This window comes from Dendropsophus ebraccatus, chromosome 6 (assembly GCF_027789765.1).
Source record: "Dendropsophus ebraccatus isolate aDenEbr1 chromosome 6, aDenEbr1.pat, whole genome shotgun sequence".
Classification (NCBI taxonomy): domain Eukaryota; kingdom Metazoa; phylum Chordata; class Amphibia; order Anura; family Hylidae; genus Dendropsophus; species Dendropsophus ebraccatus.
Window position 1 is genome coordinate 140487837 of NC_091459.1, and position 123650 is coordinate 140611486.

Genomic DNA, 123650 nt, shown 5'->3' on the forward strand with positions numbered 1-123650 from the left:
ATGGAATGGAACTGTATTGCTCATCTTTGCCTCTCTTAAAGGGAATGTGTCACCTAGATTTTCTTTTACTGATTAGAAACGGATACTAAAACTTGCTCTTTTATTATAATCTGTTTCTATATTCTGACTGTACTTTTTTTTTATTTCACCTTTTGTGCATTTTTATGGGGGCGGCCATCTTGCCTAGGCTGTTCTTGACAGCATTTAGTGACATGCTTAACAGCAAGACTCATGGACATAGACAACAATAGACAGACTCTGTCCCCTTGAAATGAATGTGACACATTACTGAGCGCACTCTGTGACCTGTGAAAAGGTCATCTCATAGGGAGCTCCTCTATCTACTGGTGTCACATGACGCTGCAATGCTGTACAGATCACTTTACAGCAGCCTCCTCTTACCACCACAGACACAACAGGAAGTCTCAGCTTAGATTTAGCCCCAGTGGTGAGAATGAGAACTGCAAGATCTCAGGATTATTTTATAATATAGATAGAAAAAAATTGAAAATTAGCAAAAATTTCTTTAAAAAATTCTTTAAAAATATGTTTAATATAAAAACTTTATTTATACAATAAGTCATTTTCTGATTACACATTCCCTTTAAATGAATTGAATGGGAACCCAGGTTTCATATAATACCCCTGGTTGGTGAATCAATGTTTACATTGCTTGTGGTGCTTGTCACATACATTGTCACTTGCACCAGTTGGTCTTAACAGAGATAGTCTGGAACATCAACCCAAGCTAGGAGATGTTGAAAGTCTACTAGATAGAGTTAAAAAATTGAGATGTCTGAGGGCACGCCACCCGCAAAGTATCATGGTCCATAGTAAAGGCCACCATCTAAGACCTGGATTCTGATGGCAGCAACTTATGTATGTCCTTTGGGTGGAATTGTTCCTTCACAACTCTAGCCACCATGTTGATGAGAACCCTGTACGTGATGGCAGAGCCATGGCCATGTGCACCTGACAAGTGACATCTCCGTAAGAAGAGACAATTAACATGTGGCCGACACATTCCTCTGTGTCATAGAGCACGTCCCATCAGCTGCTTATAGTGCAGATGATAGATAGATAGATAGATAGATAGATAGATAGATAGATAGATAGATAGGAGATAGATAGATAGGAGATAGATAGATAGATAGATAGATAGATAGATAGATAGATAGGAGATAGATAGATAGATAGATAGATCAGGAGATAGATAGATAGATAGATAGATGAGAGATAAATAGATAGATAGATAGATAGATAGGAGATAAATAGATAGATAGATAGATAATAGATAGATAGATAGATAATAGATAGGAGATAGATAGATCAGGAGATATATAGATAGATAGGAGATAGATAGATAGATAGATAGATAGATAGATAGATAGATAGATAGATAGATAGATAGATAGATAGATAGATAGGAGATAGATAGATAGGAGATAGATAGATAGATAGATAGATAGATAGATAGATAGATAGATAGATAGGAGATAGATAGATAGATAGATAGATCAGGAGATAGATAGATAGATAGATAGATGAGAGATAAATAGATAGATAGATAGATAGATAGGAGATAAATAGATAGATAGATAGATAATAGATAGATAGATAGATAATAGATAGGAGATAGATAGATCAGGAGATATATAGATAGATAGGAGATAGATAGATAGATAGATAGATAGATAGATAGATAGATAGATAGATAGATAGGAGATAGATAGATAGATAGATAGATAGATAATAGATAGGAGATAGATAGATAGGAGATAGATAGATAGATAGATAGATATATCCAGATATTCCTCAGCACGCCAGCATAGGTGGTAAAAAACGTGATTTTAATCCATAAAGTACAGAGATACAAAAGATGCGACGTTTCGACCTCCTCACGAGGTCATTATCAAGCATGCTTGATAATGACCTCGTGAGGAGGTCGAAACGTCGCATCTTTTGTATCTCTGTACTTTATGGATTAAAATCACGTTTTTTACCACCTATGCTGGCGTGCTGAGGAATATCTGGATATATACGTGGTGATCCCCTAGCCAGGGGACTGTCTCCGTCTAGCACCCGCTCCATACCATTTTGGATGTGCGGCTTTCTCCTGTATCTAGATAGATAGATAGATAGAAGAGAGATAAATAGATAGATAGATAGATAGATAGGAGATAGATAGATAAGAGATAGATAGATAGATAGATAGATAGGAGATAGATAGATAGATAGATAGATAGATAGGAGATAGATAGGAAATAGATAGATAGATAGATAGATAGATAGATAGATAGATAGATAGATAGATAGATAGATAGGAGATAGATAGGAAATAGATAGATAGATAGATAGATAGATAGATAGATAGATAGATAGATAGATAATAGATAGATAGGAGATAGATAGATAGATGATAGATAGATAGATAGATAGATAGATAGATAGATAGATAGATAGATAGGAGATAGATAGATAATAGATAGATAGATAGATAGATAGATAGGAGATAGATAGATAATAGATAGGAGATAGATATACAAAACGAAGTCACGCAGCGCTCTTGAAGAAAATTGGGAGTATGGTGCCAGCCGTCTCACCGCGATCCTCTGGTGTATATTTAGACAACCAATAAACAACCGCGGCACTGAGAAGATGAAGTGAACTAGTGAAGAGTTTTATTCAACAAACATCCGTGGATACAAGCGACGTTTCAGTCCATTCACTGTAGACTTTTTTCAAGCTAGTGAACATGTCTTACAATCAAGTGTTTTATACAGCTGGGTCACACAAGTGATTAATTACATTGTTATACAAAAAAGTGAAATCAAAAAAGTGCATAGATATTTACAACATATTGCAATTATTAGATGTGGTCTATTGCATTATAAGGAACTAAACTTAGTTCATATAAAAGTGGATAGATAGATAGATAGATAGATAGATAGATAGATAGATAGATAGATAGATAGATAGGAGATAGATAAAGTCTCTATAGGGTTAACACTATTATTGCTTTTACTTGCTGGGATATGGATTCCCGTTTTTCATCATAACTGGCGCAAGTGATAGTCATTGGCTATACATACGCATGTGCACCTTATGCGTTCCATTACAGCGTGCGTTCCACATATTGTTCAGCCATTACCTTTAGGATGCTATAGTCATACAGTCCGGTGAGTGTGCTTATCTGCCCTAATTGTTCTCCTGATTATGCATTTATCTATTAACTGTATTATACACGTGTGATTTCCACTATACACTTTTATATGAACTAAGTTTAGTTCCTTACAATGCAATAGACCACATCTAATAATTGCAATATGTTGTAAATATCTATGCACTTTTTTTATTTCACTTTTTTGTATAATTAATGTTTTTGTGTAATTAATCACTTGTGTGACCCAGCTGTATAAAACACTTGATTGTAAGACATGTTCACTAGCTTGAAAAAGTCCACATTGAATGGACTGAAACTTCGCTTGTATCCACGGATGTTTGTTGAATAAAACTCTTCACTAGTTCACTTCATCTTCTGAGTGCCGCGGTTGTTTATCGGTTGTCTAGATAGATAGATAGATAGATAGATAGATAGATACCAGATACCATGATACCATGATACCATGATACCATGATACCATGATACCAGATACCATGCCAGAACCAGTCAGACCCCCAGACCGTCCTACACATCCAGCTCATTACAAGGTATACAGACCCCCTATGACATCCTTTATTATCAGCAGTTGGAACATCCAAGGTCTGAACGCTTCAGCCTTTGGATGTAAAGTAAACGATCCGGACTTCACCCAGAGTCTGGAAAATAGTGACATCCAAATCCTCCTAGAAACCTGGACTAAAGCAGAGAGTGAGTCCCTGGTGCCCACTGGATACAGGGAAATCTTTGTCCCGGCCCTGAAAAACAAAACCACCAAACTAGGCCGCTGTTCAGGAGGAATACTAGTGTGGTACAAAGCGGAGTTCCATCAGCAGATCAGACCGGTGAAGCGAGGAGACAGCCACATCTGGATTAGAATAGACCGCTCCATCCTCACCGCCCAATCTGACATCTACCTATGCGCTGCCTACATACCACCGCCAGAGTCCCCTTACCACAACCCTGAAACCTTCGAAATCCTGCAAAGGGAAGCCGCCCACTATCAAACCCGCGGAAAAGTCCTCATAACTGGAGATCTCAATGCCAGAACAGGTAGGGAAAGAGACTACCTGACCGCAGACGGAAACATCTATATATATGGGGCAGAGACTGAATGTGATAGCTCAGTACACATGGAGAGGAACAGCTATGACAGCACAGTGAACAAGAGTGGCAAAAAATTGTTGAATCTCTGCCGAAGTTTGGGGCTTCACATCCTCAATGGTCGCACCAAGGGAGACTCCCTAGGAAGGACTACCTTAAACTCCCATGTGGACAGCAGTGTAGTGGACTACGCCATCACAGATATGGGCCATTCAGACATTGGGGCCTTCATAGTCAATCCACAATCACACCTGTCGGACCATAACCAGATAGTCCTTTATATTAAGTCCACAAACAAACCACCGGGACAAAAACCCCATCAGGCCGGACTTTTCCCATTACATCCATCCTACAAGTGGTCCAAGATGTCGTCTCTCAAGTATAAAGAGATACACACTGAACCAAAAATCCAAGGGATGCTCAACAACTTTAACAACAAGGTGTACCAGAGTAACCCAGAAGGAGTGGACCAAGCGGTAAGGGATCTTAATAATATATTCTACACCATGGCAGAAATGGCTGACCTGCAAAAGAGTAGCCACAAGAAGACAAAAGAAAAAAATCCTAGCGCTTGGTTTGATAAGGAGTGCAAAGGTGTACGGAAGACCCTAAGATCGGCCTCAAATAAAAAGCCCAGGGAACCCAACAACACCAAACTGCGGGAGGCCTATGACACAATACAAAGGCAATACAAAACCCTTCTCAGAAGGAAAAAACAGGAGTACACCTTAACCAAGCTCACCCAGCTCCAAGACGCCCTCCAAGAAAACTCCTTCTGGGAACTATGGAACCACCTGGGCACAAAGGGGAAGAAAAACACCCTCCACATTCAGAGCGGCAACATCTGGCTCCAATATTTCAGAGACCTCTATGGAGACATCCCGAAAGAGGAACGGAACCCGGACCAAGAACAAATTATATCAAAACTGAAGACCATGGAGGAGATACTGAAGGACTTCCAAAACCCTCTGGATTTACCTATAACACCGCAGGAGATTTCTGAGAGACTATTAACTATAAGGTGTAAGAAAGCCAGCGGTACTGACGGCATCCCCCCCGAAATTATCAAGTACAGCCCACCAGCAATACAGGCGGCCATAGCAAAACTGTACAACATTGTGCTGAGCTCTGGCTACTTCCCTCGTGCCTGGAACCAAGGTGTCATAACCCCAATACACAAGAGCGGGGACAGGTACGACCCGGCCAACTATCGGGGGGTATGTGTCAGCAGCAACCTGGGGAAACTCTTCAACAACATCCTGAACCAGAGAATCCTCAGCTTCCTCACCCAGCACAATATCCTCAGCAAAAGCCAAGCAGGGTTCATGCCGAACCACCGCACCACGGACCATGTCTATACCCTGCACCGCCTGATCCAGAGCCACGTCCACAACACAAAGAAAGGAAAAATATACGCCTGTTTTGTGGACTTCAAAAAGGCTTTCGATTCGGTGTGGCACCCAGGATTGCTTCTAAAATTGCTGGAGAGTGGAATAGGGGGAAAGACCTATGATGTTATCAAAAGTTCCTACACTGGGAACCAATGCTGCGTGAAGGTAAATGGGAAGAGAACGGCTTATTTCCAGCAGAGCCGAGGAGTCAGGCAGGGCTGCTGCCTCAGCCCAACACTCTTCAACATTTATATCAATGAGCTAGCAGTAGCCCTGGAGTCCTCCCCAACACCAGGTCTCACCCTCCATGACACCGAGGTGAAATTCCTTCTGTATGCGGATGACCTTCTCCTCCTATCATCATCTGAGAAAGGTCTCCAAGACCAGCTAGCCATCCTGGAGAAGTTCAGCACCACATGGGCTCTACCCATCAACCTCAAAAAGACCAACACTGTGGTGTTCCAGAGAAGGAAAACAAAGTCAGCCGGGTCCCCTACCTTCACGCTACACAACCAGCCCCTTACAGCCACCAGCAGCTACACCTACCTGGGCCTGATAATAGAACAGACGGGGAGCTTCAAATCTGCCATCGAGATGCTGAGAGACAAAGCCTGCAAAACCTTCTACACCATCAGAAGACAATTCTACCACCTTAAGCCACCTGTCAGGGTTTGGCTTAAAATCTTTGACTCCATTATTGCACCAATTCTCCTGTATGGCAGCGAGGTCTGGGGTCCTCACACATACCCCGACTGGTCAAAATGGGATTCCAGCCCAACGGAAATCTTCCATTTGGAGTTCTGTAAGCATCTCCTCCAGGTCCATCGGAGCACCTCTAACTGTGCCTGTAGAGCAGAGCTGGGCAGATTCCCCCTGCACCTAACTATCCAGAAGAGGGCACTGTCATTCTGGGGTCACCTACATGGTAGTAGTGAAGGGTCCTATCACCATAAAGCCTTGCTACACCAAGGGGCCCCAGGCAAAGCAGAGCCCCAAAACATACCCTCTGGAACCCAGCCCAACCAGACAATCCCACCATACCAGCTCACAAAAGCCGGGATCAGGAACACAATAACCAGGAGACAAGAAGACTACGTCCAAGAATGGAGAGAGGAGGTCAGGGCATCCCAGAAGCTGGCCGTGTACCAGAGCCTGCAGAGGGAGTATAGACTGGCCCCATATCTGGAGGAGCTTCCCAACCCCAGAGACCGGAAGATCCTGAGCCGCTACAGACTGAGCGCCCACAACCTGGCCATTGAAACTGGGCGGCACCGACAGAGCTACATCCCCAGGGAGAGCCGACTGTGCCAGCAGTGCGACCAGGAGGCCGTGGAGGATGAGGCCCACTTCCTGCTACACTGCTCTAAATACTCAGCAGTGAGGGACACTCACTATAGGAGACTCTACAACCTCCTCCCAGGCTTCTCCACCATGGAGGAGGAAGAGAAACTACCCATCCTGCTGGGAGAAGAAGAGACCACAGCGACTATAGTGGCACAATACGTCACTGCCTGCCATAGACTGAGAGGAGCGTGATACGTCATGGACTCCAATACCCCAACCCCGATAGGTCATGGACTCCAATACCCTGACCCTGAATGTATTCCCCCCCCCCCACCATCATGATACATCATGAACCCCTGTACACCGACCCCGGGTGAATCCCATTTCCTCAACTCCCTATTCTCCCCATGCTTTGGCAATGCTAATGTGTAACTTGGACCTGCCAATAAAGCTTTTTTGATTTGATTTGATTTGATTTGATAGATAGGAGATAGATAGATAGATAGATAGATAGATAGATAGATAGATAGATAGGAGATAGATAGATAGATAGATAGATAGATAGATAGATAGATAGATAGATAGATAGGAGATAGATAGATAGATAGATAGATAGATAGGAGATAGATAGATAGATAGATAGATAGATAGATAGATAGATAGGAGATAGATAGATAGATAGATAGATAGATAGGAGATAGATAGATAGATAGATAGATAGATAGATAGGAGATAGATAGATAGATAGATAGATAGATAGATAGATAGGTAGATAGATAGATAGGAGATAGATAGATAGATAGATAGATAGGAGATAGATAGATAGGAGATAGATAGATAGATAGATAGATAGATAGATAGATAGATAGATAGATAGATAGGAGATAGATAGATAGGAGATAGATAGATAGATAGATAGATAGATAGATAGATAGATAGATAGATAGGAGATAGATAGATAGATAGATAGATAGATAGATAGATGATATATAGATAGATAGATAGATAGATAGATAGATAGATAGATAGGAGATAGATAGATAGATAGATAGATAGATAGATAGATAGGAGATAGATAGATAGATAGATAGATAGATAGATAGATAGATAGATAGATAGATAGATAGATAGGAGATAGATAGGAGATAGGTAGAGTCATTGCCACAATTATAGAGAGTTGTAGCTGAATATCTCCATACATAAACCTCATCTAATATTCTTAAATAGACATAATGTTCCTCTACTCTCAGAAACAATTAAAAATTAAGTCTATAATTCACTTTACTTGTCAGGTTATAAATTTCTCTCCGAGGATTTAGTGCGGCGGCCATCACTGATAGCACTAAACTGGTTCATTACATTGGAGATGAAGCTGCGTCCTCCGGTACATAATATGAGGTGCCAGGACGCTGGTGATAGATGGGATAGTTACCAAACAACATTGTCTCGGCTTTTTATGGTTTTTATTGTTATTTATTATTTTATGGATTTATAAGAAGAGCCCGGAGGTTTTAACAACAATCCCCAGCCTCAAGCCCTGCAGTCACTGACATAACTACAAGAAATCTTTGTACCTTTATCATATACTAGAGCCAGGGGTGTATGCATAGGCGACTTCACCAAACCAAGCGCAAGAGGTGAGCTACATGTACTGTATGCATCATAGCTCTCCCTACTGAGGTGAGTGCTGTGTATACTGTACTGTATGCATCACCGCTCTCCTTACTAAGGTGAGTGCTGTGTATACTGTACTGTATGCATCACCGCTCTCCTTACTAAGGTGAGTGCTGTGTATACTGTACTGTATGCATCACCGCTCTCCTTACTAAGGTGAGTGCTGTGTATACTGTACTGTATGCATCATCGCTCTCCTTACTGAGGTGAGTGCTGTGTATACTGTACTGTATGCATCATCGCTCTCCTTACTGAGGTGAGTGCTGTGTATACTGTACTGTATGCATCCCCACTCTCCTTACTGAGGTGAGTGCTGTGTATACTGTACTGTATGCATCATCGCTCTCCTTACTGAGGTAAGTGCTGTGTATACTGTACTGTATGCATCATCGCTCTCCTTACTGAGGTGAGTGCTGTGTATACTGTACTGTATGCATCAACGCTCTCCTTACTGAGGTGAGTGCTGTCTATACTGTACTGTATGCATCATCGCTCTCCTTACTGAGGTGAGTGCTGTGTATACTGTACTGTATGCATCATCGCTCTCCTTACTGAGGTGAGTGCTGTGTATACTGTACTGTATGCATCATCGCTCTCCTTACTGAGGTAAGTGCTGTGTATACTGTACTGTATGCATCATCGCTCTCCTTACTGAGGTGAGTGCTGTGTATACTGTACTGTATGCATCACCGCTCTCCTTACTGAGGTGAGTGCTGTGTATACTGTACTGTATGCATCACTGCTCTTCTTACTGAGGTGAGTGCCTTGTATACTGTACTGTATGCATCACCGCTCTCCTTACTGAGGTGAGTGCTGTGTATAGTGTACTGTATGCCTTACCACTTTCCTTACGGAAGTGAGTGCCGTGTATACTGTACTGTATGCATCATCGCTCTCCTTACTGAGGTGAGTGCTGTGTATACTGTACTGTATGCATCCCCGCTCTCCTTACTGAGGTGAGTGCTGTGTATACTGTACTGTATGCATCCCCGCTCTCCTTACTGAGGTGAGTGCTGTGTATACTGTACTGTATGCATCACTGCTCTCCTTACTGAGGTGAGTGCTGTGTATACTGTACTGTATGCATCAACGCTCTCCTTACTGAAGTGAGTGCTGTGTATACTGTACTGTATGCATCACCACTATCCTTACTGAGGTGAGTGCTGTACATACTGTACTATATGCATCACCGCTCTCCTTACTGAAGTGAATGCTGTGTATACTGTACTGTATGCATCACCGCTCTCCTTACTAAGGTAAGTGCTTGTTTTACTGTACTGTATGCATCATCGCTCTCCTTACTGAAGTGAGTGCTGTCAGGACTGTATCTTTGCAGAGCATTATGCGCCCCTCTGCTCGTGCTGTGCGGCCGAGAAGGCGCTGATATTCTCTTATTCTGTTCTGTGTTTTGTTTTGCTGTGTCTGAACACTGGTTTATTTGCTCTCTTTGGGAGACACACCCGACTTCACCTGCTGAGTTCTGTCTGGCCATGTCAGGGTTAATCTGTGTTTTGGTTCTGCTGTGACTGACAGGTCTTCCTGCCAGTGGATCTGTTTTGTTCTCAGCTGTCTGTGCTTGGAGATCAGGGGGATGGTCCAATTATGTTCTGGATCAGAACCCTGGCCTCCTATATAACTACCTCAGTCTGGGATATCTTTGCCGGATGTTGAGCTTGTCTCTGCCTGGTTCTGTGTTTCTATTCTTGCTCTGTTGATTCTGACCCTGCTTTGTCTTTCTGACCATTCTTGTTTGCTGCCTGCCCCTGACCATACTGCCTGTATATTGACTTTGCCTTCGGATTGTGATTTTGTACTTTTGCTGCCCGTTTGTTGTGACCCGGACTGTTGACCATTCGTTATTGTGTTTTGTCTGTCTGTCTTGTCCTTGTGTCCCACCTAGCCAGCGCAGGGACTGCCGCCCAGTTGCTCGCCGCCATTTTAGGGCGGATTGTGGCAAATAGGTAGAGGACAGTGGGCGGGGCTGAGCTTAGGGCTCACTGTTTGTCTTGTCCTGCTGTCCGGTTCCTAACAAGTGCCTTGTATACTTTACTGTATGCATCACTTTTCTCCTTACTAAAGTGAGTGCCATGTATACTGTACTGTATGCATCACCGCTCTCCTTACTGAGGTGAGTGCTGTGTATACTGTACTGTATCCATCATCGCTCTCCTTACTGAAGTGAGTGCTGTGTATACTGTACTGTATGCATCAATGCTCTCCTTACTGAGGTAAGTGCTGTAGATACTGTACTGTATGCATCACTGCTCTCCTTACTGAGGTGAGTGCTGTGTATACTGTACTGTATGCCTCTACGCTCTCCTTACTGAGGTGAGTGCTGTGTATACTGTACTGTATGCATCATCGCTCTCCTTACTGAGGTGAGTGCTGTGTATACTGTACTGTATGCATCACCGCTCTCCTTACTGAGGTGAGTGCCGTGTATACTGTACTGTATGCATCCCCGCTCTCCTTACTGAGGTGAGTGCTGTGTATACTGTACTGTATGCCTCACCGCTCTCCTTACTGAGGTGAGTGCTGTGTATACTGTACTGCATGCATCACCGCTCTCCTTACTGAGGTGAGTGCTGTGTATACTGTACTATATGCATCACCGCTCTCCTTATTGAGGTGAGTTCTGTGTATACCGTACTGTATGCATCCCCGCTCTCCTTACTGAGGTGAGTGCCTTGTATACTGTACGCATCCCCGCTCTCCTTACTGAGGTGAGTGCCAACATAGTGTGTAGTATTAATAGCATAGCATGCCGCCATAAGCAACGACTGGCTGAACAGAAGAAGTGACCACCAATAAGTGGCTGCAGGCTGCAACATCCCGACTAGGGATGGTCCGAACCGAGTTCGGTTCGGGTTCGTACGAACCCGAACTCTCGGTAATGATTCCCGCTGTCTGCCCGCTCCGTGGAGCGGTCGGATCCAGCGGGAAGACCGCTTGGAAAACTGGGATACAGCCATAGCCATAGGCTGTATCCCAGTTTTCGAGGCATTCCTCCCACTGTATCCGCCCGCTCCACGGAGCGGGCAGACAGCGTGAATCTGCTGCCGAGCGTTCGGGTTCATACGAACCCGAACCTCGGCAGGTTTGGACCATCCCTAATCCCGACTACAGGTCCTGAAAGTGGCCACACAGCTGGACAGAGCAGATGAGATACCGGCAATGCCATAGGAGCCAGGGAAGTAAGTGCAGTTTATTATTTTTAAACGCCCTATTCCCGGACAGAAAAAAGACCCTTGCCCACTTTAACCCAGAGACGTGCATGTAACTAGTGAGGCCAGTCATTGGCGGCAGTGTACCATGCAGAATGGGCATCACCGGGGCACTTCCGCTGGGGACTCCAGAGCTAGAAGGCAAAGGACTGACTATTGGGCCAATGTACAGTATATCCCGTTAGGTCCCGATAGGACCTTCTGATTGTCATATGTGAAGAGCTTCAGTCCCTGCCAGCGCTCTTTTTTCTATCTGTGTTTCCTACTAGACTTGGGGGTTGGGTGAGGGATTACTTGTTTACTTGCGAATTGGGGAAGAAAAGTATGACTTTGTGGTGGGATCGGTGCTCTACTTTAAAGGCTTTATCCAGCTCTACAAAAACATGGCCGCTTTTCCCTACTGTTGTCTCCAGATTGGGTGGGGTTTTGAAACTCTGTTCCATTGAAGTAAATGGAGCTTAATTGTAAACCGCACCTGAACTGGAGACAACAGTAGGGGGAAAAGTGGCCATGTTTTTGTAGCGCTGGATAATCCCTTTAATGCTGGTTATGATAGTAAGACCGACACAACCCCCCTCTGATTTCTACCAAACCAAACGTAGCTTACAAACCTGAGGCTCCGTACACATCTGCATTACAGGCTCCTTTACGGAAAACTAGCTCAGCATGCAGCACTAGTCAGACAGGCCCAATAAAGAGGTTGTTCACCAAAATAGTTTTTCCTTTCAAATCAACTGGTGCCAGAAAGTGACAGAGATTTGTAATTTACTTCTATTAAAAAATCTCAAGTCTTCTTGTACTTATCAGCTGCTGTATGTCCTGCAGGAAGTGATGCATTATTTCCAGTCTGGAGAGCAGGAGAGGTTTTCTATGTGGATTTGCTCCTGCTCTGGACAGTTCCTGACATGGACAGAGGTGGCAGCACTGTGTCAGACTGGAAAGAATACCACTTCCTGCAGCAGCTGATAAGTACTGGAAGACTCAAGATTTTTTAATAGAAGTAAATTACAAATCTGTGGCACTTTTTGGCATCATTTGATCTGAAAGAAAAAGAAAAATGGTGAACAATCCTTTTTAGGGTTTATCAAGAATTAGAAAAAAATAACGCCTTTCCTGTAAAAACAGCGCCATCCCTGTCCTCAGGTTATGTGTGGTACTACAACTGGGCTCCATTCACTTTAATGGATCTGAGCTGCAATATCACATACCCAAACTGAGGACAAGAACGCTGTTTATGAAAGAAAGCGGCCATGTTTTTCTAATCCGCTGCAACCCCTTTAAGGATGCTTTCTCTCGTTGAACTTTTTTGAGGCAGTTTTTGAAACCAAAGCCCAGAATAGAACTTGAGGACAAGCTTTCTCCGTCTTGGTTTTAGAGTCAAACACTGGATACGAGAAGCCAAATATATGAACACATCCCTATAGTCATATAATATAATACACAGTATGTGTAATAGGGTTATGAGATTTATCAAACATGGTGTAAAGTGAAACTGTCTCAGTTGCCCCTAGCAACCAATCAGATTCCACCTTTCATTTTCCAAAGAGTCTGTGAGGAATGAAAGGTGGAATCTGATTGGTTGCTAGGGACAATTGGGCCTGTGTCACTTTACACCATGTTTGATAAATCTCATAACCCTATTACACATACTGTCCACCTACTTTTGGACCACCCTGTATAATATAATATTACACTCATTGATAATCGTATGCAAATGTAAGGCTAAGAATAGAAAGCAACATGGAGATCGCGCTTACAACATGGAGTTTATTAACAATGAAACATCATCATCATCCGCAATGAGATATAAATACATTTAGTAAATTGTATAACTCTGTTCTGTTCTTCCATATATACAAACCATAACGCATACAGCACCATAAAAAATATTCAACAAGCATACATGTATGGGGGGGGGGGAAGGGTTAAACGATTTCGTCTGGTACTTAACAACAAGTCCCGTCTGCAAAAACTTTCAAATTAAAAAAAGTTACAGTGAAAAATCCAGTCCTATAACCAAGTCAATGAGCACCAGCTGTAAAATTCCCAATGGTAGAAAGACATAGAAAGGCACTGTCCTCATCGGTGAAGCCTTCATTGATCAACGATTGTCCCAAGTCCCAAGTAACCAGATGTCTGGTCTTATATCGCTTGGTATTACAAAGGTGTCCATCACCAATGGGTCAAGGAGATTATGTTCCTTTTGTGCTGTTGAGAAGGTTGGTAAGTTCCTCAATGTAGGAGATGGTGCATTTCAATGTCTGGATCTTAGTAAGTGGTTGTCTACCTTGGCTGTAGACTGGGGGTAAATTTCTCCTCAGGTTATGGAGGGCCTCGGCTATGGCCCTCATCCTCATCTTCTCCCTCTCGCTGGCCTTTCTCCGGCGTTGGACATTCATGGAAGCTTTGGGATTGTGTTGCCCGCGTTTATTGCTGTGGACACCATTGTCCTCTTCCATATCGTCCTGGCAGTCGTTAGGATATTGCAGCAACCTGTAGGCCACCATGTCATCGCTGTACGGTATCTCCTCCAGGCTTGGCGGATGTGAACAACCAGAGAACGGAGACTCGTAGGAGGCAGCAGGAGACAAGCTTTGAGGAGACGGAGTCTGACTTAGAGAGTAGTTCTCAGAGTTTTGTTTCCAGTCCCAAGATGGTAAGAAAGAAGAATCGGGGTCAGAATCCGAACATAGGGCATAGTCCTCCTCCATCTTCACCATAGGTTGGTGGATAGTCTCCATGATGAGGGCAGAGGCTGGAGATGTCAGATGACAGCCAGCTTCTCCTTGTGGTGGTGTTCCTGGTGTGACTAAAGTTCTCCCTAGGTGGGAAACCCCTTTTTATAAGGACCTGCCAAATCGGAGGTGGGCGTCTAAATGGGGGCAGTTCAAAGGAGACAGCAAAGTGTTAACATGGAAAATGAACTCCTGAAGTGTGACTTCACTCTGGCGGAGAATTATCAGCCCTCAGCTAAATGGTCTTTCAATAAACAAGGACAAGGAGGGAGAAGGACGGGGTGTGTAGATCTTAAGGATGTAAATGAACATATTAAAGGATTAAAGGCAAAGTCTAAATAAATTCTTAGATGAGATGAAGTAAAACCCTGGAGATGAAGAACATGGACCATGAATTATCATTACCGCTTTATGACCTCCCGATAGAGTCTCCCATCCTTGCCCTGGTTGGTTTTATGGGGCTCTATCTAACAGAACTCTAATAGAGAGAATATTGCTGCCTTTTATTAGGTGTTTATGCCGCCTTTTCATTTAGCGTTTAGGAACATTAAAAGGTAGTTTGCAAATAAAATATTGCTAAATCGATATATATGTTTACAAAAGCATAAAAAAGAGAAGTAAGGGTTAATTCTGCTAGACACAGGGTAAGGCTGGGAGTAATACTGGGGATGAAATGTGGCCACGTTTTATCAAGAAGCCCTAAAAATGTATGTACTATCACATGCTCACAAGGCAGTCTAAGCTAATAATTATAATAAAAGCATATAAAAATAATCAGATATAGAAAAGAAGAATATATATATATATATATATATATGTGTGTGTGTGTTATTTTATTATTATTATTTTTCCATATATAGTGCTTTAAAAGGGGTGAGCGATAAATGTATGATTGTTGCCCCACAATGGGGAAGTATGGATTTTTGTTTTGCACCTGTCTTGCGGCAGTAAGCTGTTGCCCAATGGAGGGTCTAATGAACTGCACTTAAAGGGGTAGTTCACGGAAAAAAAAATTCAAATCAACTGGTGCCAGAGATTTGTAAAAAAATTTCCAGTCTTCTAGTACTTATCAGCTGCTGTATGTCCTGCAGGAAGTGGTGTATTCTTTCCAGTCTGACACAGTGCTCTCTGCTGCCACCTCTGTTCATTTCAGAAACTTGCAGCAGCAAATCCCCATAAAAAAAAAACTCTCCTGCTCTCCAGACTGGAAAGCATACACCAGCTCCTGCAGTACATACAGCTGTTGATAAGTACTGGAAGACTTTAGAATTTTTAATGGAACTAAATTACAAATCTCTGGCACTTTCTGGCACAAATTCGTTTGAAAGAATTTCAATACTGGCTGATGTCCTTCGAGAGCACCATACAAGAAGATGAAGATCCGTCCCCTAAAGTGAAGGGACAGAGTATGTCCACCATAACAGTCTCATACTTATGTATAGAGATTTTTAGGGTGTCTCCAACATGTCTCATGTACCCCAGCATACATATGGCTAAAACTAGTTTATGGCCCCATTAGATGTCCACATTGGGAACCCAAAGCACTGTGTTAAACCAGTCAACCTTATGGTGACACTGGTATTCTTTACCATATCTTTCTGCCTCCCTATCCCATACTGGTGCCTTATCGAGCTACATAGTAAATGCCGCCACCCTAACTCCAGGTACAGGCCACAAATGGGCAGTAGTCGCTCGCACATGGTAATAAGGACTATAGTTTACATTTGTTGCTCTTTGATCTCTGCATATCGAAATAGGACTGAGCAGGTATGAGGGGCCGAGCGCGGCCGTAATCAGGGCAATTAGTTATGTAAATGTCGGCCCCTGGCCTGGAAATAGCACCAGGAGCCCAGGAAAGGGACTGGAGATAAGAAGATTATCAGATCTGGGAACACAGGGCCTTGTCCAGTGAGGATAGCTGGTGTCTACTAAAGTTTTTGAATTTGTTCAAAAATTTTTGTATTTGTAATTTTTGCTATTATACGAGCAAACACCATCTAAGGCCTAATTCACACTTTCAGTAAAGTTGTCGGTGATCACAGACAGTATCATAGCCCATTGCTTTCTATTGAGCTAATCACACCTTCCCTTTTTTTTTTCATGGATCCGCAATCCGTTCCAAGAAAAAATAGGACGTCGTAACTTGGATGAGATGACGGCACGAATTCCCCCATAGAAGTCTATGAGATCCGCGTTCTATAAGGATTGCATGGTTCTGCCATCCGTGTAATCTGTGAAAAACACGGATGTGATGCAATTAGTGTAATTTAAAAAGCTTTAAAAACAGATCCATTAAAAACACGGACGCAAAACAGATGCAATCATGGATGGTTTTCACGGAACACAAAGGTAGATAGCAGACCTTGAAAATCAATAAACCTGTGAATAAGGCCTAAGGGTACTTTTACACGGACCGATAATCGGCCGAATCGCTCCATGTAATAAATACAACGATCAGCCGATGACAACCATCATCGGCTGATCGTTGATAAAAGGTTTGGATCTATTTTCGTCAGGCGCCGACCGCGCATCGCTACGTGTAATAGCGGTGAGCGGCCGGCGACTGATGATATACATTACCTATCCACGTTTCAGGGCTGCTGCTGCGGTCTTCTTCTCCCCGGGTCCCGCGCGCTCTAGCTTCAGAGTGGCCTGTCAGCTGACAAGCCACCCGGCCAATCACAGGCCACGGTGGTCCCGGCCTGTGATTGGCTGAGCGGCCTGTCAGCTGACAGGTTACTCTGAAGTTAGAGCACGCGGGACCCGTGGAGGAGAAGACTGCAGCAGCAGCCCTGGAACATGGATAGGTATTGTATATAGTTAAGCAAGGGCTGCAAGGACATCGGTAACAATGTCCATGCAGCCCTTGTTTAACGATTATCGGGCCGTGTAATAAGTCCAGTAAACGAGTGGCGATCTAGCAGATCGCTGCTCGTTTACAGGTATTATCGGGTCCCCATCGGCCCGTGTAATAACTCCCTTTTTTTATTTATTTTATACAAAAAAGATGTATTTGTCCATTGACTTTTATTACAAAAAAAATCCTTTTTTTTAGCTTACACAAAAACATGGTCGACCACATCTTTGTGTCCAAAAAAAAGAAGAAAAAGGATACATTTAGATCAAAATGTATCCTTTTTTATTGGACACAAAAATGTCGTCGATCATGTTTTTTTTTTTTTGTTTTTTTTTAATATATAATGGAAGTCAATGGAAAAACAGATTAAAACAGATGCACAAAAATGCATCTTTTGGTATAAAATGGGTTAAAAAAAAAAAAAAAAGGATCGCAAATACGCAGCCTCACACTCAACAGTATTTTTTTTTAACAAAATTTTGTTTGGGATTTTCAAGGTTCCTTCCCTATCTCCTTCCTTCATAGCAAACCATCTAGCACATGTGACTATATAGTAACTCTATAGCTGGATCATGTATTATATGGTTGGGTTGGGTTGGGTTGGGTTTATTATATATATATATATATATATATATATATATATATATATATATATATATGTTATTCACATAGGAAGAACTACCAAGAACTCCATAAGATCTGCACCACTACTCTCCTTCCTGATGTTAGGATATAATAAGATTCCTCAAAACATCAGGGATTTGTTCACAATTCTTATGGGAATCCCTGATATTATAATGTTTTACTGCATAGTAATAATTATAGTGAGCCTCATGGGAGAGACTTGGGCTTGTTTTTTAAGGTATTTTTTATATGAATTTGCCACTCAGCCAATCACTGGAGACCGGGCCCCATGATAACAGAGGCTGTGGAGGATGAAAGGATGCAGGGGCATTTTAATGTAAAATTAAATTTTCCCATTGAACCCCTTTAAGAGGCTACAACGGAGGGGAAAAAATATTTTAAATCAACTGGTGTCAGAAAGTTATAAGGATTTGTAAATTACTTCTATTTAAAAATCTCTAATCTTCCAATACTTATCAACTGCTGTATGTCCTGCAGGAAGTGGTGTATTCTTTCCAGTCTAACACAGTGCTCTCTGCTGCCACCTCTGTCTATGGGTGGGTTCACACTACGGAATTCTCGCAGATAAACTCTGAGGAATTCCGTCAGCTGTCCGCGCGCCTTTCCGCCAGCTCCATAGACACCATTCTATGGGCCGGCGTATTCCGCTATCTGCTGAAAGAAGGGACGTCACTTCTTTCGGCAGATAGCGGAATACGCCGGCCCATAGAATGGTGTCTATGGAGCCGGCAGAAAGGTGCGTGGCCGTGCGCGCGGACAGCCGGCGGAATTTCGCGGATATTATCCGCGAGAATTCCTCAGTATGAACCCACCCTATGTCAGGAAATGTCCGGAGCAGGAGAGGTTTTCTATAGGGATTTACTGCTGCTCTGAACAGTTCCTGACACGGACAGAGGTGGCAGCAGAGAGCACTGTGTCAGACTGGAAAGAATACACCACTTCCTGCAGGACATACAGCAGCTGATAAGTAGTACAGTCTGCAGAGAAGTCCTGGAATAAAACCTCTCCAGAAATAATGTAAGGAATAATGTAAGGGGGACTCTATACTATAACCATGCTGTTTTCCAGTTATACTGACTGGCAGAGGACCCCGAGCACAGACCCTCAGTGTCCTGATCACAAGGATATCATCTATTCGGCTATTCTGTCTTTGTATTCTAAGCAGTAACTTGTCACATTAGAAACCCATAAATGATGATGTAAGACGCCCATGGCTCACATAAACTCACACAATACCATTTCCTCCATGACGGACTCATTGGGATGTTGTAGCCAGTGATGCACATGATATACGATATACATCCCATTACCTGCAGCCCTGCATCACAAGCAGCATTACAGATACCATCCGCATTGAGAGAAATGCAGAAGCCTCCGGCAATGGGGCAGAGAATATCCGAATATATAAAAAGCATCAAAACTGGTAATATACAAAAGAGGTCTGGAAGAGGTATATAGTATATATAACCTGGCATCATACAAAGAGGTATATAGTATATATAACCTGGCATCATACAAAGAGGTATATAGTATATATAACCTGGCATCATACAAAGAGGTATATAGAATATATAACCTGGCATCATACAAAGAGGTATATAGAATATATAACGTGGCATCATAAAAAGAGGTATATAGTATATATAACCTGGCATCATACAAAGAGGTATATAGTATATATAACCTGGCATCATACAAAGAGGTATATAGTATATATAACCTGGCATCATACAAAGAGGTATATAGAATATATAACGTGGCATCATACAAAGAGGTATATAAAATATATAACCTGGCATCATACAAAGAGGTATATAGAATAAATAACCTGGCATCATACAAAGAGGTATATAGTATATATAACGTGGCATCATACAAAGAGGTATATAAAATATATAACCTGGCATCATACAAAGAGGTATATAGAATAAATAACCTGGCATCATACGTACAGATGTCTGGCAGAAAGTAATGCAAAGAAGGAGAATAAAGAATTTTCTGTATTTCAAACAAGGTCCAGCATAAACATAGTGCGGAATAATAATAATAATAATTATTATTATTATAATACATATGGATAGGGACATTTGCAATATTGGATGAAAAGCTCTTTACATTGCCATGGAATAAGTTGTCACTATCTCAAAGGTGTACTCCGGTGAAAATTTCTTTCAAATTAACTGTTATCAGAAAGTTATATAGATTTGTAATTTGCTTTTATTTAAAAATCTCAAGACTTCCGGTACTTATCAGCTGCTGTATGTCCTGCAGGAAGTGGCGTATTCTCTCCGGTCTGACACAGTGCTCTCTGCTGCCACCTCTGTCCATGTCAGGAACTGTCCAGAGCAGCATCAAATCCCCATAGAAAACCTTTCCTGCTCTGAACAGTTCCTGACATGGACAGAGGTGGCAGCAGAGAGAACAGTGTCAGGTTGGAAAGAATATACCACTTTCTGCAGGACATACAGCAACTGATAAGTACTAGAAGACTAGACTATATAAATATATATATAAAACTTTCTGAACAGCTGATTTAAAAGAAATACATTTTTGCCGGAGTACCCCTTTAATAAAAGAATTCTTATTATTAGTATAGTGACAAATACACACAGTAGAACCCTGTGTATGGAGTTTTATCTTAAAGGGGTTATCCAGTGCTACAAAAACATGGCCACTTTCCCCCTCTCTTGTCTCCAGTTCAGGAGTCATTTAAGATCCATTTACTTCAACGGAACTGAGTTCCAAACCCCACCCAAACTGGAGACAAGAGAGGGAAAAAAGTGGCCATGTTTTCGTAGCACTGGATAACCCCTTTAAAAGGAGTATTCTAGCCCCTAACAACTTTTCATCTATCCTATGTCTGATTGTGATCAAATACTTGTAACCCCCCCCCCCCTGGCCCCTCCCACTGACCCCGCTCGCTTTTTTGTGTGTGTAATAGCACAGGCAGCAAGTGGGGAACGAGGGGGAAGCGAGCCCTGATCCGATAGGTTGGTGCTCGCTCCTGCCTAATTATTGTGCCGTGTAATACGCCCTTTAGACTGTCCATTTTAAAGTGGTCTCAGTACAGGAGGAGCCTTATATATTTGCTATTACAGCATTCCAGAAAGGGTTTGGTTAGTCGGCCATTTTTGACCATAAAATTACAAGCAATCTGATGAATTACAAGCCTGGCTGAGGAGGGCGAGGATTTTTTTGGCCCAATAATTGAAGAATCTCCTGCCAAACAGAAATGAGCCATTATGCGGCATAAAGTAGTATTTGTTTCTAGCAATGTCACGTGGCTTCGCTATAAATCAATGGGGTCAATTACATTTTTCTGTATTTAACCCTCTAAAGTCTATTATTATCACTTTAAAGGAGAAGTCCGGCAAAAATGTTATTAAAGTATTGTATAGCCCCCCAAAAGTTATACAAATGACCAATATACACTTATTACGGGAAATGCTTATAAAGTGCTTTTTTCCCTGCACTTACTACTGCATCAAGGCTTCACTTCCTGGATAACATGGTGATGTCACTTCCTAGATAACATGGTGAGGTCACTTCCTGGATAACATGGTGATGTCACTTCCTGGATAACATGGTGATGTCACTTCCTAGATAACATGGTGAGGTCACTTCCTAGATAACATGGTGATGTCACTTCCTGGATAACATGGTGATGTCACCTCCTGGATAACACGGTGATGTCACTTCCTGGAAAACATGGTGATGTCACGACCCGACTCCCAGAGCTGTGCGGGCTGTGGCTGCTGGAGAGGATGATGGTAGAGGGATGCTCAGTGTCCCCCTGCCATCATCCTCTCCAGCAGCCACAGCCTGCACAGCGCTGGGAGTCGGGTCGTGACATCACCATGTTACCCAGGAAGTGACATCATCATATTATCCAGGAAGTGACATCACCATGTTATCCAGGAAGTGAAGCCTTGATGCAGTAGTAAGTGCAGGGAAAAAAGCACTTTATGTGCATTTCCCATAATAAGTGTACATTGGTGATTTGTATAACTTTTGGGGGGCAATACAATACTTTAATAAAAATTTTTGCCGTACTTCTCCTTTAAAGCGACCCTGTACCCACAATCGGACCCCCCCAAACCACTTGTACCTTCGGATAGCTGCTTTTAATCCAAGATCTGGCCTGGGATCCGTTCGGCAGGTGATGCAATTATTGTCCTAAAAAACAACTTTTAAACTTAAACAGCCCCGTGCCCAGGAGTGGCTGTGGCCTAGAGTATCTGTGCCCTAACTTTGCACCACCCCTCCGCCCCTCCTCCCCGCCCTCTTCATCATTAGGAATGTCACTTAAACATTTTCTCCTGTCTGAACATTGCACAGGTGCCTTAACAATCCAGCCCATGTGCCGTGTTCTCACAGCTGATGAATAGTAGAAAATCTGCCTGTAGCATTCCTAATGATGAGGAGGGTGGGGTGGAGGGACAGAGAGGTTGTGCCAGCCTAATGCATACACAATCTAAGCCACGGCCGTTGGGCACAGGGCTGCAAGTTTAAAAGTTGTTTTTTAGGACAATAACTGCATCACCTGCCGAACGGACCCCAGGACAGATCTTGGATTAAAAGCAGCTATCCGAAGGTACAAGTGGTTTGGGGGGGGGGGGGGGCAGATTGTGGGTATAGAGTCGCTTTAAGGCCATGTTCCCACGTAGTATTTTTGCTCACTATTTTGCTCAGTATTTTTCAACCAAAACCAGGAGTGTATTGAAAACACAGAAAGGCTCTGTTCCCACACTGCTGAAATATAGTGGATGGCCGCCATTTAATGGCAAATAATTACAGTTATTTTAAAACAACGGCCGTTATTATTTTATTAAATTATGTCCATCCACTAAATTTCACCACTGTGTGAATGTAGCCTGTGTTTTAAATCCACTCCTGGTTTTGGTTGAAAAATACTGAGCAAAAATACTGTGTGGGAACTTAGCCTTTAACTGCCTGATAAGTTTTAAACCAAGAGAACCAAAAATGAAGACAAAAATTCCAAAAAAAACTCCTCTATCCATCAGATGAGGGGCACAACAAGCGGATCTCTGGGGGTCTAAGGGTACTATTACACGGAAAGATAATCGGCCCGATTCGGCCGATTATCGTTCCATGTAATAAATACAACAATCAGCCGATGACAACGATCATCGGCTGATCATTGATATAGGTTTGGACCTATTTTCATCGGGCGCCAACCACGCACCGCTACGTGTAATAGCGGTGCGTGGCCGGCGACTGACGATATACATAACCTATCCACGTTCCAGGGCTGTATGTAGTTTAAACAAGGGCTGCAAGGACATCGGTAACGATGTCCCTGCAGCCCTTGTTTAACGATTATTGGGCTGTGTAATAGGTCCAGTAAACGAGCGACAATGTAGCAGATCGCTGCTTGTTTACAGGTATTATCGGGCCCCATCCGCCTGTGTAATACCACCCTTACTGCTGGGACCCCCTCTGTTTACGAGCACAGAGGAAAAGTGTTCTCATAATGAATGGAGCGCTGAGCTTGGCGATGTATGGAAGCCTCATAGTAAACAAATGGAGCACTGAGCTTGGGGATGTTCCGAAACGCAACAGAGGATGAATGGAGTGCTGGCCGTGCAGGCAAACTCCGTTCCATTTGTTGGGTGGAATTTTCCTCCATTCTTATGTTTGTGGGGATTCTAGTGGCCGGAACCGCCTCGATCAGTTTGTAATTATTTTGCAGTTTAGGAATACACCTTTAGGCCTCGTTCACACTATGTATTTTTTTTATTAAATGGTCAATGTTGCATGTTTGCAACAATGGTCGTTGTTTAATCACAGTGGCCTATCGCATTAACCCCTATGGACCCCAGTGTTTACACTGCGGCCGGGATTCCATGCGGCGGCACAGAAAACGGACATGTCAATTTTGTGCGACCGATATGCAGTGGACAACAGCCTCACGAAATAGACTGTGCACACAATGTAAAGTGCGGCTTCCGGCCATACTTTACATTGTGTGCTATGGCTAATTGGAGTGCGGGCACACCTGAATGTACACCCGAATGTGCCGCATTCCAATTAAGTTGAAGTTATATTCATCCGGCTGGTACCGATACCTCAGACAGCGTTACAGAACGGTCGCCGTGTTGCCATGTGTGAACATGGCCTTAAGCTTTACACTGCCTATTATAGATTAGTGAATTTACAGTATTAATAAAGTGCTAGGCTCAGTGGTTGACTTGTCAGCCGACTGCCTTTGAACTCCACTCCAAGTGCCCGGAAAAGCTGGATCCAGTCCTGGGAAACTTCTTCAGCTTTTCCAGCAAAGTTCAAAGGCAGCCGGCTGACAAGTCAACCACCGAGCCTAGTACTTCACTAAGGCTGGGTTCACACTACGTATATTTCAGGCAGTATTGTGGTCCTCATCGCAACCAAAACCAGGAGTGGATTGAAAACACAGAAAGGATCTGATCACATAATGATAAAATTGAGTGGATGGCCGTCATTTAATGGCAAATATTTGCTGTTATTTTAAAACAACGGCTGTTATATTGAAATAATGGCCGTTATTTACTGTTATATGGCGGCCATCCACTCAATTACAACATTATGTGATCAGATCCTTTCTGTGTTTTCAATCCACTCCTGGTTTTGGTTGCAATAAGGACCTGACAGGAGGACCAAATACTGCCTGAAATATACTGTGTGTGAACACAGCCTAAGGCTATTGCAACCACAGAGAAAAAGAAAATCACAGACCGGCACTAGTACTGATTCACACTATGCTTTCAGCGTACTTAACTGACCTCGTGGGAGGCTAGAGGTGTGTAATGAAGATGTAGGTGGTGCTCAGCTCACAGTATATAGTCATGGATAAATTCAGCACGTAGAAATGAAATGGCGGCACTCACCCGACTTGTCTTCAATCTTTATTACGGTATATTGTACAACACAAGTCCACTAGGGCATCATACAGGTGAGGGAGGACGCAGGGGGGTGCATACAGCGACGGCCGTTTCGTGCGCAGTTGATATGGAGCAAGAGACTGAGAACAATCTGACGGAGGAGGTTTTAGAAACAGGTAGGGAGGACGCTGGTGCATATTTCACGTCTTGTAATGTAAAGGATGAGCTTCAAGTGCTTAGCCCCAAATATTTGGAACAAAGAGTGACCTCTTTAGCGGAAAGAGAAGTGCGGTTATTCTGGACCTTGCAGTCTCTCCAGTCGTATGCAGACAGCCGCAGAGTTCCTAGGGGTCTTCGCTCTTATAAACTGCCATCTCAATTCCAGGAGGACATGGACTTTGTTGCTAAATGGGATGAAGCCCATATGGAGCATGCAATGAAACTCATGTTGATTGTATTGGAGAAAAATAGAACTGAATATGAAAAAGTGGCAATGGAATTATGTAAGGCAAAAAAAGAATTGAGCACCAGAATTCCTGAACCACAATTCACACTTATTATTAAGAAACTAGAGAAACGTCTGATCAGCATCCAAAAAGAAATTAAAGAGAAAAAAAGAGACAAATTTTTAAGAGATAAAACGGATTACGACTCGGGAAAAGTATTCCAATGGAAAATTAAAAGACAAGTGAGAAAAAGAAAAACCTTCAAAAAAACCAACGCGGTGGATTTTTGGACAACTGATTCCGACACTAGCCAGTCTGACAAACGCCAAACAGCGGACGAGAGAGGAACCCCTTTAGACGGAAGATCAGGAGAGGGGGCAGAAAGAGGAAGCTCCAGAGGGAGAGGAAGATACGGGAAACGCAAGCAAGTGTCGTGGCGCCACTGACAGAGGAAAATAATGTTATTAACATCTCGGGTGTAGAGTTGGACAAGGACTGTATCTCATTGCTTTCTAGGGGTCTGAGCTATGGACTAATGGAGGATTTTTCGTTACCTAAGTTTGAAGTAGATTTGTATAAAGCATCTAGAAAAATTAACCTGTTTAAATTTTTTTCTGTAAGTCCATCTAGGATTGACATCCGTAAAGAGGGCGAGGTTCCAGCTATAGTAGGACCTTTGGGGTTCAGAATATCCGACGACTTTAGTCCCCAGGAACAGGAGGTTCTTGACTGCCTAGCTGGTCTGTCTGAGGCTTCACCTGAGCAGCCAGTAAGCGAGGTGGAAGTGCGGGATTTTAGAGGAGGTAATAAATCTGACTTCAACCCACCACTAGAACCGGGGGGAGCTGTAGAGGTATTTTCCAATTTAGTCAGGAATGAAGTGGAAGCCATTCTCTACCCTAAGGCTGAGTGTAACCTACCATTGGAGGAGCAACGTGCACTAAAATGGTTGCAAAGTAGACCTGATTTGCTGGTAAGGAGGGCGGATAAAGGGGGCAGTACAGTGATCTTGTCATCTAAAGATTATGCAGCGGAAGCTGAGCGTTTACTTGGTGACACCACCACTTACTGTAAATTATTAAGTAACCCTACCCCCAAAGTGTTGGACAGACTGCGTTCCCTACTCAGGTCCTATGTTGAGAGAGATATTTTGTCTGATAAAACCGCAGAAAAATTACTTCCGAGCACCCCCAAATATCCCAAATGGTACTATCTCCCAAAGGTGCATAAGTCGCTGAGCCGACCCCCTGGTCGGCCCATTGTGGCGGGGATCGGCTCAGCGACTGAATATATCTCACAGTACACTGACTGGTTATTGAGGCCACTCCTCACAGCGATCCCTACATATTTAAAGGATACTACTCATTTACTTTTACAGTTACAAGAGATATATTGGCAACCAGAGTTTAAATTAGTATCCCTCGATGTAGAGAGTTTATATACTCGCATACCTCACACAACAGGAGTTGAAGCAATACGAGAATTTCTAGCTGACACGGACAAATCGGAGAATTTTTGTACCTTTATCTGTGAATCCCTGGATTTTATTCTAAAAAATAACACCTTCCAATATGATGGCACCTGGTATAGGCAGACGGTCGGTACAGCCATGGGGACTCCTGTGTCGTGTACATATGCTAATTTATTTCTAGCTATTTTTGAACGTCACTTTATTTTTTCAATGAACAACCCTTTTTGTAAATTCATTAAATATTTTTTTAGGTTCATGGACGATGTCCTTATTGTGTGGGACGGCACGGCACAGGAGTTCTCTGGCTTCATACAACACTTGAACCAGATTAACAATATGAATATGCTATTTACAGGGGTGTACGGTGACCAATCGTTACCCTTTCTAGACGTGAGAATATACGTTGAAAACAATGTTGTACACACTGAAGGATTTCGTAAGCCGACAGCTAGCAATTCTTACCTCCATTTTTGTAGTTCACACCCTAAAAAGGTTAAAGAGGCTATACCTTATGGCCAACTACTTAGATTAAAACGCATCAACAGTAAAAATGAAACTTATCAAAAGCAGGCAACGGAATTAAAAGATAGATTTATTAGTCGTAGGTACCCGCCAGAAATAATAGAGAAAGCCATGATGAAAGCTGACAAAATTTCCAGAAGCACCTCACTCGCTCCCAAAAAACGCAGATGCAACACTAGTAATGAGAACAGTGACAGATTTTGTTTTGCGTTTAACAACTCCCCCATAAATGATGCCTTGAGTAATGCTATCCATAAATACTGGTATGTGCTCGAAGGAGATCCTTTGTTGCGAGAAAAAGCACTGAGAAAACCCTTAATAACTTTTAGGAAAAACACAACATTAGGTGATCGTCTTAAGGTTAACCAAGTTAAAAAGGATTCCTACAGTAGGAGCTGGCTACCATTTTCCCCCATAGGAAATAAGAAATGTCTGCAATGTGCGCATTGTAAATCCAACGCTGCACTGCAAAACATTAATATAGGAGGGAAACAATGGAGTGTTAGGCAACTAATCACATGTAAATCCACCTACGTTGTTTATATGATTTACTGTAGTTGTAACCATTTTTATATCGGCAAAACGATCAGACAGCTACAAGTAAGATTTCGTGAACATGTAACTTCAATAAGAACAGGCAAGGGTGCTTCGAGACTTATAGAACACATGAGATCAGTTCATGATAGTGATACTAGCAGCCTGAGGTTCTGCGGTCTCGAAAGGGTCAATCCAAATGAGAATGGAGGTGATAGACACAAACATCTCTTGAGAAGAGAAGCTTTTCTCATTTCCCTTTTTAAAGCGACAGGTCCTCTTGGATTAAATGAGAAGAACGAGTTTCATGCCTTCCTTTAATGTTTTTAACTCTTGTAATTAAGTTGCACCTGTACTCACAGTTGTGGTTGACGACCCAAATAGACCGGATCTGGGATCGTCTGACGTGTGTTAGCCGTGACGAAGTGCGCCTGCGCACGAAACGGCCGTCGCTGTATGCACCCCCCTGCGTCCTCCCTCACCTGTATGATGCCCTAGTGGACTTGTGTTGTACAATATACCGTAATAAAGATTGAAGACAAGTCGGGTGAGTGCCGCCATTTCATTTCTACGTGCTGAATCCAGCCTAAGGCTATGTTCACACTATGTAAAACTACGGCCGTAGTTCTCGCCGCAGAACTATGGCCGTAGTTTTAAGGGGTGGACCATAGCCTTATTTTCAATGGGATCCTGGCCGGAGCGTACACACATCGTATACGCTCCGGCTGGGATCCCGTGCGGCGCCGGAAATAACTGACAGGTCAGTTTTGTGCAGCCGGAATTCAGTGAATTCTGGCTGCAGAAAGCCCTGTCAGTTCACACAGTGAAGCGAGCGGCTCCGGCCACTTGCTTCACGGTGTGCTATGGGAAGCTCTGATGCGCCCGCATCAGAGCTTCGCGGCCGGAAAGATCACCCGGCCGGTACTTAAGTACCGGGATCACGGAACGGTCGGGTGTTCACGTTGTGTGAACATAGCCTAATACTGTAAATTCGCTCATCCTTACTGGCTATAAACTGTGGTCGCAAAACTGTGAGACCTCGTCTATAATGGTCACATGCCCTATATAGGTGTATTCTAAAGTAAGTTATATACTTAAAATTTTCCTTATTTAAATGTTTTGCTATGTTTCATTGACCAACATATGCAATGTAATATAACAACCTACCGATACTGATATCAAATATATAAAAAATTTGTGTCCAATATTTTTTTGAAAGATTTTAAAAATCCCGGCCCCAAGAGCTCCAGCCCTGCTCCATGTTACAGCTGTGTGCATGAGCTGGATATAGCCAGGAAAGTACAGTGGTACCTTGGTTTAAGAGTAACTTGGATTATAAGCATTTTGCAAGGAGAGCTCACAGTTTTTCAAAATTGTAACTTGGTTTAAGAGCATTGCTTTGGTGTAAGAGCTCCCTGTACTGGGTGGGAGCGTGAGGGGAGAGGTATGGTCTGTATAGCGGGGTCTACAGCCCTGTACTCTGACCCAGGAAGTCTCCCTCACCTTCCAAATCATAGCAGATCAACTTCAGGCTGGGGCTTGCATCAGGGGACAGGACTGAGGAGGTAATTCTAGCCTGTTGTACTACGCTACTGCATTATGGGGATCTGCAGTTGGGGTGTGGAACCAATTGTCTGCATATCAGTGATTTCTTATGGAAAAATTTGCTTTGGTTTAAGAGTGGATTTGGATTACAAGCACAGGAACGAATTATGCTCGTAATCTAAGGCATCGCTGTATTTTATCCCACATAAACACCTTGTTTATTCTATAGATGAAAAAGACGTCAGAACTTTTATTTTTATGGTTTGCGTATTTACTATTCTGAAGCATCGGCTGGTATCATCACTTCGTTGTTTCTATTATTATAAGACCTGCAAAGACACAATATACAGTATATCTACATATACCCACGTGTTCTCTATACACCTGCAAAGACCAGATATACTGGCATCACCATCCGTTCTGTATACAACTAGTACAGCAGATCATAACTACATGTCATGTGGCCCTCTGAGAGAGAGAGAGAGAGAGAGAGAGAGAGAGAGAGAGAGAGAGAGACTTAAATACTATGGGGGACATATACTAAGGAGTCTATTAAGTGCAATGGGGATTGGTGTGTATTTTGCTCTAATATCTTGTGACTGATTCATTAAAATGTAGCACTGCCATAGTAAATGCATCTAAATAAAAAGGCGCAAAAAAGGCGCAACTATGAAAAAATTTACTTGGTTCTGACCAGACGTAAGCTTGCGCCTGTTTATGCGACTTTTTAAAAAGTCGCAAATGATAAATTGGGCGCTAATCCTGGATTATGCGAACTTTTAGGTGAATACATAAAACAGGCAGATTTTAAAAAAAGTCGCACCTAAAAAATATTCACCTGTCGAATACTGGTTCATAAATAGAACTTAGACCGAAAAATGGGTGAAAAATGCAATTCTTCACCAAAAATTAGGCGCAAACCCCTTGATAATATGTGTGAACATGGCCTAAAAGAAAGGTATACACTGACATAATATGGCACCTGTAGAAGTCAACTTTACAAGTGTTTTTTTTGTTTGTTAGAAACTAAATAAAAATCATGCCATGTACCATCAGATGTTATATTATGTCATGGAAGCCTAACCTTGTTTTTATTTTATTTTTTTTATACCTCCATAATCTTATTTTATAATTTTTTTTTTAATTATGGGGGAATGTAGGAGGCTTACTTCTGCAAACTTATAGGCCCCCCAAAACAGGCAAAAGTTTCTTCTTATGTTATAGGGAAGACGCATCAGGATGTCACCTTTGGGGTTACAAGGAAAATAAGTGTAAAAGTAAAATAAAATAAAAAATAGCAAAAAAAAAAATCAGCAAGAAGGTGGAAGTGTCCAGGCTGGATCCTGCGCTTTCATGTCTGAGAAGGTGCTGTTCCCTGCCGCACTACATCCCCACATAAAAGGCTCCCAAGGCTGACAGAGCCTGTTCAAGCCCAAGTGCTAGTGTCAAAGCCCATAAACGTGATGGCTTGTTTGACACTCTCCTGTGCAGGAAGCCAACACTCCTCACAACCTGTGCATCCACTTATCAGCCGCGGCTCACAGCTCAGTGACAAAACAACAAGAAGAAGTATGCAGGAGATGCTGGAGCTTCTTGGGAGACGGCTGTAATAATACCCACACACAGGGCTCACTACATGGTATGGCCACTGATACTGGCAGAGGACTGGCTACTATCTGGGCCATATCGGCTTGTTCGGCTGATCATCACTCGGTGTAATAGGGCTCTTATTTTACATATATAAGAAAAGGCTATGTCTCTGGGGTAATAATAATAATAATAATTATAATATTTATTTGTATAGCGCCAACAGATTCCGCAGCGCAAGTAGACAAGCTTTTCTGGTCCTAGTTCTGCAAGGTCAGGTTGTACTAATCCCAATAACCACAATTAAACGTTGCACCATCTTGAAAAATGAAATAATGTAAAAAAAAAACAAACTTTGCACCATCAATTAAAGGGGTAGAGCGGCGCTAAACAATTATTCACTAAATAACACACATTACAAAGTTATACAACTTTGTAATGTATGTTATGTTAGTGAATCGCCCCCTCCCTGTGTTTCCCCCCCACCCACACCAGACCCAGAAGTGTAGTGCTCTATACATACCTGCCTCTAGCCGACCCCCAACCACCATCTTGTACTATGATGTCATCTTTGGACGGACGGCCGAACCGCTCCGACCGTCCCTAGTGCCGGCCGCCCTCTGCTGCGTCATCAGCTGCTCAGTTATGCCCAGCCAATCGCGGTTAAGTAGCTGATGACACAGGAGAGGGCGGCCGGCACTAGGGACGGTCGGAGCGGTTCGTCAATCTGTCCAAAGATGACATCATGGCACAAGATGGTGGACGGGGGTCGGCTAGAGGCAGGTATGTATAGAGCACTACACTTCTGGGTCTGGTGTGGGTGGGGGGGAAACACAGGGAGGGGGGCGATTCACTAACATAACATACATTACAAAGTTGTATAACTTTGTAATGTGTGTTATTTAGTGAATAATTGTTTAGCGCCGCACTACCCCTTTAACACACATAAAAAGCATAAACCAAACCAGACCCAGATCAGCTGTAATCTTGTACAATGTAGTACAGGAAAGATGGACGACACTCCTAAAGGTAGGTGGTGCACGTGGTAGGATGAAAAACAAAAACAAACAAACTCGGCACTCACCAAATTGGTTATGCTAATTTATTCCGGTGCAACATGCATAGGCTTACAGCCATGGCAATGACCATGTTTGGCTGAAACGTCTTCTTGCTGTAAACCTATGTATGTTGCACCTGAATAAATAAGCATTAACCGATTTGGTGAGTGCCAAACTCTTCTATTTACCGTAATCTTGAACAATGACCAGACTTATGATACACATTATACTTGAAATTTTTAATATGTAAAACTATACAAATGTTAAAAAAATTAGAACTACATTTTTACTTTTTTTTTACTTTTCATATTTTAAACCTACCTAAAATATTATCACACATTCCCAATTTCCCTACAGCGTTTTTTTCCAGATGTGATGTGTTCACATCCAAGGCAAAATTGAGAAACACCAGCTAGCGGCAATACAGAAGCTCAGATAACAAGACAGGTCTGATTAGTATATACATTACCTGCTGACCAGTTACTAGATATAAGTTATAAGAACAAACAAACAAACAAAGAAAAAAACAACAACAATCAATAAAAAGCAAAAGGAACAGAAAAGAAAAAAAAAAAGGTTCTCTTTTTTCCTCCCGCAGGAACTGTGCCATACTTGTCCATGGGTTACCTCTGATAATGCAGCTCAGTCCCATTGACATGAATGGAGCAGAGTTGTAATACCAGACACGACCCATGGACAAGAGTGGCGCTGTTTCTGGTGGACAATGCCTTTTCATTTTATATAGATTTAAATAGTAAAATGTAAGGAAAAGGAGGCGGGGCTTTTAGAAAAATGACAAATACTGGAACAACAAAAATCTATTGTTGTGGACATTGCTTTATGTATCTTGTACAAATCTGGAATTGCTTAATATTTTCTTCCTTAGTCATGTCGAAACCGAAATCAGAATACCACTTGCTACCCGTTACCACGCAGCAGTGCAATGTGGGAGTTCAGAGAACAGAACTCGAAGCATAGCCGCATAACGGGAATATGTTTGCTCTGTCCTGCTCAGAGCTACAGACACAGGAAAACAGCTGACAGGGAGATAACATAAATGAGTCAACGACTATTTGGAAAATAATAAAATCAAGTTTTACTTATAAGCTAAACAGGTGTAGAGGCCGGGCTGAGCTGCAGCATGCATGCCTCCTCCCTGCTTTGCATAATTGGTGTACAAGGCTCCGTGATGGATCCCAAAGCTCAGCCCAGCTTGGTTCTGAATGGAGAGACTCCTCTGGTGGCAGCTTAAGATGTCACTGTCGTTTGCAAAAACTTTTTGATCAGTCCTGGTCTGAACACTTAGGAAAATGAGTGAGGAGAGAATCACACTGCAGCGCGTCCTCTCCCCAATCTGTGTAGGAAACAAAAAAAAAAAAAAAAAGTTGGGCTCTATAGACTTACATTTTAAGCCTGGCTCATAACGTGACAGGGAGCCAGAAGAAGATCGCGCTTTGTTCTCCCGATTGGTAAGAGTCTAAACACTCAGACCCGGACTGATCCAAATTTTTGACATGTCAAAAGTTTTTACAAGCAAAAGTGACACTTTAGCCCTCAGAAAACAAGAAGAATCCAACATGCCCGATCCTTCTGAGAGTGGGAGAAACCAAGGCCACCATACTCAGTTGAACAGTTGACCTATCCCTCTAGAATTGGTGGTTATGCCAATTTTTCCTAATGTTTTTGGGGGCCTTTAGGTTACTTTGAAATGTTCTAGTTAAAAAAAAAAAAAAAAATCACCGGACACATAGTATAAAACATATAAAACATTAACTGCTTTGTAATAGTCTAAGTTTTAGTCTTTCGGACAGTGGCAAAGGACTGTCCACGGATATTATAGAGTTGTCGTCGTCATCATCACTTAATTTTTCTGGGGACTTGGCAGGTAAGACTTTTAAGACTTTGTCTTCGGGACTTGAAAATACCTTGTCCAATACATGATCTATACTGGGAATAGTATCTGGCTGCCTGTTAGTAACTGGTCTAACAGGGGCCATATTCTTTACAGGCATATCCGATTTTGACCATTCCTTCTTGAAGACATGTTTGGGTCTACCACTCCTTCCTTGGTCATCCTCGTCCTCACTAGAAGAGACCACCTTGTGGCAGACGCTTTTCTTCTGGATCACTTTGGTGGATGTTTCAGATGTCGTTTTGTTGGAAATGTTTCCATCTGACACCGGTCTCACAGGAGCAAGAGGAATCTTCTTGACAAAGGTGAATGTTTTTGTGGTGGGACGCTCAGGTGCCCGACAGTTCGGATCTGGCTTTTTGGTTGCGTTGATTGGTTTTTCTCCCTTCTGAGAACTTTGTTCTTTTATCGACTTGGTTTGAAGGTTTTCCTTAGCGTTCACTTTATGGCTGTTACCAAACTTTGTGGCGTCCGTCATATTGAGGCTTCGCGGTATGGGCTTTAAAGGTAAGTCTTTCTCGATGACACTTGGTGCTTCTTTGGTGGCATACTTGCCGGCATTCTTTAGGAGTAACCTCTCTCTTAAAGGCAGCTTTTGTAGATGTGTAATACTAGGAGAGTCTGAGGACGCCAAGACCGCTGGTTCAGGTTTAGCTTCCAAACTATCCTTATTTGCTCCGATCACTTCTTGGATTGGGTTGGTGACATTGTAGGTTGGTTTTACGGGTTCTTTATCGATTAAGCCAACTTGGACACCAAGTCTCTGACCACTAGGTTGAGGGGACATGCTAAATGAGGTGCCTTCCCAATCAATGCTACTTAGATGTAGATCTGCAACCATGGATGAAACATTAGGAGAAGACAATGAGGACTCTGGTTTATTGCTGGGTGTCGGAGAAGAACATTGCCCCTCAGGTCTGTCTTCATCATCTTCAACATACAGGTCGGTGGTGGAAATTTCTAGGTCTGATACCAAGGTGGACATAGGTAGTGAAGGAGGTGCAGTGCTCTGAAGATCATTCGACTGATCACTTCCTTCAAGACGAGTGTTGGTTTCAGGTTCTGGCAATGATGCTTCTGTCTGTACTGCTGGGGTTAAACTCATTTCAGACAGGAGTGAAGCAATGTCATCCACATTGGTAGGCGCCTTGGGTTTAGGTTTACTTTTCTTACCTACAAGAAAACAAAATGCGCTTCATAAACTCTGCCAGAAAGTGGTCTCCAGTCTTCCAGTACTTATTAGCTGCTGTACGTCCTGCAGGAAGTGGTGTTATCTCTCCAGTTTTGCAGTGCTCTCTGCTGCCACCTCTGTCCATGACAGGAACTGTCCAGAGCAGGAGAGGTTTTCTATGGGGATTTGCTGCTGCTCTGGACAGTTCCTGACATAGACAAAGGTGGCAGCAGAGAGCACTGTGTCAGACTGGAAAGAATACACCACTTCCTGCAGGACTTACACCAGCTGATAAGTAACGGAAGACTGAAGATGTTTTAATAAAAGTAAATTGCAAATCTATATAACTAGTTGATGTGAAAGAAAAAAAAGTTTCACTGGAGAACCCCTTTAATTCAAGATTTTTATTTTACAAAAATTACATTCACTCAGGATTGGATTATGTCTAATTTCAAACAAATCTGACTACGACAACATATAGGATATAGTCCTTATGCAATGTAATTGGCATGTATCTAAACAAAAAAAGTGTGAAACAGACCGAGGTTGTTAATTTCCATCCATTACCTCCGCTACACGTTATTGAAGGTCTCATTGGACAAAAGGCTATAGAATCCAAGGGAGAAAGTAAATGCCGGCAATGAAAAAGAAGTAATAGACGTATAATGCCAGCAGTTCCAACGTGTCGAGTGACCAATATTTTATACCGAGGGGCCATCACAGCTCAGCAATTTTTGGCTAACTGAAGTTATATTTCATCAGCTCAGGTTTAATACCACAACCAAAAGCAACGGCACGCGCTCAGGAAAATGCTGAAACCGCATTACGGGAGCTGTATATATATATCTCTGCAGGTTATAAAACGTGAGGGCCTCAGCTCTCCTGACATGTCTATTTTAGTAAATGCTTGCATCACCCATAAAGAAACTATTCGAGAGCATCTTTCATTGTGTGACCCTCTGTTATTCCTCCTGGAAATGGAAGAGTAAACTGGGAATGGGGAACACAAGTATTTACTACAGCAGAGGTCAGGAGGGATGGTATGGTACGTCTACATTACGGTGATTGGACAGATAGAAAGTTTTACACACACACACACACACACTATACACACATATACATATATATATATATATATATATATATATATATATATATATATATATATATATACATATACACACACACATCCACACATACATATATACACACACACAGTGATACACTGAACCTTACACTATACTATGCAGAAAGCCAGATGGTGACTTTCTGCATAGTGTAGTGTAAGGCCTTATTGCGAATTTGCTCTCACGGACAACTTTAGGGCCCATTGAAGTCTATGGGGATCATTTATAAAACATGGTGTAAAGTGAAACTGGCTCAGTTGCCCCTAGCAACCAATCAGATTCCACCTTTCATTATCCAAAGAGAGGAATAAAAAGTGGAATCTGATTGGTTGCTAGGGGCAACTGAGAGAATTCTACTTAATACCAGTTTGATAAATCCCCCCCATGAGTCTATTCAGGCATTCTGCGTTGCGATCAGTACCACGATCAATAGACGTCTATGGGATCTGTGTAAGTAAAATACTTACATTTCTGCTTCAGGGTCTCAGCTTCTAGTTTGTCCATTTGGAAGAGCTCCACCACATGAGGATAGGCCCCCGTGAAGAGAGATTCGTCTTCTATGGTCAGCAGGGGTCCATCGGGTGGGTGATCATCGGGGAAAACATAGCCGACTGTCAGAAAACGGAGGAAATTAGCAAATGTGTTAAATTCCGCGCTGCGGAATCTGTTGGCGCTATACAAATAAATATTATTATTATTATTATTAATCCATCTAGTGGCTCACATGTATTCCTCTATCTCTGTGTATATCCTAGCTTCTGTCCATATATCATACATTTTGTATCTCTCTTTTGAAATTTTTGTTCATTTAGCTTTTTTTTTCTCCCCACCTTATTAGATCCAGAAGGAGTGGTATGGGAGCTTATATGTCTGTACATATTACCGGCTTCCCTTTATTTTACTGTATTATAAAACCAGAAAAATACGATAATTGTTGAGTAAAGATGAAAAATAAATAAATAAATAAAATGAATAAATAAAAGGCATTGACACTATTTTGTTGGGCAAAGACTTTTTACGAGGTCACCGTGCAGAAACAATAACCATAACTTCATTCTGCAGCTTGGTACGATTCCAAGATGGTCACATTTCTATAGTTTTTGTTGGGTTTTACTACTACTACTACATCGGGGTCACGGCCAGGATTAAGAGGACGGTCACTCCCTACTTTGTTTTGTTATATTAATAGCTGGCGTATGTCTGTAAGAAACAATATAAGATTTAATACATTTTTTTTGTTTATATTTCTTTATTTAAAAGGAGAATAAAGTTTATTTATTTTTTTTAAAGGGGAACTATCAGCAGCTTAAACTAATGTAACTTAACCCACTATTGTGCAGGAGACGTAGAGGAGGAAGCTATGTCTCTTCCTTCCGCCTCAGTGCCGTTCCCATGCAGTTAGTCTTTTACTCCATGGTCCAGTACGACAGTTAGGAGTACTGCCCGTCCCCATAGTGTCAATCTGGCCTGCCCCTTGCCAGCCCACTCCATTAATTATCATTAGAAGGGATGGGCCAGCTGGGCTGGAATTGGCGCTATAATGGGTGCCCCAGTGCTCCTAATGGACCATGGAGTAAAAGAACTAACTGCACCAGAACAGCACCAAGGATGAAAGGAAGACACATACCTTCCTCCTCTGGGTCTACGGTGCAATAGGGACATATCAGCAGGTTAGATTCATCTACCCTGCTCATAGTTCCTCTTTAAATTTAAATTTTATAAAAAATAAAAAATAAAAAAGATTGCAACCCTTAAAATAACTAAACCAAACTATGATAATCTGCCCCAGACTATTAGGTTGAGTTCACAAATTGCTGTTTCCTAGTCCCACAATTTTGCAGCAAAGCCAAAATTATTTATTCAGCTGCAAGATAGTGAAATGCGGAGTTCTCCCCACTCCACCATTCCATTGCAATGAGCACCACATCACGTCTATGACTCCTACCTATTATACAGATGACATGGTAGTTGTCTGGATCCCCCGCTCTATTACCCATGTAGATGTATGATCCGCTTTACCTGCCATATACATGTCAAACTGACATAAAAACTTTTTTTTACTTCTTTAGCACCTTAAGATGCCCATACAAAAAACAAATGTATATGGGAAAAGAACCACAAAACACCTTGTGTTTAATCATGCAGTTCACTAGAGTATCCTAATGTGTATCCCCTCCTGTAGAATCCCCTTATCTCTATTTAGCACTTCCCAGTGACGGCAGCCACGTGTGACCAATCCCTCACATAGCGTTAGCGGCAGCCACAACACCGGCCGAGCCCACTGAGGCCTTGTAGAAGATTTCCATAAAAATTAAATTAAAGTCACTGCTCCCATAGCAAGTAACTGCAGATGCATGCGGGAGGGAATACAGCCTAAGCTGACTGTCTGGACTTTGTCATGTGATCAGCATTATTACCGGGTTACATTAAAGGTGATGGCGATCACATTGCAAAGCCCAGACAGCCACATAATGAAAGAGACTCAAATTATGTAAGCAAAAAAAACCCACAAACAAACAAAACCAGAGCCTTAGGGCCCTATTCCACAGTAACTATAATCAGCCCCATTTGGCCCGATTCGGGCGATTATCGTTCGGTGAAATAGAGAGAATTAGGGCCAGACCTAAAATCATCGTTCCCCCACAGTGCATCGCTACGGTTGAATAGCGGTGCGCGGCAGACGACCGACAATTTGACAAGCAGCATCATACATTACCTGTCAGGTCTCCTCCGCGCTGTCTTCCTCCCCGGGTCCCGCGCGCTCTATCTTTAGAATGACCGGCCATTCGGAAGATAGAGCGCGCGGGATCCGGGGATGAAGACAGCGCGGAGAAGACCTGACAGTAAGTGTATGATGCTGCAAGGACATCGGTAACGATGTCCCTGCAGCCCTCGCTCAACGATCATCAGGCCGTGGAATAGGCCCAGTAAACGAGCGGTGATCTAGCAGATCGCCGCTCGTTTACATCGTTGATTGGGCCCTCCTCGGCCCATGGAATAGGACCCTTAGGGTCCTATTTCACGGGTCGATGGGGGCCCAATCAATAATGTAAACGAGCGCCAATGTGCTAGATCGGCGCTCGTTTACTGGGCCTATTACATGGCCGATAATTGTTTAGCGAGGGCTGCAGGGACATAGTTACCGATATCCTTGCAGCCCTTTTAAACACCATACTTTACCTAAGCATGTTGCAGGTCTTCTCCTGCGCTCCTTCTTCCTCCTGGTCCCACGCAGCAGCAGCAGCTTCGGTGCGGCCTGTCTGAGCTGACAGACCGCTCAGCATATCACTGCCCGTGGCAGTCCTGGCCAGTGATTGGCTGAGCGGTCTGTCAGCTAAGACAGGCCACACTGAAGCTGTTGCTGCGTGTGGGACCGGGAGGAAGAAGGAGCGCAGGAGAAGACCTGCAACATGCTTAGGTAAAGCATGGTGTTGTGAAATTGTCGGTCGCCCGCCGTGCATCGCTATTCCACATAGCGATGTGCAGTGGGTGCCCGGTGATTTTATGTTTGAACCAAAATGAACGGGCAGCCGATGACACGATTATTGGCTGAGCGTTGTCTCTATTCCACGGAGCGATAATCGGCGAATCTGGTGATCCGGTCGATTATTGCAACGTGGAATAGGCCCCTTAGGCCCCCCCTTCATGCATCATCCAGATAGGTTTGTACGGGCAAAGACACCCTTCAGCATGAAGGGTGTCTGTGCCAGAAAATAGGCCCAGAAACTATAGGAAATCAGAGCCTGGTTGGTATGGCAGCTCAGCAGAAGTACAGGATCATGTTGGGGGTGCTGATGGGCTTTCAGAAGGGGCACGCTCCCTTTCTAAGCCTCTTAGGTGTTATAGTATCTGAAGGGTTTAGAATTTATTCCAATTCCTACTATGTTGAGGCTGTAGATAAAGGCCCCTTGATGAACCTGTCTCCAAACACGGGTCGGACAGGCTGGATATTACCATAGCTGATCTATGCCACCTCAGACCATCGATGACTGTCATACCTCACCCTATATAAAAAACATGTGCACGCTCTGCCAAGCTGAACATCCATATTCATGGCAGGCTGTGGGCTGAAGATTAGTGTCTTTTCTTATTTCAGCAGCGGAGATGGAAGGATTGGAGTCAGGTTCTGACATGTCATTCTTTTCCCCACTGTGTTTTATTATACAAACCTGGCTTCACCCATTCAATTTCATAGCAAGGAATCCCATTTCTGACGCGGGTCTTCACGATTCTGAAAGAGAACAATAAATAAATAACATTACTCTGTGTTTCATCTTCAGGTAAATGTATTTCTCTCAAAAGGGAACAGATCACAGAACAGCGAAAAGCACAGCAAACAAAGGAGTCTCCTTCCTAAAGGTCGCTTACACAGGGCGACTATCAGCTGAACCTTCATTAGTATCTTATTCTGGTATATTAAAAAAACAAAAACAAAAAAAACACACAACACACACTGTTTGGCAGCAAATCTATCTGATCACCCTGTATATTACAGATCAGCACTGGTAACAGGTGATAATCTGCCCACCTGAAAGAACCATGAGGCACGCTGCATTACTTATCGCACATATGGATATGTTCAGAAAAGTCCCCATAGTACCTATTCTGTATAGTACTTATATTTCCCCCTAGCACCTGTTCTGTAAAGTAGTAATATGTCCCCCTAGCACCTATTCTGTATAGTAGTGATAGGTCCCCCTAACACCTATTCTGTATAGTACTAATATGTCCCCCTAACACCTATTCTGTATAGTGCTAATATGTCCCCCTAGCACCTATTCTGTATAGTAGTGATAGGTCCCCCTAACACCTATTCTGTATAGTGCTAATATGTCCCCCTAACACCTATTCTGTATAGTACTAATATGTCCCCCTAACACCTATTCTGTATAGTGCTAATATGTCCCCCTAACACCTATTCTGTATAGTGCTAATATGTCCCCCTAACACCTATTCTGTATAGTGCTAATATGTCCCCCTAACACCTATTCTGTATAGTACTAATATGTCCCCCTAACACCTATTCTGTATAGTGCTAATATGTCCCCCTAACACCTATTCTGTATAGTACTAATATGTCCCCCTAACACCTATTCTGTATAGTGCTAATATGTCCCCCTAACACCTATTCTGTATAGTGCTAATATGTCCCCCTAACACCTATTCTGCATAGTACTAATATGTCCCCCTAACACCTGTTCTGTATAGTACTAATATGTCCCCCTAGCACCTATTCTGTATAGTAGTAATAGGTCCCCCTAGCACCTATTCTGTTGACAGGCTTTCCCTAAACACATGAACCGCAGAATGGAGCACAGAGCAATGCATGTTATGGAAGTCTGTCGACAATCTGCTGACTTATTCCAATAACAACCAGCAGAAATCTCACGGCAGTGATAAGTACTTGTACATCCTCCAATCCAGGATCAGTAAAAGTTTCTTAAAGTTTTAGTCAGGTAATACCACAGCATATAAGGGTGGACATATGACTTATTGGGGCAAACACATGTTGGCGAAGGAGGGTGCGTGGGACTTAGGACCCCCTACTATAAGCCCTAGAGATGAGGGAACCCGTGTGCGCGGCATTTGATTCTAGCATTGAACAAGAAATGGTGGAAGACAAAGATGGCAGCCGTGTTGTGCCAATCTCTTACCGGACGGCCTGTAGCTGGGCGTCATGGTCTCGGCCGGCCTTCCTCTCTTGCATGTCATAGTACGTCAGCTGACTCAGGACCTTCTCACAGGAATAGTGTTTGGGCCACTCCATCCATTCCTGAGCAAAATTCTAAGAAACGACAGAGCCGAGATTTCAGGTCACATCTGGATTATTATAACTCCCAGTAATAAATCTCTCCATTCTAAGGTTACTATTATGTGTGTCAGGAACGTCATACAGGACGGAATAATTGCAGCTACACTGAACAACAAATCACTGTGGTATACACCTACAAACACAATCCTCTGCAAAAGGTTATTAATAAATAAATATGTATGGGTCATAGGAGGATCACACAGGTGTAGGGTTCAATGCAAAAAAGACTGCAAAAAAATTATATATATATATATATATATATATATATATATATATATATATATATATATATATATATATATACACATACATACACACACACACAACAACAACATATATAAATTTTAAAATTCATGGGTACAATATGGTACAACAGAAAGGGAAAGTGTCAACAGAAAATGACTTATTGTATAAAAATGTTTTCATGTAAAACAGATTTTTTTAAGAATTTTTGGTGACAATTTTCCATTTTTCTCTCTACATTATAAAATAATCCTGATATCTTGCAGTTCTCGTTCTCACCACTGGGGCTAAAACTAAGCTGAGACTTCCTGTTGTGTCTGTGGGGATAAGAGGAGGCTGCTGTAAAGTGATCTGTACAGCATTGCAGCGTCACGTGACACCAGTAGATAGAGGAGACAATAGCAGCTCCCTGTGGAATGACCTCTTCACAGGTCACAGAGCGCTCAGTAATGTCTCACATTCTTCTCAAGGGGAAAGAGTCTGTCTGTTGTCTTCTATGTCCATGAGTCTTGCTGTAAAGCATGTCACTAAATGCTGTCAAGGAGAACCCAGGCAATATAGCAGCCCCCATAATATGTACAAAAAGTGAAATCAAAAAAGAAAATAGGAACAGATTAGAATTAAAAAAAACAAGTTTTAGTATCTGACTCTAATCAGTAAAAGAAAATTTAGGTAACATTCCTTTTAAGAGCAAAAATATTTTTTTCCTATTTCATCTAAGCGCTGCAAAACACTAGAAACGTGAAACACCTGATTTGCTCAACATGCCCATAAGAAGCACAAAAAAACAGCGACATAAAATAATCTAGCAAAAAAAAAAAAAAACCTTGAAAATTTAAGGCTCATTTAACCAGTAGAACAAACGTATCTGAGTAAGCCTCATAATACTCTGTGTGAACATAGCCTTAGGCTTCCTGCAATTCTGACATATATTAAAAGACTTGCTAATGTTTGCTAGAAAGTGAAAGGGGGTATTCAGACTTACAAAAACATGGCTGCTTTCTTCCAGCACCACCCTTATCCTCAGTTTGGGTGCGGGGAGTTTGCAGCTCAGTTCCATTGAAGTGAATGGAGCTGAATTGTAATAACACACACAGCCTGAGGACAGGGGTGGCGCTGTTTTCACAAGAAAGTAGCTGTGCTGTCTCTAATCCTGGAGTGCACGGGCGTCGACTAACGATATACATTACCCATCCACGTTCCAGGGCTGCTCCTGCCGTCCGCTTCTCCCAGGGTCCTGCGCGCGCTCTAGCTTCACAGCAGCCTGTCAGCTGATATGCCGCTCAGCCAATCACAGGCCGGGACCGCTGATGGACTGGCTACTCAGCCAATCAGTGACTGGAGTGGTGTCCCGGCCCAGTGGCTGAGTGGGCAGTCCATCAGCTGGGTTGTGACGTGTCAGTGCTGGAGATCCCGGAGCTCAGCGATGGTCCTGAGGCCGGTCCGGCAGCTCACCGTGGGCACAGGGGGAGGCAAGTTCCTACTCCTGATCAAGCTCCCCCCTGACAGATTTTTAAGCTGGCGTGCAATTGTGCAACACCCAGATGTCGATTTCTTAACGTATTTCCAGGAGCAATAACTGAGGGACGGCACTAGTCAGAAACATAAGAGGAGGCTGCTGTAATCTGATCTGTACAGCACTGCAGTGTCATGTGACACCAGTAGATAGAGGAGACAATAGTTGCTCCCTGTGGAATGATCTCTTCACAGGTTACAGAGAGTGCTCAGTAATGTTTCACATTCATCTCAAGGGGACAGTCTGTCTATTGCCGTCTATGTCCATGAGTATTGCTGTAAAGTGCGTAACTTAATGTCACTAAATAAGAGAAGGAGACACAGTAAAAAGCCTTAAATTTTTTTTTCTATGGAAAACAACTATTTAGTAAACCAAGTGTCAGGAGGGCCGCCAGCTTCTCTATAGTCAGGCATCTGACGCTTGATGGAACTCCGCAGCCCCTTAGGGATTGTTTTCCGGATCGATAGAACACAGAATTAATGACATATTGAATTTGCCGGCCCCTCTCTCTGTTTCCAGGCTCATTTACTTTATGAACGCCTACCTGAGATGTATGGCTATTCACGCTCTATAAAGATCCTTGGGATGAGGGGAGGGAATAAATTATAGACTGAGGGTCATAACAAACAAAACAATGATAAGATATGGCCGTGTCTCCGCTGCGCGGCTGTCAGGTGTGTATGTCACCAGTAACACTGCCGCTTCTGGGCTGGAGAGAATATAGACAGGCAGAGCTGTATACTGCACCGGACACTTGTGTGGTGTATTAAACAAGACTTTTAGGGTATGTTCACACTGAGGAAAAGGCGAGGAATTTCAAGAGGAATCCAAACTTAAAGGGGTATTCCACTCATACATAACTTTTCATATGTTGCTGCCCATGGTGAGACTAACAATTCCTTCCATACTTGTTATCATCTATTCAGTCTCCTTCCCCCTGTTCTGAGATGCCGCTTTCTGCTGAAGACACAAAAACCTGTGTGTGAGCTTTTCTCTCTGTCTCCCCCTCCCTTCTGAAGTCCCTGGCAGGCTGTATCTGCAACTTTGTAGCTTCTTTGTACTGCTTGGAGGATTAATCACAGTGTGTTCATTAGACACTTGACCTCAGAATAACCCTCCCAGCATTACTAAGAAGCTACAAAGTTGCAGATAAAGCCTGCCAGGGACTTGTTTACATCAGCCGCCTCAGACTATCTAGGACTACTGGGCTCATGCACATAATGGAGAGGACTACTTATTGTCCATGTTATTCAGGAGGAGATCTCTGGATCAGCTGCACAGAACAATGTAAGTGATCCATTATTCTGTTCAGCTTCTCGGTCACTAGTTCATGCTACCCGGAGATAGGACGCCATAAACCTACTGACAGACTGCTTCTGGGTTACTGTTGCTCAATTCTCTTTCACTTCGATGGAGCTGAGCTGCAATACCAGACACAACCAGTATACAGGTATGGCGCTGTTTCTGGATAATCTGTACAATCCCTTACTATAGAAGCTGTAGAAGAACAACAGATGGGAAGAATCGAGTTAAATGACTGTACCTGGAAGCACAACAGACTGGGCCTCATCCATTTGATCACTTTTACCAATTTATCCTTATTTACGAGAAATTCCTTAATAACCTGCAAGAACCGAGAAGGGAACGTCAGGGCCGCGTCACCATCTTAAATTTGTATACGAGACAGGAAGTCTCCTCACCTCAGGGTACGGGAAGCCTTCACGTTTCTTGGCTTTCCTGTAAGAAGAGAGATCACAAGGATCAGAGATCGGGACCCCAACAGCCCAATGGGGATTGTAAGATCTGAGATGATCGATCTGACCGATTGACTGGACAAATCAATCACGTATCTGACGGTCACTTTTAATAAAGGACCAATGCGGCCGTGCGCCCTATGCCAGATCAGGTGATCGCCCTCAATGATACCATACGTACATGCGGCTGTGTGCCTTATGCCAGATCAGGTGATCGCCCCCAATGATACCGTACGTACATGCGGCTGTGCGCCTTATGCCAGATCAGGTGATCGCCCCCAATGATACCGTACGTACATGCGGCCGTGCGCCCTATGCCAGATCAGGTGATCGCCCCCAATGATACCGTACGTACATGCGGCTGTGTGCCTTATGCCAGATCAGGTGATCGCCCCCAATGATACCGTACGTACATGCGGCTGTGTGCCTTATGCCAGATCAGGTGATCGCCCCCAATGATACCGTACGTACATCTTCAGCATGTACTCCACACCCCCGGCCTTCTTTTCTTGCTCGGCCTTGTGCCAGTCACATGGACAGCGGTAATCATAGTCGTGGGGCTCGCAGTATTTCTCGCTTCCGCATAAAGCGCAGCCTTTCTTCTCGTGCTCTTTAGCAGAACCTAAATGGGAATGATAGAAAAATTACTAGAATCCTCATACCTGGATGGCTGCTCACAGTACAGTACTATGAATCCTTATACCTGGTGGCTGCCCACAGTACAGTAATATGAATCCTTATACCTGGATGGCTGCTCACAGTACAGTACTATGAATACGTATATACAGAGGGCTGCACACAGTACAGTAATATTAATCCTTATACCTGGTGGCTGCACACAGTACAGTACTATGAATCCATATACCTGGATGGCTGCACACAGTACAGTAATATGAATCCTTATACCTGGGTGGCTGCACACAGTACAGTAATATGAATCCATATACCTGGTGGCTGCACACATTACAGTAATATGAATCCTTATACATGGGTGGCTGCACACAGTACAGTAATATGAATCCTTATACCTGGTGGCTGCACACAGTACAGTAATATGAATCCATATACCTGGGTGGCTGCACACAGTACAGTACTATGAATCTATATACCTGGGTGGCTGCACACAGTATAGTACTATGAATCCTTATACCTGGATGGCTGCACACAGTACAGTACTATGAATACGTATATACAGAGGGCTGCACACAGTACAGTAATATTAATCCTTATACCTGGTGGCTGCACACAGTACAGTACTATGAATCCATATACCTGGATGGCTGCACACAGTACAGTAATATGAATCCATATACCTGGTGGCTGCACACATTACAGTAATATGAATCCTTATACATGGGTGGCTGCACACAGTACAGTAATATGAATCCTTATACCTGGTGGCTGCACACAGTACAGTAATATGAATCCATATACCCAGAGGGCTGCACACAGTACAGTAATATGAATCCATATACCTGGATGGCTGCACACAGTACAGTACTATGAATCCATATACCTGGATGGCTGCACACAGTACAGTAATATGAATCCATATACCTGGATGGCTGCACACAGTACAGTACTATGAATCCATATACCTGGATGGCTGCACACAGTACAGTAATATGAATCCATATACCTGGTGGCTGCACACAGTACAGTAATATGAATCCATATACCTGGTGGCTGCACACAGTACAGTAATATGAATACGTATACCCAGAGGGCTGCACACAGTACAGTAATATGAATACGTATACCTGGATGGCTGCACACAGTACAGTGGACTTTTTTCTTGCCCGGCTTGGAGTTCATTGTGGGATCATCAAACTGCTTCCTCCACTGGAAAAACCTACAAACCATACATCAATGGGAACAGGGACAAACCATCCATCTTGTAAAGTAATTCATCAAATTTCTCACATGGAAATAGATAAGAATAATTGTTACATTGACTTTGTAGAATTCATATGCGAATATAAACTTAAAGGAGAAGTCCAGCTAAAATCTTTATTAAAATATTGTATTGCTGGAGAGGATGATGGCAGGGGGACACTGAGGGACACAGGGCACTGGAGGGATACTGAGCATCCCCCTACCATCATCCTCTCCAACAGCCACAGCCGCACAGCTCTGATATCACCATGTTATCCAGGAAGTGACATCACCATGTCATCCAGAAAGGGACATCACCGTGTCATCCAGGAAGTGACATCACCGTGTCATCCAGGAAGTGACATCCCCATGTTATCCAGAAAGGGACATCATCGTGTCATCCAGGAAGTGACATCACCGTGTCATCCAGAAAGGGACATCACCGTGTCATCCAGGAAGTGACATCACCGTGTCATCCAGGAAGTGACATCACCGTGTCATCCAGGAAGTGACATCAACGTGTCATCCAGGAAGTGACATCAACGTGTCATCCAGGAAGTGACATCACAGTGTCATCCAGGAAGTGACATCAACGTGTTATCCAGGAAGTGAAACCTTGATGCAGTAGTAAGTGCAGGGAAAAAAAGCTCTTTATAAGCATTTCCTGTAATAAGTGTATATTGGGGATTTGTATAACTTTTAGGGAGCAATACAATACTTTAATAAAAATTTTCACAGGACTTCTCCTTTAAGTAACTGTGCCTGTTGCACTCAGCAGTTTCTTCGTCTTACTTCTCTCTCCAGTGTACAAAGTGCTAGCTCTAACCCATAAGATGTTAAAGGGGTACTCTGGTGAAAATCTTTTTATTTTAAATCAACTGGTTTCAGAAAGTTATATTGATTTGTAATTTACTTCTATTTAAAAATCTCTAGTCTTCCAGTACTTGTCAGCTGCTGTATGTCCTCCCGCAAGTGGTGGATTCTTTCCAGTCTGACACAGTGCTCTCTGCTGCCACCTCTGTCCATGTCAGGAACTGTCCAGAGCAGGAGAGGATTTCTGGTTCAATGTTTTTATTAGGTTTTTGAAGACCATATTACAAAAGAGAAAGTCTATAAGCACTGACTTTAGTGCCAACAGTAAAGTTAACATGTTTGTACAACAAGCTAACGTATGGGTTAACAAAGAATATAGAAACAACAGTAATAACATTCGGTATATTATATAGATATAAAATTGTTGTAACATATATTGAGGCTTTGAGGACATATACATTATATTATTATATATTATTTTTCTCTCTTCACCTTGTATATTATCTTTACTGACAAACCAGTAGACTTTACACTAATATGCTCAGGAGGTGCTACACCTAATGCAGTTCTACCATGCAGGAGAGGTTTTCTATGGGGATTTGCTGCTGCTCTGGACAGTTCCTGACATGGACAGAGGTGGCAGCAGAGAGCACTGTGTCAGACTGGAAAGAATACCCCACTTCCTGCAGGACATACAGCAGCTGATAAGTACTAGAAGACTGGAGATTTTTTTAATAGAAGTAAATTACAAATCTAAATAACTTTCTGGCAGCAGTTTAAAAAAAAAATAAAAAAGATGCTTTGGTAAGTTGTGACCTCACAGACCCCAGTGATGACATCACCAGGTGTATTATTAGAGACATAAAAATACATTGTGTTCTTCTCACAAGTCAGACGCCATCTTACCTCTGCAGAATATTCTCCCCATTCAGGGACCTAATGAACTTCATGGCCACTTCTCTTCCAACACCGGGCAAACCCTTCAAAAAACATAAGGAAACCAAAGGATGGTGTAACGTATTCTACTACATGGGAGGTATACAGATATCCGGATTACAGATGGCCGCAAAATATATTATTATATAATCTATTTGTACTTTCATGAAGTAATTTCCTTTATTTTATTTTCAGTACATTGTTATGGGGGCGGCCATCTTGCCGGATGGACCCTATTCTTTGCTTTAGCCACACTTGTAAGCATGCTCTGTGAGCTCTAGAAAGGTCATTGCATGTGGAGGGGGAGGCTGAGCACCTATTATCTTCTCTATCTACGGGTGTCACCTTTTGCTGTAATTCTATCACTTTCCAGCAGCCTCCTCATTATCATCAAAGAAAACACAGGAAATTTCAGCTTAGTTTTGAGCCTAGAGACCAGAATGAAAACTGCTAAATGTTAGGATTATTTAATAATAATATAGTAATATAGATGGTAAAAAAAACAAAAAAAAAACAACAACATTTATTCTTGTGATTACACGCTATCTTCAAAAGGGTATTAAACGTCGTAATATTTTATTATAAAAAATGTAAAACAATATTATTAAAAAAAAAAAATTATATTGACTGGCTGCAGTAAGGAGCGACATGGCCTCTCTGCTGCCACCAATGGTTGTGTCGAGAACTGCAGGGCTGCACAAGCCCTGGTCCCTGCATGGTTACATATCGCTGGCACTGCTGCATACAAATACTGAGCCTCCTCTCATGTCAGTCTTATACATGTTAGCATTAGAATAGACATCACACTTTGGGAAGCAGCCAGTAACACTAGCACTGCAGCCTCCAGACAGTGCAGCAGAGCGGGTAGGATAACGGTCAATCACCATGCACTCTGCTTCACTATCCCACGGCTGCAGCGCTCCTGACACAGCCAGATTCCCCAAGTGTAATGTACTTTCTAACAGAACAGACATGAAGGCAGATTGAATATTGCTAAGGCTGCATACTATAGCATTAGCCAATACAACAACAAAGCTTGAGCAGCCTTGCAGTTCCCAACATAGCCTTTGGTGGCAGCAGTGGGTCCATGTCACTCCTTATCGTTGCTGCTCAATGTAAAATGTTAAAGGGATACTCTGGCGAAAACCCTTTTTATTTAAAACAACTGGTTTCATAAAGTTAAATAGATTTGCAATTTACTTCTATTTAAAAATGTATGTATTCTCTCCAGTCTGACACAGTGCTCTCTGCTGCCACCTCTGTCCATGTCAGGAACTGTCCAGACCAGGAAAGGTTTTCTATGGGGATTTGCTGCTGCTCTGGACAGTTCCTGACATGGACAGAGGTGGCAGCAGAGAGCACTGTGTCAGACTGGAGAGACTTCTGGCAGGACATACAGCAGCTGATAAGTATTGGAAGAGTGGAGATTTTTTAATAGAAGTAAATTACAAATCTATAGAACTTTCTGAAACTAATTGATCTGAAAAAAAAAAAAAAAAAATACTGCAGTACCCCTTTAAAACCTAAAGTTTTAGGGGAACTATTAGTGCAGGATAAGTCATTTGTTTCTGCATCTTCCCTTTATGCCGCAGCATCTTCCTGGCCTCGGATTTGCCAATCCAGCAGTCTCCTTTCTGTGCAGAACAGAGGGAAGATGCCGAGCTCAGCACTCATTACTCTGCAGATTATGGTGATTGGGATAGCAGTCTGTATAGTTCTATGCTTGGCAGGACGGCCGGATTGGCCGTGACAGCGCTGACAATACGCTCCACACAATGCTCCGTTATTATGTGCGTCACAGGCCACAAAGCTGGAGAACTACAATCCTCCCATCTGTGATAGCGGGGATACAGGGGAAATGATGTGTTACAGGGAGCCCATCACCCCTTGCAAATAGAAGCCTCATCTCTACAGTAACAAATCCCCATAGAAAACCTCTCCTGCTCTGGACAGTTCCTCACATGGACAGAGGTGGCAGCAGAGAGCACTGTGTCAGACTGAAAAGAATACACCACTTCCTGCAGGACATACAGCAGCTGATAAGTACTGGAAGACTGGAGGTTTTTAAATAGAAGTAAATTACAAATCTGTATAACGTTCCAAAACCAGCTGATTTGAATGAAAAAAGTACACAGACACTTTCTCCCAAAAACTGCACCACCCCTGTCCTCAGTTTGGGTGTGAAGTGAAGCAGCTCAGTTCCATTGAAGTGAATGCAGGTAAACTGTAATACCACACACAACCTGAGGACGAGGGTGGCACTGTTTTTCAAGAAAATAGCTGAGTTTTTTCTAATTCTGGATAACTTTTTCGATCGTTTTGAGTAGAAGGAAAAAAGTTTACTTTTTTTAAAAAAAAATCTCCGCCTTCATCTTCTTTTTTGAAAAATGTAAGCCTGGCAAAGGAGAACGTGTTTGATTGTGCTTTTTTTCTTTAAGGTGCGTTCACACCTACAGGATCCGCAGCAGATTTGATGCTGTGTTCAGTTATTTAAATGAAATCTGCTGCGGATCCACAGCAGAAAATAAGTGTGAACGTACCCTTAAAGGGGTAGTCCACCCAAAAAAATTTTCTTTCAAATCAACTGGTGCCATAAAGTGCCAGAGATTTGTAATTCACTTCTATTAAAAAATCTTAAGTCTTCCAGTACTTATCAGCTGCTGTGTGTCCAGCAGGAAGTGGTGTTTTCTTTCCTGTCTGACCCAGTGCTCTCTGTTGCCTCCTCTGTCCATGTCAGGAACTGTCCAAAGCAGGAGGAAATCCCCATAGAAAACCTCTCCTACTCTCCAGACTGGAAATAATACAACTTCCTGTTGGGCATACAGCAGCTGATAAGTACTGGAAGGCTTGAGATTTTTTAATAGAAGTAAATTACAAATCTCTGGCACTTCATGGTAGCAGTTGATTTGAAAGAAAAATTTTTTTGGTGGACTACCCCTTTAAGATGTAACATCAGGAAAGCAAAGCATTAAAAGATGTTTTTTCCTTTTCTCGCCCCTCGGTGACTATAAAGAGCTGCAGCGAGGAGTCAATCAGGACTAATGAACTAGACAAAGACTCTTCATTGGGATTCCTGAGGCCTGGGCAGATGGGAAGTGCTGCTAATTCACACATGGGAGCGCTCCGGGACAGAGGTGTTGCTCACTTAGCACAGGTATGAGAGCGGCCGCAAATTGGAGCCAGATGTCACCAGGCGCCGGTGTCACTCATCTGCATTATATGGCCGGGACCTGGGAACAAGGACTCCAGGCTGACGCAGAACTCACAAGGTGTCGGATTTAGCTTAGGTAAAGGTTTTATCTTACAAATCAATAGTTGTCAGAAAGTGCCAGAAATTTGTAATGTTACTCTGAAAAAAAAAATCTCCAGTCTTCCAATACTTATCAGGTGCTGTATGTCCTGCAGGAAGTGGTGTATTCTCTCCAGTCTGACACAGTGCTCTCTGCTGCCACCTCTGTCCATGTCAGGAACTGTCCAGAGCAGGAGAGGTTTTCTAAGGGGATTTGCTGCTGTTTTGGACAGTTCCTGACATGGACAGAGTGGGAAGCAGAGAGCACTGTGTCAGACTGGAAAGAATACACCACTTTCTGCAGGACATATAGCAGCTGATAAGTACTGGAAGACTGGATATTTTTTTTCCAATGGAAGTAAAATTACAAATCTCTGGCACCAGATTTTTTTTTTTTTTGTGAACTACCTCTTTAAGGAGAGCATGGACTAGAAAATATAGTGCTCCGAACAAGGGGTGCACAGACTTTTCTGGCCTGGTGGCCACATGTTAGACTACACCTCTACCATGAACCCGTAATAAGCCAAGCTAAACTTGATACTATGTGTTATGCCTGGTACAGGGCTGGGGGCGATGCACGGCACAGGGATTTAGAGGATGGCAAAGAGAGCGCTAGCCAGAGTATGGCATAGGGTTTGGGTTTGCCCAGAAAATTATAGAATATAGAAAAAGGCCCCCCACCTCATAGCAATGGCAGCCTAGGTGCCCTCCCCACCTCATACCAATGGCAGCCAATACGTCCCCACCTCATAGCAATGGCAGCCAATACATCCCCACCTCATAGCAATGGCAGCCTAGGTGCCCCCCCCCCCCACCTCATAGCAATGGCAGCCTAGGTGCCCCCCCCACCTCATACCAATGGCAGCCAATACACCCCTACCTCATAGCAATGGCAGCCAATACGTCCCCACCTCATAGCAATGGCAGCCAATACGTCTCCACCTCATAGCAATGGCAGCCAATACGTCCCCACCTCATAGCAATGGCAGCCAATACGTCTCCACCTCATAGCAATGGCAGCCAATACGTCCCTACCTCATAGCAATGGCCACCAATACATCCCCACCTCATAGCAATGGCCGCCAATATGTCCTCACCTCATAGCAATGGCCGCCAATACATCCCACCTCATAGCAATGGCAGCCAAGGTGCCCCCCACCTCATAGCAATGGCAGCCAATACGTCTCCACCTCATACCAATGGCAGCCAATACGTCCCCACCTCATAGCAATGGCAGCCAAGATGTCCCCACCTCATAGCAATGGCAGCCAAGATGTCCCCACCTCATAGCAATGGCCGCCAATACATCCCCACCTCATAGCAATGGCAGCCAAGGTGCCCTCCACCTCATGGCAATGGCAGCCAAGGTGCCCCCCACCTCGTAGCAATGGCCACCAATACATCCCCACCTCATAGCAATGGCCGCCAATACATCCCCACCTCATAGCAATGGCCACCAATACATCCCCACCTCATAGCAATGGCCACCAATACATCCCCACCTCATAGCAATGGCCACCAATACATCCCCACCTCATAGCAATGGCCGCCAATACATCCCCACCTCATAGCAATGGCCGCCAATACATCCCCACCTCATAGCAATGGCCGCCAATACATCCCCACCTCATAGCAATGGCCGCCAATACATCCCCACCTCATAGCAATGGCCGCCAATACATCCCCACCTCATAGCAATGGCCGCCAATACATCCCCACCTCATAGCAATGGCCGCCAATACATCCCCACCTCATAGCAATGGCCGCCAATACATCCCCACCTCATAGCAATGGCACCCAATACGTCCCCACCTCATAGCAATGGCAGCCAATACATCCCCACCTCATAGCAATGGCCGCCAATACATCCCCACCTCATAGCAATGGCAGCCAATATGTCCTCACCTCATAGCAATGGCCGCCAATACATCCCCACCTCATAGCAATGGCCGCCAATACATCCCCACCTCATAGCAATGGCCGCCAATACATCCCCACCTCATAGCAATGGCCGCCAAGGTGTCTCCATCCCCCACCCAATAACACTCACAGCCAAGGATGCATCACATTACACTATGGAGGAGATGAGCATAGAGATCAGCGCTGCCCACACATCGCTTATAAACGACACTGATCTACTGACACCATTAGTCACTGACCATACAGAAGGATACACTGTTATATGTTGTTCTTATATGAAGCATATGTGTCAGGTACCAGGAAGAGGTTATTGCTGTGACCCTATTTACCTTCTATCCCCAAATAGCAGCAGCAGATAGATAGATAGATAGATAGATAGATAGATAGATAGGAGATAGATAGATAGATAGGAGATAGATATAGGAGATAGATAGATAGGAGATAGATAGATAGATAGATAGATAGATAGATAGATAGATAGATAGGAGATAGATAGATATGATATAGATAGATAGATAATAGATAGATAGATAGATAGATAGATAGATAGATAGATAGATAGGAGATAGATAGATAGATAGATAGATAGATAGATAGATAGATAGATAGATATGATATAGATAGATAGATAATAGATAGATAGATAGATAGATAGATAGGAGATAGATAGATAGGAGATAGATAGATAGATAGATAGATAGATAGGAGATAGATAGATAGATAGGAGATAGGAGATAGATAGATAGATAGATAGATAGATAGATAGATAGATAGATAGATAGATAGATAGATAGATAGATAGGAGATAGATAGATAGATAGATAGATAGGAGATAGAGTCTCTCACCTTTGGTATATAATCACATCCCAGGATCACTGCCAGGCCCACCAGTGACTCTCTATCCAATCCCAGTCGGTCCTTAATGGCGGAGACTTTATAACAATCCACATGTGGGTCCTGCAACAAAACCCCCCACAAAACACATTATATATAGGGTTTTTTTCCTCTCTCCAAATATCTCTATAAATAAATATATATATATATATATAAATAAATATATATATTATACACACACACACACACACTCTCTCTCTTCATGGTACCTGATGTATATATTATGGTAATGTACCTGCCACCACATTTCCCTCAGTGGGGTATTCCCACCATAAGAAGAGATATTACTAGGATATGTCCTCACTGTATGTGGCTGGGGGGGGGGGGGTCTGACCTCTGGGACCACCACTGCTCATCTGAACAATATACCTACAGCTTGTATTGTCCTGCACAGTGTAGACCCCTATAACATGGCTCAGAGATGACTATTCCTGGGAATCTGACACACACACCTCTGAGCTAAGGAGTGAGCCTAGATGTGTTACACGGCTGTACAACAGCGACACCTAGTGGCCAGTAGATGGCACTGCAAACATCACACAAGAGTATAAATGAGGAATACCGTAATAAGACATTCTTTTTTTATTTGCTCAGTGAGAAGTATCTAATCTGGTAGCTGGTGGATTTCAGGAGTATTTAATTGGCTAAACAAGTCAATAGCTATCCAGAGTTAAAGGGATATTCCACTTAAACATACATTTTGATATGTTGCTGCCCATGGTAAGACTAACAATTCCTTCCATACTTGCTATTATTTATTCAGTCTCCTTCCCCCAGTTCTTAGCTGCTGCTTTCTGCTGAAGACACAGAAATCTGTGTGTGAGCCTCTCTCTCTACTCTTCCCTCTACCCCCCTTCCTTCTGAGACTGATGATGTAAAGAAGTCTCTGGCAGGCTGTATCTGCAACATTGTAGCTTCTTTGTAAAGCTGGGAGTGTTATTTGGAGTTCAAATTGCTGATGAACTTATTGTGATTAACCCTTCCAGCATAAGGGTATATGCACACTGAGTAAATGTTGCAGATAACTCCACACAGATTCCGTCACTCACCCCCCACGCTCCCACTTGAAGTCCCACCCATCACATAGGCTCCATTCTATGCTCGGGCGGATTCCGTCATCCACCCAAAGAATTGACATACCAAAAATTTTTGGGGGTGAAGTACCCCTTTAACTCTTGGTGTCATACAGTACCCCTTTAGGACCCTGCACAATCTACCAGGTTTAGTAGCATGTCCTGGCTTCCCTACTGATGGGCAACCCTCTGACAGCTCCATGTCTGATTATAGCCATCTCATATTACCTGTATACTGGCGCCATCTAGTGTACATATGCTGTACTGTTATCACTTCCTTCTTATGCAAGGGAAAACCAGCCGCTGGGGTATTTGTTGTGCACAGATACATATGTCCACTAGGGGGCCCTTCAGCTGTATGGGCATGATGGGCATTGTAGTTTTGCAACAGCAGTAGAGCCAAAGATTGGGGTATATTGTTCTAGAGCAGGGATGGGGAACCTTAGGCCCTCCAGCTGTTGCAAAACTACAATTCCCATCATGCCTGGACAGCCGAAGCTAAAGCTATACACGACTCTCCATAGCATAACTTTGAATATGTAGTACTAGAAGGATCAGCAAGACTAAGAAGATAGGGGGCAAAGCTCTTACCTTGACGTTCATGGTGAAATTCCTGTACACAGTTTGAGCGCCGTAGAGAAATACATCCCCATCGTTGGTGATACATCCGTCCACGTAGCCATTGGCATCCAGATAGGCGCACATGGCTTCTGCTTCTCCCGCGGCTTGAACCCATGGCACCCCCAGGCAATCCAACATGCGGAGGCACTGTGCACATAGAAGACAGGATAGTATCATATAAGCTATGCCACCTGTACAGTAGTGCCAGCAGGAAGCACACTATAAGTGTCACCTATACATAGCTGTGCCAGCACCATACGCCCAGGAGAGCGTCCCTTATAATGCGAATGTAATAGTGTCAGCATAGATCCCGGGCATATTTTGTAGTGGTCCTGGGCAGGAACATGGTTAAAAGGGTTGTTCATCAAAATATTTTCTCTCTCAAATCAACTGTTGCCAGAGATTTGTAATTTACTTCTATTCAAAAATTTCAAGTCTTTCAGTACTTATCAGCTGCAGTATGTCCTGCAGGAAGTGGTGTATTCTTTCCAGTGTGACACAGTGCTCTCTGCTGCCACCTCTGTCCAGAGTAGTAGAAGTTTTCTATGGGGATTTGCTGCTGCTCTGGACAGTTCCTGACATGGACAGAGGTGGCAGCAGAGAGCACTGTGTCAGACTGGAAAGAATACACCACTTCCTGCAGGACATACAGCAGCTGATAAGTACTAGAAGACTGGAAATTTTTAAATAGAAGTAAATTACAAATCTACATAACTTTATAACACCAGTTGATTTGAGAGAAAAAAAATAAAAATAAAAATTACCGGAGTACCCCTTTAACTCTTTCCTGCATTGGGGTATACCATTACATTACACCTAACTGTGGTGTTCCCCCCTCACAGGATGTTATAGTGCACCCACTGAATGACTCCGGGGCCGTGCCCATGCTGCTGTAATACACCAACCTTCTGGATGAGACGTGCACAGCGGCCGGGGAGCACTCACCTCCTTCAGGACTGACTTAAAGTAGGAGCGTCCAGGCCTTGCAGGGGCCGCTTTCTTCGAGGCGCCGTACCTCATCTCATTCCTCTTGTTCATGGTGTCAGCTTTAACCTTCGGAGCTTCGCCCTCAGTTACAAACACCAACTTGACACCCATCAAATTCAAAGAGGAGACGCGGAAGAAAAGATTCCTTGAAGTAGGAAGAAGGACAAAAAGAAAAAAGACAGTAAGGGCCCTATTACATGGAACAATAATCGGCCAAATTATCCGTCCGATTATCGTTCCATGTAATAAATACAACGATCAGCCGATGACAACGCTCATCGGCTGATCGTTGATATAGGTTTGGACCTATAATTGTCAGCCACCGTCTGTGCATCGCTACTTGTATTTGGTGCGAGGCTGATGATTTTCAAACTGCATACATTACCTATCCATGGTCCAGGGCTCCTCTTGCGCTCTGCTTCTCCCCAGGTCCGGTGCGCTGCAGCTTCAGAGCGGCCTGTCTTAGCTGACAGGCCGTTCAGCCAATCACTGCCAGGGACCGCCGCGGCTAGTGATTGGCTGAGCGGCCTGTCAGCTGAGACAGGCCGCTCTGAAGCTGCAGCGCGCAGGACCCGGGGAGAAGCAGACCGCAAGAGGAGCCCTGGACCATGGATAGGTAATGTATGCAGTTTAAGCAAGGGCTGCAAGGACATCGATTATAGGGCCGTGTAATATTCCCAGTAAACGAGCGCTGATCTAGCACTCTTTTACAATGTAATAGTACCCTAACAGTAAGGCGTAAGTCACACGTCTAGTGACTCTCATGGACCGCGATTCTAGTCTGCTAGCGAAATCTGTGACTCCATCTGTGTTCAGGCACCCTTAGACTGCAGCACATTTCGCAGATTCGCAATTACGGACAATTATACCGGACGTATGAATAAGGCCGGGTTCACACTGCGTTTTGGCAATCTGAATCTGGTACAGTTGCCCCTAGCAACCAATCAGATTCCACCTTTCATTTTCCAAAGAGTCTGTGAGGAATGAAAGGTGGGATCTGATTGGTTGCTAGGGGCAACTGAGCCAGTTTCAAACATGGTGTAAAGTAAAACTGGCTCAGTTGCCCCCGGCAACCAATCAGATTCCACCTTTCATTCCTCACAGACTTTTTGGAAAATGAAAGGTGGAATCTGATTGGTTGCTAGGGGCAACTGGGTTTCATTTAACACCATAATAAATGATAAATCTTCCCCCATGTTTGATAAATCCCCCCCGTGTGTGAACTCGGCCTTAGTGGTAATTCTTCAGTGTATCTTTCTGTAGGGATTAGGCTGGGTTCACACTACATGTTTGCAATCCATTTTTTCATCTGTTATGGCAAAAAAACTGATGGAAAAACAGATGCAATTGTGTGCATCCATTTTTCCATTGACATCCATTATAGAAAAGACAGACCAAATCGCATCCGTTTTTTTTTAACGTACACAAACACATACTGGACCTTATTTTTTTTAGAATGATTTTTTTTTTTTATAATGGAAGTCCATGGAAACATGGATCAAAATGGATGCACACAAAAACAGATTGTAAATACGTAGTGTGAACCCAGTCTTATCTGTTTAGATTTTCCTTTTCTCTGTAGCAGCAAATGGGACCCATCCTTGGTAGAATCACAAGTAGCGGACTACAGACTGCCTTTCAAGCGCTGGGTATAGTCACATTAAAGGGGTATTCCATTCAAACATAACTTTTGATATGTTGCCACCCATTGTGAGACAAACAATTCCTTCCATACTTGTTATTATCTATTCAGTCTCCTTTCCCCAGTTCTCAGCTGCTGCTTTCTGCTGAAGACACAAAAATCTGTGTGTGAGCTTTTCTCTACTCTTCCCTCTACCCCCCTTCCTTCTGAGATGGCTGATGTTAACAGGACCCTGGCTGGCTTTATCTGCAACATTGTAGCTTCTTTGTAATGCTGGAAGGGTTAATCACAGCAACCTGACCTCATAATAACCTTCCCAGTATAACAAAGAAGCAACAATGTTGCAGATAAAGCCTTCCAGGGACATGTTTACATCAGCCATCTCAGAAGGGAAGGGGAGACAGAGAGAAAAGCTCACACACTGATTTTTGTGTCATCAGCAGAAAGCACCAGCTGAGAACTGGGGGAAGGAGACTGAATAGATAATAACAAGTATGGAAGGAATTGTTAGTCTCACCATGGGCAGCTACATATTACAAGTTATGTTTGAGTGGAATACCCCTCTAACTACTGAAGGGGGGGGGGGGGTGTAATAAAATAATGATTTATATCGCTACTCAAAAGATGCGATCAGCCAAGGATCAGTTGTTTTCCCGCTCCTTTGCTGATCGCTGACACAATAATCAGCCTGTGTGAGAGGCCCTGAGGCTCCTGGATGGACGCTCACCTGAGATGAGGTTTGGCCACGACTCCAACCATTTGCTTGACGGACTGCGCTTCACACACCCAGATACTCAGATCCACGGCCAGCGTCTTCCCGCTGAGACTCTGTAAGGGGACGTGTTTCTTCACCGGCTCCAGGATCGGCCACAGCTCATGGACCCCCATGGTGATCTGTAATGTTCAGTCCCCTCCCCTGGCTCCTATACATAAAGAGGGGTAAGGATCAGACGATACAACAGAACTGTGTATCTATAGAAAACTCCTATTATACTGATATCATAATATACTCCCAGCATCCTCCTTAAAGGGGTAGTTCAAAAAGGTTTTCTTTCAAACTGGTGCCAGAAAGTGCCAGAGATTTGTAATTCACTTCTATTAAAGAATCTCCAGTCTTCCAGTACTTATCAGCTGCTGTATGTATTGCAGGAAGTGGGGTAATCTTTCCATTCTGACAGTGCTCTCTGCTGCCACCTCTGTCCATGTCAGGAACTGGCCAGAGCAGGAGAGGTTTTCTATGGGGATTTGCTGCTGCTCTGGACAGTTCCTGACATGGACACAGGTGGCAGCAGAGAGCGCTGTATCAGAATGGAAAGAAAACACCACTTCCTGCAGGACATACAGCAGCTGGTAAGTACTGGAAAACTGGAGATCTTGTAATAGAAGTAAATTACAAATCTGTGGCGCTTTATGGCACCAGTTGACTTGAAAGAACATTTGTTTTGTGAACAACCCCTTCAAAACATCTCCAGTCTTCCAGTACTTATCAGCTGCTGTATGTCCTGCAGGAAGTGGTGTATTCTCTCCGGTCTGACACAGTGCTGCGGCCTCTGTCCATTTCAGGAACTGTCCAGAGCAGGAGAGGTTTTCTATAGGGATTTGCTGCTCTCTGCTGCTGAGGCAGCAGAGAGCCCTGTGTCAGACTGGAGAGAATACAGCACTTCCTGCAGGTCATACAGCACTTGATAAGTACTGGAATACTGGAGATTTTTATTATTAGAAGTAAACTACAAATCTTTGGCTAAGAAAAAAAACAACATTTGTGAACAATTCCTTTAAGTCACCACTGTAGTCAATATAATAATCGTACACATGTATACAGTGAGTGTAGGATGGAAGTCAAATCTGATGCAAATCAGCTTAATAACTAATCCTATGTAAATAAATATGCAAATCAGCCAGCTGGAGATCCACATCCAGGGCTATAACCCCCCTCCCCCATAGTGAGCAGGCCAATCCCTACACATCCCTCAGTCACCTCATAACAATGACACAAGCATCCTGTCGGTCCTAGAGCTGTCCTCCGCCTGTCCCCGGTATTCTGATCGCTCTGGACAGCGAGATTCCCGCCATACTCAATCGAATTGTTTAGCTCCTATCACAGAGAGGCTCCACTTCCGGTTGCGGTCACATGACAGGAATGACGTAACGTGAAACTGCTCTATGCGTTTCCTTTGGTTCCCAGCTGTAAGGTCTCTATGCTGTATATGATGCTGTGCAGAACATTCATCAAGTCTATACTGTGTAATGCAGGACTATAGTGTTTTTTATTTGCAATGATTAAAATGTTGCATATAGTTCACTAGATTTTTTTTTTTTTAATGAAATTACAAAAAAAAAAATAATCTTTTTTTTATCACAAATTATATTTTAAACTGTATTAGATTATAGTTATAGGAGAGAATATAACACTTCCTGCAGGACATACAGCGGCTGATAAGTACTGGAAGACTGGAGCTTTTTAAATTTTAGCAGATTTAGCCGTTAATTGCAAATCTTTACCTGACAACAGTTAATTTGAAGAAAAAAAAAATTATGAATTAATTATAAAACAATTTATCCAGCCAGTCAGTAATGGATTGAAAAAAAAAATAAAATAAAATAAAAAAAAAAAAAATATATATATATATATATATATATATATATATATATATATATATATATATATGTTTTGGGGTTTTATGTAATTCCAATCCATTACTGACTGGCCAGATAAATTGTTTTATAATTATTCAATTAATTAATTAATAATCATTATTATATATTTTTATTTATTTAATCAACTGGTGTCAGGGTCCATTAACACAGAAAGATTATCTGACAGATTATCTGCCAAAGATTTGAAGCCAAAGCCAGGAATGGATTTGAAAATAGGAAAAATCTTAGGCTTTCCTTTATGACCTGATCTCTGTTTATAGTCTGTTTATGGCTTTGGCTTCAAATCTTTGGCAGATAATCTGTCAGATAATCCTTCTGTGTAAATGGACCCTCAGGTAGTTATAAAGAATTGCAATTAACTGCTAAATCTGCTAAAATTTAAAAATCATCAGTCTTCCAGTACTTATCAGCTGCTGTATGTCCTGCAGGAAGTGGTGTATTCTTTCCAGTCTTGCTACGTTTACACGGAGCGATAATTCGCCCGATCGTACGATTAACAATTTCGAAGTAACGATTTTTTTTTTTAGAACGATCAGCGTTTAGATGGAACGATATATCGTACGGAAAATTTGTTTTGCGATAGTTTTGAGATCACTTAAGCCCATCTCACACATAGGTAAAATCGGTGAACGACTGTTTACACTGAACGATCTGCGAATTTTTTGTGAACGACGATTTAAGAACATGTTAAAAGATCAAAATGAACGATTTCTCGCTCGTTGTTCGATCGTTTGCTGCATTTACACGTACGATTATCGTTCTAATTCAATCGTTATCGTGCAAATTCGCACAATAATCGTTCTGTGTAAACACAGCATCTGACACAGTGCTCTGTGCTGCCACCTCTGTCCATGTCAGGAACTGTCCAGAGCAGGAGAGGTTTTCTATGGGGATGTGGTAGTCTGGACAGTTCCTGACAAGGATGGTGTTGATCAGATTTTCCAAACTTTTTGGGGTCAGTAACGTTCTCTGAACCCAAACAATCCGCATTTGACTCCCAGCGGCTGGAGAAGTTTGATGCAGCCCCAGGGCTGCCAGCAGGGGCGTAACTAGAAATGACTAGGCCCCATAGCAAAATTTTCACTGGGCCTCCCTCCGACTGACTACAAACCCGTCAAATGTAGTCATAACCTTTAACATTTAACTGCAAGTGCAGTACATTTGCAGCATCCTGGTGAGACGGGCCCCGTAGCAGTCGCAATGGCTGCTACGCTGGTAGTTACGCCCATGGCTGCCAGGAAAACATGGATACGGCTGACTGATCCTTGTCATTACAAGAGCGGAGGGTGTAGCGGTTGTGACGATGTGACTCTGTGATTGCTATTAGTAGTGGTATAAGAAGGGTTAAACCTCTGGCATCTGTGTTTCCTGCAATCATGGCCGATTAATTTCAGACACTAGAAAAAATACAGCAGCTTTCTTCCAGAAACAGCGCCACTCCCGTCCTCAGGTTGTGTGTGGTATTACAGCTCAGTGCTATAGGAGTGAATTGAGTCAAGTTGTAATCCCACTCATAACCTGAGATCAGGGGGTGGCGCTGTTTCTAAAAGAAAGCCGCTGTGTTTTTCTAATCCGGCATAACTCTTAAAGGGTTTTCCTGACCGCTGTAGAACATAATAATAAAGCACACCTCCGATATTACACGATTTCTTTAAAAAACATACATTTTTATAGACAACCAGATGTGAACATTGCTAAAAGCTTTATTTATATCGGTGCAGAACCATTGTGTACAGACATGATGGTGGTTTATGCTTTAGCTTTCGTGGTTGTAAAGCCCAGATGTAGGGTAATAGGTAACATCTGAACACATTATACAAGTAATCTTATTAATAACCACAGCAGGAGTCTCATGCTCCCTCTCCCTGGTCATACTGCAGTCATTGGGGCTCCACAAATATGGCGCCCTGTTCTGGAGACAGAAGAGAGAACACGTTGATCATCCCCTAGCGAGTGGACACAGTTGATGACGTACTTCCGCCCGGGCGGCGGAGATTGGCAGGTGAAGGTGGGCGGGGCCTGGGAATCCCGCTTCCTGCGCTCTGTGGTAAGTTTGAACTTTACTGCGTTTAGCGGCAGTGGCGCGAGAGACGGTGAGAGAGGGGACAGCGCCGCCGGCTGGTGAGGCGGGCACCGGGAGCGGAGGTGAGAGGGGGGCGCATCACATTGTATGTCTCACATGCCGTCACAGGAGCGGGGTCTGGGTTATATCAGGAGGCTTATTATATCCATCCGTGGTGACGTAATGGTGCGGCTGTCACGTGAGATGGTGCTGCTCTCTAATGTGAGGAGATGGTAGAGCCTAGAATGTGTCCTCTCTGAGTTTGTCACTGTGGGGGATACAGTCTAGAAAGTTCAGTACTGAAGTGTCTAGAGCGCCTCCTCTCCTCTGAGCTTATCCATCCTCTCCTCTGAGCTTATCCATCCTCTCCTCTGAGCTTATCCATCCTCTCCTCTGAGCTTATCCATCCTCTCCTCTGAGCGCCTCCTCTCCTCTGAGCTTATCCATCCTCTCCTCTGAGCGCCTCCTCTCCTCTGAGCTTATCCATCCTCTCCTCTGAGCGCCTCCTCTCCTCTGAGCTTATCCATCCTCTCCTCTGAGCGCCTCCTCTCCTCTGAGCTTATCCATCCTCTCCTCTGAGCGCCTCCTCTCCTCTGAGCTTATCCATCCTCTCCTCTGTGCGCCTCCTCTCCTCTGAGCTTATCCATCCTCTCCTCTGAGCTTATCCATCCTCTCCTCTGAGCTTATCCATCCTCTCCTCTGAGCTTATCCATCCTCTCCTCTGAGCTTATCCATCCTCTCCTCTGAGCGCCTCCTCTCCTCTGAGCTTATCCATCCTCTCCTCTGAGCGCCTCCTCTCCTCTGAGCTTATCCATCCTCTCCTCTGAGCGCCTCCTCTCCTCTGAGCTTATCCATCCTCTCCTCTGAGCGCCTCCTCTCCTCTCCTCTGGGCGCCTCCTCTCCTCTGAGCTTCTCACTGTAGGGCAGTGATGGGCAACCTTTTGAGCTTGGTGTGTCAGTATTGGGCGAAAAACGAGTATAACTCATATGGTGTGTCACTTCGAGAAAAAACGCCATAATTTTGTGTTATTTGTAATTTAAATAACAAAAATTTGTGATTGTAATATATTACTGTACTTATTAAAGTGACTGTACCACCAGGCCCAGGCTGAAGCACTGGAGGCGGCCGACCCACCCTTAGTGGGAGGAAACCCCCGCCCCTCTATGATAGGGTTCCATTGATTCTAATGGAGTCACGTCATGCAGGGGCTGAGGTTTCTTTCCACTGGGGGTGGGTCGGCCGCCTCCAGTGCTTCAGCCTGGGCCTGGTGGTACAGTCACTTTAAACAAAATAATTATTGTGTGAAGTAAACTGAAAACCACACACACACTACCCCACCCGACCCCCATCCCTCACCACACACTACCCTACCCGACCCCCATCCCTCCCCACACACTACCCCACCCGACCTCCATCCCTCCCCACACACTACCCCACCCGACCCCCATCCCTCCCCACACACTACCCCACCCGACCCCTATCCCTCCCCACACACTACCCCACCCGACCCCCATCCCTCCCCACACACTCTGCGCACCGGCCGTACGCAGCTATTGTGCCAGGTGACATCACAGTAGCTGTGTCCAGGCGGTACGTGGGGCGGAGAATACGTGAGGCCGGGCCGCACTGTAAGGCTGCTGGGCTGCCTTGGAGCTTGCATGCGGCCGCATACTTTTCTGTATAGAATATATACAATATAGAATATATACAATATATATATTCTGCTAGAATATATACCCTCTCAGAGGAGAGGATAGACTCAGAGGAGAGGATACATTCTAGACACTTCATCACTGAACATGCTAGAATGTATCCCCTACAGTGAGAAACTCAGGGGAGAGGATACATGTTCAGTACTGAAGTGTCTACAATGTATCCTCTCCTCTGAGTGTATCCTCTGAGGCTTTCACTGCAGAGGACCGTATTACACAGCATGATTAAGAGGTGAAAGAGAGTGGCGACATGTTAGGTCAGTGCTCACTTCCCTCTTGCTCCCTGCTCGCTGTCTGTGTTATTACACACACAGACAGGAAGCGGGGAATCCCTGGGCAGCTGTGGTAGGGGCAGCCCGGACGATCCTTAGATCCTGTAGACAGCAGCGATATCGTGATCTGGATTTCTCAACCAGTTTGAAGACCACAATTAGCCAATATCATGGATTATTACACCAAATCATTATCAGATGGAACGGCCAGGAATCATCAGAGTACGGCCAATAATGCTTTGGTGTAATAAGACCCTTAGCTGCCTCAGTGAATAGGACTGGAGTGTGGGGTCTGTATACAGGAGGAGAGGACTGGTGTGTGTGTGTGGGGTCTGTATACAGGGGGAGAGGACTGGTTTGTGGGGTCTGTATACAGGGGGAGAGGACTGGTGTGTGGGGTCTGTATACAGGGGGAGAGGACTGGTGTGTGGGGTCTGTATACAGGGGGAGAGGACTGGTGTGTGGGGTCTGTATACAGGGGGAGAGGACTGGTGTGTGGGGTCTGTATACAGGGGGAGAGGACTAGTGTGTGGGGTCTGTATACAGGAGGAGAGGACTGGTGTGTGTCTGTATACAGGGGGAGAGGACTGGTGTGTGGGGGGTCTGTATACAGGAGGAGAGGACTGGTGTGTGTCTGTATACAGGGGGAGAGGACTGGTGTGTGGGGGATCTGTATACAGGGGGAGAGGACTGGTGGGTGGGGTCTGTATACAGGGGGAGAGGACTGGTGTGTGTGTGGGGTCTGTATACAGGGGGAGAGGACTGGTGTGTGGGGTCTGTATACAGGGGGAGAGGACTGGTGTGTGGGGTCTGTATACAGGGGGAGAGGACTGGTGTGTGGGGTCTGTATACAGGGGGAGAGCACAGGTGTGTGTCTGTATACAGGGGGAGAGGACTGGTGTGTGTGGTCTGTATACAGGGGGAGAGGACTGGTGTGTGTGGTCTGTATACAGGGGAGAGGACTGGTGTGTGTCTGTATACAGGGGGAGAGGACTGGTGTGTGGGGGGGTCTGTATACAGGGGGAGAGGACTGGTGTGTGTGGGGTCTGTATACAGGGGGAGAGGACTGGTGTGTGTGGGGTCTGTATACAGGGGGAGAGGACTGGTGTGTGTGGGGTCTGTATACAGGGGGAGAGGACTGGTGTGTGTGGGGTCTGTATACAGGGGGAGAGGACTGGTGTGTGGGGTCTGTATACAGGGGGAGAGGACTGGTGTGTGTGGTCTGTATACAGGGGGAGAGGACTGGTGTGTGTGGTCTGTATACAGGGGAGAGGACTGGTGTGTGTCTGTATACAGGGGGAGAGGACTGGTATGTGGGGGGTCTGTATACAGGGGGAGAGGACTGGTGTGTGGGGGGTCTATCTACAGGGGGAGAGGACTGGTGTGTGGGGGATCTGTATACAGGGGGAGAGGACTGGTGTGTGGGGGGTCTGTATACAGGGGGAGAGGACTGGTGTGTGGGGGGTCTGTATACAGGGGGAGAGGACTGGTGTGTGGGGGATCTGTATACAGGGGGAGAGGACTGGTGTGTGGGGGGTCTGTATACAGGGGGAGAGGACTGGTGTGTGGGGGGGTCTGTATACAGGGGGAGAGGACTGGTGTGTGGGGGGGTCTGTATACAGGAGGAGAGGACTGGTGTGTGGGGGGTCTGTATACAGGGGAGAGGACTGGTGTGGGGGGGGTCTGTATACAGGGGGAGAGGACTGGTGTGTGGGGGGTCTGTGTACAGGGGGAGAGGACTGGTGTGTGGGGGGTCTGTATACAGGGGGAGAGGACCGGTGTGTGGTCTGTATACAGGGGGAGAGGACTGGTGTGTGGGGTCTGTATACAGGGGGAGAGGACTGGTGTGTGGGGTCTGTATACAGGGGCAGAGAACTGGTGTGTGGGGTCTGTATACAGGGGAGAGGACTGGTGTGTGGGGTCTGTATACAGGGGGAGAGGACTGGTGTGTGTGGGGACTGTATACAGGGGAGAGGACTGATGTTTGTGGGGTCTGTGTACAGGGGAGAGGACTGGTGTGTGCGGAGTTTGTATACAGGGGGAGAGGACTGGTGTGTGTGGGGTCTGTATACAGGGGGAGAGGACTGGTGTGTGGGGTCTGTATACAGGGGGAGAGGACTGGTGTGTGTGGGGACTGTATACAGGGGGAGAGGACTGGTGTGTGGGGTCTGTATACAGGGGAGAGGACTGGTGTGTGGGGTCTGTATACAGGGTCACACACCAGTCCTCTCCCCCTGTATACAGACCCCACACACCAGTCCTCTCCCCCTGTATACAGACCCCACACACCAGTCCTCTCCCCCTGTATACAGACCCCCCACACACCAGTCCTCTCCCCCTGTATACAGACCCCACACACCAGTCCTCTCCCCCTGTATACAGACCCCACACACACCAGTCCTCTCCCCCTGTATACAGACCCCACACACCAGTCCTCTCCCCCTGTATACAGACCCCACACACGCCAGTCCTCTCCCCCTGTATACAGACCCCACACACCAGTCCTCTCCCCCTGTATACAGACCCCACACACGCCAGTCCTCTCCCCCTGTATACAGACCCCACACACGCCAGTCCTCTCCCCCTGTATACAGACCCCACACACGCCAGTCCTCTCCCCCTGTATACAGACCCCACACACACCAGTCCTCTCCCCCTGTATACAGACCCCACACACCAGTCCTCTCCCCCTGTATACAGACCCCACACACCAGTCCTCTCCCCCTGTATACAGGCCCCACACACACACACCAGTCCTCTTCCCCTGTATACAGACCACCCACACACCAGTCCTCTCCCCCTGTATACAGACCCCACCCACCAGTCCTCTCCCCTGTATACAGACCCCACACACGCCAGTCCTCTCCCCCTGTATACAGACCCCACACACGCCAGTCCTCTCCCCCTGTATACAGACCCCACACACGCCAGTCCTCTCCCCCTGTATACAGACCCCACACACGCCAGTCCTCTCCCCCTGTATACAGACCCCACACACGCCAGTCCTCTCCCCCTGTATACAGACCCCACACACCAGTCCTCTCCCCCTGTATACAGACCCCACACACCAGTCCTCTCCCCCTGTATACAGGCCCCACACACACACACCAGTCCTCTTCCCCTGTATACAGACCACCCACACACCAGTCCTCTCCCCTGTATACAAACCCCACACACCAGTCCTCTCCCCCTGTATACAGACCCCACACACCAGTCCTCTCCCCCTGTATACAGACGCCACACACCAGTCCTCTCCCCTGTATACAGACCCCACACACCAGTCCTCTCCCCCTGTATACAGACCCCACACACCAGTCCTCTCCCCCTGTATACAGATCCCCTTGGTCAGTCTGGTGCGGACCCGCCATCCCCTTGGTCAGTCTGGTGCGGACCCGCCATCCCCTTGGTCAGTCTGGTGCGGACCCGCCATCCCCTTGGTCAGTCTGGTGCGGACCCGCCATCCCCTTGGTCAGTCTGGTGCGGACCCGCCATCCCCTTGGTCAGTCTGGTGCGGACCCGCCATCCCCTTGGTCAGTCTGGTGCGGACCCGCCATCCCCTTGGTCAGTCTGGTGCGGACCCGCCATCCCCTTGGTCTGTTGGTTGAGGCTCCAGTTAAAGATGTATGAGAAGCCTCGCCCTAGACTGAATGGAGGGGCAGCTAAGCGTGCGCACTTCCGCTCCATTCGACCAGGATGCAAATGATCTCTGTCCTCGGGATCTTTGGTGACTGGACCCTCGCGGATCACCTAGTTATCACCTAGTTATTCCTTATCCTGTGACACCTATTAGAATAACCCCATTTCAGATATCTGATATATGTTGCCTGTATACCAGGACTGGAAAACCCCTAGGGCCCTAAAAAGACAAATCTACTGGAACTGACGGCATACGCCTACATGTGTCTTGGCTGATGTGGTTTTGAAAGTAGAGTTCACAGCTGCCAGCTCTGATAAAGTAATAGGCAATGCATCTGCCAGCCAGCAGGGGGCATGCATGTGCACTGAGCCGCTGCTACTGGGAGACCCTGCTCTCTCTCTGTTCTTCATAATGTCGCATAACAGTGTTTGCGGAGCCCTGCAGGACTCCTGGCGGTGACACCAATTTCACATGCAGCATTTACATAACTCTTTTGTGTTTTTTTGCAGATTTATCTTTTGCTTGATAAGCAATGGGTAAAAGAAAGGAATCGAGTCCACTGAACACACCAGGACCTAGAAAGAGAGCGCGAGCAGATGACGAGGAGGAGCAGGACACCAGCACCTCCTTTATTAATGGCGGATCCCAGTCAGTGAGTACAGTTCCCTGCAGTGCAGTCTATATACTATATACACATGACCTCTCTCGTATCATCCGCCAACACATTCTGAGGATGATACTCGAAGACCATATAGAAAAGATCACAGGTGTCAAACCTGCGGCGCTCCAGTTGTTGCAGAACTACAATTCCCATCATGCTTGGACAGCCAAAGCTAAAGCCGTCCAGGTATGATGGGAATTATAGTTCGGCAACAGCTGGACAGGCAGGTTTGACACCCTTGTTATAGAGGGTGGGATGTGAGGACCCCCATCCATTAGCTGGTGAAAAGTCTATATCAGCCCTGTTGATTATTCATTTGAATGAATGCCGTGTATGGCTGGTACCACCTCATCTTATTATAAAATCCTTATGTTCATTCCATCTTGTTTTTTTAGGACACTGCTGAGGTTGGGATCATTGAAAGCATTTCTTTGAAGAACTTCATGTGTCACGCGATGCTCGGGCCGTTCAACTTTGGACCAAACGTTAATTTTGTTGTTGGGAACAATGGAAGTAAGTGACGTGGATGAGATGACACTTCCTTCCGGTTCTAATAAGCCCCCATCTCGTGCCCAGCTATTATGATGGTCCAGTTTATCGATTGTCCTGACATCATTCTGCGCCATGTATACACGACTGGTTATGTGACAGGGTGAATCAGTTTCCATTTATCCCCTGTGTTGCGTTTTCATTCTGTGAGCGTAAACATTATTGTTCATATTCTGTGACCACAAATATGTCATGATTAAAAGCAGAGAGTTTACGGCTAATATTTTCGATCTGGTCAGTTCTCTGTGAACCAAGCTGTATGTAATGTTAATGGACTTTTCCTGCACTAATACATCGTAACAAAACTATCACAACAGTTGACAGAAATGCAGCTGCGTTCAGCTCACAAAAGTGCCACTCACTCAACCTATACAGCATGTAAGCTGGATATCTATCTATCTCCTGTCTATCATCTATCTATGCTGTTCATGAATGCCTAGCCCACCTTGGAGGGAATTGTATGCATAGGTCTGGCCCTTGACATTTAAGGTCCTTGACAAATCTTAACCCCTTCAGGACCGGGCTAATGTTGGCCTTAAGGGGGTACTCTGGCGCTTAAAAAAAAAATAAAAAATCAATCAATCATAGTTTTCCCACATACCATCCCTCTTGAGTCTGTCTCCATTTGAATTTCCCGCTGTTTGCAGGTCCCTGAAGCTCCAGTTGGTGGCTTCCTTTTTTCTTTACTTCCTGGTTTGGGCTTACCCATGATGCACTTTGTCCCCTGTGATGTCTAACTGACTCTGTAAAACTGTAAGATGGCTTATATCTTGTTCAGCCAATCAGAGCTGAGCAACCATCATCTGACAAAGGGAGGCTGGCTTAACAGGACTTAGACCCGCCACTCTCTTGATGTCATTGTCACAAAATGGCAGCCACAGAAAAGCCTGGGGTCAACAGTCATTAGGTAAGAATGAGTTTACTTCACTTCCTGGTGGGAGTTTGAGGAAGGAAAAGATAGGTGATTGAAGCATATTACAAAGTTAGTTAGTTCAATTACTAGGAAAAAGCTTTTCGCTGGAGTACCCCTTTAAATCCTAATTCATTCAAATACAAGTACAAACGATTTTGAGAAACTCTGTAATTGCTTTTATTAAGCAACCCCCCCATTTCAGAGGAAGTAGGATTTCTGTATCCACTTTGGTCTATGGAGAGGGGAGGGGATGAGTGAGCACGGAGAGGAGAAGAGGCAGCCCTGCACAGCACATCATCCTGCAATCTTCTCTCACCAAGTTTCCTTATCAGCACTGACCTTTCTGATCTGTCAATCCAGCTTTTTATGTGCCCAGACAGTCTCCGAACTTTACAGCTGTTTGTCTCCTCTTCCTGCTCACTCATCCCCTCGGCCCCTCCCCCCTCCTTAGGTTATAATGGACACAGCAGAACCCGTCTTTACTTTGCTCCTCTGTAATGAAGACTGATTTGCCTGATAATGAGCAGATAAGAGGTTACAGAAAGAGGCTTTTTTTGCCTAATAAAACCTATTAGAGTTTCTTAAAATCGTTTGTACTATTGTACTGCAAAAATATTTTAAATGACAGCTACACTTTAAGGTCAGGGGCCTATTTTTCAAAACTGCCCTGTCTCACTTTGTAGTTATATCTCTGTGATGCTATAACTTATCTATGCGATTCTGAGATAGACGTGCCGGTGTCGGTAATAAAGGTTTTTAGAGGGTAACGTCTTTACGTAGCGACACTGCAGACTTGTAGCCTGTGTTTCATTTTTTTTTCCATTTTATTTGGCTCTAACATTTCTTAATTTTTACTTCTTTCTTCCCTAAAGGCGGCAAAAGTGCGGTTCTGACTGCTCTTATTGTGGGACTAGGTGGAAAAGCCGCCCTCACAAACAGAGGGACCTCAATCAGAGGATTTGTGAAGGATGGACAGACGTAAGTGTACAATGTTGAAAGAAGTGTATTTTTACTGTCTGTCCATGGAGGGCTAATATGTGCAACATGTATTGGTGCTAAACTAGCAAACAGTCAGACTGCTCATGTCCCTAATCAGAGTTTGGGGGTGCCATAGAGCACTCCGGTTTTTATGAGAGGCCATCTGTGTGGAGAATTCAGTCTGTGTGTTCTCAACACTAGTTGTGTTATCACCCTTTCTTATACACCTCTAGTACCTTGTAAAACACACGCTTTATCCCTTACTTCTTCTGGGACGGTCGTCATGGTCTTATTGTGGGAGTTTGCAAGTCTTTAAACTAAATGCTGAGTTTCAAAATCATCCCTAGGATCGCATCCACCATAATGGAGCCCTATTCTACTACTATTCAGAAGGTATATAGCAGCTGAGGAGTGCAGTCAGTGTTATTAAACAATAGATATACCACCGTAGACAGTCATTCCACTAACAGTTTTCTTGTTTCTTTATTCATAAGAATGCAGACAGTGTTAAAGTTAAGCTGTCACTAGGTTTAAATAAAGGCAGCATAAACTAGTGACAGAAATGCTGAACAGATCGGTATATTACTTACATCATTCTGTTGAGCCGTTCTCCTAATATGCAGGAGAATAAGATTCTTGCCCCACCCCTCCCCCCGCCCTCCAGCTGCTGATTGACAGCTGACTGCCTATAGACAGCATGGATAGATAACTGCCAATCAGCAGCTGGTGGGTGGAGTTTTCTGCTTCTCATGAATATCCAGGACTACTGGGCTCATGCACATAATGGAGACGGCTACTTATTGTCCATGTTATTCAGGAGGAGATCTCTGGATTAGCTGCACAGAACAATGTAAGTGATACATCATTCTGTTTGTAGAAAATGGCAATAGCACCTGTGGTTTATGGCTCGCCGCAGTAGGATGACATCAGAGAGGTTTCTTTATATAATGGAGATTTATTGCTTCTTCTTTAAAAGTAGTGAAATTACAGACTTGAATAGAAAAGAATATCAGAGAGACGTCTTACAGCCCTTAGTGTCTAGTGTCCATAGTTCATATAAGAGTCCTTTGAAGTGAAGGGTTTGTCTTACAAATCGTCACGAGCTTCAGGCAGCTGTTGCTTCACTCAAGCATCCTGGATGACATTCCTTCCTTCACTCTTCCATCATGGATTCCTCATGCGACACAACCTTCTCCTTGAAGGCTCTGGATCCTTCTTGTGACATAGGGCTCACACCTTCTGTACAGCCCTGATCCAACCCCCCTCCATCTTGGTGACTACCATCTTATATAGGGTTCATGACTCACTGTCAATGTCATGTGTGGGTGTGTTTATTATAATTGAGTGTCTGTGTCTGCACATATATAACCATAACAAATATAGAACTCTTTCTCTATGCATCAGCATAACCTGTTTCTAGTTATGGATGTATAGTTATCGTGCTGTGTACTGGCATCAACACCCTATATACATCATGGAATCGTGAATAGTGCTTATATATCTATTTCCAACTTATACAAGTCTCCTTAGTATAGAATATGATATTATGTCAGTATTACAATTACTTTATACAGTGAATAGTGTTATGCTATTATGGTGAGGTCAGTAGTTTATATAACTTATATTATACCAAGATATTGTTCATTGTAAAACACATCGTATTTAACACTGTTCAGCTTCTCTGTCACTAGTTTATGCTAGCCTGAGATAGGACACCTTAAACCTACTGACAGAGTCTCTTTAAAGCTGAAGCCAAATTTGTACTGATGCTACATTATGAGGGTAGCCTCCTCTTACTTAGGGTCCTATTACACCAAAAGATGTCTGACAGATTATCTTATAGATTTTTTTCAGCCAAAGCCAGGAATGGATTTGAAAGAGTAGAAATCTCAGTTTTATCTTTACGACCTGTTCTCTGTTTATAGTCCGTTTCTGACTTTGGACCCTATTCCACCGGAAGATTATCGGTCAGATTATAGTTAAATCGTTCGAATCTAAACGATAATTGTTCGGTTGAAATGCAGTTAACGATTAATGACCGAACGAGAAATCATTGATCGCTTTATAAGACCTGGACCTATTTTTATCGTTGCTCGTTCGCAAAACGTTCTCAAATCATTCGCATTGAATAAGACGTTGTTCGGTCTTTCGCAGTAGATACGCGAAGAAAAAAATAGCGAAAAAATAGCGAAGAAAAAATGACAGCAAATACGATCATAAGTAGTGATTATCGTTCCATGGAAATGAGTGAACGTTTTCAGGTCTTTCGCAATAGCAGTCGTTTGAGATCGTTAATCGTTAACGATTATGCGACTGATAATCGTCCGGTGGAATAGAGCCCTTTGGCTGAAAAAATCTGTCAGAAAATCTGTCAGACATCTTTTGGTGTAATAGGACCCTTACTGTACCCCCATAAAATCACAACTGTGCAGTGCCAGGTCATGGAAGAACTGTCTACTGTGGACTGTGAGTTATACAACGCTCTGAAGTCTGTGTCTCCTGGTAAGCCTTACTGCGCTCCTCAGCTGATGCATGCTTTCTGAATTTGCAAATCTTAAAAGTTTTTCCACATCACACTAGGTAAACAATGCTGGTAGGATTGTAAGCACACGTCTCACTATATCACTGTGAGCGATCAGGAACTTGAATTATGTGTAAATCTAATGATAATGCCGCTCAAACATAACTTTTCATATGTTGCTGCCCATGGTGAGACTAACAATTCCTTCTATACTTGTTGTTGTGTATCCAGTCTCCTTCTCCCAGTTCTGAGGTTCTGCTTTCTGCTAAAGATACAAAAATCTGTGTGTGAGCTTTTCTCTGCCTCCCATTCCATTCTGAGATGGTTGATGTAAACAAGTCCCTGGCAGGCTTTATCTGCAACATTGTAGCTTCTATGTAATGCTGGTGGGGGTTAATCACAGTGAGTTCATCAGCAACTTGACCTCAGGTTAACCCTCCCGGCATTACAAAGAAGCTACAGTGTTGCAGATGAAGCCTGCCAAGGACTTGTTTACATCAGCCGTCTCAGAAGGAAGAGGGGAAAAAGGAGGAGACAGAGAGAAAAGCTCACACAGATTTCTATGTCTTCAGCAGAAAGCAGCATCTGAGAACTGGGGGGAGGAGACTGAATAGATAATAACAAGTATGGAAGGAATTGTTAGCCTCACCATGGGCAGCAGCATATCAAAAGTTATGTTTGAGTGGAATACCCCTTTAATGGCTCCTGTATGATTTCAGGTCTGCCGACGTTACAATAAAATTGAGGAACAGAGGACAAGACGCCTTTAGACCGGATGTATACGGCGAGTCAATCGTTATACAGCAGCGCCTCACGACAGATGGCGGTCGCAGCTATAAACTAAAAAGCTCCTCAGGTAGATAAACAAATAATGTGCACCGTGTTGTTTCTGCAACCGATCTACCTTGTAGGTTAAAGTTCTGTGAATGGAAATTCATTCTACACATCTGGATCAGGTTGGTGCTGCAGCAGGGACAAATCCATCATTTGGGTTGTAGTGTAGGAGGCATGCATGGTAGCACCTGAGCTCCGAACCATCTCCTAGATTAAGGATGGGGAACTTGCGGCTGTCCAGGCATGATGGGAATTGTAGTTTTGCAACAGCCGGGGGGCTGAAGGTTCCCCATCCATGTCCTAGACTATAGAAAAGCTCATATTGCTACAGCCAGTAAACTTTTCATGTCTCCCTGAGGTTGCTGACGACTAAAACGTCTGTCTATCCTGAGAGAAGAAGGAAATGATCTCCTTATACCAGAGAAGCTGACTATCTCCTAACTCTATAGCTGACCTTTGCCATAATCATTATATTGGCTAGCTTTGTGAATATGCAGGTGGTAAACCTCTGGAGCCTGCGACCTTCACAACACAGTCATAGACATGGGGTAGTTATGGCTTTCGGGAAAACAGATTTTCCAATGCGGAGAATAAAAGGCGGTCATGTGATGGCGGATTTGTCTTCTAAGCCCTACACCTCATACGAGCAGTCACACATTACAAGCCCTATGTTTCCACCTCTCAATTTAAAGAGGCTCTTTTGAAAATGGAGGAGATTTATCAAACTGGTGTAAAGTAGAACTGGCCCAGCTGCCCCTAGCAACCAATCAGATTCCACCTTTCATTTTCCAAGAGTCTGTGAGGAATGAAAAGTGGAATCTGATTGGTTGCTAGGGGCAACTAAGACAATTTCTACTTTACACCAGTTTGATAAATTTCCCCGAATATGTTTTGTTGCCAGAGACGACTATTCCACTCTTCCATTTTACACCTTTTCAAAATTCAAGGGAGTAGCAGCACTCCAAAATACATAGAAAAATCATGTCTGATGCAGTGTTTTCACATTGCAGCACTGTCTTCTTACCGCATCATCCCACTGCTGCAGCACTGTCCTCTCACCGCATCATCCCACTGCAGCACTGTCCTCTCACCGCATCATCTCACTGCAGCACTGCGTCATCTCACCGCATCATCCCACTGCAGCACTGTCTTTTCACCGCATCATCCCACTGCAGCATTGTCCTCTCACCGCATCATCTCACTGCAGCACTGTGTCATCTCACCGTATCACCCCACTGCAGCACTGTCCTCTCACCGCATCATCTCACTGCAGCACTGTCATCTCCCCGAATCATCATCCCACTACAGCATTGTCCTCTCACCGCATCATCCCACTGCAGCACTGCGTCATATCACCGCATCATCATCCCACTGCAGCACTGCGTCATATCACCACATCATCATCCCACTGCAGCACTGCGTCATCTCACCACATCATCCCACTGCAGCACTGCGTCATCTCACCACATCATCATCCCACTGCAGCACTGCGTCATCTCACCGCATCATCCCACTGCAGCACTGCGTCATCTCACCACATCATCCCACTGCAGCACTGCATCATCTCACCACATCATCCCACTGCAGCACTGTGTCCTCTCGCCACATCATCCCACTGCAGCACTGTGTCCTCTCACCGCATCATCATCCCACTGCAGCACTGCGTCATCTCACCACATCATCCCACTGCATCATGTCACCCAGTCATCTCGCCCCACTGTCTCATTGCAGCACTGCGATGCTGCTCCTGTACTGTAACTGAAACTGTGAACACCAGTCCAAACAAATGTCAAATGTGTTACTTATATCCAAATATCACAAGTTGTACAAAGTGCAGTAGTATAAAGAAGTGTCACAGGATTGTATTCTATATTAACAATAATTGTGGACTAAAAATTAACTAAATCAGTATAAGAACACATAATACTGTACATATTACACCTGGGTCATCACCAGACAGAGCGGAGGGGGGGGGGGATCTATCTACCTGCTGCAACTAATCGCTCAGCCCTCAGCCCACACTGTCCACAGAACATGGCATAAAAACAAATAACCTAAACAACAAAGCAAACTAGACGTCGCTGCACCATATGGGGTATGAATGTATGACATTAACTCAATGTTCTGTGTCCTAATTTCTGGCCACAGTGTTAATGATTGTGTGGGAACTATCACTATGTGCCTGTATGAACATTGGTATATAGAAAAATGTAATGTTAGTGCGGGTAACTAAAGACATGTGCTAGCACCTGAAGAGGTGTGTGTGTATATAGGTGCAACCTGTCTATAACAAGTCTAAATAATCTCCCACGCAAAGGAAGAATGGAGGCCAAGGGGTGTCAAGGATGTCATAGCCTCAATAAAGGACAATACCAGGCTCTTATGTATTTTTGAGAGCTGCTATTTTCCTGGAATTTTGAATACTGATACCAGGCGGTGGTTCGATATTTTAGGGTGCCCCCCCAGACTTTAGTTGTCTTCAGCAGTGCTGCCCCCCGGAGGAGCTGACTCAACACGATTTGACACCTAATACAGAATCCTTTTTCTTATTTTGAAGGGTCATTGGTTTCCTCTAAGAAAGAAGAGCTCACAGCCATCCTCGACCATTTCAACATCCAGGTAATGGGATTTGACTACTTGTTGTTTGGAAGATTACAGTGTATTGTTTCGAGGGATGTTTTAAGGGCTTCACTTTCTGCACATTGTAGGTTAGAAAAAAATGGCCGCTTGGTGGAACAGAGTGAGACTGCAGGGTTAAACTTCATCTACATGAAATCAACATCTGAGATCTTTGCAGATTTTCATGTGGATCTTTATGCGCAAAAATGTGACACATCGCGTTTATTTTTACGTTGAAAAATCCGACACACTTTTTGAAGTGCGCAGATTTTTCCAGTGTTCTGTGGCGTTTCCCTTTGGAGTCCTGCAAAACTGCTGATTTGGATATGGAAATTGGCACGGATGTTACCTGTGTAAACATATCGGGGAGGGGAGGGGGGGAATAGGTAATCTTTTACCATGGAGATGCACGGGCCTATACAAAACAATAGATTTTTAATCAAGACCGCTTGCAAAATTGTCTCCTCTTTATTTCAGATTCATTGGTACAATTAACAATGTACAATGTATCCTTACAGCTTCTTCTAGACTATATTCTATTGAGACCATTACCTCTAAATTGTGTATATATTATTGTTACTATTGTTATTATCATTATTAGTATTATTATTCTTGGTAGTATTATTAACAACAACAACAATAGTTTTGTTTGTTTTTGTAGGTAGACAATCCAGTATCTGTTCTAACTCAAGAAATGAGCAAACAGTTCCTTCAGTCTAAGAACGAGGCGGACAAATACAAGGTGAGTTTTGTCTTGACCCTAAGCTCTTGTGTCCTCCTGGTTCCTCATAGATTGTAAGCTCTTGTGTCCTCTTATCTCCTCGTAGATAGTAAGCTCTTGTGATCAGGCCCCTCACTCCTCTTGTGTCTCCTCCTCATAGATAGTAAGCTCTTGTGATCAGGGCCCTCACTCCTCCTGTGTCTCCTCTCTCCTCATAGATTGTAAGCTAATAATAATAATACTATTATTATTATTATTATTATTATTTATTATTATTGCTACTGTAACCTTATGGAGTCTCTGGTACTATTTCTGTTCCACTCTGTAGCCTTATGATGTGTTTCTAGCTGTTCTCCAGTTTTGTACGATTAATAAAAATTCAAGCTTTTATTTTAGTTTTTTATGAAGGCGACACAGTTAGATCAGATGAAGGATGATTACTCCTACATCATGGAGACCAAGACCAGGACTCGTGATCAGATCAATTTTGGAGTAGAGGTAAGATGCTCTTCATCACACAATAGAGCTTTAGTGGAATCGCAGGTGCTCCCCCTAGGTAGCTCCTATAGCCAGAGTTATATGCATTGGCCAAGACACGCAATCAGTATTAGGGTCCGTTCACACTGTGGAATTTGCACCGCTTGAGATTTCGCGCAAATTCCGTAATGTGAATGGGCCATTATAGTGTACAGTCCCATTATTACCTTCTCTGTCTATCTGCAGCCTAATCTAACTTAGGCCTAGTAAACTCCTATTCATAAGGGACTTTTACCTTTTTAGTTTGAATAAACTATATCAGGGATGGGGAACCTTTGGCCCTCCAGCTGTTCCAAAACTGCGATTCTCATCATGCCTGGACAGCCAAAGCGAAGAGAATTGTAGTTTTGCAACAGCTGGAGGGCCGAAGGTTCCCCATCCTTGAAATAAACCTTTTACCTCTGTATTAAAATACACAATGGTTGGCATTCTAAATGCAATAGGTTATAATAAGTCTAAGTATAAACTATGGCCATATTACATGGAGCGATAATCGAATAAAGACAGCAATCATCTAAAGAGCCGGTCATCAGCTGACTGTTGTCTTTTAGTACGTTTACAAATCTTCGGCTGCCAACCACATGGCTGCACATACATCGATGATTATATGTAAAAATAAACACAATAAAATATTATTTTTTTACCTGTCCATGCTACCGGGTGTCCTTCAGCCTTGTCTGTTGGTTTCCCCTGTCACCACAGCTGCAGCTCTCACTTCTTGTCCAGTCTCTGAAGATATACGCTGCTCAGTCAATCATTGGCCGAGACGGGACAGCACTGTGGCCAGTGGTTGGCTGAGCGGCCTGTAACTTCTGAGGTGGACCAGATGTGATTCTGCAGCTGTGGTGACTGGGGATCCCACAGACTAGGCTGGAGGACACCGGGAAATGTGATCGGGTAAGTATAAATCCTTATTATTTTACACCAAAGCAAGGGCTAACACATGCATACACACACATATATATTTTATTATATAGCCCTTACTGCATGATTATCAAGCTGTGTAATAGGCTCTGTAAGAGAAAGCCGATCTAGCAGATCGGCACTTGCTTATTGGGAATATCAGTCTGTGTAATATAGCTCTTAGTCTCAGGTCCTATTACAGAAATGATGACTTCAGTGACCGATTCCCCGCACAGCAGACACAAGCTGTGCCTATTGACTTAGAAGGGGTTCTGTCTTTTTGTTGTGTTTTTTTTTTTTTAAGGGGAGAATGCATGCTGTTTTGTTGTTCGTGTCGGATCTGAGAGAATGAGATGGAGCTCTTGATGGCAATATGACAAGCCATAATCGTTTCAATAAAGGTTGATTTTTATTCCCATGTAGAGACTCCATGAGCTGAAGCAAGAGTGCATGGAGAAAGAGGAGAAGTTTAAAAGCCTGGCTTCACTATCGGAAATGAAGCTAAAGCTGGAGGAGCTCAAGAAGAAAATGGCCTGGGCATTGGTGAGTGTCTCCCTTACCCCTTTCCCTATTTCACAGGTTTTTTAGATATACTTCTTAAACTCAACTGAATCACTAGAAAACTAATGTTTACTGGTTTAAATGGGTATCTCAATGTCAGCCAATGGAGATTAGGCATTGTATAGTGAAATATTATACATTCGTCCTATATACTCTATCTGCCTGACTTATAGGAGGCTCCAGATCTGTTTGGCACTTTTTCTTGTAGCCATTTATTCAAAGGGAATCTTATGCCGCCTTAAATGAAGGCAGCATAAACTAGTGACAGAAATGCTGAACAGATCGGTGTATTACTTACATGATTCTGTTTAGCCGTTCTCCTAATATGCAGGAGAATTGGATTCTTGCCACACTCCTCCCTCCGCCCTCCAGCTGCTGATCGACAGCTGACTGCCTATACACAGTATGGAGAGAGAACTGCCAATCAGCAGCTGGTGGGCGGAGTCTTCTGCTTCTCATGAATATCCAGGACTACTGAGCTCATGCACATAATGTAGAGGACTACTTATTGTCCATGTTATTTAGGAGGAGATCTCTGGATCAGCTGCACAGAACAGTGTAAGTGATACATCATTCTGTTCAGCTTCTCTGTCACTAGTTTATGCTACCCTGTTATAGGACACTATAAACCTACTGACAGAGTCTCTTTAATAGGTTTGCGGGGTCAGTCAGGGGTCCCTGCGTCAAATATAACAGAAAAGTGTGGGTGTCCAGGGTGCACTGACCTCTCTTTTTTTTTTTTCATATATAAAATTTCAGGTGAACGAAGCTGATAAACAGATTGTCCCCTTCAGGGAGCAGTTAGCTGCCGATGAGGGACGCGTCGCCAAATTTGAGCAGAAAATCACTGAATGGCAGGTAAATGTTTTCTAAGGGGCATGGTAAGTTAGTGCTAGTGCACACTGAGGAGTACAGTTGCCTAAAGAAACCCAGACAGTAAAGAAGGCCTATGAATTAGAACAGGACCCATGCAGATTACTATCTTGGTGTTGTATGGCCAGCTCTACAACTATGACACCCGGAGGGGGGGGGGATACCAGGTTATTAGTTAGAACAGGGGTGGGGAACCTTTTCCATGTCGAGGGCCGGTCGGGCATTTATAAAATCACTCGAGGGCCGCATACCGTGCGCAGCAGGGTAGCGTGGGTTTGCAGCACCCGGGGCAAGGCAAAGTATTGTTCCCCTAATGCCCCTGCTATTGTAGTTAACCCTCTGTGATGCCCCTTGTACCTGATGTGAATCCTTATTGATACCCTGTAGCCTGAGTTAACCCCCCAGTCATGTCCCTGGTAGCCTAATTACCCCCCACACACCCAATGATGCCTCTGGTAGGCCTAGTTAATCCCCCCAGTTATGTCCCTGCTAGCCTAGTTAATCCCCCCAGTCATGTCCCTGCTAGCCTAGTTAATACCCCCAGTCATGTCCCTGGTAGCCTAGTTAAGCCCCCTCTGTGATGTCCGTGGTAGCCTAGTTTAGCCCCTCAGTCATGTCCCTGGTAGCCTAGTCAGCCCCCCGTCATGTCCCTGGTAGCCTAGTTAACCCCCCAGTCATGTCCCTGGTAGCATAGTTAACCCCCCAGTCATGTCCCTGGTAGCCTAGTTAAGCCCCTCAGTCATGTCCCTGGTGGCCTTCTTAACCCCCTCAGTCATGTCCCTGGTGGCCTTCTTAACCCCCTCAGTCATGTCCCTGGTGGCCTTCTTAACCCCCTCAGTCATGTCCCTGGTGGCCTTCTTAACCCCCTCAGTCATGTCCCTGGTGGCCTTCTTAACCCCCTCAGTCAGGTCCCTGGTGGCCTTCTTAACCCCCTCAGTCATGTTCCTGGTGGCCTAGTTAAACCCCCCAGTCAGGTCCCTGGTGGCCTTCCTAACCTCCCAGTCAGGTCCCTGGTGGCCTAGTTAACCCCCCAGTCAGGTCCCTGGTGGCCTAGTTAACCCCCCAGTCATGTCCCTGGTGGCCTTCTTAACCCCCTCAGTCATGTCCCTGGTGGCCTTCTTAACCTCCCAGTCAGGTCCCTGGTGGCCTTCTTAACCCCCCATCCCCCCCAGTCATGTCCCTGGTGGCCTAGTTAATCCCCAGTGCCTGCCCCAAATAAAAAATAAATAAACATACCACTCACCTTTCCTCCGCTCCCACGCTATCCAGGTCCTCTTCTCCCTCCTCTCTTCTGTGCCGGTCTTCTCCTGCAGGCGGCGCGCGGTGAAATGACGTCATCGCGCGCAGCCCGCAGGAGTCACAAGACGTGCGCCGCTCTGTTGGGGAAGGAGCCGGCACAGACACAGGAAGATGCTGTGTATGCCGGCTCCTGCCTCACCACCGCGGCGCACGTGACAGGAGAGCCGCAAACCGCAGAAGACGTGTGCCGCTCTGGAGGAGAAGGAGCCGGCATACACAGCGTCCTCCTGTGTCTGGTAACTGTCACAGACACAGGAGGAAGCTGTGAATGCCGGCTCCTTCTCCTCCAGAGCAGCGCATGTCACAGGGGTGCCGCGGGCCGCATCCGGAGGTGTCAGGGGCCGGATGCGGCCCGCGGGCCGGAGGTTCCCCACCCCTGAGTTAGAGGAACATGTTATACTATTTACTACATATAGGTTCCAAGCTACCTTGTGAATACCACCACCAATGAGCACAGTATAACAGCAGGGGCAGAACTAGAAATGGCCATAGCAAACTTTGCCATCCCTGACTGACCACTAATCCGTCAGGTGTCGTCACAACTGCAAGTGCTGGTCAGGAGTACAATCAGTTAACCCCTTCAGGACCAGACTAATTATATTTTTTGCGCTTTAGTTTTTTTCCTCCTTGTGTTTAAAAGGCCATAGTGCTCGCATATTTTCACCTACAGACCCACATGAGCCCTTATTTTTTGTACCACTAATTGTACTTTGCAATGTCAGGCCAGATATCCCTCTGGGAAGGACCCAGCCAAGGGTGGCTCCTGTAAGGAAACCACCATATTAAGTGGCCTTATAAGTCAATGTTATGACAAGGGAAAAACCAAGGCCAGGTAACCATCCACATACAGCTGTTTCGGGGTGTTGCCCCTCATCAGTGTGGAGCAGGATTCTGGCTAGATGGGAGCAATGCCTAGTAGAGCCATAAGAGAAACAGATCGCTGATCTCAGGGAGACCAGCCAAATGATAACACTGACAGCTTTGGTTTTTCCCTTGTCATTACATTGACTTATAGGGCCACTTAATATGGTGGTTTTGGTGGTTTCCTTACAGGAGCTGCCCCTTGGCTGGGTCCTTCCCAGAGGGATATCTGGCGAGTCCTGTGTTTTGAGACTCTTTGAGGCTCCACTGGCTCTTCTTTTGCATATTCATGTTTCCCAGGGGGCAATGCACCTAGGATTTCACTGCATTGAGCGCTTTCACTAGCAGCCGGCAGTGTTGTCGTTTGGCTGGTCTCCCTGAGATCAGCGATCTGTTACTCTTATGGGTCTACTAGCCATTGCTCCCAACTAGCCAGAATCCTGCTCCACACTGATGAGGGCAACACCCCGAAACAGCTGTATGTGGATGGTTACCTGGCCTTGGTTTTTCCCTTGTCATTACATTGACTTATAGGGCCACTTATTATGGTGGTTTTGGTGGTTTCCTTACAAGAGCTGCCCCTCGGTTGGGTCCTTCCCGTAGGGATATCTGGCTAGTCCTGTGTTTCGAAACTCTTTGAGACTCCACGGGCTCCTCTTTTGCATATTAATATTTGCATAAAGTACGCTGCAAAACCAGGAAAAAATTAAATGAGATGATGAATTAAGTGTGATGAAATTGAAAAAAAAACAAAACATATTTTTTAAATTTGTGGGGTATTTGTATTTACTTATTTGTTATACATGTTCCTCAAGTTGTTACGATTACAATATGTAACTTTTATTTTGTTTGATGGCTTTTAAAAAATTAAAACCTTTAATGTTCCTTTAAAATCGCTCTATTCCCAGGCTTATAGCGCTGTTATCCTTTGGTCTATGGGGCTATCTGAGGTGTCCTTTTTTGCGCCATGATGTGTACTTTCTATCGGTACCTTGATTTGCGCATATGCGACTTTTTGATTTCTTCTTATTACAATTTTTCTGGAATTGATGCGACCAAAACTGCGCAATTTTGCACTTTGGAATTTTTTTGCTCTTACGCTGTTTACTGTGCGAGATCAGGAATAAAATAAATTAATAGTTTGGGCGATTACGCACGCGGCAATACAAAACATGTTTATTTTTATTTAAAAAAATGGGGCAAGGGGGGTGATTTAAACTTTTATTAGGGGAGGGGATTTCTTATTAATAAAACTTTATTTATTTTTTTTTACACTTATACTAGAAGCCCCCCTGGGGTTAGGGTTATTCCCCCTGGGGTTAGGTTTTTTTTACCCCCTGGGGGACTTCTAGTATATCCACACTGATCTCTCATAGAGGTCTATGCAGTATAGTTATACTGCATAGATCCATTAGATAGGCACTCTATTGCTTTTGGCTGCTGCAGTCGAAAACAATAAAATGCCGAGCTGGGATCAGCTCCATTACGACGCAGACCCCGGCCGGGACCAGATGCGGGGATCGCTCCTCCGCAACCACCCCCCACTAGACACCAGGGAAAAGGCAAAGGAGCATTTTAAATGCAGCTGTCAGCTTTGACAGCTACATTTAAAAGACTAATTAGCGGGCACGGCGATCGGACTATGCCTGCTAATTGCCGCGGTCCCGGGCTACAAGAAGCACCCAGGATCGCGGTGGTTCAGAACGGGGTCGCCGCGCGGCCCCCCTCTGAACTCCCCCACCTGTATGAGGACGTATAGTTACGCCCTCATGTGGGAAGGGGTTAAAGAGCCAATTGCGAATCATGATAGCTCAGGGGGCCCAGGGTATCGTAGGAGTGGGCCGTGGGGCCACCAGATGCGATGGGCCCCATAGCGGCCGCTATGGCTGCTACAGTGGTCATTACTCTCCTGTCTGACAGCAAATCTAAAACTGCTTTCTGTTCCAGGCTGTGTTCCTTCACCAGTAAAACAGCACAGTGGTATCTGGCCCAGTTTTTAGTGAAGCCCATCTCCTCCTTCTCACAAACTTCACAATGCTCCTAAAATGTCTGTTTTAGTTACTTCTTCTCTTCCCTATGAAATAATTGTGGTGCATGTGACAGTGTTCTGTTATTTACTAGAATTGTATGACTACATAGCCAACTGGATGTTACTAGTCGGGAGTGGCCCAACACAGTCAGTTCTGATTGGATAGTGTCACTGTGTAGGGACCCCCCCCCCCCAAATTGGTAACACCCATTTGGTTATTGAGACATACATTTATAGTAAGAATAACCGAGGAACAGAACACCACAGAGCTATAGATATATGTGATCCAGAATTGTCATTTCATGGGCATTGCATTTATTTCCGAAAACAGATCAGGATTGGTGACGGGCCCTCTATATGTTTGTATTTATTTAATTTTTGCACCTTTTTACTTGGGCTCTGTAAGAACACCTGATGCCAATAGTGGTCTTGACCTCAGGGACACGTGAGAATTAATGTTTGTCTAGTGGGCACACATGCCATTTCAGTAACTTTGTGTTTTGTTTTCTTTTTTCAAGGACAAAGTAAAAAATGCCCATGAAAGTTTCCTGACCCTGCAAGACAAACTAGAGGAGATCACCCGGGACGCCCAAGCTTTAAAGCCTCAGGGTATTGCTTTGAAAGATGGCATGCAACAGAGAAAACGTGTTTTTCATGAATCTGAGGTCAGTCGAAAAACCAATCAGGAATGAAAAGGTTTTCCCGAGAGTAAAAGAACCCCAGCAAGAGGGTATGGCTATAACCATTTTCTCTTAAATTCGCTAACTCTGTGTTCTTTATTTTAAGGTTTTGTATAACCGGTTCAGGATGGAACTAAGACGTCTTGAAAGGGACGCCGAGCAGCTCAACAGACGTATTCAGGAGTTACAAAACAGGTGCTTGCATAGGAACTATAGGATAGTGTTCCCTTCATTAAAAAGAGGTTCTGCGGCAGCTTCAGTGTATTGTACATTACTATTCCCTTGTTTGGTGCAGTAACTAAACATACAGCTACTGCAGACCTTCCTTTATCGAAATAATGAGGATTTCTCTTACAAGGGTATTTCACTCATACATAACTTCTGATATGTTGCTGCCCATGATGAGACTAACAATTCCTTCCATACTTATTATCTATTCAGTCCCCCAGTTTTCAGCTGCTGCTTTCCGCTGAAGACACAAAAATTTGTGTGAGCTTTTCTCTCTGTCTCTCCCTCCCTTCTCAGACGGCTGATGTAAACAAGTCCCCGGCAGGCTTTATCTGCAGCATTGTAGCTTCTTTGTAATGCTGGGTGGGTTATTCTGAGGTCAGGGTGCCAATGAACTCACTGTGATTCTTACAGCATTACAAAGAATCTTTAATCTTAAGATTTCTCTGGTGAATTCCTGCCAACAGCCTACAGTAACTCCGCTGCTGAAGCCTTTAAAGCGAATGTACCCGCAGGTACATCGCTTTAGGATTTTTACATCAATAGGCCGGCAACAACACAGCGAGACTGGTGCCGTGGCCCTTTTTTTGAACCGCGGCCTGGTTCCCGTGCATGGCACCAGCCTGGCCTGAAGAACTGGAGGCGCCCCCCCCGGCCCCCAGTCTGACAAACCCCTCCCCTCTCTGACATGGGTCCATTGACTCTAGTGAAGCTGCGTCACACTGGGGGCAGACTGGCTCACCTCCATTGCTTTGAGCCGGGCCGGTGCCTGGGAACAGACCAGTGCCATTCACAGGAACTAGTCCATGGTTCAAAAAAAGGACCCCCGCGCTGGTCTATTGATGTAAAAATCTTACAGCGATCTACCTGCTGGTACATCTGCTTTAAGGCTTGATTCACACGTACCGTATCCGCAGCGGATACCTCTCCTGTCAGTTTCAATGTCATCATTGTCATTACAATTGTCATCCCGCTGCGACTATGTAAGTGCCACCCCCATTAACCCCCCATCGCTAGGAAGATACTTTACCTGCTCCACAATCCGGCTGCATTTAAGGCTCCCGGAGGTCCTGCGCAGCCAATCTGTGATTGCGGCTGGGGCCGTGCACTGATTGTCTGTGCGGGACCTACGGGGATAGGGAGCCTCAAATGCGGCCGGATCATGAAACAGGTAAAGTGTGTTCCCAGCTGCGGGGCGTTAAGCGGACCGCCATTTACATACGGATGTAATCACATTGGAAATGACAGGATAGGTATTTGCAGCGGATTTCGCTGTGAACTCGCAGCGTGAAATCTGCTGTAGATACGTTTATATTAGGGCACTTAGAATGCCTTCTAACTCCCACTGATCCCCGCCCTGGTGTCCTGATCGGTCAGCTCCTTTGTACATGGCATCCTTTATCTTGTTAACCTGTGCCCAAATAATGGAGCGAAGGTGCAGTGGAGAAGGCAGGGGGATGTGTATTGGACAGATTAATTTTATTTATTTTTTTGCAAAAATGTATGAGCATGGCAGAAGCTGGGGGCATTTCTACAGTGTAGTGTTAAGACCAGCTCCTGAAATGCCAGACTTAGGGCCCTATTACATGGGACAAATATTGTGTGAAAAATGTTATATAGTTTGAATTTAAACAATAATCGCTCTGTGAAATTGCAGGCAACGATTGAAAAATTGTTAGTATGTCGTTGATTTAGATCTGAACCTAAAATCATCGCTAATAGTTCGCTGTAATTCCACATTCGTTCGCTCAAGTTCCGCATTTGTTCACTAATCGTTCAGTGTAATTGCACATTGTTTTGCTGGAATCAGATGGAATAAACGATCATAGTAACGATCATAACTAACGACTATTGTTCTGTGTAATATGGTGAACGAGTTCAGGTTAACGAGAAACAATCCCGTTTGCAATCGTTTGTTAGTCGTTAATCGTTAAAAATCGCTCCTTGTAATAGGACCCTAAGGGTACTTTTACACCAGACAATTATTGGCCGATAATCATTTAGTGTAATATTTCATGTTTAAAGGCAACGATCAGCCAACATGCACAATGTCGGCTGATCTTTGTTTTAAAGGATAGACCAAAATCACGATCCCGATAGCGACAATCTGCCGGCCCTGGCTATGTGTAACAGGAGCGGCGGGTGCAGACCGATAACCCAGGCATCCTTTCCTGCAGCTTCCCCGCTGCTCCTCCCTCTCGGTGTTGATGTGTGTAATAGCACAGACAGCGAGCGGAGAACGAGGAGCAATCGAGTGCTGACATGACAGGTTGGCCCTCGCTTGCTCCTAAATATCTGGCCGTCTAATTTTTTCCATTTTCATTACCGCTACCATTTACATCATAAAAGATGAGTGCTATTTTCTAACCACTGTCTCTCTGTCCTCCTGTTAGTGTTGATAACGTATCCGAGAAAGAAAAGATCGCAAGACTAGAAGAAATAAACCAGCTGAAAGATCACATAAAAGCACTTCACGACCAAGACATCACAACTTCTGAGCAGATCAACCAGTTTCAACAAGCACTTTATAGGGACAAGGAAGAACGCAATAAAATAGTGTACGTCCTAGACTAATCCTTCGTTTATGTATAGTCCAGTACTTATGTTGGCATTAGCATGAACACTGCTGTTAGTGGTTGGATTATACCTTTTTATTCTGCTCCAATTTTTGGAAAACTTTCAGGGCAGTGTAAAGATGCAGCACTGTTATGAAGTGCTGTGAAGTGTGCCACCCCCCAAACAATTACCAGAATACTAGTTCTGTAAAGTGAAGATTAACAGCGTATCCATTTTTATTGTCCTTAATAGTGACGCAGAGCGTGAGCAAAAACAGAAGGTGGAAGCTCTCAAAAGACAGATAAAAGAATTACAGGATGGTAAGACGGACAGGTTGAGAAGGTTCGGACAGCACATACCCACTCTACTTGCAGAAATTGATGAGGCTTACAAGCAGAGACACTTCAGGGTGAAGCCTATTGGACCAATAGGTTTGTTCTCTTTATTCTAATGATCACTGCTGCTGCGGAATCTGTTGGCACTATACAAATAAATATTATTTATTATTATTATTATTATTATTATTTTTGGGATTGAGTGTAAGTAAGCTTATTGCGAGTCTTTGGGCCCTCCTCACCCTCATGTTTTCATGTTTCTTAGGTGCCTTGATACGCTTGAAAGACCCCCAGCTGGTGGTTGCAGTGGAAAGCTGTCTGAAGTCTCTGCTCCAGGCCTTCTGCTGCGACAATCATCAGGATGAGAGGACTCTGCAGAACCTCATGGCGAAAGTCTTCCCGCATGGTCACAGGCCTCAGATTATTGTCAATCAATTCCGGGATCAAATGTATAACGTTTCACACAGGTGCGAAGGGAAATTCACCTAAACTGCGTCCTTACAACCCTGCTTGTTAGTGGACGACATAACAGATGAGAACTGTGCAATCTCTTATAGCTGTGGTGTTCTGTTCCTCTGTAAAAATGTATGAATAAATGGCCAACTGGATGTTATCTGCTGAGGGTGTGCCCCAACACTGTCAGCTGTGATTGAGTAGCCTCAGACAGTGCAGGTCTATATGACCGCACCACATGGAGGATCTCACGCTTGACCTAACAGGAACAGGAAATACAGAGTAGGTTTAAAGGGCACTTCCCACTCCCACCTTTTCTGGTTCCTGTCAAGATCAAGTGAAATACAGGGATTACCTGTGATCCAGCCTAGGGAATGGCTCTGGGTCCTTCCTGCTCTCTGGCTCTGTGTCATGTCCCCCTTTAGATGCCTCGTAGTCCCGACCTCCTGCTGTGCTTGAGTGTTACTGTGGAGGAGCATCCATGATGCCACTGCCCTTGCGCGCACGTGCCTTTTCGGACGGCGCGTGACGTCAGACAGGCACTGACATTCTGATGCCCCTTGGCGGCCCTGGAAGTTTGGGGATCGCGACGCTGTAAATGCATTGTAGTATTGAACGAAAATAGCGGTGATGCTGGATAGGATAGATTAAAAAATTAATGGTGACGCTGGGTTAGTATGTTAGCTCATATATGCTTTATACTTTTACTTTTAGTGCTGTGGTTCATCCAGACTATCCAACTGTATTGACCGCTTTAGAAATTGATAATCCTGTAGTCGCCAACTGCTTGATTGATATGCGAGGAATTGAGAAAGTGCTGCTTATAAAGGTAAGTGTCTGAATTCTCTGCATTGATAACAGAATGGATAAAAGCTGTACAGGCACCTCCAGTGTAGCTGCACAGTGTGAGCTTTTATCTCTGTCTCCCCCTCCTCACCCCACCCCACCCCCCCTTCGGAGACTGCTCGTGGACAGTCCCTGGCCTACTGTCCCTTCACTGTATCTAAACTCTGTGATGCAGGGAGGCTTTAACACTGTCCGAGTATCTGCAATGAGCGTTGCTAGAAACGCCTCTGCGGCCCATAAAAAGTTACACCAATCAGCTGAGGACGGGGAAACGCCCGATCCTTGGCTTATCTGGTCTTTAGGGCAGGCTTTTAAATTTATTGTTGCTGGCCACACAACATCCCATCCTGTGTAAACAGTTATGTGCGGCTGCCAACAATATCCATGCTGTCAGTTTAAAGGGGGTTGTCCTGCGAAAATCTTTTTTAAATCAACTGATGTCAGAAAATTATATAGATTTGTAATTTATTTCTATAAAAAAAATTCAAATCTTCTATACTTATTAGCTGCTGTATGTCCTGCAGGAAGTGTTTTATTTTCTGTCTGACAGTGCTCTCTGACATCTCTGGCCGAGACAGGAACTCCGTCTCGGTTTTCTATGAATCCCCATAGAAAACCTCTCCTGCTCTGGACAGTTCCTGTCTCCGCCAGAGATGGCAGCAGAGAGCACTGTGTCAGACTGCGTGACATACAGCAGCTAATAAGTATGGGAAGACTTGAGATTTTTTAACAGAAGTAAATAACAAATCTATATAACCTTCTAACACCAGTTGATTTGAAAGAAGAACCTTTCGCTGGACAACCCCTTTAAAGATCACAAGCAGCAGTGTATACTTACAATCAGCACTGCTTGTGATCACTGTTGCGCCAATGATATAAGGATCGCTCACGCAACCCGGCCCCCTCAATTTGTCGTGCTGTGTAAAGGCATTGTAAACTAGCGCCAGTCTTTTTTTATTTGGGGTTGACAAATCGCAGTGTTTTAAAGGACTCTCAATCACAGTAAGGTCACAAGTATTTGACCTTAGATTACCTCCAGGCTTAAAGCGTAACTGTCATTTCAATGTAACTTTTCTGAAAAAAACTATAAGCAAATGAGTTTCCTTCTGTACTCCGTTTTCCTACCTCCCCCCTCGCTTCAGAAGAAGCAGGATTTCTGTGACCATTATGGTCTATGGAGAGGGGAGGGTCAAGGGGATGAATGAGCACAGAGAGGAGAAAAGGCAGCCCTGCACAGCACAATATCCTGCAATCTTCTTTTACTAAGATCCCAGATAAGCACTGACCTTTCTGACCTGTGAATATAGTATTTTATGTGCCCAGACAGTCTACAAGGAGCACAGCTGCTTCTCTCCTCTTCCTGCTCTCTCATTCCCCCCCCCCTCCATAGGTTATAGTGGACTTGGCAAATCAGTCTTCACCTTGCTCCTCTGTAATGATGACTGCTTTGCCTGGTAATAAACAGATAAGAAGTGTGGGGGAGTGGGGGCTAGGACCGTTTTTTGCCCAATAAAATCTATTACAGAGTTTCTTTAAATCGCTTGTAATATTGAATTCTTCAATAAAAATTTAAATGATAGCTACACTTTAACAGAGTTATGAATAAGCTGGCGAGGGACACTCTTTACATGAGCCGTCTTGGAAGGGTGGGAGGGACACACTTTTCTGTGTCTTTAGCAGAAAACAGCAGGCTCAGAACTGGGGGAAGGAGACTGAAAAGGTAATGACAAGTATGGCATTAATTGTTAGTCTCCAGGAGGGAGGATGATTCCACATGTATTTCACCTAACCAGATAACATACTGATGATTGCTAAGACTGTCGGCTATAACCTGTAGTACTACAAGTCACTAGAAGTGTCACTGACTCTTGGATGTGTCTTCTCTCCAGAATAACAGTGAAGCTCGAGAGGTCATGCAGAAAAGGACTCCACCGCCAAACTGCAGAGAGGCTTTTACTGCTGATGGAGACCAGGTCTATCAAAACCGCTATTACTCCTCCGAGTTCAACAGAGCCAGATTTCTGAGCCGCGATGTGGAAGGGGAAATCGGGTGGGTGATCCTTTTATGACATACATAAGGGGAAGGGGTTTTCTTTTGAAGACTTAGAAGGATCACTAAGAGCTTTTACTACTTCATTAGTTTGTCATATAAATGACTGCCATGACTTTGCTACCTGTCATACGGCGCAGTCTCTGCAGGATACATGTATGGCCGGTTGCACCTTGCTCTAGTGAATACCAGCTGTGGTTCACAAGTCACAGCAACTAGCTGGTCAGTGAACAAAACTGACTAGAAGTTATAAGCCGAGCATGGCAATGTATCCCTCTAAACAGTGTTACGTATTTACTGTTAAAGGGGTTGTCTGGCAGTTTTATACTTTTTTTTAAAGTAGCTAGATTGGGCATAAATGAAGAAGAAAAAAAAAAAGTATTAAATGTTGAATTTTTTTTTTTTACCAGTTGGTATCTGGGTGATCAGACCCCCACCGATTTCTAGATAAAGCTCTGAGGAGTGCTTGGATAAGGCCCTATGACGCCAAGTGATTATCGGCTGTTACGGCCAATAGTCGCTTGGCGTAATAGTGTTAAAAGGCAACGAACGGCCGACATGCACAATGTCGGGTGATCGTTGTCTTTCGGCAGGCCGAATTTAAGTTAAAGCAATAGCAATGTTCCAGGCAATATCATCCGAGCAGCCCCTCTCGCAATGTCTGTGCATGTAACAGCGCCAACAGCGAGCGGGGAACAAGGAGGAAGTGAGCCCTGATCTGACATGTTAATGCTCGTTCCTTAATATCTGGCCAGGTTATAAGGATTATTATTTTTTATTATTAACTGCTGTTTCCCTGTATGTGACTTTACCTCATTACAGAAGTTGCAGATCTGTCACCTTAGGCTAAGGGTGGTATTACACAAAATGATTATCGTTCGAAAAATCGTTCGGATTTGAACAATATTTTTATTGTTGATCGTTCGCAAGTAATAAGACGTTGTTCGCAGTTGCGACGAAAGAACGAATGCAATAACGATAATAATCATAAGTAATAATCATCGTTCCATGTAATTGGGTGAATGATTTCAGGTCGGTCGCCATAGTGGTTGTTTGAGTTTGTTAATCGTTGATCGTCTAAAAATCGCTTTGTGTAATAGTACCCTAAGTTTACTTATGTAAGTTACATCAGCTGTCATCATGTTTTCTATCCTTTTTTTAATAAAAAGCATCAGTTGCCATATATTCCAGGTGGTGCGTCAAGACGCTGCAGGATAAGTTCTGTTGCACGACGTGTCTGGCGATGTGGTGGCACTATTTGCCCGCCGCATGCTCTGACCTGTCCCATGGAAAACTATGTGATCAGTTCTACGATGTGTTTCCCTCTGGTGCTTTTCTCCTGCCCCAGAGGGAAACCCCGCCGCATAAATGTAAGCCCAGCCTAAATAGTCACATGTCTGTTTTTATACATCTGAATGGGGTTGTTCCTCGGTCAGTACGTGGATTTCTGGAGGGCCTATTCTGATTAGACAGTAGCCGGGATTTCTGTGGCTAATCTTCTGTGTGAATGGACTCTTAACCCCTTCGTGCTGCAGCTAGTTTGGACCTTAATGACCAGGCTAATTTTTCAAAATCTGACCTGTCTCACTTTATGCTCTTATAGCTCAGTGATGCTTTAACGTATGCAAGCGATTCTGAGATTGTTTTTTTCGTGACATATTGCACTTTATGTTAGTGGCAAAATTTGGTCACTACTTTGTGTGTTTTTTGTGAAAAACATCAAAATATCATGAAAAATTAAAAAAATTTGCATTTTATGAACTTTGAAATTCTCTGCTTCCAAAAAAAGAAAGTCGTAGCACATAAATTAGTTACTAAGTCACATTACCAATATGTCTTCTTTATTCTGGCATAATTTGGTAAACATATTTTACTTTTTTAGGGTGTTATGGGGCTTAGAAATTTATCAGCAAATTATCACATTTTCGTGAAACTGATTTTTTTAGGGACCAGTTCTTTTTTTAAATGGATTTAGAAGTCTGGTATCCTGAAAACCCCCATAAGTGACCCCATTTTGGAAACTACACACCTTAAAGAATTAATCTAGGGGTATAATGAGCATTTTAACCCTACAGGGGCTGGAGGAAAGTATTCACAATTAGGCAGTAAAAAAATTGAAAATTTAAATTTTCCAATAATATATACGTTTAGATTAAAGTTTCTCATTTTCAAAAGGAACATGAGAGAAAAAGCACCCCAAAATTTGTAACGCAGGTTCTCTTGAGTACAACGGTACCCCATATGTGGGCGTAAACCACTGTATGGGCACACAGCAGGGCTCAGAAGGAAGGGAGCGCCAATTAGCTTTTCCAATGCAGATTTTGCTGAAGAAGTTTCTGAGCGCCAGGTGCGTTTGTAGTGCCCCTGTAGTGTCAGCAGAGAGAAAACCCCCCATAAGTCACCCCATTTTGGAAAGTACACCCCTCAAAGAATTCATCTTGGTGTGTGGTGACCATTTTGACCCCACAGGTATTACAGGAAAGTATTCAAAAGAAGACAGTAAAAATGAAAAACTCGAATTCTTCCAATAATATGTTCGTTTAGTTTGAAATTTCTCAATTTCACGAGGAACAAGAGGAAAAAAGTACCCCAAAATTTGTAACGCAGGTTCTCCTGAGTACAATGGTACCCCATATGTGGGCATAAACCACTGCATGGGCACACAGGAGGGCTCAGAAGGGAAGGAGCGCCAATTAGCTTTTTCAATGCAGATTTTGCTGCAGAAGTTTCCGAGCGCCAGGTGCGTTTGCAGTGCCCCTGTAGTGCCAGCGGAGTAAAATCTCGCCATAAGTCACTCCATTTTGGAAAGTGCACCCCTCAAAGTATTCATCTTGGTGTGTGGTGACCATTTTGACCCCACAGGTATTAGAGGAAAGTATTCAAAAGTAGACAGTAAAAATGAAAAACTTAAATTTTTCCAATATTATGTTCTTTTAGTTTGAAATTTCTCAATTTCACGAGGAACAAGAGGAAAAAAGTACCCCAAAATTTGTAACGCAGGTTCTCCTGAGTAGAACGGTACCCCATATGTGGGCATAAACCACTGCATGGGCACACAGGAGGACTCAGAAGGAAAGGAGCGCCAATTAGCTTTTTCAATGCAGATTTTGCTGAAGAAGTTTCCGAGTGCCAGGTGCGTTTGCAGAGCCCCTGTAGTGTCCACAGAGTAAAATCTCCCAATAAGTCACTCCATTTTGGAAAGTGCACCCCTCATAGAATATATTTTGGGGTGTGGTGAGCATTTTGACCCCACAGGTATTTGAGGAAAGTATTCAAAAGTAGACAGTAAAAATGAAAAACTCGAATTTTTCCAATAATATGTTCCTTTAGTTTGAAATTTCTCAATTTCACGAGGAACAGGAGAGAAATGTCACCCCAATATATGTAAAGCAGGTTCTCCTGCGTAGAACGGTACCTCATATGTGGGCATAAACCACTGTATGGGCACACAGCAGGGCTCAGAAGGGAAGGAGCGCCAATTTACAGGAGCAAAACCGCAGCTAGTAATGGTTATTAGAATAGCGCAGTTACTAAAATAAAATAAAAAAAATGAGATTACAGGTAATGTGGGGTGGTTACGGGCAACCAGGGGTGGTTATGGGCAACCTGAGGTGGTTACAGGTAATCTGGGGTGGTTACGGACAACATGGGGTGGTCACGGGCAACCTGCTGTGGTTACAGGCAACGTGGGGTGGTTACGGGCAACGCGGGGTGGTTACGGGCAACGTGTGGTGGTTATGGGCAACGTGTGGTGGTCACGGGCAACCTGCTGTGGTTACGGCAACGTGGGGTGGTTACAGGCAACGTGGGGTGGTTACAGGCAACGTGGGGTGGTTACAGGCAACGTGGGCTGGTTACAGGCAACGTGGGCTGGTTACAGGCAACGTGGGCTGGTTACAGGCAACGTGGGCTGGTTACAGGCAACGTGGGCTGGTTACAGGCAACGTGGGCTGGTTACAGGCAACGTGGGCTGGTTACAGGCAACGTGGGCTGGTTACAGGCAACGTGGGCTGGTTACAGGCAACGTGGGCTGGTTACAGGCAACGTGGGCTGGTTACAGGCAACGTGGGCTGGTTACAGGCAACGTGGGCTGGTTACAGGCAACGTGGGCTGGTTACAGGCAACGTGGGCTGGTTACAGGCAACGTGGGCTGGTTACAGGCAACGTGGGCTGGTAACGGGCAACGTGGGCTGGTTACGGGCAACCTGCTGTGCTTACAGACAATCTGGGGTGGATACGGGCAACGTGGGGTGGTTACGGGCAACCTGCAGTGCTTACCGACAATCTGGGGCGGTTACAGGCAACGTGGGCTGGTTACGGGCAACCTGCCGTGCTTACAGACAATCTGGGGTGGTTACGGGCAATGTGGGGTGGTTACGGGCAATGTGGGGTGGTTACGGGCAATGTGGGGTGGTTATGGATAAACTGAAGTTCTTATAGGCAATCTGGGGTGGGTACCTGTAATCTGACATGGGCACCGCAATCTGGAGGGGGTCATTGGCAATTTGGGGTGGTCAGAGGCGACGTGTGGTGGTCAGAGGCGACGTGTGGTGGTCAGAGGCGACGTGTGGTGGTCAGAGGCGACGTGCGGTGGTCAGAGGCATCGTGGCGTGGTCAGAGGCATCGTGGCGTGGTCAGAGGCATCGTGGCGTGGTCAGAGGCATCGTGGCGTGGTCAGAGGCATCGTGGCGTGGTCAGAGGCATCGTGGCGTGGTCAGAGGCATCGTGGCGTGGTCAGAGGCATCGTGGCGTGGTCAGAGGCATCGTGGCGTGGTCAGAGGCATCGTGGCGTGGTCAGAGGCATCGTGGCGTGGTCAGAGGCATCGTGGCGTGGTCAGAGGCATCGTGGCGTGGTCAGAGGCATCGTGGCGTGGTCAGAGGCATCGTGGCGTGGTCAGAGGCATCGTGGCGTGGTCAGAGGCATCGTGGCGTGGTCAGAGGGCAATCTGGAGGGGGTCACTGGCAATTTGCGGTGGTTACGGGCAACGTGCGGTGGTTACGGGCAACGTGCGGTGGTTACGGGCAACGTGCGGTGGTTACGGGCAACGTGCGGTGGTTACGGGCAACGTGCGGTGGTTACGGGCAACGTGCGGTGGTTATGGGTAATCTGGGGGGGGGGGGGTAGGGGTAATTTGGGAGTAAACTGCAATTATTACTATAATAAAAAGTGTGTGTTTTATTTTTTTGTATGTTTGTCACTTTTTGTACTTTATACATTCATTTTCACTGTATTACTATGATTACTGTGATATTTTCTATCACAGTAATCATAGTTCAGTGACAGAGACCAAATTGGTCTCTGTCACTTTAAATTTTCAGAGCTTGGCTGGTTGTGAAGCGCATGCGCACTTCATAACCAGCCAGGACGTCGAGGAGGAAGGAGCTCCAGGAGCAGGTAACGTATATGGGGAAGGGGGGGTGACTGGGGGACGGGGGTGACAGGGGGGGTGGGGGGCGACTTGGGGGGTGGGGGGACATCACTTTTTATCCCCTGTCACCAATCATTTATGGTGACAGGGGATAAAAAGTGCCGGGAGCACATGGTACAAGCGATCAGCGGTATATAGTATATACCGCTGATCGCTTGTACCGGGACCCCACAGGGGGGTCCCCGATGACTGCCCCATGCTCTCCGGTGGCGGAGAGCATGGGGCTTTCATTCATTTTAACTTTTTAATCGCTGTGAACCGACGTTAGTCGGTTCACAGCGATGGCGGCGGCCATCTTGGAAATGATGGCCGCCGGGGGAGGGGGGTTAGTTATCGGGGCACTAGGGGGGTCTGATCTGGGGTCTGATATACACTTATTTCATCTCCCCCCGCCGTAGATTCACGGCGGGGGGAGATGAAAGGTGGTGGCGGCACCGGTAATCCTCTTTACCGACGGCCGCCGCTATAACGTTAATAGCGGCGATCGTCGGTAAGGGGGGGGGCCGGGACGGACCCCACACACTGCCCCAACCCCTCAGTTACCTCCGGTAGCCGGGGGGATGGGGTGGGGGCCGTCCCGGCCCCGCAGCCTTATTCTCTGCCATCGCCGTAAAAAGCTGATGGCAGCAGAATAAGGCCCATTAGTGACCGCCATAGAAAGCCGTATCGGCGGTCACTAAGGGGTTAAAGGCGTAGTGCGGTGTAAAACATTTTTCTCCCATTCTGACCCTTTGCCAAAGTTATACATACCCCCCATATGCTTCCTGTACCAGAATGGTCGTTTTCCCTGACTTTGAGCCCCTCTCCAGCTGCACAGGAAGTCCTGTAGTTCTGAAAATCTCTCTGACTGTCGTCACATAGATTTCCCTGTCCTCCATCTTGTGCCAAACGTCAGAGAAGGTGGAATGTGAGTGGGCGGTGCTGGCAGTGAGACAGTCTCTTCTTATTGGTCCCCTTCACGGCTAATTTAAATATGTGGGCGTATGAATTCTTATTGGTGTAATAGTAGTGAGCAGCAGCCAGATTCTAACCCATGTAGAATAGCTGACTGCTAATGTCTCTAATGTGATCTCCCTGTATGTACATACAAGCTCTGCTGGATTACAGCGTCCTGCTGGTGTAGCAGAGATGAGTTTCACTATAGTGCTGCCATGGTCCTGGAGGTAATTTTGCTCCAGGAGCATGGCAGCACCGTAGTGAAACTCGGCTCTGCTACATCATCAGGGAGAAGCTGTAATCCAGAGCTTATATGTGCATTCAGGGACATCACTCTGCCGCTGCCGAACTTCCCCTGGATGCTGCCACCCCCCCTCCAGAGCCCCCCCCTGGCTGGGACATCCATCACTCTGCTGACAGCCCCTCTGGAGCCGGGACATCATCCTGTCCTCTCCGGCCGCCGAAGCCAGGCAATGTATGTTCACTACAGCGCTGCAATGTTCCTGTAGTGAAGCTCAGCTCTGCTACATTGCCTGGCTTCTCTGCGGCCAGAAAGGACAGGATGATGTCCCAGCTCCAGAGGGGCTGTCAGCAGAGTGATGGATGTCCCAGCCAGTGGGGGGGCTCTGGAGGGGGGGTGGCGGCATCCAGGGGAAGTTCGGCAGCGGCAGAGTGATGTCTCTGAATGCACATATAAGCTCGGGATTACAGCTTCTCCCTGATGATGTAGCAGAGCTGAGTTTCACTACGGTGCTGCCATACTCCTGGAGCAAAATTACCTCCAGGACCATGGCAGCACTATAGTGAAACTCAGCTCTGCTATACCAGGAGGACGCTGTAATCCAGCAGAGCTTGTATGTTTGTATGCTGGAGAGGGGGCTCAAAGTCAGGGAAAATGACCATTCTGGTACAGGAAGCATATGGGGGGGGGTATGTATAACTTTGGCAAAGGGTCAGAATGGGAGAAAAATGTTTTACACCGCACTACCCCTTTAAGCTGTATAAGCCAACCAGTATAATGTGCTTACACTTTTCTCTCCTCGTCTTCCTGGCTGCACCACAGGCATATTATAGCTGCCATCTGTGTAACTCGTGCTATGCTTGTTTGGATCAATCGTTTTGAGGATGACCAAAAATAACAAATCTCATATTGAACAGATTATTTATTCCCTTAATAAAAGATGTTACTGCTTTTTTGTCAGATACTTAGGCAGAATCTGTCAGATTAGCAGCTGAAGATGGCGCCCTAACCAATTTCTGCCCATAGGGCATTGTGGTTAAAAAAAAAAATGGACTGGTGGGAATGTATCTCAAGTCTATACCATCTGGTATCCATTTTAAAGGAAAGTATGTATTTGGATCCGCTCTGGATAAATCCTCTGATTAAAAATAAAGCTCTACCTGTAGGGAATACTACAAAAGAGGAGGAACCATATCGCCGCCCTAGATTACAAGAGAGCTATAGGGGTAATGGTGGTCATTGGACCTATCCTATTTTTTTAACCTCAATGACAGCACTGCAGTCAGGGGGAGACTAACCAAGTTTTGGGAGGCTTGGTTTACTGTCCCAGCATAATGGGAGAGGTAGTATCACACCTTCATCTTATGGGAATAAACATTGGAGCAGACCTGGACAAACATCTACTGATATCAAATTAGTTTCCAAGATTGCCCTATACCTCTCACACTCCCATCATCCCTGGGGTTAGTAATAAACCTACAGAAGTTGGGCTTTTTAAGGTGATGCTCCACTTGATTGATCCAATGCATGAATGGCACAAGCTCCACAGATGGCAGCTATATTTTTTCTGTGGTCTAGCCATGAAAGTATTGGAGAAACCATCTTACCAGTAAGTGTTATGTATGGTGTGTCTAGGAAAACTTACAGGAGTATGTGCTTTTGCTTTCTTCAGTCACCTGGAGAGAGAAGTTAATGCCATTGTGAGCCAGTTTTCCACCATTCAGCAGCGAGTGCGTTCCATAGACGGCGACATCAGGAAAAATGACGTCTTACTCCGCCAACATCATGAAACAAAGAAGAGAATACAGGTACGTTATGTCATCTACTGTGGTTGGCACGTTCATACACTAGTGTAATAAATTACTACTCCCCTCATCTACAATACTGCTGGTACTACTCCTCCTACCCTCATCTACAATACTGCTCGTACTACTACTCCCCTCATCTACAGTGCTGCTTGTACTACTACTCCCCTAATCTACAATAATGCTGGTACTACTCCTCCCCTCATCTACAATACTGTTCGTACTACTCACCTCATCTATAATATTGCTTGTACTACTACTCCTCTCATCTACAATACTGCTGCTACCACCACTCCCCTCCTCTAATACTGCTACTCTTTGTATACTTTACTGATATTACTACACCCCTAATCTACTACTACTACACCATAGCTGCTATACCTCTACTACACCCCTTATCTACTATAATACTACTACTACTACACCCCTCATCTACCATATTTCCCAGCTTTAGAGCTGTTAACCAAGTAAAAGAAAACTGAAACAAAAATTCTGCAGTTTAGCACATCCAAATGGGAGTGTCTAACAATTTTCATAATCGTAACGTTGATTTAGGCCATAATCGTCCAGCCCTAGATCACCGTACTAATTGTGGCAGCGGTACAAGGTGTTGCAGCATTCCCCTGTTCACCTCAATGCTGCAGTACCTTACGCCACCTGCTTATAGTACAGTAATTGCAATTACAAGCTAACAGAAAGTTAGAATAGGATAGGCCAGTGGTGTCAGACTCGCTGCCCTCCAGCTATGGCTAAACTACAATTCCCATCATGCCTGGACAGCCGAAGCTACATAACTAGTTTTTTTCCCCCTTAAAACTGTTATAGCCTTTTTAGCCTTTTTTCTGCCCCATGTTCTGTGTATTTACCTTATTTATGACCATTGTGTTGGTGCGTTTTCCCCTATGTAGGTACAGATTAGAGAAGCAAACGCTCGAGTAACAGAACTGGAGAATGTGGAGGAACAGCCGTCCATCGATATATCCACCTTGGTAACGTCTATCGCGTTAATATTAACCGTGGTGAATGCTATATATGCAGGCAGTGGTAAAATTCCCTTCTATTGAACCTTTAGCTGGCTAACTTACTGAAGGTAGGAAACAACTGGGAGAAAGAAATCAGGATTCTTTAGACTTAATTTCTACAGCTGCTGTGCAGACTGTGCATATCTATAGTAACAGATCGCAACCTTTCTTTTATTTTAAGGTTTATTGGGCCAATAACAAAAAAGGTGTGAAGGTTACGTTATGGGTCCATTGAGGGAGTCCTGCACAGACGCGGGATTTAAAGGAAATGTGTCTCCTAAATTTACTGATTAGTCAGATACTTAAAAACAAAAAAATTCTTTTATTATAATCTGTGTTTGTTTTATGGCTTTTTTATTTATTTATTTCACTATTTGTACATTTGTCATGGGGTCTGCCATATTGACTGGGCTGTTTTTTAACAGTATTTAGTGACATGCTTTATAGTAAGACTCATGGACATAGACAACAATAGACACTTTGTCCTCTTGAGATGAATGTAAAACATTACTGAGCGCGCTTTGTGACTTGTGAAGAGGTCATTCCACAGGTAGCTGCTATTGTCTCCTCTATCTACCGGTGTCACATGACGCTGCAATGCTATACAGATCACTTTACAGCAGCCTCCTCTTCTCACCACAGACACAACACGAAGTCTCAGCTTAGTTTTAGCCCCAGTGGTGAGAATGAAATCTGTAAGATCTCAGGATTATTTTATAATATAGATAAAAAATTAGAAAAAAATGTCACCAAAAATTCTGTTTAGCATAAAAACGTAATTTATACAATAAGTCATTTTCTGATGACACTGTCTCTTTAAGCCCGCTCCATAGCTGGTGGGTGCTGGATGCCGTCTCCAGCTAAAAGTGGGTCTGTAATAAAAGACATCGGAGATGAAAAAATGAGCCCTCACTCATCTCCATAGGCAAAAAAAGTTATAGAAGTCGAAACATGGTAATGCAGAGATGCAAAAAATAAGCTATCGTGAAAATAAATAAAGGGTGAAGAAAACATACGTGTAAAATGAAAATTAGGGAGTCTGGAAAGGGTGAGAAAATCCCATGAGATCCTATAGGAAAGAGTGAGGTAATCCCATGAGATCCTATAGGAAATTGTGATTATGAAATCCCATGGGATCGTATAGGAGAGGGTGAGGAGGAAATCCCATGGGATCCTATAGGAAAGGGTGAGGTAATCCCATGAGATCCTATAGGAGAGGGTGAGGTAATCCCATGAGATCCTATAGGAAATTGTGATTATGAAATCCCATGGGATCCTATAGGAGAGGGTGAGGAGGAAATCCCATGGGATCCTATAGGAAAGGGTGAGGTAATCCCATGAGATCCTATAGGAGAGGGTGAGGTAATCCCATGAGATCCTATAGGAAATTGTGATTATGAAATCCCATGGGATCCTATAGGAGAGGGTGAGGAGGAAATCCCATGGGATCCTATAGGAAAGGGTGAGGTAATCCCATGAGATCCTATAAGAAATTGTGATTAGGAAATCCCATGGGATCTTATAGGAAAGGGTGAGGAGGAAATCCCATGGGATCCTATATGAGAGGGTGAGGAGGAAATCCCATGGGATCCTATAGGAAAGGGTGAGGTAATCCCATGAGATCCTATAAGAAATTGTGATTAGGAAATCCCATGGGATCTTATAGGAAAGGGTGAGGAGGAAATCCCATGGGATCCTATATGAGAGGGTGAGGAGGAAATCCCATTGGATCCTATAGGAGAGGGTGAGGAGGAAATCCCATGGGATCCTATAGGAAAGGGTGAGGTAATCCCATGAGATCCTATAGGAGAGGGTGAGGTAATCCCATGAGATCCTATAGGAAATTGTGATTATGAAATCCCATGGGATCCTATAGGAGAGGGTGAGGAGGAAATCCCATGGGATCCTATAGGAAAGGGTGAGGTAATCCCATGAGATCCTATAGGAGAGGGTGAGGTAATCCCATGAGATCCTATAGGAAATTGTGATTATGAAATCCCATGGGATCCTATAGGAGAGGGTGAGGAGGAAATCCCATGGGATCCTATAGGAAAGGGTGAGGTAATCCCATGAGATCCTATAAGAAATTGTGATTAGGAAATCCCATGGGATCTTATAGGAAAGGGTGAGGAGGAAATCCCATGGGATCCTATATGAGAGGGTGAGGAGGAAATCCCATGGGATCCTATAGGAAAGGGTGAGGTAATCCCATGAGATCCTATAAGAAATTGTGATTAGGAAATCCCATGGGATCTTATAGGAAAGGGTGAGGAGGAAATCCCATGGGATCCTATATGAGAGGGTGAGGAGGAAATCCCATGGGATCCTATAGGAGAGGGTGAGGAGGAAATCCCATGGGATTCTATAGGAGAGGGTGAGGAGGAAATCCCATTGGATCCTATAGGAGAGGGTGAGGAGGAAATCCCATGGGATCCTATAGGAGAGGGTGAGGAGGAAATCCCATGGGATCCTATAGGAAAGGGTGAGGAGGAAATCCCATGGGATCCTATAGGAGAGGGTGAGGTAATCCCATGAGATCCTATAGGAAAGGGTGAGGTAATCAAATGAGATCCTATAGGAAAGGGTGAGGAGGAAATCCCATGTGATCCTATAGGAGAGGGTGAGGAGGAAATCCCATGGGATCCTATAGGAGAGGGCGAGGAGGAAATCCATAAGATCCTATAGGATAGGGCGAGGAGGAAATCCCATGAGATCCTATAGGAAAGGGTGAGTTAATTGCATGAGATCGTATAGAGAACCTCGCTCCCTCAGACAACCATGGGGTAATCTTTGTACTTGTTTCTCTGTGTGTATTTTGTCACAGGAGGGTGAGGTGCAAGAAAACAAGAAGAGAATTGAACATGTAAAAGAGAAAATGGAGAAGGCCAAACTGGAAATGGAGGAGAATAAATCTCTCTACTTGGAGTCTGAGCGTCAGTATGAAGACATCAAATCAAGAATTAACTCTGTCTCTGAGATTGCTGAACCAGTGAAGGTGTGTGAGGGCTACTTCTCTCCCATAATTCATGTTTCTCTCGGGGGGGGGGGGGCACAGAAGACTGTGTGTGTGTGCATATATATATATGTATATAATATATATTTTTTTATATATATTAAATCAATATATATATATATATATATATATATATATATATATATATATATATATATATATATATATACATACACATATATGTGTGTGTGTATATATATATACAAACAAACACACACACACACACACACACACTGTTGCTGCTAGGAGGTGACACTAAGCCAAAAGTGTTAGCATTACTTGCACAGGACATATGCCTCTCCTTATTATGACATGGTCCCATGCTGAGCACTTTGTCATAGCTGTGTTTTATATCACAAGGTATAACATGAGTGATGTATATACAGTGGTGCCTTGGATTACGAGTATAATTCGTTCCGGGACCGCGCTTGTAATCCAAATCCACTCTTAAACCAAAGCAAATTTTCCCATAAGAAACCATAAAAATGCAGACAATTGGTTCCACACCCTAAAAATAATGATTTATTATTCTGAATAACATGTAAAACAGATAAAACAAACATTCAGAAACAGCAGAATGTGATATTATAAGTTACTGTACAGTAATGGAGAGGATGGGAAACACAAGGACTGACAGAGACTGCAGGCAGCATGAAGGAATGAGCAGGGCAGATGTGGGCACAGTATAGCAGCGCTCTCTGTCCGGGGAGAGAGGGGTTACAGCTATGGAGAGATTACCCCCACAGTCCTGTCCCCTGATGTAAGCCCCAGCCTGAAGTGGATCTGCTATGATTTGGAAGGTGAGGGAGACTTCCTGGGTCAGAGTACAGTGCTGTAGACCCCGCTATGCAGGCCATGCCCCTCCTCCACTCGCGCTCCCACCCAGTACAGGGAGCTCTTACACCAAAGCAATGCTCTTAAACCAAATCACAATTTTGAAAAACTGTGAGCTCTTAAATCAAAACGCTCTTAAACCAAGTTACTCTTAAACCAAGGTACCACTGTACTTTATTTTCCTTCTGATTTACTTACTATTAAAGCTGATAAACAAGGTATCTGGGCATTGAGGTTTGGGTTCTTCCTCACTCTCCCACATTCAACAAAACAACATAGTGACAATCATGGGGGTAGTCAAGCTAACTAAAGGCATATTTACCATCAAGTTCAATGGAAACTGATCTGTACTCAGACCCTTTGAGATGAATGTGTGACATCTGATGTCTGTGCACCTATAGCTATGACTGAAAGGAAAAAAAAAGCAATTAAAAGAGTAGTCTGGTGAAAATATTTTTCTTTCAAATCAACTGGTGTCAGAAAGTTATATAGATTTGTAATTTATATCTATTTAAAATTCTCAAAGTGCCAGAGATTTGTAATTTACATCTATGAAAAAAATCTCCAGTCTTCCAGTACTTATCAGCTGCTGTATGTCCTGCAGGAAGTGGTGTATTCTCTCCAGTCTGACACAGTGCTCTCTGCTGCCACCTCTGTCCATGTCAGGAACGGTCCAGAGTAGGAAAAGTTTTCTATGGGGATTTGCTGCTGCTCTGGACCGTTCCTGACATGGACAGAGGTGGCAGCAGAGAGCACTGTGTCAGACTGGAAAGAATAAACCACTCCCTGCAGGGCATACAGCAGCTGATAACTACTGAAAGACTTGAGATTTTTAAATAGAAGTTACAAATCTCTGGCACCTTCTGAAACCGGTTTATTTGAAAGAAAAATATTTTTGCTGGAGTACCCCTTTAAAGGACAAGTGCCATGAAAAACTTTTTCCCAGTAATTGAAGCACATTACAAAGTTATATAACTCTGTAATATGCTTCAATCACCTATCTGCCTCCCTTCCCTGTCTTTTCCCCCCTCCACCCCCCACCAGGAAGTGTCCTAACTCACACAGACCTAATTACTGTCGTCACCGTCGCCAAGCTCTTCTCTCAGCTCCTTCTCCTGTTACACTAGCCTCCTCCCTCCCCTGACTTGTCAGGTGACAGGCTTGCTCAGCTCCCATTGGCTGAACAACTGCAAGCCATCACTTGGACTGGGGAGGGAAGGCTGCTGTAACAGGACCTAGAGCGACCCTCCTGCTGATGACTCATCCTCACAAGAAGGAGCTGCCTGGTGACGGTGACGACAGTAATTAGGTCTGTGTGAGTTTAGTGCACTTCCTGGTGGGGGGTGGAGGGGGAAAAGACAGGGAAGGGAGGCAGATAGGTGATTGAAGCATATTACAGAGTTCTATAACTTTGTAATGTGCTTTAATTACTGGGAAAAAGTTTTTCATGGCACTTGTCCTTTAAGTAAGAGAAAATATATTTCCCTCCTGTTTTAGGAAGATCTTCATAAAGTGGACCAGGAAGTGGAAAACTGCAAGCGTCATAAGAAACACTATGAGGATAAGCTCAAGGAGCATCTAAATGGGATTAAGAACCGTAAAGATGCACTGAATGCTAAGGAAAAAGACCTGGAGGTAAAGAGGCTCCCGCTATGCTCCATGCCTGCAAGATGAGACCACTTCATATAGGGCTGCACTGTATAGCTCAGGGGTTATCTGTACTGGGGTCCATGACAAGAGTAACATGTACATGACCTCTGTATATCCTTTACATGCTTGCCTGGGTTCTCCCCCCACTCCAGAATCATCATGATAGTTTTAAGTTGGAACAACCCTTTAACCTAATTTGTTCCCTATCCACTGGAGCGAGGACAAGCATTAGTTCTGGACATTTCATCTCTTACCGTCTTCACGCTGTGGTGCCCCATATCCCTGCCAATATATATGCAGTAGGCCCAACCCCTCTGTAACATCATTGGCGCTTAGGCCTCGCTCCCTCAGCAGTATCATCGGAATGGCATAGTCCCCGCCCCCTCTCTGAAAGTCTGCTCAGAGGGGGCAGGGCTTATGCCTCTAGGTCAGCCCATTCCAGTCATGCAGTGGAGGGGTGGGGCTTAAATGCAAATGATGTGGGGCCGATGTAGGCAGGGATACTGGGCACGATGGACATAAAGACCCGCCCTTAGGGCACTGTCAACCTACAATAGCATGCATTTTTAAGGGGAGAGACCACCTAGAAATCCTTTGTACGGTAAGATATGAAATGTCCACAATGTAAGCTTAAGAAGGTGCTGAGAACTCCTGATATGCAAAGGTGGTGACAGTATCGCTTTTTAAAGTCTCACTGTCGTTTTATTTTATTTTTTTCAGAAATCAATAGTCCAGGCGATTTTAAGAAACTTTGTAATTGGGTTTTTTAGGCAAATATGCCATTATCTGCATTCAAAAAGACTTTCCCCAGCCCTCCCCCCCCTCCTCTCTCTCATTCACTGCAAATTATCAGGAAATCAGGAGCCTACTGTGTAACCTATAGAGAGGGGAGGAGGGAGATTACTTGCCAGCAGAGGATTATACAGTGGGAGCTGTGTGAAAGACGGTATTCAGAGATCAGAGAGGTCAGTGCTGACTTCAGAGGAGAGAGCCCCGTGATGTAGCTGTGAATTAACTCTTTGTTGTCCTGTTTTGGTGCCTCATCTCCCTCCACCCCTCCCCTCTCCATAGAGAACAATGAAGAGAGGGGGAAAAGCTTCAAACTGCTTTTTCATGATAAAAATGCATCTTTCGGCTAATAAACCCAATTACAAAGTTTCTTAAAATCACCTGTACTATTGATCTCTGCAAAAAAATATTAAACAGTGACACTTTAAGGTGGAATACCTATTTTGTGTGATTAGAATTAGATTGTGAGCTCTCCTGGTGACAGGGTTAATATGCGCACATGTTGATGCGATAAAAGTAAATCTAGAAGGAACTGCACCATTGTTTACTGTTCACACTGCGGATGCTTGTGATCTGCAACTGATATATGCTTCTTCCAAATGCTCTGCTGTGTCACCAACCCAGAGACTCTGAACGGCTGTCATATATATATATATATATATAATATATATATATATATATAATTTGATCCTGCCAAAATTGTTTGGAATTGCTGTTTATTTTTTATGATATATATACTCACCAGCCACTTTATTAGGTACACCTGTCCAACTGCACGTTACCACTTAATTTCTAATCAGCCAATCACATGGCGGCAACTCGGTGCATTTAGGCATGTAGACATGGTCAAGACAATCTCCTGCAGTTCAAACCGAGCATCAGTATGGGGAAGAAAGGTGATTTAAGTGCCTTTGAACGTGGCATGGTTGTTGGTGCCAGAAGGGCTGGTCTGAGTATTTCAGAAACTGCTGATCTACTGTGATTTTCACGCACAACCATCTCTAGGGTTTACAGAGAATGGTCTGAAAAAAAAAACTGATAGAAAGGCAACAGTGACTCAAATAGCCAACCGTTACAACCAAGGTAGGCAGAAGAGCATCTCTGAACGCACAGTACGGCCAACTTTGAGGCAGATGGGCTACAGCAGCAGAAGACCACACCGGGTGCCACTCCTTTCAGCTAAGAACAGAAAACTGAGACTACAATTTGCACAAGCTCATCGAAATTGGACAGTAGAAGATTGGAAAAACGTTGCCTGGTCTGATGAGTCTCGATTTCTGCTGCGACATTCGGATGGTAGGGTCAGAATTTGGCGTCAACAACATGAAAGCATGGATCCATCCTGCCTTGTATCAACGGTTCAGGCTGGTGGTGGTGGTGTCATGGTGTGGGGAATATTTTCTTGGCACTCTTTGGGCCCCTTGGTACCAATTGAGCATCGTTGCAACGCCACAGCCTACCTGAGTATTGTTGCTGACCATGTCCACCCCTTTATGACCACAATGTACCCAACATCTGATGGCTACTTTCAGCAGGATAATGCGCCATGTCATAAAGCTAGAATCATCTCAGACTAGTTTCTTGAACATTACAATGAGTTCACTGTACTCCAATGGCCTCCACAGTCACCAGATCTCAATCCAATAGAGCATCTTTGGGATGTGGTGGAACGGGAGATTCGCATCATGGATGTGCAGCCGACAAATCTGCGGCAACTGTGTGATGCCATCATGTCAATATGGACCAAAATCTCTGAGGAAGCTTCCAGCACCTTGTTGTATCTATGCCACCAAGAATTGAGGCAGTTCTGAAGGCAAAAGGGGGTCCAACCCGTTACTAGCATGGTGTACCTAATAAAGTGGCCGTTGAGTGAGTGTGTGTGTGTGTGTGTGTGTGTGTGTGTGTATATATATATATATATATATATATATATATATATATATATATATATTATTATAATATAAAAATTGAGTATGAGTATTAGATGCAGATTTTATGTTTTATTTTATTTTATTTTTTAAATCTAAACAGGAAAAAATTGGCAAAGCAAAACAAATTTATGCAGAACGGATGGAAGTTTCCCGGACAGCCAGGAGCTTGGATACTGAAATCAATCACCTTCGAGAGAAGATTAATTCAGAACATCATCTTCACGGGAAGAGAGAAGACATAATAAAGTATGTAGTGACCCCACAAGGGTTATGGTTAGTTCTGGTTTTCCGTAGAACTGTAGTTGAAGGTAAAATGCTTAAAGACGTATGGAGACTTGTAGGCCCTTTCATGTTCTACTGGGAAATCTGTGAAGGGATATATGAGACTGCCGTCTACAGATGTACAGGGTGTCCCTTCATTTGGAGAGATCTCTGGCTTCGCGTACATTCCCAGTCAAGTTTTAAAGTCTAACTACCATTTTAAAAACTTTTGATGTCATAGCAACATGTCAAAAGTGTATATCTGTCAGGGTCTGGCTGCTGAGAATCCCGCCGATAGCTAGAACAAAAGGGCTGCCACGCGCAGAGAGCTGAATTCCGTAGACTGCTAATGACAAAGATTTGTTGACTTTGCCTCAGGCATGTGCCCCATTGACTAATATGACCTGGACATGGTTAACAAGAAGCTACTGTTGAATCATTTCACGGTCATCTCATATGGACTGTCATACTTGTACATCAGTGTTCTGGGGATGGGCAGGTGCGAGGGATCCCAGCAGTAAGACACCCTATGATCAGCTTGTTCCCTATTCTGTGCATGAGGGTTATCTGCTTAAAGGGGGTTATTCAGCATAAATCTTTTTATTTCAAATCAACTGGTGTCAGAAAGATATATAGATTTGTAATTTACTTCTATTAAAAACTCTCAAGTCTTCCCATACTTATTAACTGCTGAATGTCCTGCAGGAAATGTTGTTTTATTTTCAGTCTGACACAGTGCTCTCTGCTGGCATCTCTAGCCGAGACAGGAACTGTCCACAGTAAGAGAGGTTTTCTATGGGGATTCATAGAAAACCGAGACAGAGTTCCTGTCTCGGCCTAGAGATGTCAGCAGAGAGCACTGTGTCAGACTGAAAATTAAACAACATTTCCTGCAGGACATATAGCAGCTAATAAGTATGGGAAGACTTGAGAGTTTGTAATAGAAGTAAATTACAAATCTATATAACCTTCTGATATCAGTAGATTTAAAAGAAAAAGATTTTCGCTGGACAACCACTTTAAGTTTAGAATCCTCCTTTAAACACCAGTTCTGCCTTTTTAAATCTAGTGACAATTTGTACGTATGTTCTTATTTTCTTCCAGAGAGTATCATGCTGCAAAGGAGAACTATCAGGACATGGAAAGTAAGATCAAGAACCTGAAAGTGTTTGTGAAAGTGTTAGATGACATCATGAGTCAGCGGTACAAGATGTATCAGCAGTTTCGAAGGTTGGTCTACTATGTTGTTTAATATACTGTGATACAGAGATACCCCCACCCCACTTCCCATCCCTTTTTTTGGTTATATGAAGAGGTTAGTCAAGGCTGGGGGTGGGGCAAGCAGCAGACTCCATATGGGACCACCCTAATGAATTGAGGCTTAGACAGCATGAAAGTGAAGGCGGGTTCACTTTAAGGTCAGGTCTCTTTGAATGTTTCAGCTTTTACTGTAATTTTCCTGATTTACAGCCAATAAGCAGTAACCGTGTAACTGAATTGATCTCTAGTTAAGTGTCCAATATCAGCCTGTGAGTGGCAGAATTAAAGGGGTAGTTCAGCGGAATTTTCTTTCAAATCAACTGGTGTCAGAAAATGCCAGAGATTTGTAATTTACTTCTATTAAAAAAAAAAAAAAAAATCCCCATCCTTCCAGTACTTATCAGCTGCTGTATGTCCTGTAGGAAGTGTTGTATTCTCTTCAGTCTGACACAGTGCTCTCTGCTGCCACCACTGTCCCGAGCAGCAGCAAATCCCCATAGAAACGAAGTCTAATAGAAGTAAATTACAAATCTCTGGCACTTTCTGGCAAGATTTTTTTGCTGCACTACCCCTTTAATATCTTTGCTGTGAGGGTGGCATGAAACCGCTGCATCTGTATTCCGCGTGCCATTGTTTCTCTTTTGTGGATGACATTTCCTTCAGTCATGGTACAATCTTCATTTAATTGATGAGACTGATATAGTTTCCGCAGAGAGGACGGCAAATATCATTACTTAACCTTGGATTATCTCTGGGGTTATTGGACCTTTCATCTCTGTGATTGCTCAATGAAGTTTAGGGTACAGGGGGTATTCCAATATCAGCAGATACAGCTTACATGTTGTAATGAACAGTTATTAAAGGGGCTCTCCACTGCTTTCATTTTTATAGAGAAATTGATTATTAGTGAACTTTCCTTTAACTTGTAATGAGCATTACGTGGAATTTCCCAGCAATTAGTGATAGTGTTCATTGTACGTTAAAAGTAATATAATCATTACATGTGTAATAGGCAGTGTCTGACAGCATTACTGTAATTTAACGTCATTTCTCACATGTCATCAGACATGTCAAACGTTACTGATCGCAATGGCTCTCACCCCTGAGATCCTGATATACAGCCCGGGGAGTGCACAGGAGCATGTGTCTTTTGCTATCAATCAAATCTTACTAACTTTAATAGAGGCTATGGATCAAACATGTATTTTGTTCTGCTAGCCGGAGAGTGGAGCGCACTTCCCCTGGTTATATCCCTGGATCATAGCGGGCCTCAGGACTGAGACCTGGTGCAATCAGTAATCAGACATGTCAAAAGTCACTGAAACACTTTAATAGTAACATACAAGGCCGATCAGCACTCTGTAATCCTATTGTGGCGTATTGATGCCTCCCTGTATCTAGTCACTAGATGGCATGGCCACTATTGCCTGCTGCATTTAAAGGGTTAAATAGCTTTGCTCCCAGCTATTCGGGCTGGAACCTCCTGAGCCAACATCATCCTTGTTACACTGTACAAACATAAATGCAGGGTGGTACTATAGAAGAGGGAGGGTGGAGGGTGACCCCAGTCCCTGTACCTCCAGAAGGTAAGGTGTCTATGAAGCCATTTGGTCAGGTATCAGGTGACTGGATTTTTTTTTTTCAATTGTGTAGTGATAAATCTCCCACCTTCATTTAACCCGATGATGAGGGAGCCAAGTGAGTGTGAGCTCCAGTTTAGTGGCCATGCGTCTCTAGACATTTTAATATCCTCTCTCCTCCTCTCCTATAGGTATCTTACTTTACGATGTAAGTTTTACTTTGACTCCTTGCTGGCTCAGAGGGCTTATTCCGGGAAAATCTCCTTTGACCACAGGAATGAAACGCTCTCAATAACCGTAAGTTGACCATTTAATAAAAAAAAATAAAAAAAAGGATATTTGCATTTTGGTTAAGTGGATTCCTTAACTAGGTGGAGAGTCCAGATGTAATATCCAGTAACCGTGCAATATTCCACCACAGGTCCAACCCGGAGAGGGAAACAAGGCAGCGCTGTCCGACATGAGGTCTCTGTCCGGAGGAGAACGCTCTTTCTCTACTGTCTGTTTTGTGCTTTCTCTCTGGTCGATTGCAGAATCTCCCTTCAGATGTCTGGATGAGTTTGATGTCTACATGGTAATGTAATGTCATGCTTTATAGTACTATAGCACATTCAGATTTGATGGATATACTGCAAGGTTTTTGTGTCCTAAAACTCTGCATTAATTTACAATGCAATAGAATCGGATGTAGTTCTTTAAAGCAAATGTACCATCAGGCTCCCCCCCCAGTGTGACCATATCCCCTGCCCTCTGTGATGCGCAGCACTAGCACTCCTTCATTTCAAAATTGGACTTTAAAAATGTAAATATAAAATAGAAAAATGGATGAAACAAAGTTACCAGTCCCGTAGTCCACCAGAACTAAAGTCCATGCAATAGAAAAAAAGGTAACAGCATCCAGTCAGTTTAAACTTTATTACCTCAGGACACATACATAGCAGCCACGTTTCCATGTAGGTCGAAATGTCGAGGGGATATGGTCACACTTCAGGCCCACTTCTAGTGCACAGAGACGGGCCGGTGCACAGCAAAAGAACGGGAAACGGGCGGCGTTTTATAAAAAAGGACAGTGCCAGCAAGTACCTGATGGTGAACACGCATCTTTGTAGCAGTATCTGTTTGTACCATACCCATATGCATGTCATACAAACCTTAACCATAAGGCCACACAAAGGTCAGGGGTCAATGTGCTTAACCACTGCAGGCTGGATTATTATATCACTGTATGATTTACTGCTCCTCATAATCATGTAATACTTAAAGGGACTCCAAAACACCCACTAAACTTATCAGTGGATTATACATCAGTAGAGTATACAACCCTGATTCTATATCTACAATTTTTATCTTATCTCCGTTAGGTTCCGGAGCTGAGGCGGCCTCTCCGTTAGGTTCCGGAGCTGAGGCGGCCTCTCCGTTAGGTTCCGGAGCTGAGGCGGCCTCTCCGTTAGGTTCCGGAGCTGAGGCGGCCTCTCCGTTAGGTTCCGGAGCTGAGGCGGCCTCTCCGTTAGGTTCCGGAGCTGAGGCGGCCTCTCCGTTAGGTTCCGGAGCTGAGGCGGCCTCTCCGTTAGGTTCCGGAGCTGAGGCGGCCTCTCCGTTAGGTTCCGGAGCTGAGGCGGCCTCTCCGTTAGGTTCCGGAGCTGAGGCGGCCTCTCCGTTAGGTTCCGGAGCTGAGGCGGCCTCTCCGTTAGGTTCCGGAGCTGAGGCGGCCTCTCCGTTAGGTTCCGGAGCTGAGGCGGCCTCTCCGTTAGGTTCCGGAGCTGAGGCGGCCTCTCCGTTAGGTTCCGGAGCTGAGGCGGCCTCTCCGTTAGGTTCCGGAGCTGAGGCGGCCTCCCCGTTAGGTTCCGGAGCTGAGGCGGCCTCCCCGTTAGGTTCCGGAGCTGAGGCGGCCTCTGTATGCATCACCATGCCCAGCCTGTAGGCTTACAGCAGGGAAATACAAAAGTAGAAAGCTACAAACTACAGATTTGGAATCTGCCTCCTTTATCCTACTTACAGATGACTTTAGTTTATGGTTTTGAGGTGGGGAGGGGGGGGGGGAGTGGAGGTGACAGAGACCCTTTAAAGGGTCTCTATCAGCAGGGTATCTAACCTGCTGATATCTCCTTATAGAGCATGGGCCGCTGAGGATGGAGATAAGTCTCTTACCTTCATCCTCCGTGCTGTTTTCGTGCTCCCTGCAGTTTAGTCTGAAATCTAGTAAGGCTGTTTGGAGCACTGGGCGCAGCACTATCACCCACAGAGCACAGTGCCGCTTCATCCTCAGCGCCTCGTGCACAGTAGGGAGCTATCGGCAGGTAAATTCATCTACCCTGCTGATAGTTTCCCTTTAATACTGTGCACCTGATAACCTGCTTCTGATCCTGAATGTTCCTTTGTCCTGTAGGATATGGTGAACAGGAGGATTTCTATGGATATGATGCTCACCATGGCCGATTCTCAGAGGTTTCGACAGTTTATTCTGCTAACTCCACAACATATGAGGTAAAAACCATCAATTCATTATATTATCATTGTAATGATGTAAAAAATCCATACATCCATTCATTGGAACACGTGTATCAGGGCATATTGGTCGTCATTAGTTGGATTCCAACTGTGTCTGGTATTGCAGTTTGGCTTATTCAGTAGATGGTTTAACAGCAATGAAACGAGGTCCGCAGAGTCTCAACACGGGGCTAGCCAGATATCCCTTCAGGGAAGCACCTGACAAAGGGGTAGCTCCTGTATAGAGACCACCAAAACCACCATATTAAGTGGCCCCGTCAGTCAGTATCTAACTCTTACATGTGTGATGATATGACCAGGAAAACACCATAGCCAGGTATCCATCCACCTAGGATTTCACTGTATTGAGTGCCTTAATCAGCAGCCGACAGCGTCTTCTTTGGCTACTCTCCATAAGATCAGTGATCTGTTTGCCATATTGGTACTGTAATGAAGTGGTTACAACACCCTTGGGGATAAGATATCCATTTGTCACATGACATGGACTAGAGAGTCTTTAGACTTCTGTGTCTGTGGGTGGTGCACGTAGTAGGAAAAAATTCCAGCAATACTTTAAAAGTTCAATCTCGGCACTCACCATAAATGCTTCATAATTTTTCTTGTAGAAAATTCATATCCATCATAAATACCATCCATCGGCTGAGAAACTCCAAAGCCGACACGTCCTGTTGTATTTATGATGGATATGAATTTTCTACAATAAAATTATGAAGCATTTATGGTGAGTGCCGAGATTGAACTTTTACATTTTCCGTAGACTAGGCAATCCATGTAATATTCCATAGAACAGAAGGATTCTGTTTTGTATGTATGAATTGTTTTGCATGTATAATGCTAACTCATCAGCATTATACTTGCAGATAACTTTTTTTTTACCTCTGCTTTCTTACATCCATCCTGACTATTATTATTATTATTATTAATAATAATAATAATAATAATATTTATTATTATTTAATAACAATTAAATATTAATAACAATAATATTTATTATTATTATTTTATTTTTTATTATTATTACATATGTGTCATGTGATCACTAGTGTTGAACTTATCTGTCATAACATTTGGGTTTGGCCACATTCTTCAAACCCTGAAGGCTTAGCATTTAATTCCCCACAGAAGTTGGATGCCACCCTAAGAAGCCACAGAAATCATGGCTATAGCCATAAACTGTAACCATGTTTTCCTGTCAGCTCTGGGGTGACATCCAAGTTCTGCAGCCGTGGGGGAATCAAGCACCGAGTGTTAATGTTTGCGTTTGGCCACATTCTCCAAACCTGATGACCGACCTGCTGAACACTAGGGTTCCCCATTCAGATCACCAGTCCACTGCTGTATTGTGTAGAAACATCCATCTCTCCTGTGTGCGCAGCTTCCTGTGACATATACGTATTATAGTGCAATGTGATAAGGCTCTGCCCCTATCTCTGCAAACCCAGAGGCATCGTGGGAAATGTAGGCTGCATTAGGACATCCGTATCAAAGGGAAACAAGGAATCCGAATGACGTCTCATACACTTCATATCATCCACATGAGGCTTATACATCCATAATGGTCTATAACACTTTTTTTTTTCCTTCAACTTTTGCAGCTCCCTCCCTTCCAGTAATTTTATCCGAATTCTCAGAATGCAAGATCCTGATCGAGGACAAACCACTCTACCTTTTCGCCCTGTGGACCAAGAGGAGGAAGACGATTGAGCCGAGCCCTCTTGAATGTTGAATTGCTGCTTTTTATATATTTATTACTTTGTTATAAGGAGCCAAGTCATTTCATTCCATAGATGAATCCACAATGTAATTGACTTAAAGCTGCTCAGCTTCCACCAGTTACACGTCACTATTTCCCCAGCCAGATACTTTGGGCTTCTTTCAATTCAGTATTTGAAGATCTCACGTAGAATCTTTAAATAGTTATGAATATCACATAAAGCAAATACATAAAACATAAAGGGGGCTTCTTTAAACAAGGGATAATCGGTCATTCTGCCAGACCACATAAATGATTGCTGTATAGTTTGTGCAGCTTTTACGGCTTAATGCGGTACTAACCTTTGACACGCCCTAAATTAACATCTCCAGTTATAGCCATGGGAAGAGCATGGCCATTAAAGGGGTAGGCCAACAAAAAAAATTCTTTCAAATCAACTGTTGTCAGAGATTTGTAATTCATTTCTATAAAAAATATCTCCATTCTTCCAGTACTTATGAGATGCTTTATGTCCTGCAGGAAGTGGTGTATTCTTTCCAGTCTGACACAGTGCTCTCTGCTGCCACCTCTGTCCATATCAGGAACTGTCCAGAGCAGTAGAGGTTTTCTATAGGGGTTTGCTGCTGCTCTGGACAGTTCCTGTCACTGACAGAGGTGGCAGCAGAGAGCACTGTGTCAGACTGGAGAGAATACACCACTTCCTGCAGAACATTTAGCAGCTGATAAGTACTGGAAAAGTGGAAAGTTTAATAGAAGTAAATAACACATCTCTGGCACCAGTTAATTTGAAATATTTTTTTCCCCTGCTGGTGTACCCCCTTAACCTTATTCCCTCTAACCAGCTAATAACAGACCACATTGTGGCCCCTTTCGGTTTCATTTATTACACGAAGTAAGAATTGGTTTCCCCTTATAACTTAGGGTAGAACAGACGTGATCCTGCGTGGACCGTGATCAGTCTGGTCGAGCTCTCACTATTCTGTGTTCCCGAGTTCTCGGCCTCACCTCACATACTGCTCTTTATATATGTGTATATATTTGTATCTTACACTTTTCTTTTTAAAGAAGCTATGCCAAAAGTCTACACACTATTTTATTTCTATAGTCTTCATATTTTTGTAAAAGTGCAATAGTTTTATATATTTTCTATCCTATTTTGTTATTTCTCAGCGTTTCCCTATGGGCAGCGCCGTTAAGAGTTAAAGTGACTCTGTACCCACAATCTGTCCCCCCCAAACCACTTGTACCTTCGGATAGCTGCTTTTAATCCAAGATCTGTCCTGGGGTCCGTTCGGCAGGTGATGCAGTTATTGTCCTAAAAAAATATTTTAAAACTTGCAGCCCTGTGCCCAACGGGAGTATTTGTGCCCTAACTTTGCACCACCCCTCCATCCCTCCTCCTCACCCTCATCATCATTAGGAATGCTCCAGGCAGATTGTCTCCTATTCCCCACCTGTGCACATGGGCTCGATCGTTAAGGCACCTGTGCAATGTTCAGCATGGAGAAAATGTTTCAGTGGCATTCCTCATGATGAAGAGGGTGGGGAGGAGGGGCGGAGGGGTGGTGCAAAGTTAGAGCACAGATACTCCCGTTTTTGCACAGGCTTCAAGTTTAAAAGTTGTTTTTTAGGACAATAAATGCATCACCTGCCGAACGGACCCCAGGACAGATCTTAGATTAAAAGCAGCTATCCGAAGGTACAAGTGGTTTTGGGGGGGGGGGGGCGGGGGACAGATTGTGGGTACAGAGTCGCTTTAAAGAATTGTTTTATGTGGTAACTATTTTATAGTAAAGCTGTTGAATTTAATGCCTTAAATCTGCGGATGTGTGCGTAGGGTTATTGGCGGGACTTGAGGATGAAGCCGCTCCAGGCAGTCCTATGTTTGTAAAGTAGCGGACTCATCTTACTTTCACATTTAAAGGGACCTTCTGGTTTCAGCAAATAAAGGTGATTCATTGTATATTGAAAAGTTATACTATTTTTCAATATATTTTCTGTATCCGTTTCTCGGCTTTTCAAGATCCCTGTTGGCCGCCATTCACTAGAAACGATCACTGTTTATGATCACGGTCATGTGATGGACTGCCAGTGCTGCACTATATCCATCACATCACAAGGACCGTCCCTTCGATCTTGAAAATCGAAAACAATTGATACAGATGGTTAATACAATTGTATACAGTGGAATTGTTGATCTTTAATTTAAAGGTTAACCTATCTAGACTTTTTAAAGAGGATGTACCAGCATCACAGAGGGAAGGAGGTTCCGTCACACTGGGGGGCAGGTGAAAAAAAAGAGATGTACCTGCTGGTTCCTTTTGCTTTGAGTATACGTACCCGCTCTTTATCCGTGTGTTTCAGTGTATATGCAATACAGCGAGAACATTTTCAGACCCTTTTCACTTTTTTTCTCATTTTATTTTGTGGCTTTGTACTAAAAAGGGAAAACGTTTCCCCCATGATTCTGCGGTCAATCCCCCATAATGAGAATGTGGAAACAGAATTTTAGTAATGTTTACAAATTTATTAAAAAGGAAAAACTATATTTTTCATGGGCAGACTCTTTGCTGTAATACTTGATATTTACGGACATGCAGAGAAAGGAGTGGCTGCACCTCACACCTATGGCTGACACTAATGCCTCTCGGCTACATTTTAAAACCAATGTCAAGAAGTTGGTATGTAATTTGATCAAACCATATTGCCTCATGTACCACGTGCAGGTCCCCTGGATCACTAGTCCCTACACTAAATCAACACTGTCAGTCAGCGACTGCCGACCCCACAAAGCGAGCGGAAGCAGGGAAGGGAGACCTCCGAATGACACTGCAACACCACTGTCACAGGACCAAAGCCCAAGTGCCCTCCCCCCCCAAACCCAGCAGGCCCCGCCTACGGAAACCAAGCAACACAAGTGTGAGCAAGGCCTTACTACTCACCTCTGCACCGGAGGTAGAATGGAAGAACTAGGAGGTACTTACCATGTGTGCACAGGAGCTTCCTGTTTGGTCCTGTAACATTGGGGTTGCAGGGCCATTCCATGGCCTCCCTTCCCTGCTTGCGCTCTCTTTGCGGCACAGTGTTATTTTAGTGTACGGCCAGGGGACCTGCATGTGGTACGTGAAGCAAAATGGTTTGATCAAATTATATACCAACATCCTGGTGTTGTTTTTTAAATGTAGCTGAAAGGCACTAATGCAAGCCCATAGGTGTGAGGCGCAACAGCTCCTTTCTCTCCATGTCCGTATAATACTTGATGTTTACCTCTAGGGTGGTGGGGTCTCACATTTCTCTAAGATCAGTCACCTGTGGTAAATTCATCTGATTGATCAGGTTATAAAAAGGCCCATCCCTGCCTATATAAGGTCTCACAGCTGACAGTGCATCAGAGCAAACACCAAGCCATGAGGAGGAAAGGACTGCCTGTAGAGCTCCGACACAGCATTGGGTGGAGATAGATCTGCAGAAGGGGACAAAAACATTTCTGCTGCACTGAAAGATTCCAAGAGCACAGCGGCCTTCATAATTCTTATATCAAAAAAGTTTGGAACAACCAGGACTCTTCGTAGATCTGGCTGCACCATCAAACTAAGTTATCGGGCGATAGGGGCCTCTGTTAGAGAGGTGACCCAGAACCCAATGGTCACTCTCGCTGAACTCCTAAGATCCTGTGTGCAGATGGGAGAAACTTCCAGAAGGTGACACATTGCTCATCCCTAACTTCAGCCTCTACCAATCTGGGTTTTATGGCAGAGTTACCAGCAGAGAGGTTATAAGTAAAAACCTGATTCAAAACTTTTTTTTTCTAAGTTTTACGACAAGACCGCGACAGAACAAAATGTGAAAAAGTTAAAGGGCCTGAAAACTTTCCAAATGCATTGCATTTGCTTTCCCTGTAAAATAATGGACTGTGAGCATCTTAAGAGTTCTGTATGATGGAGCTCCTCTGTTGTTACTCCTGGAAATGTATGATTATATTGCCAACTGGGTGTTACCATTCCTCTTTCATACAGTCAGCGGCTGTATGAACACCCTGTGACAAGGAGGAATGGGGATTTCCAGTAAGGGTAGTTATACTCTTCCAGAAGAAACAGCATATGGCTATATTCACACAACATATTTTTTATGACGAGCGCGCTGGGGCCTCCCGGTGAGGGTAGTAGTAGGTGGTAGGACTGGATGGGATCCGGGTAGCCAGATGTTAGGTCACGGTATTGGCACGAGGAGAGCTGACTATCCCACTGGATCCTGCCCATGTGGGGCCCGAGCAATTCTTCGTTGTCCCTAGTCAAGGCACCAATAACTAGACCAATGCCAGGGTTCAGAAACAACCGTAGTTGTGCGTTTATAACGGAGGTAACCAATAGTAACAGTCTCTCGGGATGCAACCAGGATTGAGGCAGACTTGAATATAACTGAGGAATGGGTGATGCTGCAATAGGCTGTGATGGTAGCGTTACTTGAAGTGAGGAGACTGAATGATGGGGAGTAGTAATGCCGGAGATATGATACTGAGCGGAATGGATTGACCTGAATACTTGCTGTTGATGAGAATAGATGATGAGAAGAGTGATGACTGAAAAACGACACCCAGATCTTTGCTGAAGATGAGAATCTTGAGAATG

At 44.2% G+C, this 123650-nt stretch overlaps 3 protein-coding genes across 5 annotated transcripts; 1 reads left to right on the forward strand and 2 right to left on the reverse strand.

Moving 5' to 3' along the window:
* Nucleotides 1-14029: 14029 nt before the first annotated feature.
* On the reverse strand, nucleotides 14030-14578 carry MSGN1 (mesogenin 1). Its single transcript, XM_069974291.1, has one exon. The coding sequence runs from the start codon at nucleotides 14576-14578 to the stop codon at nucleotides 14030-14032; it is 549 nt and encodes a 182-aa protein (XP_069830392.1).
* A 17825-nt stretch (nucleotides 14579-32403) lies between these two features.
* On the reverse strand, nucleotides 32404-61763 carry GEN1 (GEN1 Holliday junction 5' flap endonuclease). 2 transcript variants are annotated; one of them, XM_069974094.1, is made up of 14 exons: nucleotides 61679-61763; nucleotides 60428-60623; nucleotides 58017-58203; nucleotides 57042-57218; nucleotides 55330-55440; nucleotides 49245-49318; nucleotides 47411-47502; nucleotides 46122-46272; nucleotides 45597-45633; nucleotides 45440-45520; nucleotides 41980-42110; nucleotides 40495-40556; nucleotides 36793-36936; nucleotides 32404-35200 (listed from the first exon to the last, which is right to left on the reverse strand). In XM_069974094.1, the coding sequence occupies exons 2-14, from the start codon at nucleotides 60586-60588 to the stop codon at nucleotides 33885-33887; spliced, it is 2724 nt and encodes a 907-aa protein (XP_069830195.1). In that variant the 5' UTR covers nucleotides 60589-60623; nucleotides 61679-61763; the 3' UTR covers nucleotides 32404-33884. The 2 variants fall into 2 exon arrangements, with proteins under 2 accessions (XP_069830195.1, XP_069830196.1); XM_069974095.1 differs by lacking the exons at nucleotides 60428-60623; nucleotides 61679-61763 and adding an exon at nucleotides 58783-59020.
* A 2565-nt stretch (nucleotides 61764-64328) lies between these two features.
* Nucleotides 64329-120104, forward strand: SMC6 (structural maintenance of chromosomes 6). 2 transcript variants are annotated; one of them, XM_069973139.1, is made up of 27 exons: nucleotides 64329-64405; nucleotides 70552-70694; nucleotides 71099-71216; nucleotides 73038-73143; nucleotides 76384-76520; nucleotides 79056-79117; nucleotides 79779-79859; nucleotides 80235-80336; nucleotides 81702-81821; nucleotides 82599-82697; nucleotides 87420-87566; nucleotides 87688-87776; nucleotides 90203-90367; nucleotides 90618-90796; nucleotides 90966-91167; nucleotides 91868-91982; nucleotides 93889-94049; nucleotides 102328-102463; nucleotides 103369-103449; nucleotides 106307-106477; nucleotides 108827-108964; nucleotides 111800-111945; nucleotides 113065-113190; nucleotides 114992-115097; nucleotides 115222-115374; nucleotides 117187-117284; nucleotides 118904-120104. In XM_069973139.1, the coding sequence occupies exons 2-27, from the start codon at nucleotides 70575-70577 to the stop codon at nucleotides 119010-119012; spliced, it is 3267 nt and encodes a 1088-aa protein (XP_069829240.1). In that variant the 5' UTR covers nucleotides 64329-64405; nucleotides 70552-70574; the 3' UTR covers nucleotides 119013-120104. The 2 variants fall into 2 exon arrangements, with proteins under 2 accessions (XP_069829240.1, XP_069829239.1); XM_069973138.1 differs by having other exon boundaries at nucleotides 64377-64503.
* Nucleotides 120105-123650: the final 3546 nt, after the last annotated feature.

What these genes read in the sequence shown, in the direction of transcription:
- MSGN1 (XM_069974291.1), bottom strand. Translation starts at nt 14,578, where the DNA reads ATGGAGACTATCCACCAACCTATGGTGAAGATGGAGGAGGACTATGCC.
- GEN1 (XM_069974094.1), bottom strand. Translation starts at nt 60,588, where the DNA reads ATGGGGGTCCATGAGCTGTGGCCGATCCTGGAGCCGGTGAAGAAACAC. An exon ending in GCCCAGCTACAGGCCGTCCG is followed by an intron (nt 40,557 to 41,979) that starts GTAAGAGATTGG and finishes GTTCTCTTTCAG; the next exon opens with AATCGTGAAGACCCGCGTCA. An exon ending in TGAGACCCTGAAGCAGAAAT is followed by an intron (nt 35,201 to 36,792) that starts GTAAGTATTTTA and finishes GTTTTCTTGTAG; the next exon opens with GTAAGAAAAGTAAACCTAAA.
- SMC6 (XM_069973139.1), top strand. Translation starts at nt 70,575, where the DNA reads ATGGGTAAAAGAAAGGAATCGAGTCCACTGAACACACCAGGACCTAGA. An exon ending in AGAAAATCACTGAATGGCAG is followed by an intron (nt 82,698 to 87,419) that starts GTAAATGTTTTC and finishes TCTTTTTTCAAG; the next exon opens with GACAAAGTAAAAAATGCCCA. An exon ending in GAAGCCTATTGGACCAATAG is followed by an intron (nt 90,797 to 90,965) that starts GTTTGTTCTCTT and finishes CATGTTTCTTAG; the next exon opens with GTGCCTTGATACGCTTGAAA.